Source organism: Centroberyx affinis, unplaced genomic scaffold, assembly GCF_046629955.1.
Source record: "Centroberyx affinis isolate AG114_WGS23_722 - 3 ecotype Tasmania unplaced genomic scaffold, CSIRO-AGI_Caff_v1 ptg000224l_1, whole genome shotgun sequence".
Taxonomy (NCBI): domain Eukaryota; kingdom Metazoa; phylum Chordata; class Actinopteri; order Beryciformes; family Berycidae; genus Centroberyx; species Centroberyx affinis.
In genome coordinates, this window is record NW_027278911.1 from 53129 (window position 1) to 180743 (window position 127615).

Here is a 127615-nt window from a genome sequence, read left to right on the forward strand (position 1 = left end):
AATCCCAAATGAAACCAAAACAGACTTGTGAAACTGATGAGGAGATGTGGTGACGACGCGTCCTACTGGACTCTGAGGTTATCTATTGTATTCAACAGAGTAAAAAATAACTATTTCTTATTGTGGTTGGTGTATGTGTTTATATGCCACAAGAAGCCTCCATTTAGCCTTCACTCAAACTGCAAGACTAAACAGTGCAAACCGACGGCCAACACACAACATGTCGTCGGCCACGGCCTTCACATGGCAGTTGTTCCCTCCGTGCAAATGTCACTGAGGTGCATCACTCTCCCGTACAGGAGTCTTCTGAAAAGTCCAAGCTTAAAAGGAAAAAAACAAAACAAAAAAAAAAAACAACAAAAGTAACAAAGTGCTTTCGATGCTACAGGAGATCCGTTAGTTGTTGGAGTTCATCCTACCGGCAGAGAACAGGGGCGGCGGCGGGGGTAAATGCGGGGCGGGAGGCAGCCCCCCCATGGAGTGTAGCAGGGGGAGGGACAGCTGGGTGCCGTGGTGGGGGTGGGGGCTGGAGGCAGCAGCGGGCGTGGTGGCGGACGTGGCGGGCAGCGCCGCGCCCAGCTGGACCTGACCGGTAGAGTCCGCGGCGGGCGAGGCCAGGGGCCGGTCGAGGCCGAGCGGGTCGTTGCCGTCGGCGACCATGGGGTTGCTGACGCGGAAGCATTTCTCCTTGTGGGCCTTGAGCATGTTGGAGAAGCGGAAGCGCTGGCCGCACACCTCGCAGGGGTACGGCTTCTCCCCCGTGTGGGTGCGGCGGTGGCGCTTCATGTTGGGCCGGCTCGTGAAGCTTTTCCCGCAGATCTCACAGATGTACGGCTTCTCTCCTGCAAAACGGAGAGAGGGGGGGGGTCAGGGACGGAAAGAGCTCACACTCTTGAGAACCTCACCTCATCTGTACAAAGAATTTCAAGGTACAATACTGTGCAAAAGTCTTAGGCATATGTCAAAGAAATCCATAAAGCGAAGATGCTTTCAAAACTAATGAAATGAAAAGTTTCTGAATATCAAAAATGTACAATAAACAGCAGTCTACTGACACACTAGTGCAGAAACCAAATAAACATCTAAGACTTCTAAGAAATTTATATAAAAAATCTAGGGTGCCTAAGACTTTTGCACAGTACTGTACATCATAGCATTTCATTTCATTTCATTTCAAACCTTTATTTAAACTCGAATAACCATTGAGGTTGCCCTCATTTACAATGATGTCGAGTTACAAACAAGTTAAAAGTTTAAAATAAATAGGACAAGACATAGATGAGAATAAAGAAAATCAATTAAAACAGTTACACATTGAGGCAGGGAGGTTTGTGATCATGGTTTTAAATTGTCCATAGGTTAGTAGAGTATTGATTTTTAGTGTGTGTTGAAGATCATTCCAAGAATTTGGAGCACTAAAATAAAAGGCTGATTGTCCAAATTTAGACCGTGCTTGGGGGACCTTAAGCATAAGCAAGTCATTTGAGCGAGTTTGATAGGGTCCAAGGTTCCAGTCCAGCATCATTGAAATGTAAGGTGGTAGCTTTCCAACGAGGGCTTTATATATAAACAAATACCAATGTTTATCACGCCTCTCTGCCAGAGAAGACCAACCCACCTTATCATACAGGATACACTGGTGAGTACCATAGCTATTTAAAAACAGACATTGCTGTACCGGGATTCAGCATCCACACACACCCCGTGAAAAGCATCAAAAGTCCTTACCAGTGTGTGTCTTCATGTGTTCATCAAAGTACTGTTTCATGTTGAAGTCCTTTCCGCACCACTGGCACATGAACTGCTTGTGTCCGATGTGGATGCTCATGTGGGAACGCAGTTGGTACTTATACTGGAAGCGCTCACTGCAGTTCTGAAATGGCAAACAATGAATCATAATATTTCTCACACACTGTATATTCATATCTGGTCAGTATACAGTAGAGTACAAGGAGGGTTTTATTCCATCTTTGTTGGAAAAAACAATACAACCTGAAATTAATCAGTCAATATCTTAAAAAACACAGAAGACTCTATTAGGGAGGGGAATCTCTCCTTTTTAGATAAATTCAATATGAATCTCAACATGCAGTTAGTGATTCAATCCAGCAAAGATATTTCTGAGCTTGTCAACGATTCAATACAACTGCATTTATTTTTGATTAGATCTGATATGATACCATCCAATATGTTATGATATGACTCAATTTGATTCAGTGCCATTAGGAACAATGCAGAGTATACTTATGATGTCTTTATTTTGACTGTGGGAAAACGTGACTTGCTGAAAGAAATATGAAAATCTTCCATTATCACCACACCAAAAATAAAGAAACAAGAGATGGGGCTCATGAGCCCTTGTAACATGAAGCACCGAAACACAACCACTGTGGAAGTGCCAGTGTTTCTGCAAAACAGATTCTGACAGACTGATAGAATGATAGAATAAAATTCAACGGCAGGACACAACTGCTTATTTTTTGTTTGTGGCTGACAAACTGCTGTAAAATATTAACTCAAATGTATCACTCCTTTAGCGCATATGTGAAAAATATGAGAACAATTACAGAATCATGAGCAACAAAAAGTCTTCAGAAAACCTGTCATGGCGACTTGTCAAGTCATGGCGTTTGACGGCTTCAAACGAGTTTGAACGCTCAAACACTTCCAAGTCTTTGCTTTGAGCCGTCAAGTCCTGACTAACACTCCCACATCACATGGACGCAGCAAAAGCTACAGCCACATCCACAGAGGAAGGGATGTGGCTGTAGTCGTAGAAGAGTGTGACACGGAGGGAGACAAATGCAAAAGAAAGAAACGCTAATAGAGAAATCAATATTCACGATTTTTACTGTCTAATGGGGTTCCCTGGGTAAAGAGACAGCCAATACTATCTGCTAATGACCGCCCATATTTCACCCAGTCCTGTGTGTTTGAATCGGTGCAGCCGGATCTTACACTGTTGGCCCCGTCTCCCTGATTCAAACTGGATAATCGTTACACCCCTGGACTCCCAAACATGACTATTTTGCAACTAAAGGTCAATAATTTCATGAGAGTAGGTGTCATGCTTTTGAAATAGCAGAAATGTCATTGTCGAATGAAACTATGCGAGTAAGTGGAGAGTAGTTTATAAAGGGAGCTCAAACCTCACACTTGAAGGGCTTCTCTCCTGAGTGCTGCAGAGAGTGAACCTTCAGGGACATGCTGCGCTTGAACGACTTCCCACACGTCTCACAGGTGAATGGCATGTCCTTCGTATGGGCTACACACACACACACACACACACACACACACACACACACACACACACACAATGCAAAAAATTAGCTAATGGTGCTCCGTAGAGAATCACTCCTGATCAAATTGCAGTAGCAGGACAAATAAACCAACTGCTTCCTTATAATAGTGGTGAAACGTATGACAGAATAACACTGGAAAGACAGCAGCCATGACATCCTGCTCACTAGCTAATTAATATGCTGAAGACAATGGATGTGTCTGATCTAGTTGGAAGTATTTCCAGGATAAGCCATTTCCTCTGTTGTTTCCTGCGATACTAAACAATGCTTTTATAAGTTTCCACATCCAGCTCTCAAGCAACTGCTGCGGTACAAAGGACAACTGTGGTACCCACTGAGGCAATATAAATAAATCCTTTTTTATTGTTGAAGCATGGGTGTGTGTATCAATTATGCTACACTGGGAATGAGGTAAGTCTGTCTGGGAAAAAAAAATAAGATGCTTATCTCCCCAAAAAAGGGAAGAGGAAAGCAACACCACCCTCCCAAAAAAATCCCACACAATCAGAGGGACACAGAAGAGGAAGCCTAGAGAGAACACAAATAACTAACTCAGTGTTTCCTCTGTGTTCACTTAGCAGTGCAGAGAAAATGTGAAATTAAAATTAGCATTGTAATTTTGTCTTACTATCACCTAAAACTAAAATAGTGTAGTCAAATGTTTTAGAAGTAATGATTTGAATATGATTAAAAGATATTTTTAGCACTACAACCTCAATTTGAAACACAACTTAGACCCAAACAGAGACAGATATGGGACAAAACTACATTATCCTCTCAAGCACTACAGCTGCTTGAAATTACAGAGGCAGTAACTGACGGAAACAACCGACCACCACAACTCCCAGGATCCTTCATTTCTCTGCCACTCACCGACCATGTGCTTCCTGACATGAGCCATGGTGTAGAACTTCTTCTCACAGATCTCACAGGAAAACTTTTTCTCCGCGTAGCCATGGACGATCTTGTTATGCTCATGTAACGACCACAGCTTCTTGAAGGCCTTGCCGCATGTTACACACTGAAAAACAAAAAAAAAAGATGAGCTATGACCAAGATAACACGACTACTGGCACTATTTGGATAAATGGGTGTCATAAGGTGTCATGAAACCATCATTTTAGGAGTTCATCATCTTGAACAGGCTAACGTTTAACAAATACACATTAATCCAGGTGTGTGTGTGCTCATACAGACACTTAAGCGTGCACTGTACCAAAAAAGTAATTAGAGTCAGTAGATTAAATCAGCAAATGATCTTCAAAACGGATCCAGCTGCTCACTGCAGAGGCTGGAATAGTGGAGGTACTGGGAGATTTCAGACTTTATCATTACTGATAGCCAGTTAGACTGACTTACTGACTGTGTCCAATTTAATATTTGCACAAAATATGGTCATGTATATAATATACATAAAAGTAGTCTTATATACAGATTATGTAAATAATCAAGAATAATGCTATATTAACTACTATATTATCCAAAGTATCCAAAAAATGACATATTTTTTAATTACTGAAACTATTTCTGTAACCATCATCATCATCATCATCATCATCATCCTCATCTCCATCATCATCACCATCACCATCATCATCATCACTTTCATCACCATCATCACCATCATCACCATCATCACCATCATCACACCTGAATGCTCTTCTCACAGTCGGTCTGATGGTGCAGCAGCAGCTCACTCTCCAGCAGGAAGCGTTTGCCACAGTTGTTGCAGATCTGCATGCGGTTGTGAGTGACGTTCATGTGCTTTTCCAAGTACCAGCGGTTGTTGAAGACGCGCGGGCATTTCTTACAGGGGAAGTGCTGCTTCTCCTCCAGCCTCACCTTCTGGCCCAGGCTCTCCGGGTCCAGCGTCCTCTTGCGGCCGCGGCGCTGGTTGGCCAGCGTCGCCTCCGTGAGGGTCTGCCGCATGGAGGCTGTGGTGCCCGCCATGGTCAAGGCTCTGGTGCCCCGGCGAGGTCGATCCATCATGGCCGGCTGCTCCAAGCCTGGAATGTTCAGGGTGTTTTCCTCCTCTTCCTCATCCTCGTCTTCGTCCTCCTCTTCGCTGCTCGGCCCCAGCATGTCCTCCCCTTTCAGATCGTCGTCGTCATCTTCCCCAACCGCGTCGTCGTTCTCCTCCTCGTTCTCCTCCTCGTCCTCTGAATCTCTCTCGTTGTCGTGGCAACGACCAAACATGGTGGCCGTCTCTGTAGCGATTGTGGATTTGCCCTCTGATCCCTTGGACACATTGAGGGTCTGGTTGTTGAGGTTGACCTCAACGATGATCTGATCTCTGTTGAAGGAGGTGGTCTTTGACTCCTCCCCATTGCCCTCCACTTTGCACAGAGCAGCCACACCCCCGACAGCCCCGCCCCCTGACCCCTCCTCCTTCTGGTAGTATTGCTTGGGCTGGGCGGCCGTCTTCCCTGGACCCTCCTCCACTCTCACAGAGAACGGACTGCTGCCCTCCCGCGTGTACACCCTGCCCAGCTCCGACTCCTGTTTGATCTCCCGGTACAGCTGGCTGGGGGGCATCGCTACAGCAGCTGGGTCGCCGCTGCCGAGCCCTTCCTGATTGGCCATATCTGCGGAGGTGGTTCTCAGCGAGTGGCTGCTGATGAGTTCACGACAGGAGGCTGCGATGTCGCTCATCTGAAGCAGGGTGGCAGCGTTGAGCACGTCGCGGACAGTGCGGCTGCTCACCAGCAGTTTGGAGGTGTAAATAAAGTTGAGGATTTGCTGCAGGCCCTGGGAGGTCAGGGCGTCCAGTGACAGGTCCACCCGTCGCAGCTGCTTGCTCTGGGCAAAAAGGGAGTGGAAGAAAGGGCTGTAGGCCGCCAGCACCCCCTTGTGGGCCGGGAAGGTGCTGTGCTGACGCACCAGAACGATGTCGACGTCGCACAGGTCAGGCTGGAAGAGGCGTTGCTCGTTCAGCCTGTCCATCAAACAGGTGAAGTGCAGAGCCACATCCTCCACCAGAGAGAACTCAGTAGAGGGGAAGTCTGTGGTCTTCTCCACTATGAGCTGAAGGCAGAGAAAGTGATGGAGGGAGAGAGACAGAGAGAGGGGTTGGGGGAGGGAAGAGTTGATTATGCAGTAATTCAATAGCCACTGATTTCAATCACAAGACATTGTTAAGAAAAATAACAATTTTGTGGCATTGCATCAAAGAAGCAGAGACATAAATAATGCTGAAATAAATACTGAATAAAGATGCCCTAAAGTAATTATCATAATTGTCTTGCACATCAGCTTCAGTCTGTTAAGTGCACAGCGCAAAGTCATGGGCTCCAAGCATGCTGCACAGTAGGAGTCATTGAAAAATCAAAAGGTATAACACTCAGCGCTCTGTGCAAGGTCCTCAACTTCCCAAGGTGGGTTTATTTTAGCACAGGAAGGGCAGGGTTTCGATCCAAACGGGATGTGAGTGGGGACAGAGCAGCAAACAGCACACACACGCGCACACACACCCACACACACACACACACACACACATGTACATACACATGCGCACATGTGCATCCACGCGCACAAAACACAGACACACACAAACACAAACACAGTGTCTCTCTACAAGGTCTGACTGGTCTGTGCATTGGTATTCAGTGCCATCTCCCCTCCATTAGCTGGCTCTCTCAGCACACCCACTCACTACACCGTCCCTGAGGAACAGAGAATTATGCACAAGACAAAACACGTCCGGAGAAATAATTAGGGAAACCATGCCGAATAAATACTAACTAACCCTCCAAACAATTAATGGAATTTATCATTCTAGGCCCTTCCTTGAAGGCAGAATAGGAAGAATATTGATACAAGTCTGTTCTGGCTAATGTTAGTAGCGTGTTGCTGGAGATGATGTAACTATAAGGCATAATTACATCTGCTGTTTTTGCATCTCTTATTTCTGAGCATACGCTGTTGCTTGTACTGGACCAGAGATGGGACACACACAACAAAGAAAGAAAAAAGAAAACAGGCAAGAGATTCAATTAACAATTAATTTGGTTTGGGACAACAATCATTGTGGCATCCAATAGACTCTAGACTCTAAATGAGTGTGATTCACACCACCAAGACCTGTCCTTTAAACAATAAAATATCAGTTTTTCAGCTCTGCCTGCTGCCTAATGTATTTTCTCTTTAAGATCAATGAAAATGCCCTTGCATTGTTCAGGCTGGAAAATGGATTTGCATTTGGACCTAACCTTGAAAATGTGGCCTGTTTGAAGAATTCAATTATCGAATGTTAGATTTATTCATAGTTTTGAGCTTCTTATTTGTACTCGGAGCCAGAGAAGAGCGTAGATTGGGTTATCTTTCTGTGCAAGGCTGCAGACGTTGCCCAAGGGCAACACGCAGCAGCCTCAATCAGATCCAATATAAGTTGCCGACTGGAAGTTATGCTCCTTTGGTGATAATGATCAGCTTCTTCACTAGTGATTCAAATAGACAACGTTGTCAAAGACTAAGTTCTACAGGATGAATATGAACGAATAATTAATATGCAGACTTATATAATAAATGCATATCACCATGTACAGCTTGTGGTCAAAATAAACATTCAACATCAACATTAAAGGGATACTTCACCTAAAAATTTAAATTTTGTTGTGATCTACTGATGAGATATATATCGGACCCACCATGTAATTGTTTGGCTTGGAGTCATTTTATGGTCATTTTTTGCCCCTTTTGGAACTCTAAAGAAATGGTCTCCATTCATTCCAGTTGTTTTAGAAAAGAGAAATTGTTTTTGGAAAAGCAGCGCTAGCAGATTCGCTGTGTGTTACATTGACATACGAACTTCACCAGTGTTTCAATGACATGAGGGTGAGTAGATAATTTTCATTTTGGGGTACTATTCATATAAGTTGAAAGGTTGTAGTGTGGGGTATATTTGCTGGCCTGGTTTACTTTTAGTTTTAGCTTTAGTTATTATTCCTTACAGCATAATGCTCATCGCTAACAAAACAATTGTGCGCGATCACCTTCATCCCCGTCCTGGAAGCCATGTCTTCCAGGATGGCAATGTCCGGTCCATTACTCTGGGAGTAGAAAATCTGATCCTAGGGATTTGAACATAGGGATTTGAAAAGCATGATAATGATGTTAGCCGTATGCAACTAACATCGGATCCCAAATGAGCAATTGTGGGGAATTCTGAAAAGATGTCTGGGATGGTGTTTTCCACCACTGCCTTCAAGTTGGGGGCCCAGGTGATCACTTAGAATTGAAATACATGTATTAGCAATGGTAAACATTGACACTGCACTCTAGGAAATGAGTCTTAATTAGTCTTAATGGTGGTGTTGCAGTTATTTTGACCGTGCCCTGTACGCCGTTTGTCCTCTTATCTAATAAAACCGCAGTCACATTCAAATGCAGACGCCATAAAACTTCACCTGTGCACCGCTGAATGACAAAGCGATCTCTGACGGTGAATGATGCATTATTTTCATCCAGACTGATGCTTCAGAACTATTTCATCCCACAGCAGTTAGCTGTAGTAACGATGTGGCTGCTGTGTCTGTCACAATATGCAATACAAATAAAGAGGAGGGCATCTTGTCACATTTCATCACAGACGGAAGCCAAACAAATCGAGCGAGTACTTTGAATAGAAAGAGCCCGTCCAACTCTCTCGACCTCTGTCTGTCATTATCTCTCTCACCCCCTTTCACCCCCGCCTCTCCCTTTCTTTCGAAATGTCAGGCAGAGAGCTTGTTTGCTGTCATTAGAGGGAGCGCCACCTTTAACCACCCTCTCAATCAGATGTCTCCCAATACATTATTCATATTTGGCCTGACCCGTGACAAACACGCTGCGGGGGGATTACTGACACACCCAACAAGAGGTGTCATTTAAACAGGCTTCAATCAAAGCTCTGTGCAGCCTTTACAGACAGATCACTCCATCATCTGCCAAACACAACATGTGAGGGAGGGGATACTCTTGCACTGTAGTGACTTCAGAGGGCCCATTTTACATAGTAACTCATCTCAGTGTTAATGTGTTTTGATCGAATTCTATTTTTGTCTCTTATGTTTTTATTTTAGTTTATCTATTATTGTTGTTTTAACCACTTTTGAATGAGTTTCTCCTTTGTATTTTGTTATTTAAGTTTTTGTAAAAGTGAATTCAGCTTTTAGATAAGCGCTCCATGAATAAAGTTTGCATTATTTGTCCCCCAAACAATGAAAACATGGCAATAAATATGTCTTTACATTGTATTCCAGCATTTAACAAAATCCACTGATTGGCCTGATGGGGGCGCTATAATTAAAAGTCAAATTTTCAAACTTTTAAAGTCCGACTGACACAAAACTTGCTACACAAATCCAGCTGTCCTTACAAATTACACTGTTGGCTCAAGGGGGGCGCTGTAATTAAAGGTCATAATTTTTAACTCAAGACATCTCATACATAACTGGTCCAATTTTGATAAAATTTGGAGGGAAAATGTATTTTGGCACTGTGTTGTGGCATTTAGAAACACTGCACCGATTGGCCTGATGGGGGCGCTATAATTAAAGGTCAAAATTGTAAACTTACAAAGGCCATAACTGCTACACCACTGGTCCGATTTTGATCAAACTTGGAGGGATGATGCATCTTGTTACTGATTGGCCCAAGGGGTTCCTGCATTGTTTGTGGGGTATGACATGTTTCACTTATTATTATTAGTGAATAGCTATTATTTCAGCCATCTCCAGTGACAGTCAGTGCCATTGAACAAAGTCAAGCTCACAGTCGGTATGTCGATCAAAGCTTCTAGTTGGTTCTATAAGTAAGTGGTGAATCCTCACACAGTTCAGCCATGCCGAGGCTGGTGGTATGCACTTGGCAGGGACCCGACTGCTGGAGCCGAGCCAGACAGAGCAGAGTCTGAGCATTTAGCAGACGCAGGAATGAAATCCCTCTTCTAATTTGACTTTCACTGGTGAAAATGCCCTTTCTCTCCCACACTCTCGCACAGGACGGGCCGGGTAGATTTACTACTCTATAAAGTCTGCATTTCCTTCACTGTACAGCTCAACCGCACACTGTGGATGTGCCATGACCTCCCCAGAGCTGCCATTTTAAAAGTTCCCTTGTCTGTTCACTGCGGTGTAGTGGACGCTTATCTGTAAAAAGAGCTGAGGCCCCCTGTAAGGGAAGCACATGTAGCTATAAAATATTTCAATCTTATGCAGTAATGTCCTTCCTTCTTTACTCTTTCCTGGGTAACAGAACATACCTACTTTTTGCAGGCTACATTTGTATCACACAGACCTGGGCAAAAAAATATTTCAACATTGCCTTAAATGCTCACAATCTCTTCAAGGTGTACTTACTGAGTGTAAGAAGTTGACACTGGGAAGATAAGATAACACAGACCGATATGTTATTTTCAAGAAATGGAAGTCAGCTACTATTGGGTGCATATCTGGTATCATGGCAGATTTATGAGCTGGGAACTAAAAAGCATCTACTGTATCTTGACTGTCTTGTTTGGGCGCTGACCAGTGAACAGACTGAGCCATTAGCAGGGGCCAATGTCAGAGCACAGCACAGAGTCATGGACACATCAATAGTGCGAGGGAGGGCAGGCTGTATTCAGACAGGAGGGAGTCCTGGGGGGAAACACTGCGGAGGTTTAAAGCTTTCTCTCTGTCTGTCTCTCTCCTCCACAGACCCTGTCAGGACTGCTGAGACTGAACCCAGTGTCCTCTTGCATTAACTCCCAACTCTCATATCTTGCACTTTTCAGACTAACCTACATCTAACTACAGCTGGGTGATATGGACAAAATTACTATTATGATAATCCAAAGAAATATTTTGATATCAATATATAATGTCTGCTAACATGCAAAATCACATGTTAAATAACCAAATTGATCTTCATTGCACTGAACTGCATGGTAATATAAAGTACAATAAAACTATAAAAGTAATAAATATTTCTTAATTTGTTTCAGATTCAGATTGTGAGAGATTTTAATTTGTATTGTATGCTTTTTTTCTATCTGCTTTTTATTAATTTAGACAATATAATGTGTATTAGAATAACTCAATATTTTCTATTTAAAGACAATAAACAATGACATTAAATTATTGACCAGCCTTATGTCCAATTTATATTGGACTTTTTCTATTGTAGAAGTTCTCTAAAAACTATTCCCCAGTGTATTGCAAGGCAGTTTTATCAATCAAATCTGACTTCATTCTACTTCTAAAAACCTCACTCAGGCCACAAAAGAGTCATTAAATGAATTTACAAACAAGCACAACTTGCCACCAGCCAAATGTCAAAACGTCCATATGCACAGTGATGTCTCTCCACTTGGAAATGACAAACAGAGAACAAAGAGAGATCACCCAACCTCCCATAGACATGATGACAGCAATCCCATGAGCTCATTCCCTGGCCCTCTTGGCACACAGCGGGGAGGGGGAGGGGAGGGTGTGTGTGTGTGTGTGTGTGTGTGTGTGTGTGTGTGTGACGTGCCAGGGCTATGCCATAACAGCCGAGGCCACTTCCACCCACTGAGCAAAGAGCGCACTCAGCAGCCCCCTTCAGAGGGAGGTGTCCTGCTGAGGGGCCCGGCGCGGGGCTCCGTGTGACTGACACCCCGAGGAAGGCGAGTGGGCACCGTGTCAGCCCTCATCTCACTCACTGGCACCGAGATGCCAGAAGAGCAGCGTTGCAGAGTGCCCACCCCTACGCTCTCACACACACACACACACACACACACACACACACACACACACATATCCCTGAGTCATCATCACTGCAGCGGACAGGAGAGTGTGACAGGCCCCAATGCAAATGCTCCACGAGGAGATCAGCCAATTACGATAGCAAGTTGGTCCTCGCGCCGTTCCCTCTTTAACATGAGAGTACTTTTATATTGCGGGGGGAAATGGATCACCGTCATAAAGAAACACAAACCGAAGAGCAGGAGAAGAGCAGAGCAGGACAAGGGCATGCCATGTCTGGGGGAGGCCAATCAGACAGCCATTAAAAAGTCATCAGGGTAATGACAGACAGTGTGTCCTCTGTGCGCTCACTAAACCTCTGCCGCTGACGCCAAACGACAAGACAGGTTAGTCCCAGAGGTGCCGAGCCAAAGAAGTGAATTCTGATTCTCTGGGTGAGGATCGTGGCGCTGTTTAATCCTCGGGTGTTATCTGGCCTCGGCTATACGCTGGGCTAGACTGGCATGCAAAGAAAGCAGTGTGCCAAGTTGCCCCCCTCCTTCCTTCAGTGTTTGTGCCTAGTGGAAGATTTCTCCTCCGTCTGCAGTCTGCACTCCCTCCTCTCCTCCAAATCCAATCAGCACAGAGACCCAGCACTGACCTTGAGGTAGAAGAAGCATATACAGTAGCAGATGTACAAGCACATCCGCCCACACACGTGCATCCAGACACGCCAGCAAGCCCGAACACACACGCCTATGTGGGCATGCATGCATTCTAATCATTCATTTGTGCCCACAGCAATGCATAGACAATAAAGATGCAATCAGGAATTTGGTAAACGTGATCGCAGTACAAACACACACACAAACACAGACAAATACAGATCTAAAATGTGACAACCGGCTCCTCTGAGTCACATTATCCTGTTATCAAACATGCTGCTCTTGCTTGTATAGATCAGTTGGATCAGTAATAGCACAAGTGACAAGGTCTCGCTAGAGTAAAGATTTGGCCGCTTTTTTACAAGCCCTGCGGTAATCATCAGGGGGCTATGATAAAAAATGCTCATAAAAATCAATGTTCAATGACTAACTGGAGAGCCACAGCAAAGGGTGGCAGCACGCTCGCCACTGAGGTCACACACTGCACCGTCACATGCACAGGCACATTAAACCAGAGTTTAATACTCTCTGGGATGGCACTGCTTTATCAGATAATAAAGGCATCGAGGCTGATAGTTACACCTGGTTGTATTAGGCTGTGGTGTTATATCATCCAATAAACAAGTGGTGCATGTGCATATAGATTGATGCTCCACTGAGAATCAGCAATCATCAATCATCAACAAGCTGCATGGGGAGAGAATTACAAAATACTTGGGAGAATTTCAGTCTAAATTTGGACCACAGTTTGCAAATAGGACTAAATATTTTGCTTGCAAGTATGTGCTATACACAAACTATTTAAGTTTGGTTAAAAGTGCTACATTTTAAAACTGTTGTATTTATTTGTAATAGCTATAATAATGACTTAAATTGGGAACTATGCAGAGGCCAGATGAATTTGTGTAAACGGAAAAGGGAAAAAACTCAGCTCACTCGCCCAACAATGTGACCTGCCTAAATACGTCACATCCGAATAAGTTTTCAGATAAAATTTACAGCAATCAGATTTCAGATACAGCAATGGGCTAATTGGAAAGTACTTTAAAATGTGCTGCTGGTTATTCAGTTTTCTTTTTCTAACACTTAGCTAATTATTTTATTCCCCTCAGCTTATTAAAACATCAAACTTTCCAAACCACAGCATTCACTGCCGGCTGCAATTAATAAAGACAATATTATCAACATTAATGCTGCCCTAATCCTATCCATCCAATCTCCCCTCCATATTGTAAGGATGAGGCTTTTCCCTGTGCTAAGCTAGAGGTTTGGACTTGCCCTAGCCTTGCCCTGGTGGAGCTACACCATCTTTCACCATGAGATTTAAAACACATTTCCATCTATATGTTAATGCAACCACAGGTGACAAGCCAATCTACAATTGATATGCGTTTAGCCGAGCATGAAATTGGGATGCACAAACAAAAATAAGGATGAGAACACAGCATGAGCACCACCTCAGCGACGTACAGTACATTAAAATTTGACAGTGTGAGCGCGATTGCCTCAGCCGCATGATTTGCAAAGTCCTTTTACCACGTTGTCCTTTAAACAAACTGGACTATGTTTGATCAGTTGGGCTGTGCTGGGGACAGACTGGTGCTGGACAGACAGACGTGATGTTGAAAGAAGATGTCAAGCGATGACCGGACCTGAGATGACTCTGACAAGAGGTTGGATAATCAAAGGTGCTGCCTGGCAGGGCGGCGGCGAGGTTAGCGCGTCCGCACTGAAGCTCTGCCAGGAAGTTTGTGTCTGGGCCAATGAGCTGGGAGAGGAAGCGCTGAGTCAGGAAGCCTGGCCAAGAGAGGGGCCTGTGGTGCTGGCATCTCTTCCTCACACACACGTTACAACGCTTCACACAACACAGCTCTGTTGGAGTCATAACACACTGTTCCCCAACAAGCGCGGTACACGCATGTGCACAGTATGGACACACAAACAGACACACACACGCCTACTGTGCATGCATTCAGACACCAGTAAACACAGGGATGCAGAGCCAAAGACCTGTGGCACAATACAGATTTGTATTTGTATAATGCAAATGACATTATTAAAAGACATCTATCAATTTTTAAAAAAAATGACAAAACTGAGCTGCCCCACAAACACAAAATAGCCAAAGGAAATCTCACCAAGAGCAAAAGATGTAGAAGCGACTACATTAGAGACAAAAGAACATTATGATGTCTGGTGGAGGGGAGGTGCAGACAAAGACAGACCCAGGGGGTATTACACAGGATGAAACTGTGATATCTTCATTATCCCTTTCATAGCATGACACAAAGAGAGAAGAGGCTAATACAAGGCTCTGAAGAGCTCCTTATCAGAGGAATCTCTCTGGTGTGGTAATACTCTGTGTGTGGAGTGAGTTGATATGTTTGATGAGAAGGTCAGAGAGGACAGAGAGGAACTGACTGCTGGAGGAGGAGGAGCATCAGCTTTCTATAGCCGCACTCCACCAACCAATCAATGGACGGCTGAGAATTGGTGAATATGAGCTCAAAAACTAAAATGGTAATTGATTAGTTTGAAGTGAATGGCGACAACAGGCAGTTGATACTGCGCTGGGGTCACACAGGGAGGACATTGTTCGAATTGTTCAATGCATTAGGACTACTGAAGTAATATGGGTCCTTACATGAATTTGTAAGGATCTTCACAGTCTATCTTATTTTATCTATTTTATTTTACTGTAGTAACACACTTATATAGAATAACATTTGTTGCCACTGCGACTAGAAAGCAGCTAGAAAATGGATGAATGGACGGAGAATGATGATCATTCCTGTATATAACCAAATCACACAACAACGTGTGCGTGATTGAAAGTCAAACTTTGTAATTGTGGTGACAATCAATTCAAGGATCTGCTCTTTCCTCTAGCTATTCTCTGAAAACAGACTGAAAACTCATGCCCATCTGCTCTAAAGCTCCTCCTAAGTCTCTCTCACTGGCCCAAATTCAGCTAAAAGCTATAAGAATATTTTGGGAGGGCCCATGTTTAAACTCTCATAACATCTTCCAATGCCTGACAAAGAAAGGCTAATATCCTCATATCAAGCTGTGTAACAGCAGAAAGCTGTTTGTCCTGTTTGATAAAGAAGTTCAAAGTCATTTGAAGAAAGTGCAGTAGGGGTTAAATTACAGTAACTGTTCTCCCCAGATGAAATACAGTAACGCTGACCTGCACTGTTGCTAGATTGTGAGAAACAATAACATTTCTGACAGCATTTATTCCAAAAGAGACTTTAAAAATGTCCCTAACCAACAAGCTACGTCAAACAAACTCCTTCCAATTCAACCAACAAGAAAAAAAGAAGCCTTACATAAGCTCAGTGAGTTTGACCTTGCTGTCTGCAAAGCCTTGTCTAATGTCCTTAATCTCTGGGGCATAAATTAGCAGCACCTATGGTCTTAGTTTCCAAGGAGAGTGGCCTCCTACTGGGGGCCGGAGATGTCTGCTGGAGTTTGTTGCTCGGCTGTGGAATGGCTGCACTTGTCACAAGGACTAAAGACAGTTCCTCGCTCAGCACCGAGAGACAGTGAAGCCTCAAAGTCAAGGGTGGGCAGGAATGCCCTGAATAGGCAGTTACGTAAAACTCACAGCACCCTGCGAGGATACAGGGCCAGAGAGAAGGAGCCACTCAAGACCCAGCCATGACTTGACTGGTATATGAAAGTATCTAAAGGGCCTAAAATACATGAACATCACTGCTGTGTATGGAATGTGTTTATAATACATGCTTAATATTCAGTTTATATCGCTATTATAACTGAGTACACTGCTTTACACTTGCACAAATCCAACAAACAAGAGAACAACAAATAAAAATATTTATATTCAAACAAGGTGGTTCATGGGATATAGGGTGAGGCTATTGATTTACACAAAATTAGCTAGGCCTAATCCTCTTTTGATGTCAACAAAGTAATTGCAGAAATTATCTGGGGCATGTCGGTGTTTACCAACACAGGCAAGATACACTATCTCTGATCACGTTTACTGGCACATTTCATTTGCCTCTAGAATGAGCCAAGTACACTTTGCACTTTGTTTATCACAGCTTACCCTCATGCGTGCAAAAAAGCAAATTGAAAAGGAAAGAAAAACACAGCAACAACAAACATCTCTCCCTCTTTGCTCCCACCAGAAGCCACCCAGCGAGCACCAGGGCTAACCCCACTGACCTGACCCAGATATTAACCCAAGCCTCCAGATGTGAACGCGCGCTGGGATTACTCCACCACTGCATCAAGCTCCACATGCTTTCCTAATGAGGCATCCTAAAATGACCCTGGAGACAACGCTGCCTGTCTGACTCTGTTCCTCTCTATCTCTCTATCAATCTCTCTCTCTCTCTCTCTCTCTCTCTCTCTCTCTCTCTCTCTCTCTCTCTCTCTCTCTCTCTCTCTCTCTCTCTCTCTCTCTCTCCCCTGTGTGGTCTTCTTTCATGTATCCTTTCCTCAATCTTCTACTGTAAGGAAGAGTCAAAATATCATGGCTCCTGTGCACTTTGCATCAAGTTAATTGAGATGATAAATGTCAGGGTGACAGTGCAATGATACAGTCAAGTTAGTCATGATCACAGAGGAATATTGGTAAAATATCAAGTCATTAAAAAAAAAAAATCAGACAGCATTTAACAAAGATTATCAGCTAACTTCATGCAGAAGACAAAGCACACTTTTTGCTAAATTAATTATAAAACGCCATCCAATAAAATCTTGCATTAAGAGTTTTACAACAGCACTGTGGTTTTACCATCAGAGAATGTAATGACTGAATTTATTTGCACTTGGCAGCCTCAGTCAAGACTGAAAGATGCTTATTCCTCAGGGACCATTCAGACACCTCTGCCTGTGTCACTTGTGGTCATGCAAGTGAAGTTAAAGCGACATGGAAGCAGACTAACAGCTCAACTGCACACACACCTCGAGTAAAACTACAGTGAGGAGATTCTGTAATTTATGCATGAATATCAAAGCATAACAAACTTGTCCTGCACTGTCAGTCTGGCTTGTGCAAAGGGGGGGGCAGTTTAGTTTCACTATTCACTTACTCATCCTGTCTACATATGCACCAGTCACGACCTGATCCTTGCAGAAGCACCCTGATATGAAAGAATTTAACTCTTTCTCTGCAACAATGTAGCTATTGTAGCCCTTGCATTCTTTTAGCAGCTTCAATTTCCAACTTGTGCTATGTAGGCAAGTTACAAACTTCACCATAAAGCATACAGTGCAAAGAAGACGTTTATGACAGCGAATGCTACAATAACATCGTGGGGCAGAACTGTGGCAAGTTTGATCGGCCTGCTAAGTAGCTCAAATTTGCAAGAGATCAAGAAGGGACAAAAAATAAACAAAAATGCAGCGCTCTTTTGTAGCCTACCATTTTGATCCAGCGTTTCGAGGCTCAAAGGAGTCCCAGTATAACTCCTTTCGCATCTGTTTTCCCTTCGCCATGAAAATGATCGTTGAATTCTCACATTTCTTCAGTTTTTTCCTTATCCTCAATCTTTTTTCCCCCCGTGCTACAGTAGCATTCAGACAGACAAAAATGCAGAGGCTGCTTTTGCAGAAGGAATTGGTGATTGGAGCTCGGGGATCATATGGGCTTTTTTGTCAGACGTTTTTAAAGGGACACGGTACTGTGTAACGTGGAGTTGCGAGACAGGCAAATTTCTTTGTACTGTACTTGAATTTTGGTATGTAAATGATTGGGAAGGGCATAGAGCCATACAGCGCAAACCAAGGTGCGCTTCCTCTCACTGTGCGCTCCTGCAAGGGTATGACGTCAGAGATGCGCTAGTCAGGGAGTTCAATCATATCTCCATGTTGCAGAAGTCATTTTTGACTTCATAATATATAGATACCTACTGGAGGTGAGTGCCATAGATCAAGGGTTTCTAAGGGTTTTCATGTGAAGACCTTCCAGATAGAAACACATTATAGGCAACCCCGTTTGATAATATTTAGTCCTAATCCATATCTGAGAGGGTTTTTGTTGTTGGGAATGACCGGTAAAGAACTGGACAATTGTTTGTACTGTAGGTGGGAATTTAATAATGAAAGAGAGTGGAAAATAGGAATCAGAATAGACATTCCTCTAGCATTCTCTCACTGACTCATCCTCTAATGAAATAAAAGGGAGCTTAAACCACTCCTCATTTGGCTGGGTGACCCTCCTAAAGGACCCCTGAGGGTCCTCGGGCCCCACCTTGGGAACCACTGCCATTGCTGCACATTTAAGTTTCTCCTTGACGACGAAAGACTAGACGGAGTCAATACGCTCATAACAAGGTGGGGAAAAAATTGATCAAAACCTGGAGCAGGTCCCATTCATCAGTTCATGTCCAGGACCCATAAAAAGACTCAACCTCCTACACTTTGAACATTTGTTGTGGTGAAATATTATTAAAAGAATACATTTGGGGATTTTTTTTTTGTTAGATCTGCACCACTCTGCTATAATCGGAAAGGATGTTATTGACATTTAGGCCATGTGAAGGTGTAAACATCTACTACAGTTTGCTGAGGAAAAAAAAAAAAGTTTCAATATTTCATATGTGGTAGTTAAGGGTTTCAGACAACGGGGAAATTGCAGAGGAGAAACTCATTGAAAAGTAAACCCTCTATTTTCACAAGAAGTGGCAGCAGAGTAATGATTTCCCCCCTGAAACCGCAGGCACTGGACTCCAACTCATGAGTGAACCCTCCATACCGTTAGTGCGTTAGTATTCTGAAGCCATCCTGCAGCCTGAAAACACCTGCTATCAGACTTGTTAACATGAAAGCCAGAACAAATTCTGTAAAGGGAATATTGCTCGAAACCGTTTTCTACAACTTAATGGTGAGGGCTGAGTAACATGTTGAACGAATGTTTGCCTGTAAGGCAGTTTAAACTTAAATGAAACGGAGGGTGAATATTTGTACAAATTCGATTTTTCTCTTATTTGAAATTAGGCTACATTTTAATTACACCTTCACAGAATACTCTCGTAAGGAAAACCTATCGCATAAGTACCCCCTATGTACAAAATGTGCAAAAGTAAAAAAAAAAGGGACATTATAAATCGAGACTCAATACTTCTTTGCAAATGTGCAGATTTTTATGGATAGCAGCAGTCCATATAAAATGCGCTGTATTAATAATGGACCTATACATTTATTCCCTGTGCGTACCCTCCTGCATAGATAAAATGAGATAGGCAGTAGCAATTTAATAGGATCTGTATCTGACGGACAATTCTTGATTTCTTGGAATGCACATGCAGCTCTCCAGAAAAAAAAACTCCTAGGAGAATGAGGAGTCAAATAGCAGCACAGCTTTTAAGTGTATGCAAATATTGGCAAGGAGGGAACCACATTTTCAATTAGTTCTGAGCATGATTAATAATTTACTGCAGTTGTCTCTCTCTCTTCTTATTCTGATGAAGTGCACAGCTTTGAGAGTGGAATTAGAGTCATGAATTAATCTGATTCTTCTAATTGTATTATATCCAACAAAAAAATGAATAGTGGCTACTTTAATCAGACACATGCATTCACTGTTTAACCAGTGCAGCTGTTTAGAGTGCTCATTCTTCATCATAAATACAACACGTTGACTCAAATCGGCCAGGACAAGGATATTACCCTGCAATTTACTGTAAATGTATACAATAGCGCACACAAAGCACACACACACACACACACACACACACACACACACACACACACACACACACATACTGCCTGCAGTTCTGAAATTAAAGGTAGATGGCGCCACTGAACTGGTTCAAATACCCCAAGTACATGTGAGGATAGTGACATCTCAAAACATTATTGTACTACTATGCATTGTAAGGAAGCATCAAAATCACAGGCTTAAGATGTGATGGTATTTATTCAGTTTAAACATTCAAAAAGCAATGCAACTGTTTGAATAAAATCGAAATTAGACATCCTCTTAGTACATTTATTACATTCATGATACAATAAGAAAACAAACAGAGAATTGTGGATTTGAGTTTTTTTCCAGAAAACAATCCTGCCTTGCTTGTCCCCAGTTTAAGGCATATCCCTATCCCATATCCACATGTTGAGGTGATAGTAATGAAAACTGATGATTAAGTACTGTACAGCCTAACCAGCTGATGATCAACTCCTCAAACACATCAGAACTCAGAGCAGAGGATTAGACACTCATAACTATTGTACATTCAGCTATTTCAGTGTATAAAAATTGGTTGTTTGGAATACACAAATGTACAAGAACATAAAAATATTTACAGCTTATTTCCTTTACCCTCTATAAGAAGTATAAATTCCACATACAAAATTGTTGTTAGGCCTTCTAGAGCGGCCATTTTGACAGTGTTCACCCCAGTTGTTCTCAGCTGGAACAGATCCTGAAGGAAAGGGGATAATTGTTTCTGCCTTCATGTGAGCTTATAAAGTGGTTCTAACCAGCTTTCATCTTATTTTTACATTCTGGAACATTTCTTTTCCTCGATGACTGGCGGTGTGTCGTCAGCTTATGTGCGCTGGTATCGCCACGCAGGGAGAACATGTTACAACAGTATAAAAGATAGGGTGCAATCTTTCCTCTTTGAGCTTTAATTGCTTAGCTATGACGCTTGTTCCTTGCTGATCGAACCATAAAAAGCGATCGCTATTGTGTCCACAGTGGCCAGACTTTGTGGTTCTTTTCCCTCTCAGTAGAAGTGAACCCGACAACTCTGCCCGAGGTGCGGCTCAACTGTACCTACTGCTGCGACTGTGACTTCTGCGCCTGGAAGAACTGCGGCTGGAGGAGCGGTAGGATCTGCAGAGGTGAAAGATAACAATACAATATTTAACTTTTAGGGCATTAAGAAGATTCTCAAATCTGGGGTGTCTCACATTAAGTGCAAAAAAGTTAAGGTGAATGAGGTGTGTCGGTACATAAAGTGTAATAACTGTAATAGTGTGTATTCAGTGCTCTATGCAGAACCATTACAAGGCTGCCAGTTCTTGTCAAGAAATTGGAATGGTCTCAAAATTTTTTTTATCCCACTCCAACAGCAGTCACTAACTTTGTATGGCCATAGTTCATACGGCTTGAATTCACAACTCCACAAATTACTTGGCGAGAGATATGGACCAAAATAACAAAAAACACAAAGAAATCAGAAGCAAGGGGGGAAAGTGGTTCCATTCTTGAGTGGAGAGGTGTCAAATTGAAATGAACTGAAATACAACAAAATTCTTCTGTATAAAAAGACTGAATGATGTGTAGCTTTTGGTGTAAAACCACAATCTAACTCTGGGCCACACAGTAAGAAGAAGAGTGAAGGGGAAAGGATGAGCCGAGGCTTGCCACCTTGTTGATGTCTGGTAGGTTCAGCAGGGAGCTGCATGTCTTACCGGGATCGGCGGTCTGAGCTCCTGTAGCTGTCACTTCTTCTGCGCCCTCGTCTTCTGCTCACGCTCCGGCTACGACTCCGACTGGAGTAGCTGTCAGAGGAGTCTGACCTGCATTACCATACAGCCAGATGACAACAGCAGTATTACTTTGGGAATATTACCAGGATGGTGTTTGATTTGAAACTTGTAGAGGCATCTACAAAAGGGAAAGCAACGCTCTGCCATTTTGGATGATAGACCAGTCACTGACTTGCTTACATGTACACATCGATTTAATTGTTGTCTTTTCTCTGATTATCATAATAATTTGACCAATCTGTCTGCCTGCTTGTTTGGTTAATATTCCTGTTTTCATGCAATCTCAAATACTCCAATTATTGCCTGAAGACATCAATAATCCCTTCACCAAAAGGCTAAAAGCCTTTTTACCTTGATGTATGTTACTCACTATCAATCATATCATTTCAACTGAAGTCATATTGCTCCCAACTTTGCAAGTATCACAGCTTATGAGAACTGACAGGCTTAACTGGCAGGTATATAGATGTCCTTTCAATATTCCCAATTAATATTGCAGCACTCCACATTTTATTCACAGAATGTATATTCTAATTGTTATTTTGATTAAGACGTAATTAGATTATGGTATTTACAATACAGTTGTTTTAATCAGAATATTTTCAGAATTGTATTTATATTGGAGTAAGGATGTTCAGTGACCGTTTACATGAATAATTCATTGAGTATTTCTTTGAGTAAATAAATTAAGGAGGCTCACAGACCTGGATCTCCTACGGCGATCATATGAGCGACTTCTGGAATGGCTTCTGCTGTATGTCCGACTGATGGAAACAAAATCATGACAATTAGTCAGACAGATAGTTCTGGATCATCCTCTGGGATCAAATAAAAAACAAAAATATATCATACAAATTGTGGCACAAAAGATGAATCTCTGCAAGGTAGTTTATACAGTTAAAAATGCTTTCTACATGACAGAAATGTTGAGCAAGACACTGAATCCCCAAGAGGTCCAGGGGTGCTGCCTTGTGTGGCTGACCCTGCAATCAGCTGAAAATACTTTCCCCACTGGGATCAATTAAGTATGACAATAGATTATCAAATCAATGTTTCAGGGCATACCTGTGACTCCTGTAGCTTCGATATGTGCTGCTGCGGGTGCGAGACCGTCCTCTGCCACGTCTCCTCCGACTTCTGCTGCGACTCCTAAAAGGGAAAAGTTCTGTTACAAATTGCATTTCACTAAACTAAAGCAAGGGTCGGTTTCACAGACACAGATTTAGATTCTACACTAAAATGTTCCACATCTATCAACTTCATAACTCATAACAACAGACTTGATCCATGTCAAAGCCATCAGTCTTCACACCTATCCAACATTTAGCAAGATTCAGTTATGTTGCCCTCACCCACTTCATTAAATCAAAATTCTGTTTCTCTGACCTGGATGAGTAGCTGGAGCTGCGGGATCTACTTCTGGACCTGCTGTAAGAGTGGGACCGCCCCCTGGAGTGGGACCGGTGACTGGACGCAGAGCGAGACTTCCTGGGGGACCGGGTGCGGGATGCACCCCTTGTCCCTACCACAGAGGGGGACTTCTCCTCACTGGAGCTCTCCTGGTTCCTCGGCCTCTGGTTGAGCCGTGCAGTCTTGCGAACCTCGTCAAACAAAGATCCCGGTCGGACCCGGCTTTTACTTTTTATCTCCATTCTGACTCCCTGGGTCTTGAGGCTCTGGCTCTCTTGAAGTCTGACGGTCTTCATGGTGACAGGTGGCAGATTCACATTCTGTAGAGCTGACATTCCTTTCAGAGGCTTCCATTTTAGGTCAATTGCAGCGCTAGATTTGCCAGCGACTACTTCATCTTGCAGCCCACCAGTTGTTGTCACAAAGGCAACAGAGGCAGCAGATTGTTCTTCTTTGCTATGCAGCTGAGGGAAAATGTTGCTATCCTTACTTGCCATTTTTGAAGAGATAGAGGTAGTTTTGAGGGTGAATTCAGGGGCGTTGTTGAAAGAATCCTGAGTAACTGGAGGTTCAACAATAGTCTCAGTGTCATGCTCTGGGGTACATATATCCATATCGTCTAACGACTCTGCTTGATCTTGGATACTGGGCAATTTCATTTTGTTAACACCATTTTTGTTAGATGACTGTTCTTGAAGTTCGGTTTGTTTTGAGTTTTCATGGATAAATTCTTTCTTTCTCTGTTGATTGCTCATTTGTCGGTGATATTCCTGTCTGTGAGGCTCTGCCTGTATTGAACTATTCTTACGGGAATAAGTGATATTTTGGTCCTTCTCATTCATACTGTCAGCACCCGGGGATCTGCCAGGCCTTTCTTTGACAACTCTCCCGGGGCTATGTCTCTGTTCCATTCGTTTCTCTTTTTGGGATTCATCTTCATCTTCCTCCTCTCCGAACTCCAAAGGTGGCTGCCAGTGAAAAGTCTCTTTCAGCTTCTGATGTTTCCTCTTAGATCTCTTTGCCTTGTCCTTAGTGCGATGGGAACCAGTTTTGGTCTCACCTTTCCTCTTGTGTTTATGCTTCCGTTTGGCCTTCTTTTTACTCTTGTGCCTCTCTGGCTCTCTCTTCTCAGGACTTTCCTCTGACTGATCAGAAGCAGCAGAATTCCTTTGTGCCACAGCAATCACTGCCTCTGATGTCTTTCTGCTAGTCTCATGTTCTGATTCTGAACTGGCCTCCCCTTCCTCTTTCTCAGAGGCCAATATCCTGGCTGGCACTTTTTCAGAATCACTTTCAGAATCCCATCCAGCAAGGGCAGATAACCTCTTGTTGAGAATTTCATTTGTTTCGACTGCTGGTTTCTGTTTTTTAGACACGTTAGCACTGTTGCTTTGGCTCACTTTATCACCATCGCTATCCCATTCAGACCTGCTATTGAAGTCCTCCACTGGTTTTGAACTGCAATGCTTTGTCACCTGATCCTCAGAGTTGTCTTTCTCTTTCATGTTCCCCAAAGAGCTACTTCTCCTACAGCCATTCAGATTAGGACTAGGCTCACTGCCCATCCTGTCCTCTGACTCCGAGTGTGAATCTTGACTATTGGGAAGTGAAATGTACTTATCTAAATTCTTTATCCTTTTCAGAGAACTGTAATACTGTTTCCATTCCTTGTCTAATGAATTCTGTTTGATACTACTTTTCTTCTGGGAGTTTTCAGAGTCTGATCTGCTATAGGAGGATGACCTGCTATTACACTGCTGAGGGGATCTCGACCTGGACCTAGAACAACTTCTACTCCTTGAGCGACTGTATGAACGGCTGTAGGACTTGCTTTTGGAGGACCCACTGCGTGAGCGTCGTGCAGGTCTGTGAGTCTTGTCAGTGCGAATATATCCACTTTGGGAGTCCTCTGGAAGGCAAGTGGGCAAGGACTGCACATTCTCTGTAACATTATCGACTACTTGTCCAGTGGAGGAAAGAGTACTAGAAGCTGGCTTTGCTTTAATTTCCTGAATATGGATGTAGGAGGGCTTCCAGGGCTTTTGACCAGGCTTCCAGCGCGAGGGTGGAGGACTGTCACTCAGTGGTATCACAGGGACACTTTCAGGGGCTGGGACAGTAGGGACTCTGGGGACAGGTGCAACTTTGCTCTCTGGACCCTTCTCTGGCGCATGGACCAAAGCATCTGGCTTTGGCTTGCTCACTTTTCTCTTTCTCGGGGATCTGGATAGGTTCCTCTTTCTGGACCGTGACAAAGACCTGGATCTGTACCTGGATCTTGTCCTGGACCTGGATCTAGACCGGGACGGGGAAAAAGACTGAGATCTGGATCTAGACAGGGACTGACTTCTAGACCTAGACAGGCTCCTGGATCTTGAGTAAGATCTGGACCTGGACCGAGACTTGGATTGACTGGATGTATAGGACCTAGAGTAGGACCGTGAGTCCCTGGAGGACAGCGAGGAGCGCGGTCTCCTGCTAGTGGCTGAGCGTCGCTGACTAGAGGAGGAACGAGATGGGGAACGAGATCTTCTTAACTTGGATCTTCTTCCTGAAGACACTGACCTTTCACCCTCTGACAGGTAAGGCTCTTCCTGCTTGCTCTTGGAGCTCTTCTTCTTGCCATGTTTATGTTTTTTGGCCTTCTTTTTGTGTTTGGCTTTTTTCTTCTCTTTCTTGATTTGGCGGTGCAGGCTGGACCTCTCTGAGCTGTGGTCTGAAGAGCGTTCTGCTGACTGGGACCATGCAGAGTCACTTCTGTCGTCCCATCTGCTTGAAGAATGGTCATTCAATCTGTTAAGTCAAAAGACACATCAAGAAAAAAAAACACTTCTGATAATGTGATTCACTATGTAAAATATTAAGTTACAGTCGTACTTGTCGCCTTTGCTCCATCTCTCCACGCTGGGAGGTTGATAAACTTTGGTTCTCTTCATCTCTTCTTTCCAGTGTGGTGGGGTTTCACTGCTGCCGCGCTCTTCCACAGATGCAGAGCGGGATTTAGACCTTGTGGGAGTGTGGTATCTCTGCAGAAAAAAGAAAACAAATTAAGATGGCAGCAATTATCAGTATACTTCAACACTCTCCACATAGCTCACTGAGGCTGTGATTACAGATTACCTTCTGTGCCTGAAGTGACTCAAGTTTGATTATGTGAGGATTAAAAATAATTTCACAGTGCAGATAAGTGGCAGAAGGTTATACCGGTGTAAACAGGCAGAGATGAGGGAGGAGAAAAGAGACAAATTTCAGTTTGTGTCTGTGGTCCTTGAGAAATCTGAGAGATGCGTAGGTCGACACTTTACATAATTCACTTTTAAGGCATGCTTTTTTGTAAAAACAGTACTGGTTCTGGAGTTCTGGTTAAAGAATGGAACTCTGTATTGTGCAGATGTGGAAATTCACCATTCACCATTGGAATCACTGTGGTAGAGTTAAAAGCAGACTAGCTACAATACATAATCAAACACCAAATGAATAGACCTTTAGTCACAAATCTTTGATAACAGTTCAGGTAGGTGAGCGTACCATTGTTCCTCTGCCTTTGATTTTCCGTCCAGACTTAGTCACTGCTGGTTTCAGATCACTTGTAAGAGACGATTCTTCTTGCTCAGTTCTGAAAAGATCAAGTTTCATTTTAATTAGGTGCTATTCAAAAAAATGACACTCAGTATGTAGACCAACTAAAAGACCAACTGATTGCAGTACATCCAATTTCTCACATAACGGCACATAATAATAGCAGAGCAGCAGAACTGACATCTCTGTTTTATCTTCCTGAGATGGCATGTCCCGTCTCAGCAGGAAGCGGTTCTCTGGCACAGGTGGGATCTCCTCTGGCCGAACTACAGGCTTCTCTCTCTTCCCACCCTGCTCCTTCTCTCCCTCCATTTCAGCCTCTCCCTGCGCCATCTCTCCAGCCACAGGACTGTGAAAGCAGCAACAACAAAACACAATGGAAAACATAATTTTGTTATGCAAACAACCAACTGATTGAGGCAGACACTGGTTCATGCTTGGATTATGCTTTTATTTATACTTGGATATACTGATCAGTCTGGATCAAACCTGGTCTCTGAGAATCTGAGTTTGCTACTGATTAAATGTTGCTGCTCGAGGCAACTGTGACAGTGTACATTTGAGGTGCATTTGATTAATGATTGATCAATTATGTAAGCATGTACAGTAAATGCGTGACCATGAAGAACAATGAAATTACCTTTGGTCGGAAGGTAGAACATCAATGTGCTTGTCCCTCTTTGACTCTCTCCTTTTCTTTTTTGACCGTTTACTCTTAGCATGTCTCTTGTGCTTGCGATGTCTGCGCTTTTCAACAGATTCACTTTCAGATTCAATGGAAGAGGAGAACTGAGAGGACGACTCATGGGAATTGAGGGAAGAGTCTGCAGAATGGGAAGTTCTTTTCCTCTTGCCTTCAAGTACTGAAGTAAAGAATATGACAGCATGTATGTCATTTCACAAACGAATGAATGCTCATTTTTAAGGCTACATGTCACATGAGAGGAAGACATTTTTGGCATTTTGCCCATCTGCTGTCTACACCAAAAGTTACAAAAATGATTCTGAGAAATATCTATGTTTGAAAAAATATACACACAAGGCAAGTTCAAGTGCCAGGAATCATATTCAGGGTGGCATTATGCTGCCACAACACAGGCTTCTTCCTGGTATGTTAGAGGCAATGAAAGCAGGCCTGTCAGAGTCAGATGGGCAGCTGCCAACTCAACTCCACACAGATCACATCGCTGATCCTCATTAAACAGAAGATCAGGTTACATGCCCCATTCTAATGCCAGTGGGGGAAAATGCTGGCATCGAAATGCCAACCTCTTACAGCATGAGCACAAAAAATGACCCAGTTACATTGATAGGCAACACAGTTTTTTTTTCCCACTGGGGACAAAAACAAAGGAGAAAAAAAAAAAAAAAAAGGCGTAAGCTTATTTATAGAGTCTCTGAAAGTGAAAACAATTGTTATACAACCATTCAATTGTGAACAAGAGTGCTTTCTGCTAGGTATGAAAGGTTTTACAATCCTGAGAGCAAGTAAAATGTTGGATAAATTGAAAGGAGAACACCTAGTTTTACACTTAAATTAAGAATTCACATGTTATAATTATATATAATATATAATGTATATTCCATACAATGGAAACATACATACAGTTGACTACAATCTAACCTGCATTTGTCAACATGGCCAAAGCCAAAAACCAGAGAACTAAGACTCAAACCTGTGATTCCATCAGGTATAAAACCTTGAGCAGCTCCACAGACAGTGGATGGGTGACTGATATTGTGAACCCTCAAATGTTTTAATTTTTGTAGTATCATGACACACGTATCAGACGCAAGACGCAGAAGGTGTTCGCCGACCCCTCTCACCTTGCTAGCTCCCTCTTCAAACCCCTCCCCTCCGGAAGGAGATTACAGAGTTTTAGGTACAGGACATCTCACCTCAGGAACAGTACATATCCTGAGGCTGTTCATTACTTGAACTCTGCATAACGCACAAGCACTAGTAGTAGTAGAGCAAGCATTAGCCAACATGCACTTTAAAAGTAGGTAGGTAGCAGCACAAGGCAACAAGCACTTTAAAATGAATGTAGCAGCACAAAGCAGTTTAGGACTTTATCATTTTATGTATGTTTGAATGTATAAATGTGATAACTGTTTTTGCTGTTCTTATTTTATATATTTTATTTACTTATGTGTGTTTTTTGTCTGTTCTTAAGAGCTGCACTGAGGCAAATTCCTGTGTTGACATGGCAATAAAGTATTGAACTTCATTGATCCCCATAAGAAAATTCTCTTTTCACTTGCCCTCCTCGACAGGACGAGCAGAGCTCATGGTCAGCTACAGCTCCAAACTTTATCATAACTTATATAAATGAGTCTTAGTTCTCTGGTTTTTGGTTTTGGGGGAGAGTCGTTCATGATTGATTTCACTGTCCTAAATCATAGGAATAGCATCTAGGAATTCATTAACTGCATAAAATGCTGTTCCCCTTTAAATTAGGCAACATTAGTTGAACTACATTAATAACTAACTAATCAAACATATAAAGTCTTGGATTGGAGATATTTTTATGTAATAGTATAGGTCAAAATTGCTCCAGCGTGGATTTAAGAGAAAGAAGATCAGTTAATGACGAGAGCACCTACCATCATTAGCAGACTTGGTGATGAGTTGCCCGCAGTCAACGACTCTCACGTCAGCATAGGGTCTGCTAGCTGAATCAGTCTTCAGACCCTCAATTTTCTTTATCACCTCGAAGCCGGAGATGACTAGGCCAAAGACGACATGGACTCTGCAGAGAGGCGGAGAGGATTGATACCTGGTTGGATCACATCTATACAGGGACTTGCATAATATTGCTGTATCTTCAAGTGCTCAGTTGGGAAAGGTGGTCAGTGTTAACTGTGAACATCAACTGGCATGTCTTCTGTAACCTCCAATGTATTCATTGAATTTACATCCCTGGTCAAACGTACCCATCTAGATGAGGTGCCATCTTAGTTGTGCTGTTTGTGGAATAGCCAGAAATCAATCAAGCCAGGGTGGGTCAAACAAGAGCAGTGGTGGGGTCATGAAACAGGAGAAAAACAGAGGAAGAGAATGAGAATAAACAATTAACTTAAACAAAGTGCGGGTGCTACCGTGGTATGTAGATGTGAGAAATGTATCTAAGAAAGTAAAGAATTTATAAGACCCATTGTTCAATTATACACGATTATATAGCTAATAAAAAAAAAAAAAACACTTGACATTTTGAGTGTTGGTGGATATATAATTAAATATCTCAGTGAACAGTATATCCTTGTATGTAAATCATACACTGTGACAACACTGGGCACTGGGCAATTACGCAATCATGCTTGGATTATGCAAATAAGGCCGGTCTATCAACATTTTCTCCTTCATGTTTGACCTGAGCTTTTATTCATGGGTGACACTGCTAAGTTGTGGTGGCAACCTGTTACAGTGATAACGGAGGTCTACAAAGTGTAATTACATGTGTCAGTGCTAGCCATTGGTGAATGTCATTTACATATACCCAAAATGGTCAACCTACTCTGCAACATATTTGCCAATACAAACTACTGAATGATAAATACAGTCAGGAGAGAGAGAAACACAGCCTTGGAGACACATTACCTTGGAAGAGCAGGATGCTAGAGTTTCTGCAAATTTTACACAAAAACGGCAAGAGAAAAAATGTAACACATTTGTAGGTAAAAAAGAATGAATCCATGTTTCTCTGCACTTTGAATTCTAACTGCACACAGAGAGGGGGTTGTTGACGCTCACACTGAATGACAAATTCTACTCTAATGAATCAAAACAGAGAGAAAAGGGACAAAAAGCAAGACCTAAAATAAAATGTTATAAAGGACTGACTCTCATGCACAAAAGTAAATCAATAATGCTCATGACCTGTGCAGTAAAATCGTACAGGTAGAAGCAGTGCAGCATGATTTGGTTTGCTAAATGTTCCCATGCATACTCACATGAAAAACTGTGAACCGTTGGTGTCCTTCCCACGGTTGGCCATCGACAACAGGAATGCTCTGTCGTGTTTGAAAATGAAGTTCTCATCTGTTGGGAGCAGAGAAAGAGGGGGGAGAAGTCTAAGAGTGTGTCTCCTGATTAGTGATAAAGGACATGTTCAGGGGTGGATTGGGGAAAGAATAAGTATTTTAATCCATCAAACCTTACATTTGCCTCACCCACCTGTCCAACTATCAAGCTAACCATTTTCTAAACCTACAATGATCTTTGGGATAAAACTGACTTCTACTCGACTTTTAAATTGCTCCAATGAGACAGAAAACAAACCATTTGCATCTGAGTAGCCATTGATTACGTTTCAGTGTCGCACTCAACATAACAGACAAACTTATTTTTATGAAGCTATTTGCTTATATGAAAAGCATTCAAATATGGACAGGCAATGAAGATGTGTCCTAATGCCGAAATTACAGACCTGTATTGACTTTGTCCCAATTAAAAAATAAATAATTATATGCAATAAACTTTTCCAAGGAAACCATATCACACACATTTTATCAAACTAGCTAGCGAGCAAGCTATCTTATTTTCCAATTTCCACAGTAACCCTTAATGGAGTCTTCGTATTGAGCAGAGAAACCACTACTCTGTATTTGGCTACATGTCATAGCAGTCAATGTGAGAATACCTATGCTATATATATACCATATAGGTAACATTTGCAGTAATATGAGCAGCCCAAGGCTTTGGGAAGGTCTAACTAATAGGGTAGCTGTATGAATGGAAAATCCTAAAAGATCCCTTCAATACCGATATCCATCAGCACCCTTGCAAACATTTGGAGCCTTTGTACTGACTGAGGAAGGTGGGGAACAATGTTGACATGGTGTTACTGAGCCGTGTACATCTCTTACCTTCTCATTTTGCAAAAGACCACTCTATAAATAAAAGAATATGTTGAAAAATTTAGGCAGGAAGATTGGAGCTTTCAATAAAGAGAATGCCTACCCTCCATGCTGATTTGAAAAAGCCCACTACTTTGACTAAATTAAAGGCAGAACTAGACAATGGAAAGTGAAGGTCAAGGGAGTCATACATAGGTAAATTCGCAGGAAAACCATGCTTACCACAATAGGCACATGCATCTCTACGCTCATGCAAAAGTAGCTAAGTTGCAGGTTCACAGATATTTAGATGTATATATATAAATGAGACTTCAACAATCTATACAGCTTATCAGATAACTTGAGCTTCCCATTACCTTCAAAGTAGCCACCATATATAGATTCTCCTCCTCTTCCATTTCCTGCAGAGATTAAAATTATTAAACAACAGAAAGAAAAATAAAATCATTTTAAGACAGACTAAGGGCGTGTTCACACTATTCTGTTTTTGTTTTGTTTTCTACAGAAAAGATACTGCCTCACCCAGATTTTGCACTGAAAATGAAAAGGTTTGGGTACTTTGTTTCCCTGACGGTTAGCTGTGTGGCTGCCATTATCAGGAAAAAGTACTTAGGTACATTTTCTTGGACGCTTGCCATAAACTCCCAAAACACAGCCATGTGCTGGCTCCTATATTGACTATATTGATTAGATTAACAGCTACTACCAACTTTTTCCATTTTAATTCTTATTGTCGTTATTATTGTCATAAACTGTCACATGCTGTGACATGCGCTCCTTTAAAAACTTTCTCACTTAATGCATTTCGCTCTAAGAAACCAGGTTTTTCCAAAGCAGCTGCTCCCCATTGGTTTCCATGTAAAAACGGCACCGGCAGTTTGAAAAAGGCGGAATAGTGTGAACACGGCCTAAATCAACTGACTACGGAAAAAAAGTAAATTCTCTCAAATTTATTATACATGTGTTATGAATCACACACTTTAAAAGTAAATGACAGGTTATAAGTTGGACATTATTTTAATATGCAGGTTAACCTTCAGTGAAGTCGCCTCCCTGGACCATAAAGTTCTTTACAACTCTGTGAAACGTGGAGCCTTTGAAGCACAGCTTTTTCCCTGTGGTTTTCCCGGTTCCTTTTTCACCTGCAAACAGATGTGGGTTAACCGAGCCCTAAACAAAACACATGAAACATACAACAGGCCTGCTACTGTAGAATGTGCGTTTGTGTATACCACAAGCCTGATAAAGAGGGGCGGGAGGTGTTTAGAAATGGTGTTTCTTGAACGTTGCCACGTTGACTTCCCACATGGGGTTTATTCTTAACATGGCAATGAAACCACAGGAGCGGGTGGGAGAGGTTTCGATGAACTAGATGACTTTGCAGGACTGACATTCATTAAAACCGAAGAGGTCTTCCCCTCCAGTAACTGGGGACAGGATATTGGACCAAAGCTATTACCCCCTAGTATTTCCCTTCCCCTCTGGTAAAAGGAGAGAAGGTGGAGTTTTTATGAGATGTGTGTTGGGTTGCTTTTTGAGGACAGAGGGCTGGCTGTGCAACTGGGCATCTTAGGTTGCTAATCTGCCAGCATTTTACTTCACTGGCTCCTGCAGCGTTACAAGGGTTTGGTTTCCTATGGGCTAAGCTGAGCAGCTCCAGAAAGCTTTCAGAGAGCCAGGAGCCAGAGCAAACTGCACAGTTGAACGGTGTGTGTCATTGTGTTATGTGTCTGTGTGTGTGTGTGTTCAAAAAAGAGACAGGCTAACCAGCCGTCTCCCATGTCTGCCCTTGCCAGCATCGCATTCCCATTGGCCAGGTGGGGTGAAAAATGAGAGGGAGGATTGATCTGCCGTCTGCTCACAGATTTATGACCATCTCTAGGCAGACCATCACCACTACAGTACACTCTGTTCTGGTCAGTGGAATGAGCTATCTAGGGAGACAGAGCAGGGCCCTCAGTCCACCCAGTGACTCCATCTGTCACCAGACGATTTACACTGCAGCCATACCTACAGACTTAGGCTCCTTTCCTCAACTCCAAGTTACGTGAACGTTTTTACATATATTACAAAAGACATACCTATTACTGATAGGGATGTGGATGGTGGTGCTGTGGCTATTATTTTCACGTCACGTTTTTTTTTTTTTAAAGATTATTTTTATGGGATTTTTTCATATTATGTGGTATTATGCGCCTTGGCCACCTGAGCCACCAGGACGCCCCCAACTTCTCCTCTTTTATTGGAGAAATCAATAACACATTTTCAGCACGGCTGTTTTGAGATAGCAGAAATGGAATGGAATATTGGCACGCTCAGTTTTGAGTTGTCAGTTGTATTTCTAAGGTACACACACAGACCTAGCAGCATTCAAAATCCTTAAAAGCAGACTTGTGTCATCTTATCCACTGACACAGGTTTTCATGTGTCCTTTGGCTTTGTGAAACTAAATTATTTGTTGACATCACAATGCACTACATGTTGGAAAAGCACAATAACATTTCAGTAAAACATGTACAGGACTGAACATTACTCACCAGTGCACAAACAAAGAAAGTTTTTGCTTGTCTTGGGACAAATATCTGAAAAAAGTTGAAAGACTATGCGCCCAACTGCAAAACAAACACACACGCACACACACACACACACACACACACAAAATACAAAATAAAAGTTACTCAAAGAAGAATCATTCCAGCCAGTAGAGAGAAATGGAAATGTTTGCAGACATTGAAAGGCATGTTCAATATCAACTTGGTGATTATTGTAAGAAAAATAAATAAATAGGCCAAGGATACAATTAACGGTAAAACAGCAGTTTATACCAGCAATGCTGATGTTATTACACTACTGTTTGTTTTGTAACATCTAATTAGAAGAATCCTGTGGTGAAACCCAGACATTATAGCAACTTTTCCATGGCCAGTGGCAAATCATGAGAGAGAGACGGGAGGGGTGAGGGGGGGTGGTCTTGGTGTTGGTGCTGGTGTTGGCGGTGGTGGGCGGGTGGGGGGTGTGGTGTCATTTTATCCCTCCTTACCCAAACATAAGCTAATTGTACTTTTCAGCCAGAGGCTGAAAAATTAGCCCTGGTTGTTCTTACATTCAAGAGAGAAATCAGCTGTAGGCTACATACTGTAGTTTCTGCTAGCAAAACACATAATACCAGTGGCCTCTTTTGGTTAGACTTGCAAATAAGACAAATAACACAAATAAGACACATTTCAACACAATCATATCAGGCAATCTAGCCCATGTGCAACTGGGTGTACCACTTCATGTACACCCCAATGAAAATCATTCACATGCTCCAAGGCTACAATAACAAACTACATACCCAGTGTTTAACCATCTTTACTGAGGATGTTGGTTCTAAGGAATCGACTCTGAAATTAGTCTTTAAGGCAAGACTGTATGCATGACTGAATAATCCTTACACCTCTCCTCTGATTTTAAATTCTCTTACCTGGTTCCCGGTTGAGCTCCACATCAAAGTAACACTGAGGGCGGTCTTTCACCCCCATTGTGATCAAAGTCTGGGTGACCTGAAATGTACAAAGAGTACAAAAAAACTGTGTGGTAAGAATAATAAGGCTGTCTTCTCTTAAAGCAGCAGTATGCACCCAGTCCAATTTCCCTTTTTTCTTCTCAATGTAAGCCTGTTACAGGGGAAGAGTATATAAGGAAGTGTGTGTTGGAAGACACCGTAGAGAGACTAACAGCGAGGGAGGAGAGAGAAAGAGGGGGGAGGAGAGAGAACGAGGGAGGAGAGCGAGAGTGTGAAGTCTATGGGGAAATGGACTAGTTATGCAAATCCAGGCACAGGATAGCACAGCCTGCTTGCTGCCTGTTTTTCCCCCCTCTCGTTTCACTCATTCCTCCTGGTTATCACTATGTCAGAGCTTAGGCACTGAAATGTCACATACTGCCACTACTGGGCTTGGTTAACGGCATGATGAACCTAGGAATGGACAGACGTTGCAGAGACTTAAACCACGACGGTGTCAAAGTTCTCATTAACTAAGAAACTGCACCATATGATACATCTTGCACATTGTCACGTCTTCTGTACACATGCTACCTCCATTTGGAGTATTTGATAAGGTTAAGCTGGTAATGCACATCCGCAAATCGGCACATTCTGTACATATGTCACTTAGCCCATAGGTAATTTGAATAAAGCAGTAAATGGATATTCTTTTATAATGCACATGTACACACTTTCTGTGCATATGTATGGCCTTTCTGTAAACCTGTTAATGTGCATTGGCATAACATCTTTGCATAACCTGTATATATGCTGTAAATTCACATATTTGTTCTCTTCATTCTCATATCCTTCTCATTATACATTGCATATATTTATATTTTTGATTCTTTTTCCACTTACAGTATTTGATACTGCATATATTTGACATTAATAGTATATTTTCATGCCATATTTGTACATATTCTGCATTATTTTTTCTTACTGATGTTATTTTGCACATCCACATGTAATCCATACTTTTGTCATACTTTCTATTCATATCATATCATATTCATATCATGCATTCTACTTAACATGTTGTTGTGTTGAAATTGTTGGTGCATATCACCCTCATTTGCTATATTCTCATGTATCGGCTATTTGTTTGCTGTATCCTATTACTATTTACTGCTGCAACGCCCCAATTTCACCACAGGGATCATCAAGTTTCATCTTATGCAGAAGGGTACATATTGTGGCTCTATGATTACGGACCAGACTGTCACTTGGTGCAAATAGTTGTCAAACACATAAATATAATACTAATGTGACACAGAAAAACAGGCTCAGAAGGGTAGAATTGTCAGAAGGGTGCAATGAAGTAATTTCTGCAAACAGTATGCTCATTTGGCCTACATGAAGCAACAAGTCTCAATGTACACCTGCTACAGTACATGCCTCATTGTTGGAGTGATACAGATACCCTCCTTGACTCTCTTTTAGTACCAAATAGGGCTTATAGAGCGATGGACAAGAACAATACCACTAGTCATTGCTGAAGGAAAGTAGCTGGCAGGGCAGCACAGGTAAAATTGTTGTGATCTGGAATGTGATTAAAATTTGAAACAAGACACTTAATCTGTTGGAAAGTTAATGTATTAAACAAGCTTAAAATTTAATTAAATTCCTGTTTTTTATGTAGTCTAATCATTTTTATGCATCACATCTGAGAATTTGCCAATAGACTTAAATTAATTTTAAGCAAATGAATGGACAGTGACAGAGGCAGCACTGTAAACCTTATCAATGAAAATGGGATGTGATTATAGTGAATCTATACATTATTGGCCCCATCATGTCAGCTAGCACCTTAACCCAAAATCAGCAGTGCATTGTATTAATAGCCTAACTCATATCATATTACAAAGCTTGAATATGTGGGATGCTTTGGGCAAGGCATTGTCAGCTTGTAAAAGGTTCCTTGCTAAATATAGACAACAATAATCACCTTCAACTTTAGGAGAACCCAGAGCTAAAGCAAGAAGTCATATATATAGTAGTTTAGATCAAATCAGAAGTGATGTTATATATCACCAAGTAATGCCATACTTTCCTCAATGACCACAATAATTAACCAGCCTGAGAAAGCATGCAAACGCAAGGCTAAAGAGTTTAGCTAGCATGCTAAATACAATGCATCACAACTATCCTGACACCAGACCAGGAACTGCTGTCCATCACAAACTTGACATTTCATTAGCCCGAGTATGCCGAGATGCACGACCTAGATTACTGTGACCACGACACCAGTGTGACTTGCTGGCTCAGTTGTGTCTCAAACCGAAGTACTGCTAACTGAAACAAGGCTCACAAATAACAAATAGCATATCTGTATGGGCTAGATAGCTAGATAATTGCGAATATTAGCGCTTCTAACATGGTAAATAGAGCTAGTAGATAGCTAACGTTAGCTAGACTAGAGGTGTCTCTCAACCGCAATAATGACAATCCATAATTAACAATGGAAAACATCGTTTTTAGTAATGTATTATACTAACCTATATACAGTAGCTAGCCCGGTAGCTAGCTAGTCACTGACGGTCGATAAACAGCTAGTGCTAAGTTCAATCGGTTGTGAAAAAGGTTGGTGTGCTGCAAGAACGGCTCCAGTATGGGGAGTTGCAAGTTACGAGTATTTTGTCCCTCTCGACTTTCCGTGCGACATTTGTTGTGGTTTGCACTATCAGGAAGAAGATTGGGAGATAGCTTGTCGGCTAATCGGACTGACTTACTACGTACATTTTATAGTAGGCTACTCTACTTTCTGTATATCGCTAACATTAGAAAAGACGTAATTACATTCGTATTGCAAAGCTGAAGTTGGTGCTAGCTAGCTGTACTTGGTCTGTGTTTCATTCACATGATGTTGTAGCTAGTCAGCTAACCTAGCTACTCTAACCAGTTGCAGCATGAATCAAAAGATAATAAGGTAAGGGGTAAACACTACAAGTATATAATTACACTACAATAAAATAATTAAACTTAGACTACAAGCTTCACTTCAGTGAGTACTGCTTTGCAAGTGCCACTGACTCCTCCTCCACTCTACTTTGAGAAAAACTTGCACAATACAATAACTGCTACAATAACGTTACTTATCTATGTGGTTGATCATATTGGGTGGTATCCTAATATATACTGATGGTCCTAATCTTTACTCTTACCCCGTGCAGACAGTGTGTTCTCCATGGAGCCTGTGGATCATGTCTCTGATCCTGTTTGCCTTCGTGGTTCGGGTCAGGGATGGACTCCCCCTGTCAGCCTCCACAGACTTTGAACACAACCGAGAGCTCCAGGAGAGGAAACAGCAGCTCAGGACCATCAGCAAGGCATTGGGCCTGTTCCCTGACAGAGGCACTGTCAAGGGCCAGGACCTCAACATCTAGTAAGGATTCAGGAAACAAGGCAGCAGCGGACAGTCTCATACGCCCTCTGAAACTGTAGAAGGATCCCAAATTTGTTCCCATGATACTGAGGCATTAGATCAATGGCTTATTTTAGATCACGTTAAATCAGTCGTATGTGGCTCAGTGTGTATGGTGACATATTTTGTGGTGCAGAGGCTGGACAGAACACTGTCCATTTGATATGAGGGGCATCCTGGTCAAGCTGTGCCAGGCTGTTTGTTTACTAAACACCTTCTCTCCTCTCACCTGTTCAGCTTCGTCTCTTCTGAGGGTGTATCCTACATGACCGTGTGCCACTGCAGCCTCCCTGTTGCTAAGGCCTTCTGCTTCCTGGAAGATCTGCGCTGGGAGTTCACAGCATGCTTCAATAGCACTGTGGTTGCCTTGGCAGCCAGGCCGTATCCATTTTTGGAATTTGGTGAGTAAGGAGAGAAATAGTGTTAGTGTTAATACCAACTAGGTTTGCTGTTGATATTTTGGCAGAGCATAGGATTTTTTTTAGAAATAAAAACAGGATGTGTTGAAAGACACACAAAGCTCCTATCTTGTGCTGACCCTTCCCTAAATTAGAATTAAATGAGTGGATTTATCCAAATGAGTGTGTATCTGTTTTTATCTTATCTTATGCCTGCTACCAAATGACAGACAGCACCATTCAGAAGCTGAAGCAGCAGTACAACCAGAGTGGTGGTCCGGCCCTGGAGGTCACATTGGCAGAAGTCCAGGAGGATCTGAAGATCCACCCCCCACAGGTTCTTACCTTGGAGGAGATGGAGCTAACCAATGGGACAGCTAATGGGCATATGGAGCAAGTTCCTGGATCTGGTAAGACTTAGCATAGACTAACAGCTTTTGACAGCACAATACATTTTATATGTTGGTTGATTGTTTCATGCTCAGGTAACCCAGAAATAGGAAACAGTTATCATGTAATTTGTCATTGTGTTTCATTATTTATATGATCACGTGTTTTTGTTTCTTAGGTCAAAATCTGAGACTGGAACCAGTGACAGCGCCAGGCATCCTCTCCCTGGTCCTTAACATCATGTGTGCGTCTTTAAACCTCATCCGGGGTGTCCACCTCATAGAGTACACCTTCCAGGTATGAGCCAGTGCCAGGCCCTTATCACAATTCATTTAAATAGATTATTTTCAGCATTAGTTGGTAAATCGAAAAAAGAAATCCAGCATGCTGATGGCTCATGACTCCAGCGTATATTTATGCTGTGATGTAATCATTGGAACAGGTTTGCTATGGTCATAGGAATGTTGATTTACATCTAACAAAGTACTTTTGTGGTTGGGAATGAAAGATTTTGTTTGGAAGTAGTCATGCATAAGCTAACAATGATTTGTAAAGCTGGCAGAACTGGCTACAGTGCTTTAAGCATTTTGCAGTGCAAACAGTGGTTGTGTACATACAGAAAATGATAGTGATGAGAGATCTGTTTTGCAAATATTGTCACTTGGAGTGCATTTTTCATGATCCAAAATTTTGTACATTTTTCTAAAATAAGTGGGCTTTAACCTGAATGAAGAATCACTCATTTTCTTTTTTTTTTATTCTTTCTTTTTACACAGGATGACTATGAAGGAATATGGAATGTTGCAGCATTTCTTCTGGCCTTTGTTTGCTGTGTGTTTCAGGTACAGCACATGTAAATGTTGTTCACATGTCAAACACGCAACTGTTTTTGTAATTCTTCTGTCCATTTTGGCCACACATTTTTTCTTGCAAGTTGAATTAACTAAACCAACCCGTGTCAAACTCTTCCTGATCACCATCCATTTGATTGACCCCTGTATGCCAACAGTGCCACCTGTACCTGTTCCATTCATCTTTGAAGAAACCGAAGTCCTTCACTCTGTTGAGTGTGATTGTCCTATGCAACTTCTATCTGTTTGGCATGAGGAACATGTGGCAGCTGATCTTCCACATGTCTGTCGCCTCCCTCTCCACCCTCCTCATCCTCTCTCGGAAGCTCCAAGACAGAACCGATGACTGTGGGGTCTGAGGAACGGAGGACAGTTTAGTGTGTTGCACCACTCCCAGCTCTTTGTCCACTTGTCTCTCCAGTTTTCGGTGCAGGTAAGAACAACAGGGAAGCAATTGACTTGGCTCACATGAGAACCTTGATGAAGATGCCCGGTGGATTTTTTGAAAACAAAACATATTCATGAATTTTGTGTCATCATGAATGACCTAAACGATTACGGAGTTAATATTTTCTTGCATATGTTAAGTAGTTGCACTTTGTGTACATTGTTTCCAAGACTGTAAAGAGTATAGGGCGAAATGCAGTTCTGGTTGACTGACGACTCTAAAATTATTGGGTATTGATTGAGAGGCTTAGGATGTGATGAAGGGAATGTTTATTTTAGGAAAAACAATGTTGGCCAGTCAGGGTATTATTTAAGGTAGGTCATTCTTGATTGATTTCAGTAGAGTTTGGAAAAAATAGGTGAAAAAAGCCAAAAAGTTTTTTAAGCAGTTGAAGGATGCTCACCAAAGTTTTCATATAGGAAAACAATGTTGTCCTAGCTTAAGTCTTCAAGTTGGCTGTGCTTAAGATTTTATAATTAGGATGCATTTCTCTTCTCATTTAGCCCAGTATTATTTTTGCTACCACAGGCTATTGATTATCTTTGCATAAAGTAATCAGGGGTTAAGACGAGAGTTTACATCGTTAGGTGAGGTATCACGATTGTAAACTGACATTTAATTATACCTTTTAAAGTAGGTATACATTCCTAATTAGCAAATAATTAGGCAGTTAATCTCTTCTTGAAGTAGCGTGATACATATCCTATTTATTCAACTTGGTTAAAAGCATTTCGATTTATGATCAAATGAAGCAGTCAAGCAAAGTTGACAATGCAGTGATTGTTATGCTGCATTTGTTACATTCCTTTCTAATTAGGCTAGAAGATTAAAAACCTGATGCAAAGATGTAAATGTAAATCTATGAGGTGTTTCATGCCTTACTGTATGACAATGCAAATATAGTCGATATCTTTTGTTTGTTTACTTGTTTCGTCTTATATACAGATATACCGGCAAGTGCTCAACTACTTATTGCTAATGCTCAAATCTAAGGGCTCAGTTGTTTCATGACCTCGTAGATATTGCATTCTATACAGAGAGGAAAGTGATTGATCTTATGGTCGCGTAAGGCATAATGTTTGATATCATCTTTTAAATGTATACTATTTTCAACACTATGTTCAATGAGAAAATAGTAGAATCAGAGCAAATCCAATTCTAAGCTTTTTTGTACAATTAAAACAAACCGAGGTATTTTAATTAGTCTATTCCAACCGTTTCTACTGATACTCAGCCTTCTACTATGGCTATGAGAATGGAAGCACTGAATTTGATGTGTTGGATGATACTGACATTTGTTGAACAAATTATGACGACTCTGCTCTACTGTTAGGTCTAGATTTCTTTTTGTTTTGGATACGGCAATTGTTCTTAAACGTGTTACATATCAGGTTCGGCTGAAGTGATTTTTATATCCTTGTTAGAATTGATTGATACTGCAAAAGGTTTAGGTGGCTGATTTTTCATTCACTCTTGTTTTTGGTTTATTATAGTGCTCCCTAGCTATAGTTCTCGGATTCTTATGATTAAATATAGAACATCTTACGTCAACATAATAGTGCTGCTAATAAATAGGCTAGGTATATATCTTTAATTTATTTATTTTTTGTTCAGTTTTTAATATTTTGTATAGTTAGCTGCTTAAATATTCAGTTCTTAACATGTAGTCCAAATGATGCACTTGATGTCCAGTAAGTGTGGGAAATAAGTTAAATCCTAGTTAACAGTGGAGTTTAATGTCAAAGAAATAGCATTGTGGCTGCAGTGGAATTGTGTAAAGTCCGTCCTTTCCATGTAACCATTCCCTAATTCTGTCAAGGAAGTTGAGGGAAATTTTTAAGGGAAGGAAAGAGGTTACATTTTTATCAGACAATCCAAACGCAGCCCAGTATTAGACATGTCCTTCACGATACCGTACCAATAGCTTAGAAATGCAGTTTTTAGCTTGTAGTTTACAGAGGGTGAGGGTTATTGTGCTTTCTCTTTCAGTCAAATGTTTTCAGTAGAGAAGTACAGTGGCAATACAACGTTTGTCAACTCCTCATCATGTTAGTGCTTATAGACAAAAGATGATGTGATATAGCAACTAATTACAAAAGAATACTACATTTCTGTAATTTATGCAACAAGTGAATCATCAAAAATGTCCTGTGCCTGCAGATGATGTAAGTGAACCCTTATTGTTCAAATCTCAATTTGGCCTCAATTAGATTTTGCTGCCCAGTAGTTTGGCACAGTGTGGAACATAAGACTGGCTCAGTGATCAGCTGATTTTCTTTCTTATAATGCGTGGCATTAGTCAGTCTTTCAGCTAATCTTATGCCACATTCCACCATAGGACTGAGGAAAAAAGTCTAAATGAGTTTTCTGTTGAAGGGGTTCTGTTTTGTTTTGTTTTTTTGTATAATTTGTTATGCTGCATGGTCTTTTGTCTACATTGGGACTTTGGTGATGCTGTAATATTTTTGATACAAAGTGGTTTGACAAACTCACCGTTGCCACTGTAGACTACATGAAGTGCATAATTATTGTTGTTGACCAAATGAATTGTAATAAATTGTTGCCATAGATGTTCTAAAGATCTAGAACCAAATAATGTGGAGGGGATATTAGTTATTCTTAAATTGTACTTGCAGACTGCAGTACTTAAATGGAAATGAAGGATGATTGTGTGTTGATTATGAATACATTGTATGTACTGTACAGTGGAACTGCACTGTATAATTGGAACATGTTGTGGCTGCCATCTCATTATTTTTCACTTATTAACATAAGTCTGAAGCATTCTGCAGGTCTGGTTCAGGTTCAGAAGGGCAATCTAAAGTAGGTTTCCCTGTCGTGTCGGTTTCTTGGCCAGTTTCATTCCCTTGTTGAATACAAAACCCGGGCACAGGAAGGATCTCATTTGTTTGTAATTGAATTCTGTCACATAAGGTTGATACAGTGGGTTTCTTGGCTGTAGCCCGTTCATAATAACGGCAAATAATGTAACAATGTCATTCATTGTAACTGCCAAATACACTGATGATTACAGGGCTTTTCGTTGTTTTTTCCTGCAGTGGTGACTGACATTTCATTAATAAATAGTGTCTTTTTTTCATTTGCTGGTCTTTGATTTGTGTGTGCACTAACTCAGTGTCTCTTCTACATTCATTCAGCAGTGATGGGACACTACAGAAATAGAGAGAATTAAATTAGCTCAAAATCTCAATTTGGCCCTGTTCCCTTCAGAAAGCATCCACAAGCTTAGGTCCCGTGTTTATAAACTCTCATTATAAACAAAGTAATCAAATAAGAATAGTTTTAATGCTGGAACCTGCACTAGAACCAAAACGGATCAACATGAAAGAAATAGCAAAAAAAGACCTCCAACCACCACTGCTACTAAAAAAACACATTGCTGTTACTTTTACATCACGACCATCACACCAAATGTAAAGTCAATACTGTATTTTTGCATTCTGCCAGCAGAGGGAGCCCTTACACCACTTACTATCATCTGGCGGTTCATACAAATTGATGTGGTTGTCCACAGATTTTGTTATTGCGCTGGCCATCATTTATCATTATTGTTTATAACATTTATCAGTTTAAACTTTAATAAAGCCCAACTATGGAGTAAACTTACATTAGTCTATAGGCCAAACAAATCTTACAGATGGATGAAACCCCATCATAAGAGCTCTGTTATGTGTTGAACAACATTGCAGGCATTGAACTTGATTAATGTGGCTGTGATTCTCAGTTTCTGAGACTGAATCAAGCCTGACTGGACAGGATACTAAAGATGGGGGGAGGGGGTAAAATACACAGAATAGAAAGTTCTTTTTGTTATGTGACACATTTTATTAACTGGCAAATATTTTTGTTTTTTCCTTAGGTACTGTTGACCCTGATTTGAGTAGGCCAATCAGTGACATATAAACAGCTTTTGCCTTAACCTGATCTCATTATTCATATGAATTGAAGTGGTCCAGACAAATGTCTGAGATCTGATTTGACCAGGTGACAGTCTCGTAATAATTACATCCATTCAGTGTGTGAGTTTATTTCAGGTCTCTACAGCCTGTGTTCAACAGCAAGACAAGCAGCATTGTAGAGGAATAATGGTCTTACAGCAGGCTTGTTTTTTACAGTTAGGACTATAGGTTGTTCTGTGGGATCAGAAGAAATGCTCTTTCTTTGCCAGACAAACTGTTTACGGTGTTTAGAGCAGACAGGCAGGTCAGTAAGATTGAATCCTTGGGAGATTGAGTGCGAGTTTTGTTTACAACCTGCCGAGACTCCACCTAACTAAGCATGAAGGGTTTTTCAAATGACTAATATTTCAAAAGGGTATATGAAAAGGGTAAGAGTGTTTTGATTTGGTTTTCTTTCAGGAAAAGGACTTTTTATCTTAAATGATTGACTTGGGCTTTGATAAAAGTTAGGATGAGGAAAGCAGCTTATCACTCTGCCTGAATTTACATTGCCTGTACTGTCTGCTGCTGCTGATATGGTAAGGAGCTGATGTGGTGCAGTGTGATGGGTACAGTTTACCACACCATACATGTTTTTCACTCCAGGGTTTTCATTAAATCCTTATTCTGCAGGTGTCCAAGTTGTATCATCAAATCCTGCCCTTCATTTAGAGTTCAGTCCTAGAGGTTCCGAGTCATTAAATAAGTAATCCAGTTTTAATCCTCCTTACATCAAACGATCAGGTGTCATGTTGAGATCTGCTTTAGCCTTCTGTGACCTTTGACCTACACCAATATCACTCAGTATAGTTTCCAACAACACACACATATCAGCCTCATTCAAAAGTGTTTCAGAAAGACCAGCTTTATTGTGGGTTTAGATAGATATCGTTATTCAATATCTCTAATTAAAGCAGCGTGAGTGTGCAGACAGTGAGCCCCAGTAATTGAAATTTATTGCATAGCAATTTATTCATTTAACAGCAAATACCACGTCGCACTGAATAAATTGGAATATGAATTCAATAAAAGTTTCTAAGATTGTGAATAGATGGGTTTCATTAATGAATCCATCTCTCCCAGGCCATAGTTTTGTACTATGTTATGGTTTGTGTGTTATATAAATACTGAGAATATTAAAGCTTAAAGAATGGCAATATTAGATAGATTTCTAATACCTTTCAAGTTCATTGTTAAGATTACAAAACAGGATTTCTTGTTAGCAAAGGATTAAGATAGAATTCTTTGAGATTTTGTTTTATTTCTGGACGAGCCCCTGAAGCCCTCCTGTAAATATCAGACACTTTGCCTTTGTTGCCATTTATTTCCTAGCCACTAGTTTGCAGATGTTGACATAGTTGTACCATTAGGTGTAAAGCATGCAGAGTGTTTGTCAACATTTTTATGCCTATCAGGCTTTCAGAAAGGAAATTTAGGGTTGCAACCCAGAGACAATTGCAACATCTCTTTCATTGCTCATTACCATCAGAGCTCTTAGTAACGTAATTAATCCACAGTCCCATCAATCCTGGTACAATGAAAATGAATTAAATGATCAGCCTCAGATGTATTCCTCGTTTGCAGGGATTAACCTCTTTTATCCTAATTGGCAGCAGCTCCTGCTGTTGAGAGGCTGCCCTCCCTCCCGTAACAAATAGGCTTAACAGCATGGGTGGTCCTGCTGAAATGTTTATGGACCGTATGTCTCACATTTCTCTCCCTCGCTTCCTCAGGGACCCTCCTCTGCTGCTGCATGTTAATAGAATAGCAGCACTGTTGTTATTGACAAATGTAGGCCTCACAGCTCTGGGAATTAAATTAATACACAGACATCCATTTTCCCAGATGATGTACAGTAATTCAGCACTCTGCACCATTTCCATTTCTTTATATGAAACCCTGACGCAGCTCTATAAACTGTATGTGTGAAATTATCATATTGTAAAACTGATGGAATCTCAAGGCACTTCGTAGCCATCAAATGTCATTTTTCAGTGTAAAATGGAGATTGCACATAAATAGGGCTTTTTCAATTCAAGCTCTTTGCTATGTGTTGTTGCTGACTGACAGTTGCTGAGTGACAGGCAGTCATATAATATGACAGCCTGTCTGCATCAACAGCAGTCAAACTCAGCGTAAACATTTGACAGTGATGCTGACCTATGGCTGTTTTACCGGGTCTCATCAGAGTGAGAAAGTTAAGCTGTAGGTTTGACAGTATAGGCTTCTGTGTGATGACAACCTTTTACATAAGGGGTCACAGTCTTCTACGGTCGACCGGAAAATGACTGTAACCGCAGCACAGGCCCGCCAACCAGCCATTTCCCAACACATCCAGAATGTCAAAGCTCTTCTCTGGGTGATATTTTAGTGTAATGGCAGGCAGTCTTCAGAGATTCTCTCCAGGACTCTATGAAATTATCCTGAACTGTGGCTGATTTAATCAAGGTGAGTCACTCTGGCACTGTCAGCCCACTCTTATCTATTTAATCTTTGCCTTGGGTTCAGTGCCCATGCCACACTTTAGTATTTTCCATTAATTTCTAACGCATCATACATTTCTCTTTCCCAGTGCCATGAGTCTCTCTGAAGAGGGGTCCAGTATCAAAAAGTGGTGAATTTCCACACAGCCATGTTTTTTCCTCTCTAATTTTACAGCAGTGTGCCCAAAGTTTTGAACCAGAAAAACATTAGTAATTGATTTAGATGGGCAGTGGACAGCTATTTTTTTTATCCAACAACTTAATCCAATAATCAATGCATCATCATAATAGACAACAGAATGTTATATATCTGTACTGAACTTAATTGCACTATGATTAGATATGGCATTCCTAAATATGGTATGCAGTTTGGCATTCTTGACACTTTAGATGCCTTTTGTGTGCTGCCATAGCTGTGGCATAATAAATGGCAGAGTTTGCACATTCACTTTATGTTCCTATTTTGATGTTTTGATTCCCAGACGACCCCCGGACCTTAAGGCTACGTCCCTTTAAGCTCATTAGGATGTTTAACAATTGATAAGCTTAGGGCCTTTGATGTTCCCTGCTCACTGGCTTGACTGAACCAATGCATGAAATCTCAAAGCCAAGAGAATAGATAAACCGATAAACTACTTCAAAAACTTTTCTTGCCTTCTGCAGTCATCTCTCCACAGCACACCATTGGTTATCTGTGCAGCTCAAAGTGGGCTTGCTGCCGCTCCGAGTTCCTGTTCCTGCATCACTTCTAAAATATGTTTGATGAATAATTCATGTAATAGAGACATTTAAACCTACTTGTGTTCAAAATCAAAGCTATGTATATGTACCCCTGTTTCAAATTAAGAAGAATTTGTATTGGATTTTGATGATGTTGGCTGTTTCTTTCACTGTTTTCACTGACCGTGCTGGAGATGAGTGGCATTTGGAATCAAGTGACCTCATTGATCTTCTTCAGTCATTCAAGGCCAAACAGGCCTCTCATCATTTGACAATTAACCATATAAAGAGATAATAACTAAGGCCAATGATTATATCATATTGCCATTAATGTCAGCCTATGCTACTTCAATTACTGTACAATTGGGGAACAATAGCATACTGATGGACAGAATAACCACATGTTTTTTTTTCATATATGTTTAATATAATTGTTTGTTGAATGTTTCCACTTTCTGAGAGTTAAAAAGTGTCATTTATTTAAAGGAATAAGCATATACAAAACAAGTAGTTGGGCAAAAAGTGGTGCTAAATTTTGATTTGAGTATGGGCCTTTAAATCCATATAAAGCATATGCTCTCTTGAATTGTTCTGTTGGACTCTGTTTGATGTTTGTAGTCAAAGCTCAATATATCAAGCTCAATAAAATTCTTCCATAATTGAATTTATGCTTCATTTTCCTTTCATCCAAGTCCGCTGCTACTAAATTCAGAGAACATAGAGATAGGCTGAAATTGAGTCTGCTATCAGTCCAGTGCTAACCATTCCTTTGAGAGCTATCTATAAAGCTCCTGTACCGGAGTATTAGTGAGGCAATCAACGGAAAGCAAAGTCAAGGCTATTTTCATAAGTCAGTTCAACATCAATACATGATGACTCCATCCTCTTTCTCAAATGGCTAGATTTGAATGAATGGCTAGATTAAATGTTCAATGAAAGTTCAATGGAAGTTTTTGAACGGAAGTATATCAATATAGAATCTACAGGAACTGCCTTTGGTTGCTAATCATATTAACTCTTAATTGTGACACATTAGCTGTGACACATCTGCTATACATCATTGGTATTAGCTGGTTGGGCTAATGCAAAGCTTTACAGGGAACTTATTGAAGGCAAGGTTTTACTCTGAAAATCACACACTGGGAGTGTTCTTTGCCAAACTTATTTTCTTTCTGTCATTTTTCTAATGCATAGATATCATTTAGAAAGTAAAACAGATTTTCCACAAGCAGATTGAATATTTGGCCTGAATATAAAGCATTTCTAGAAAATAGTTTTGTTATTCAATTTGTGATTAGTCACAGTTAGTATGTTGGTCTCATGCAAAATAGATACAGTATTGGTGCAGTAAATGTAGATTAGGTTTTAGACACACCAGCTGCCACACTGGATGTGAGAAAAGAAGCAACATGTAGTCTATAGTAGACAACGCAGCTCCTTGTTAAGACAAAACACAAAAAAACACAGACCTATTTGCTTCAGTACAATACACATCAGCCCCAAACTCAGTGAGAACTCAGCCAGCCAAACCAGACCAGACCTAAATACAATGCAATCACTTAACCCAGACAGGGCGGCATGCTTTAAATACTACATGAGTCATATTTTCCCTAACTGAAAAGAAACGTTGGCTGTGAATTATGTATTCATGTCGAAAGTGAGATCAAGCATCCTGTCATTGTATAAATGTGTGGAACAATTTCCTAAGCCTGTTTACACCAAGGTTAAATTTGCATCACCAACATAGCTTTATAACAGCCTCTTACTTAATGCGTGTTGCATTTGACAGATTACTGTACAGTACTATGTGTATACAGTAATATGTACTGTACAGCGCATATGCAATTTGTGTAGGAGACTAGCTTTATCATAAATACGGCATGGGACAATAAAACAGCACCACAAAATAAAAAAAATATATAAAGGGAAGCATAGTCAAGTGCAGAGGATATTGAGGATATACAGTATATACGTATATACTGTATATATATACTGTATATGTATATACGTATATACAGATACTGATGTGGATCACAGGTACAGCATTCTAAAGCATGATTTCTTCCTCATCCACTGCAAGGAGGGAAGTGCGATGGTACCTCACCATATTATCAGACAACTGCGGTTAACATCAAGTTAATTTATGCAGTGAAACCCAGGTCGCTGCCACACAGGTGTCCTGATCAGAAACCTCCTTGAAAAAGAGGCAAGATGTGTCCAGTGAGCTCTAAGGAGCACTGGAGGCCTCAGCCCCTTGCTCCTATAAGCCAAAGCCTCCGCTATCCAGTGGCAGAGGCACTTATGAGAAATGGGAATTCAGGCTTTGCACCCGGAGAGGAGAATGCCATTGGCTCTGTAGTATAGCACAGTGTCAGGATGAACTAATCATCTTTGGCACAAATGCAGGTTTAAGCAGGCACAACTTGGAGACCCCAACGGCGATCTGCATGCAGGCAGGATGCACTGAAAGAGCTTGTAATTCATCAATCCGCATAGCAGAAACTAGAGCTAGCAGCAAGCCTGTCTTTAGAGATAGTAATGTCAATTCATTGTGCCCCAAGGGGTCAAATGGCCGCCAGAGTCCAACACAACAGACAGAAGCCATGATTGAACCAGGGGTCTTGAGACCGGGAGCATGCATCACGCCCCCTTCAAGAAACAAAGCACAAACAAACAAAAGAGTCTGTCTCATGGAGGTGATGTGAAGAGCAGCAAATGCCACTAACTCATTTCATTTCAATTCATTTGGTAGCACTAGATCTAACATCAGTGCAACAAGTGTCAGTTCTGCAAACATCAATGCACAATGTCATATTGTTGGCACTTAGGGTGGTATTCTAGCTATTGTGCTGCCTGCCTTGTGATGTTGGAAATATTGTAATCATGAGTTGAGTGCACATGGACGACACAAAGCAAGACACTTGAGATTTTCTATGATCCTCAAGTTGCTGAGATGTCATGTTTAGGGGGCAGAGCATCATTTTAAAGATTTTCTAAAAACAATAGGCTATATCTAGTAAGACTTCGCTCTGTGTCCATATTGTGAGGAGCAGGGCAGTGGATGGGGTGTCTGTGGGTCATTTGTGGTGGGCCACTTTGGGTTTAAAGTCCAGGGCCATTTTTTTGTTTTATCCCAGTCCGCCCATGGTGTCAGTAGTGGTTGGCATGCTAATGTGTTGAATGATCATAACCATGAGGTTCAAGGCAAGAGGGTTGCTTTGACATTCTGTATTATATGCAAATGAAGAGATCAGAGCCAGGTAAGATGTCCTCCCCGTAAGCCTTTGTGTAGAATAGACAGTCAAGCATTCATCATCATTTATTCATTCAAGTAGTCACTATTGTGAATTGCAACCAGGGAAAATAATGTAAACTCAGTCTGTTCCACAGCATGATCAAAGCGGTTGTTGAAACAGTGATACATGATGACTTATTCCTACAGCTCTGCCTCTGAAAAGCAGGAAATCTTCTGATCTTGATCAGCATGGCCCCGGGCCAGAGCTCAGATCAAATCTGGCAGACAGCCTCTTTTTAAAGCAGGAGTCTGGATCACAACAGTGTGAGGCACTGTGGGCAGTTCAGAATAGACTGTTAGCAGCGGAGCCAGAGCGCTCCAGTTTGTTCAATCACTGCCTTTCCCAACTTTCCCTTATTTGTCACATGAATGTTTAACTAGTGGTATGAATATTGGAAGATGCTTTAAGGCAAGACACCTGTCTCACATTTTAAGTTCCACCAGGAATCTGAAATAACTTCATTCATCTTCTCTCTAGTCTGCATCCCACTGCCATTTTTATTAATTCTGACAGGTAGTCTGGTGAAAAGACAGTCTGGGAACATGTCGTTTTAAATTATTTGACACATTTGCAGCGTATATCCAGACAGTATCTATGACGGTAGAGGTGCATTTAACAGAACAAACCATATTTGAATATGATACAGTATGTGATCAGCATATTTCTACACATGGCCCTTAGGGTTGATTTTAATATATGTACACCCAGGCAATTTAATGCGACAACCTTTGACCCTGAAATTCCGTCTATTTACAATCATTACAATTCCAATGAATGCCTAATCATATAATATGCATCCTCATTTCTACCCCATGGATAGAGCTAATGAAACATTAGACCCTAGGGCAGCTGGGCAGAGAGGCCAGGCACGGCTGGATGTGTTTGCTAATCATTTGTATGGCACAGGGTATCTTACTTTCCTTCTTGTTCAAGGTGTTCAACACGGCAAGAGGTCAGTGAATGAACTGATGAACCTGAGGGACAACATTAGGATTAACTCAGACAGCTAGAGTTTCATTACACCAAAGCAAAACTGAGCTTGTCAGTCATACCTGTTAAATATTGTAATTGAAGTGCATCTAACACTGGGAGAAACTGGAGCGTGGATTGCCTCTAATAATTTTGATCTTCAATTTTTCTGAGTGGTTTTATGTAAATGAGATCTTTCTCAGTAATTTGGTTATATTGAATTTGTCATAGTGAAAATCTAAAGCCCTAAAATAGCAAAGTATTTGCTGAGTTATTCACTTGCAGGAGAACTCACAGACAAGTCATTGCTCTTGTCTAGAAAGGGCATTATGACCTGCAGTAGCACACATTCAAGAGAAACAGTTGGTGGCACATGTGTTGATTTTTTGGGATGTATTACTTTTTGTGTGAGTTGGAAAGAGTTTTTCCAACCATTTGAGCTGGTGTCTTTACTATCACAGTTTTTGCTAATTAAAAGAGTATCGTGCTGTTTTCACTGAGCGTTGGGTTGGCTCGTTTCCACCATTTAGACTACATCTTTGTAAAGGGCTGGATGTGATGACTACAGTATGATCATATGGTATCACTTATTCATAATGCCTTGGACAACAAGCTATCTGCTCAGGCATATTGAAAGTGTGGACATTTGAACGAGTCATCCCTCAGTTCTGTGAAATTGTTCAACCAAGCCAGCGAAGACCAGAAGAGAACGGTACTTGCTTCAGTGATTTCTTGCATGCAATTGATAGGGAAATATTCAAAACAAAAATGACCTCCATGGAGCTTGTTGAATTGTGCCACACATCTTTTTCTAAAACAGACACCAGCAGATTTGCATGAACACACTCAAGAAATGTACAACTTTGGGCCGTGAGCTTGCCAAGTGACAAAGAGCACTTATGAATAGAGACTCCAATTAGGCAACCATATGTAATGTATTAGTTAGGGATGGCACACTACATGTTTTCATACTCACTTCTCACTTCAGTTTTCATCTTCTCTATATCTTTTCATCTAATGGTGAAATCATGAGTTTCCCCTTAAGAAAATGTATCAACATTTTATCAAGGACATCATTGCAAATTATGAAAGGGAGGCTTGATCTCCATAGCACACTCTCCAGTGAAGGTTTGAAAGTCATTCTTAAATCAACAGCATATTCTTCAAGTCACTCAGTCTTTTTATATAATTTATTTAATATGCTTTGAGTGGAACACTGCAAAACCTTTATGGCAAATTAAATTTCCTGCAAAGATAACAAACTATTTACATACAACTATACAACAAAATGAAGAACAAATAAATTGAAAGATAGAATATAAAACTAAGAAGTGGATTTGTGTGTGCACAAATGTGAACTTAAGTTAATAAACACTTATAGCACATTTGTAGTTTCACGATGGTATGCACTGTACTAGTGCTACACACATCACACCAACAAAATTGAACAAATCAACTCAAACCTCAATATATACACAACACAATATCCAGTTTGAACATAAGTTGAATATTGCAAATAAACTCATCAAAATTACACATACTTTAATACTGAACAGTTACGTGTGCATTTATAATGTTTGTTGAATCAATATCCCTTTGGGCACTTTAATATTATTTCACCGATACACAATAACCATGCCAGGAGACAGTCACTAAAATACTATAAATAATTTGGAGCAACACTTGTGACTGAAAACATTGTATATTTAGGTTGGTTATTTCTATGAACCAAACGATGCACATTCATCATTATGACGCTGCATGAGAGGTACTTTGGCAGATTCACGATTACATTATACTCTACTGACAACAAAAGACAGGCACCAAACAGTGAGGGATAATGAATTGAGGCTTTAAGCTTTTGTTACCATCAAAACATCCAATGTGAAAGCGTTTCAGTATCATCCTTTTCTTTAGCATCTATATAAGATCAGCATGAATATGGATTGTTCTTTAGCCTGTGCCTGGTGCTCTTGGAGGTCCAACTCTTCAAACCAGCAGTGGATTGAGATGACGGCTTTTTTCAAGTGAGGCTGGACTTTCTGGATTATCTTTCTCAGAAGAACATGCAAGTGACTTTAAAGTCTAACCTTGTAAGCTGAAAAGCACAAAGACAGCATCATTGTGACAGGGCTATTCACCCTTGTCACTTTGCTTTGCTTTACACGGCTCCAGCAGTCTCTCCTGACTTGGCAGGTTCAAAAGCTAACTCCTCCATTGTACAAACAGATGTACTGCCACTGTGCTAAAGCAACATCATGAAAGCTGCCTCTCATATCTAAACATGAATTACTCTTAATCCTGATGGCTGCTGTAAGGTCAAGTGTAATGCCGGCCTTCTTCTTAGCAATTCAGCTTAACTATGAGCCACAGACTTCTTAGTAAACTTAGAAAAGAACGGTATGTTCTTGCCGACGCTGTAAATTCCATGCGTTGCACTTACTTGAACAAATACATTTTACAATTACACATTACTGATACTATAACCCCAATGCAATCAGTATGGCACAAAGATCCATTGAATTACACAATATTAGAAGATCCTGTCTTTACTGTGTTAAATGGCCGCTCCCGAGTGAATGTAAACATTCAAGGAATGAATTGTTTAAAGGCATTTCCTCCTCATACTTGCTCTAAAGCCTGGCAGCCAGTAAAGATTAATGCCTTCTAAACACTGAAACCAGGCACTCTTCATTTATCGTTACATAATGGCCAGAGTGCCTGAAATGAAAAAAAAAAAAAAAAAAAAGTCTAGCATATGGTCAAAATCACACAATACAAGAGGGAAAGCTGCATTGATAAAAGAGAAGGCAAGGGCAATGGTCTCCTATGAGATTGATAGTGCAGAGAAGGGCATTTGTACTCCAAACCCATCATTTTGAGTCAGCATCACACTGGCTGCCCAGTCTGAAGCCTCATCCCTATGGCATTTATATAAATAAAGTGTCCTGTTGGGTATCATTCAGTCTTTCTTTTTCTGTCTTCCCACACACTGATTGTGCCAGGCAAACGTAATTGTACACAGTTTTATTCTTTTTGGTTATCTAAAAATATGCTTTAAACACATTTCCTATCACCATTCACTCAATCAAATCACGCACTCAAACAAATTCCCATGATGCACATCTGATACGTCTCTTATGTGATTTCCTGTTACGAAATCACAGTTCCTTGTCTTCCTACAGCTGTGTCTTGGCACCAGACTTATTCATTTGAGTGTTCAAGCAGTAGCAATCCACTAAGTGATTTTAAATCAGTTCATAATCAAATCAAATTACATGGCTGGTGATGCACTTCACAAATGGATCCCCAACCAGAACCCATTAATATGTGACATCTTGCTTTGCCCAGTGTCTGAGCATTTGAAGGAACTTAATAACGATTGATCAGAAGATCCATTATAATATGACTAACACAGCTACCTGTACATAAGGAAAAAAGTGAATGGTCCAGGTTTTGACCATCAACTCAAATGTGCAAGAGGTGTGCTTGTGAAACAATGCACTGATGTCTTTGTCAATAACCCTATTTGAGCTTGAAGAAGTGCTGCAGTCGCTCATTAAAGCATGGAGATGAAGAGTTGAAGTCCTTCCCTACATGTGATTTTTTCTTCTTCTCTGCCCTCTCATCGCTCCAAAGATTGTCCAAGTCGCATTCCAGCAGCACGTCCTTCAAGAGCGCGTGTGCTCATGTGCGAGTGTGTATTTATTTGAATTTGAGAGCTTACATGTACTGTGTAAATTAATGCCAAATGTTTTGCATAAACGCATGTATTTTAGTATAGGATGTGTGTTTGTATCTCTGTTTATGCAGTGTGTGTTTGTGTGGGCGTATATCAAAGTCATATGCTGGACAAGTCCTCGTGGCAGGAGGACGAGGCTCGGCGGGTCTTGGGGCTGCACTGTGTCAGCATGGAGATCTGGGTGCTGAAATTGTTGCCGTTGCTGCCCATAGACGGGTGCTGGTACTTGGTGTCGGAGCCCATGTATCGCTGAAGGTGCCACCTCCGCCACTTCCTCTTGATCTCCCCCTGCACCTGGGATGCATTAGAGGGGTTAAAGTAGAACCTTTTCATATAAATACATTTCCTCAATCACTGACTGATATAACACAACAGTAATTCAACCTATACCCAGTTCATGAAAGCTTTGAGATTTGCTGTTCTACACACCTGTGAGCGGGTCCCTCTTTCCCGGGAATGAGTTTTATATTTACAGAAGCAACAACAGTTTGTTTGGAATAAACAGAAGAACTTGGTACTTACACTGCAAAAATGACAAGCTGTCCAGTGATTTTAACTTGTTTCAGACCCATCAAGCTTATTTTGTGATATTTTTAGTCAAATTATCTCACTACACTGGCAGATAATCTTGTTGGTTTTGACTTGATTTAACTTGATACATGTCAATATGACAATAAGACAGTTACACTCTTACAAAGTAAATGTCCTGCAACAAGTTGCATTATCTTGAAAGTCAAATTTGTTGAAACCGGTAAAATTATTATTAAGATGATATCACAAAAAAAATCCTAAAATAAGCTTGACAAGTCTGGATACAAGATAAAAAACTTAACAAGTTTGTTAACCACTAGCCACCAAGTCTAAACAGACAAAGAAAAAGCGGCACCTGAAGAAACTGCATCAACAGAGAATTTGTGGAAAAAAATTATTGCCTCTCATTTGAGATTGCACATCTTAACACTAAATAACCCACGTATAAAAGACAAATACAAATTACAAGTGATTAATATTCAGCTTGCATCGAGCCTCGCCTCGCCTCGCCTTGCAGCCCACCTCTGTGATTTAATAATCTGGCTCAGCACTGGGAACATAACTAAGCTCCCCACAGAGAGCCTCTGCAGACATCGCTGAATGGTTTCCCTGCCAAGGAGGCTGTGCTTTTTTACTGCCCTCCCACCCTGCAGGCAGAGGAGACAGAGTATGCTGAGACGAGGTCCAAGGGAGGAGACGGTAGCCACGGCCAGCGCCGGTGACTCATACTCACTGCTCCCACCGCCCTCCAACTTTCAGGATCCTGTGTGTGTGTGTGTGTGTGTGTGTGTGTGTGTGTGTGTGCATGTGCGTCTGCCTGTGCTTATGCGTGTATGTAAATGTTGCGCCAAGGGAGCCATGGACAAACTAAAGACAAACCACATTTTCTGAGAATCGCCAGAGCACTGTGCTTTCTTTTAACTGTGTGTTTGTACAAAGTGTTTACATCACGGCGAGGTGGTACCTACCTCTCCGTTGAGGAAGCAGTACAGGACTGCAACCACAAAGCCCTGCAGGGAGGAAAATAAGAGATAAGAGTGTAATAACTTTGTGTTGTGTCAAATATCCAACTTGTTCATTTAAACCTCTGTGTTTGTCTTGTGTATTCAAAGAAACGCTATGTTAATATGAGAATCAAATGTGTGTGGCATTTAGAGATTATAAACTGATTACACAAAGGCCAAACAGTGGTAAAAAAAAAAAAAGATGGATGAATGCATGCTGTAAAATGGCAAATCTTTAGGAATGTTGAGAAAGAGGGATGAGAAGAATGATAAGAAAGAATGTGATGGGAAGGTTTTCTTGGTGTCCAAGCTGTTTGTGATGCAGCTGTGCTGCCTGGCTCCTTTCTCCATCATTTCTCATGATGAGATGGACTGAAATAACACCAGGGTTTAAGACTGTAACACTGCGGATGAATCAGCCAGCAAAAGTGCCTGGAGAGCTGCCACAGTTTCTTCCTAAATAGAAACACTCCCAAGTCGCCGCTGACAGTGGGTGCTAAATTATCACTTCAGACCTTGAATAAACCCCAATATAAGAATTAATCAGGAGAATTTGTTTCAATGTTAGTTCACCTTGGTGTTCTGGAAAAAACAATTTTACATAACGTATCAAGGGCAAATAAATAAATAAATAAATAAATAAGAGTTCTGTATGTATGTAAAATGTAGATTGTTTGATTTTGTTCCATATAGTTGATTATTGCCAAGTGTGCAAACATGTTTTACCTGAAATGACCCCAGAATCAAGTCAAAAACTAGCCGTAGCTCTGTCTTCACTTGCTCTGGGATGAATGCAAATACGATGAAATTGATTCCAAACAGCGGAATCAAAAGCAGCGTCGATTTTGCCAATCTCCTGGAATGAGAAAGCAAAAATGGTTTCAATTTCCCTATATATGTCAATAAGGAAATTCAATTCCACAGTACTTCCATTTTATAGTTGAGCTTTGAGGGTCAGAGATGGAAAAAAAAAACACCATCAAAAGTGTCACTGGGAAAAAATAGCTCACACTAAAGCATTACGGCAGGCTTGAGCTGCTCTCCATCTTCAGAAAATCACTTCTCTCACAGAGTGCTGAATGACGGTGTAAAATAAAGTCTGTCAAGGAAAGACTGTGCAGAGCATCATATGTTATGGTGATGATTTCCTTATCTGTGGCCCAAAAGGACTGCTCATCCTACTGTAGCATTGTTTGGGGCATAAAAGCTTTGGCATAAAGTGCAGTTGCTTGGAGCCAGAGGAGGAGCAGAATTCAAAGCACCAATTTTACTTACAGGACAGATATATATTGCTTACTCTTCGCTTTCTGAGCTCAACGTAAATAACCTGCACTCATGCTGGTAAATGTAGTTAACATCAACAAAATGTGGACCAAATTTAGCCCAGGACAGAAACTACGAAAACAGTGCAGCTTTTTCACACGTTCCTCATGGGGATCATTAAAGATTCATCTTACCTTATGAATAGTAAGAATTTACAACATGATAAAGACATTGCATCATACTCACGAGTACTGGTTGGACTCATTTCTTCCAATGTCTGGGCAGTTGATCTTCTGACGAAGTATTCGAATGATGCAGATGAATAGAATGAAGTTCATCTGTAGGGGGTTTAAAGAGGCTTTAGAGTTTTTTAAGATTTAGTGCTAGTGCTCTAGTGCAATATTCATTGAAAAATATCGTAAGTTTTGAGTATGTATGCAATATGAAGTTCCAAGATGGAGAAAATCTTGTTCTAAAGGAAGGTTTTGCATTATTAGTTTATTAGTTTACTTCCACACTGTTTCATGTGTTTGACTCATGGAGGGGCTTTTTAGAAATGCATCTCATAATCAAAGTGTGAAGAGGAATTTCCTCATGCTCTGGTCAGATCATCCTGTTGCCCTGTGGGAAAATCAACATCTCTAAAAATGTGTGGTATTGAACCACTGAGCCAACAAGTCACTGACATCCTGCCCCACTTAAGCCTGGTGATCCCGATCCTAGGTGGCAGGGGAAACGTGAAATAACACAACGAAAGCTGCTTTGTCAACACCTGCTGCCAAGTAATGAATGAGCACTGAAATGATGCTGCCAGGACATCAACAGACATCAATAATGAAGGAGAGTATTATCTCAAAGACTGCCGGTTTTGTGCACACCATACTGTTTATATAAAATCTGATGCTAGTGCTGAGACTGAATATGAGGCTGTTAAAAGTGCAAAAATGGCAAGATGAAAGCAATTCCTTTACTTTTAACAATTTTCCCTACCTCTTAACAGACTCTACCTTCTGTCATGCTTGTTGAACTCATCCTTACCCCTCTTTACTCTCTTTTCACGCCTCTCTAAATGTCTTCGTTCCTGCCTCACACACCCACAAATTAGCTTTTTCTCACTTTCATCCTCAAACTTCACACTCACGCACACACATAACCCAAATCACTGTTTTTCTCTCACTTGCCCTGTAGATAAGAGGTTGAAGCTGTGTGTCAGCTGTTGTGAAAGTGTTCTTCACACCTTTGCTTTTATTGATATCTGGTGTTTGATCCATGCCCTGGAGGGAAAGACTCATTTTTAACACATAGTACAGGTCAAATGTCTGCCTTTCTTTCTGGAGCAGGCCCAGTGCATCTGGACACTATGAACCACAATACAGAAACACACACACACACGCATACACACACACACACACACACACACACACACACAAACACAATCACACTCACACCTCACACAGATCCGATACAAAGCCATCTCTGAACAAGAAACTACTGCTGCGGTAACTTCTGTTGTTACTTTTGCTGAAAGGATGTTCCTGTATGCTTCTATATACAGATGCTTCTGTATATGGCAATAGTCTGCTCAGCTGAAATGGAAGAGAAAAAAACAGCCAAATAAAAGTGGCTGGATGGCAATATAAAGTGGATGATAACCTGCAAATCAAGGAAGGCAGTGGTTGGTAGTGAGTATCAACCATTCCTGTCAACTTGAAACACTCAAATGAGAACTTGAAGGTCATACTGACCTATTGGTTATACTGACATACAGTATACACTGACATACTGACATACAAAAACCTTCACACAAATTACATTGGCACAGGTGCTTGAGGTGGACTGATGGTAACTGACAAATGGTGGTGGGCAATTACCATAGAAAAATGATCAAGCTACATCATGATGTTAATATGGCTTTAGTTAGGCGGAATCAGACTTAGGAGTGTCAACAGCTTAGTGTGTAATGTTGATGTAATGAAATATGAATGATCAAAAGTGCATAAGGCCTGGGAACCTACCAGGATCGATGCCAATATGGGAGTTTTGATGATCCACCAGAACACATCAGTGTTCTCAATGATATCCCAGCACCTGGTGAGGCATAAATCAGCATTAATGTAAGTTGCAAATCAGTGCAGTGCAACAATAGCACCTGTAAAGTACTTAGGTTTTATGCTGGACTCTAGTCTAGCACTTTCCGTGTTTTTCTTACCCCACATCATTATAGTAGGCTTTAGCTGTGCTCCAAGCTGTGATGAAAATCGTCGGACCTCCTGAGGACAAACAACATAAAAGTGCACAACAAAGTTGACACTATATCCCTGTCAAGCAGCAACTGTCACAACCTGTTCTTTCTCCGAAATTGAAGTCGCACCCCAGGACAGCAGACTTTCATAAAGGCATAAAGGAAGACATACTCACCCCAACCGATCAGAATGTAAGCCCAGAAGTACTTCCTCTCGGAGAAGAAAGAGACAGCCAGAAGTGCGTGAAGATAGAGGCCCTCCACCAGCAGCCAGAAGAAGCTGGCCATTATACAGTACTGGAAAAATACAATCACTGCCTTGCAGCCAATCTGGCAATCGACACAGAACACAAAAACACATTCTTATAATGATGTTCTGAGATATAAGTGGATACATATTGGACAGGGACAAGCAGAGACATTATTTTGTCATTTCTTTGCCACAGTGGGATACCATTACATACAGGACAAAGAAGAAGAACGCACACATAGATTTTTCTTTTCTCTCAGGAACAGGCTGGCTCGGTTCAGACACACAATGAGCATTGAATTTTTGCAATGTGGTATTATACACACGTTCATGCACGTATATGCACATGCGTGCGAACACACACGCTTTAAGTAAATCTATTAAAAAGAAACAAATCTGTCTTTAAACAAATCTCTATCAAATTGTTTACTGCAAGCGGCAACCACATCATGTTTCAACTTTGATTCCAGAAGTTTTCATAAAGAGGACAAAAAGTGCCATGAACCATGATGTCTCATGTAGCAAACTGAGGCAGCTCTGTCATGAGTCCCCTGTGCTTTTGGGTACATCCACCTCTAAGCCCTCGGTGAGTCAGAACTGATGATAGGCTAATGGTATCAGATGATAAGAAGGTTGTTTTGAATTGCAAAAAGTTGTCATTTTACAGTCTACTATTAGCAGCTCCATTGCCTTAAAATATACCTAATAAAGATACTCCTCCTGGGAACCATTTAGGCGAGGCAGGGAATGACAAATATAAAGGCAAACTACAGGAGTTTTAGTCTTTCTTTGGCATGTTTGTCTTTCAAATACATTTAACAATTATTATTCTTGCACTGGTTCTCCATGGCTACAATAGGCTAGAAAATAATTGTCAGTTATCAGAGAATTTGGTCATTTTTAAGTACAGAATTTCAAAATCCTTGCGGTCTGCGTCCTTTCCATCATACAATTTGCATTGATATTAGGCACCACATAATCATAACAAGATATATTGGCAGATGGCAACTTGTAAGCTCCATCTCTCTGCAACTGGAGGTGGCTTGTTAGGAAATTGCAGCCAGCAAAGTGTCAATATGATGCCTGTGATGCTGAATGAACACTGTTTCAGCGGATGTGTTCCAGTAAGCAAGGGAGAGGAAAGGACACAGGAGCGCTGAGCACTGAAACAGCCAAGCAGCATATCAACACAACAACACTACCATCAGGGAGGCTGAATTCATTCAAAACTCAGTTTGGTCCTGCTGAAAGCTGAGCAGAGAGGCTGCTATTGACCTCGCCGCACACAGGCACGTAAAAGGTTCATTTTCCTAATGGTGTGGGTGGTTTGAACTGATGTGTGCAGTGCAGCTCTTTTACATGCTGCTCAATTCATGGAAACACACACTCACACTGCGGGTCAGAGGCTGATACACACTCTGTGAGTAACAAGCTGTTTTTGAGATGAGCAACCCCAAGAACTTGCTGGGAGGCCATCAAAGAGCCTAAAAACCTCAATACATTGTCCCCATTTAGTAACAACCCCATGGCAGAGTGAATGCTTTGAGCACTCGCAGATGTAGTAGATGTGAGACATGGGATGAATGACACGAAAAAACATACAGGGTGTGATTGGGAATGGACTGAAGCACATTATGGACAGAGGAGCACAGATAGAGAGTTAGGCAGCAAGGTAAAGAGAGACCATGTGTTGATGAAACAAAGTAGAGTAGATGTGAAAGAGGAGACAGCAGGGACAGCAGGAGGGAGGACTGCAAATGTTTTTTGTTTTTTTTCAGAGACACAGCTCAAGCCATGGTCATTAGAGCAGAAACAGACACCCCCCACCCCAAAACAAGTACAAACAAGATATGATGTAATGTTGAAAATGCCATGCCTCTCGCTTCAACCTCAATTGCTATGAATGATGAATGAGTTTGGAAGTTTCACATTAAATATTAACAGAACTGTAATGTCTGAACCCCTGCAGAAGAGCCATACTCCTCTCTTGGATACCTGAGCATCCTTAGTCCTCATCAAAGACTTCCCCAGAGTCTCAGCTCACAAAGTGAAGGCCAAACAGCTCCTTATTAATAGTTTAATACAGTAGGCCTTCGCTAACAGGCTCATTCTGATTGATTTGAACTACTACGGGATTTAGTACAGGATTTTGGTCCTGGGATACACTTCCTCTTTTAGATGGAGGTAAAGTTTCAGACAGCTCATCAAAACAGGTATCTGCCTGGCAGTGAAACTGACAGGGATTTGGAATACAAATTGATTCCCGCGTGTCGCGTTGAGGAGAGCAAAATGGATCCAGATGGACCGTCTGTATCTTTGTACTAGTTCTAATGCGTGCAAATCGGTACAAATTGCTTGCTGGAGCTCCATTTTAAAAATCAAGGATGAATGGGATATATGCTACTGGACAAACACAGGAAAGAGATGGTGCTGACTTATCAAACATGCAGACACACACACACACACACACACACACACACACACAGTCTTACTTATGTCACTTTTGGGGTATTTACATAGACTTACATTCATTTCCTGGAGACTTACCCTAACCATAATCATAACCACTACTTGCCTAAACCTAACCCTTACCCTAACCTTAACCTAACCCTAACCTTAACCACTGACCCAAAACTCAGCTTTTTACCAATTGGGGACACGGCTTTTGTCCCCAATTGCACAAGCCGTCCCCAATCAACTGGTCTTCAGTCTGGTTTGTGTCCCTGAAAGTGACGTAACTCATACCCACACACACACACACACACACACACATATGTAGTTACATACAAAGTAACCCAGTGATTAATTAATGGATATGCTACAAGCCTCCTTATTGAATCATCAAGTTACAAATATCAGACAGTAGAAGAGTATTGTACCAAGCATGCATAACACATACGAATGTACATACACACACACACACACACACACACACACACACATACGCACACGCGAAGCTGAGAGCCAACCGTTTTAATCAGAGTGGTACCAGGGTCATGATAAGCACTGCAGCACCAAGCCCATGGCAGCAGCTGGCTCCTGTCGACCCAGTGCTTCCATTAACACACTGGAGCCAGAGAGCATATTAAACCAATAAATAGGCAAACCAAAAGCTCCAAGGCTCCTCTCGTAGTGTGGCCGCGTCATGTAACATAAACGTCACGTTCGCAGGCCTAACTCTGGCCTCAGCGGGCCCTGGTCTCTGTCTGGCTCTGCGGTATGTGGTGGAGAGCGGGTGTTAGAGAGCTGGGGGAAGAGATCCAAATATTATGGTTTGATGTGACACTAAAGCATAAATGGCCAGTAAGCGTGACATTATTTAAGGCCAGCCTTGTGCCATAGCATTCAGTGATATAGAACATTTGCTAGGCTACTCTGTGATGTGTTTTGTGTTTTGTCCAGTGTTTTAATATTTTGCCGTTTGAGAGGATATTCAAAGTCAAGTTTATTTTAAGGGCAATTCACAGTCAGATTGTCTTTTAGAGTAGAAAACATTACATTTTACTCATGTTTGATGCTGACATAAAAGCTGCTTTGACTTGGTTATGTGCTGGGAATAATGGGAGTGGACTTTTGACAGAACCACTTAAGTTCCCTCCCCGATTTCTGTCAAAAGTCTGCTCTAGTGAAATCTATCTTTGCATCCCCGTTAAGGCTCAGGAGATCTCTCATTAAGTGCTTTAATGTGGGTAATTAGCCAACCAACGCTCCATCAGTGCAGAGCAGAGCGCCATGAGCGCCATGAGTGTCACGTTCACCTGCTGAGCTCCACTCAGAATTTGGCTTTTTAAAGACCTAAGGACATCAAATATCCCTCCTCCCTTGAAACCCGGAGCCGTTCAGCCTCTCACACCCACAGTCCACGCCGCTGCCTCGGACAATTAGCACGACTTACGGATCCCGACGAGCAGTTGTCGACCTCTCCAACCTCGTAGAGGACCACATCCTTGATGAACACAGCGATGGCCTTCAGGATGAATGACACAAACAGATGCATGTGGATGTAGTTCCTGGTGCAGTGGAGCTTCCTAGGGTGCAGAGAAAGAGATACAAGAATACAAATTGACACAAACACAGACACCAGTCACACACACACACACGCACACACACATAAATTTAATAAAGGGGCCTCCACGCTAATTATCCAATGTCCTTGGAGTTAATTGGTAAAAATGGCTGCAAATCATAGAGTGAATCAACTCTTAATTAAGCTGTCTCGGTCCTTTTGTGGGTGTGGGTGGATCTACTTTGGAGTACAATTAATATATTTTCAGAGGGCTTTCACACTCCTCAGTAATAAAGGCAAGAGAGGCGGATTTCAAAAAGGCTACTGTAATCCAGAACATTGTGAAATTCAGTTTATAAATCAGCGTAATTCTTGACTTCCTAATTACATTATGAGACTTCTGAAGATGAAATGATTAGGGAGTAAGCCAGCCAGGCACAAATGTCTGCAGTGGAGGGAAGGCTGCAACAAGCTCCAGTCTATAAAGTCATTTGGTTATGCCTACAGTGCCTCTTCAGCTGTGATGCAGCACATGACCAATCACCCAATTTCAATCATTAAAGTCTCATCTTACCTTATCTCATAGCCAGGAGATGTTTTTTAACATTCTGTCACAGCTGTTTAAACCTTGAGTTGTTAGATACGGTGTGTTCCTCATGTTGGATCACTGCAAAATGCCAACTTTAACTCAACTTTAAATGTATGCTAGTTTTCTTCAGTTTAAACTACTGTTAACACCACATGTGAGTGGTTGTGATCAGTTTCAGACTGGCATCATTCAGATCATTTATGTGCCTGAGTGTAATTCTAATCTGACTGGTTGGGCACATATTAATCTCAATACTTGAGTGGGAAATGCCCAGCAATGTGAAAGTGATGAAATACCAGACATATAATCACTTGTTTTTGTGTTTCAAATTGTGAGATCTAATTTCCATCACTGTTGTACCAATATCAAGAGACCACAATCAATATTTATTAGCATAGACTGTAATATTCAGTACAAAAGAAACTTCTCCTTTTTGATACATCATAATTTCTTCCAAAAAGACAGAGCATTTGAAGTATTCATGGTTCCTAATAAACTATTTTCTTCATAGGCAGCATCGCTGAAAGCTCAGACATGGTGGTTATTGTCCTTTCGCTCAGTACCTGTGATCTCTTTCAGGAACAGGTGTGACACACACACACACACGCACACACACACACACACACACAGGGCACCCCTCCCTACACCCCTCAACCACAGCCACCCACTGCCCTGTCATAACATTCCTTCTGGTTCAACACTCTTGGCTACCATGATCTCACACTTTCACGCTTTCTCAGACAGCAGCACCCTGTTGTACGCTATCTTGACCTTGGCCTGTCTTATGGCAGTAGATGTAGAAAAGCAAACAGGACCCCACAAAACCCTCAGGTGGAAACACTTTCACACCTAGTGCAGGTCTTTGTGAAAAATACAAAAAGTATCTGTCATCGGTAACTAACTCAATAATAGCTGGGACTGGCCAGGAAAATGCTGCATAAGAGACTCTAACTGAAAAAGCACTTCCCCTCCACAAGAAAAAACTGGGAAAAAAATACAGTATACAAAAATGAATTTGTATTTCATTGTGAACCATCCATCTACTTTTTTTTTATTTCCTTGTAAAATTCTTGGATGTTAAATGTTTACATCTCATACATGTGAGGTCAAATGCCAAACAATAAATAGGTCATTGATATGTCATTTGAATGTATATATTGTCAATTCATTGCCCTCTTGGGTGAAAACTCTGTCATCTAGAGCTGTGATCTGAGTCATCTTTGATATTGGATTGTAATTGTATTTGAGAGGGTTACAATCAATCCCTGAGTCGTCAGGAGGGAGATATATCACTGTCTTTTTAAATCCCTCCATACTTCAACCATATCATCCATAACCCTGGAGACGCAAGATGTATGCCATTAAAAGGCCAAGGAACTGAAATGCTGAGGACCAACATGAAGCGCTCACATTTTGAGTGACAATTCATTTCATCCAGCAAGTATTTGTATCCCTTTCCTCCTCTCCTATAGTTTAACATAAGCCTTCCGTTTCTGCGTCAAGCGGCATTGATCAGAGATGATTAAAGCGTTTACTTGTTTGATGTTTTCCTTTGACAGTGGAATGGTATAAACTGCTCCCCTCCCTCCATCATATCTCCCAGCAGGCTCCATGGGGATGATCACACAAGAGGTCAACGTGCTTTATGGAGAATTGCTCTTACTAATGCTCTGCCCAGGGGCCCTGCAGAGCTGATTGCTTTTTTTTTTATTCTAAAAGATTTGGCCTTGTGAGATTAGAAAACAGTAGCTCAGTCAGATTCATCTATTCTGGAATAATGCAAATTCTGGAATAATGGGAATGATGGCAAGGGTAAATATCTATTTTTTCAGTTTTTCTCTTCACCAGTGAAGAGTGGCTCTTGATGAAGAGAACAGTGAGACTCTACTAAGAAGCATGAGCAACATTCAGATGTGTATTCTGAGCGGTTAGTGTGTGTGCTGTACGGCTGAGGCCGTATATCTACCTGAAGATGCAGAGGATCACGATGGCTGTGATAAGGGAGATAAGGGAAACACTGTGGCCAATGGTGTAGCCAATCTTCACTTGCCAAAAGAACTTCCCCTGCAGAAAAAAACAACAGCATGAAATCAAGTCAGGGTAAATCACACAAATTACATGAACTGATATAAGACATGTCATTGATGAGGGAAACAAACTTCATCTGACAAAAGAGAATTTGGGCATTTGAAATAAATTGATTTGTTTCCATTGCACTCGAGTCAATACCTGCAATCCTAGTGGGTTTTTCAAATGTCTTGTATACTACTATAATTTAGAGCATCCTGAGAGCTGCAGCGGGAAATGCTTCCTCTTTCTGAAGCTCCATAAAACATCATTGTAACTGAGAGACATCTGCCTGCAAATCCATATACACTGTTCTACAAATACCACTGACAACAGCAGAGACCAGTGGGATTTACCTGTCACACTGAGCTTAATTCATGATTCCAGCGTTGGAGAGAACAAAGGTGCGTGTCCACAAGTCAAAGACAAGCAAAAGTGTCAAATGATTGACCTTTTGAGCGTTTAAGAATAGATTTCCGCAATCTTGAACCACAATCTTGTGCCTCTTTCCTTGTCTGGGAGACACTGACTTGTGACTGCTGTCTAATAAAGTAGCATACCGTATTTTACAAAGTGTCAGCCTCTGGCATATATAGTATTCCTCGAACATTTAGAGCCTTTCACAGTAGGTTTTCACAATGTTACTGCCATGGCATTGAATGTTTTTTGCTTGATGAAAATGAGATTAAGAGCTCTGTGTCCTGTGACATATGGAGGTATCAAGTATGCAGAAAGATGGACATCAAATTCCTTTTAGAGTCCTTTTAGCCAGGTCCCTCCTGAGATTCCTATGTGGCATACTAATGAGGCAGCCTCTGTGACTCAGAGAGGAGAGCACCCACTGAGAAAGCTTTTACCAGCCTGTAGTGCACATTCACTCTTCACCCAACTGCACCCTTGTCAACATTGGCAAGATTAGCTCTCTCCTACAGTATGCAAAGCCTCCGATGCATTTAAACTAAACTCAAAGGGGAAAACTAGGTAAAACCAACAAGCAATGTATTCATTCCCATCATGACCCTGAAGACAACATGAGTAATTTCTAATGATTCATAATGCCTGACAATAGAGGCAGAAATGACTAATTGACCTGGCCTTGTCAATGAAGATCAAATGTGTTCTGCATGTTCAGCATGCATTTGCTTCAACAAACAAAATGGATGTTGACATACTAGTATATTTAGTTTCTATGCAGTCAGGATATTTCTGCTATTTGTTTCAGTCATTAATATTTTATAAGAGCTTAATAAAACTCAGCAGCGGGAAAAAAAATGTTTATGGAAATACTGAGTTCCTCTCATTTGACCCCTTCCTGGAATTTCTGAAGATGTCCAGAGAAGTCAGATTGGGAAATTGACTCATATTCCACCAATGATACAACAATTTAATTTTCATCCTTATCCATCGTCACCACGGCAATACAATTCTCAAAAAAAAATGTCTCCGAAAATCAGCTCAGAGATAGACATCTGAGTCGTTTTAGAGCTATTTTCCAACTAAGATATAACCTTTACACATACAGCCAGTGTTGCCTGTGAGTAAGTCAGTGACGGCAAATCATAACAAAGTCACCATGTATAGCATTGAATAAAGGCATAGAACAAAGACAGGGAAAACACTGGAGTCGTGACACCAACATCATCATTGCCATTTTCCCAATAGGCCTGACACCCACCCACAGAGAAAAGAAAAAAAAGTATTCTCATTCGAGTCCTTCCTGCCCACTGACTTTTGAAATTGTTTCCTACTGTGCTGCTGAGTTCATTCACACTGGGATCATTGGATATTTGCACTTGTGTCTCTAAGTTATAGATTGGTTATACATTGGTTTACTCACATCATCACCAGTGCTGTTGAGATTGTACCCACAGTTCACAGCAATGTCAATAGGATGCATCTCCGTCCAGCCATCTGCCGTGCAGGTTTTGGAGAGGTTACCTGCCAAGGAAGAAGACATCAATAGGTCACAGCCACCCAGTCACTATATGTCTCTCCCTATCTGACCAAGTTAGTTTAAAATCGATCCAACAATCAAAAGCACTGTTATCAGACCTTCTGTCATTAACTCATAATAGATTGTAATAGATTGCAAGACCTGGAGCGCTGCACTTGCTATACTGTATGTGATGCTCCCAGTAATGTGTGCCATTATCGACTTGTGCATTATCAGCGGATACAGAAATGCAGTTTGCTGTTACAGCTATTGACATTGTGATCCTACTTGTCAATCATCTGAAACCAAATGCAAATAAGCATACTGGAGTCTATGGCTCTAATGGCATCAGTGCTGATTTTATATGCACAGAGAATTCTGTTTTTAACCCGGTTTGTTAAGCAACCTGGTTTTGGGTTGATGCACGTAAATGTCATACACAGGTAAACTCATACTAAAATTGTGAGAAACACGGTTAACATGCCTGGCTTACTCCCATATTAATCACTATGGTTACTGTGGCAGGTAATTCTTACTCCTTTCACTTTTGGTTTTCACCATCAGTGCAAACTCTGACTCACACAGCATTATGGGTACATTTTGATGTCAACCTGGAAGGGTGTAATTTCTTGTGACATCAGGTTATTTGTCAGGGAGAATTGCGCAGGTCATCATTTCTTTCCCATGTAGAGGGAGGTGAGGAAGAGGAAGGTGGTAGGTGGCATGCACATCTTTTCATACTTTTTTGCAGGCGGACTATGTTCTATCTGTGGGCAGGAATGCTCTGTTTGTTGGAATAGTTTAATGTTTATTGACAGCAACAGGGATCAATCTCAATCTCGAACGTAGCGTATCAAAGGTTCATGTAAAGAACTTAAATGAGACTTTAAGTGGAATAAGGCCAATAGCCAGGTTACAGCATGATGTTGTCATATGAGCTGTGATGGAATGCATGTGCAGTGGAAGGTTGGTATCTTGAAATGTTGTTTATTCAGAGGGAGGTCATGTGATTGAATGGCACACAAATGCACAAAGACGCAGACACGCACACACACACACACACACACACACACACACACACACACACACACACACACACACACACACACATACACACACACACACGCACACACACACACACACACACACACAGTGCAGCAGCAGCAGCAGTCTCCTCACAGCAACATCCTCCATCCCTCCTTTTTGAGGGTTTTTTTTTTTTTTTTTTTTAAATGGTAGGAAGGAGCAGGCTCAATCCTCTTGAGGATCCTGAATGCAAAGTCTAAGAACACACTGACTAAAATAGATGTGAAGTCCTCTTTCAGGCAGATGGAATCAAACCAGGCATTCGTAGTCTGTGCAGACATTGCTGCATTGCAGATCATTGAGAATGGTCCATGTCATGGCTGGGAAGGACAGAAAAGCACGAGGAGGAAAAGCAGCCTTTACAAAGCAACTTCACCTGGATTCAAGGCCATTTCACAGAAAGACTGACCATGACAATATTGCCTTGCTAGGATATTGTAACAATTTTAGCAGTTTTTCAGGTACTGACTGTAAAAACCTGAAATGCCTTTTTCCATCCATCCATCCATTTTCCATACCCGTTTATTCCTATTCAGGGAAACACCTCGGACAGGTCGCTAGTCCATCACAGAGATAGAAATGCCCTTTTCCATTATGAAATATACTATTACTTTTTCCTCATATGCCATTGAGGGAAAAAGATGAGTCAAGCCTGCCAGGGAAATTGGTGTTATTAGAAGGGTTACGGCACAAATTAACATTTGGCCATTATACTGATAACATCTGCCTCAATACACTGATTAGTGCAAGTATCTGTATTTGTATTACACAGATATTGTAGACAGGGCAAACAAGTTAATCCTGTTTTTCAACAGGTGTGACACAGCGTGATCCCTATATCTCATGTCCCATTTCAGCTCCAGTCATGAAAATGTGTTCATTTCCTGAAGTGAAACAAGTTGGTAATGGGGCATGGAAGAAATTAACTTTTTAAACTTTTAAACTTTAAAAACTTTAAAAATTGTGGTGTTAACCCATTGTTTTTTCTCTCTTTCTTTCTTCCTCCTATGTGCTCCTATGTGTACGTTGGTGTCTGTATGTTTCCTTTGTCATTTGGTGGTCTGTATGTATGTAATTATTAGAAATTATGAATAAAAAAATAAAAAAAACTTTTTAAACTTTTGAAAATCTGACATGTGGAACTGTCATATCTTGACAGTTGCATAGCGTTGGTGGAGGTATGCGCTCTACTGAGTGCCATCTACTTATCATTTGCTTCCAATTAAGGATTTGCTGTCAGGGTTTTTTGGGGGTTTTTTTTTACAATTTTTGGACCAACAACTTTCTAGACGTCCTTATTTTGGTCTCAGGCAACTCATAACTCTAACCTATGTTTTGTGTAATTTTGCTCTGCTAATTTACAGTAATACACTAAACAGCTAATTTGTTAATGTGAAAATGTGAAAATACAAATTCTATTTCGAACACCACATTTCCCTCTAGGACACAAAAAATTGTGACAGCTGGTGACAGAGGAAGACCTTGGCACTGTCCATCAATCACTGTCCAAACTGGAACAACAGCTTAATCCTGCTAACAAATGCTATGGTTAGAAGGCGCCTTTGTTTATGTTTGTAGCCTGAAAACCCTGAAAACAATGTATGTCAATCACTGTAGCAGCTACTTTCCTGTTACGTAAACTACATGCAACAACAGTACAAACAACACACACACACACACACACACACACACACACACACACACGCACACAAATTATGACTCGCATCTCCTTCAGGGAACTCATCCCCAACCCTGCCTTAGGAAAGAACCAATCCACCCCTCCACCATTCCCCTTGTTTAATTAGTGACAAACAAAACAAAAATATATGCCTGACTTTAACAATATCACAGCAATAATCTCAATAGCTTCAGTCATTATCTTGTGGGCATCCTGTGCTGATTTCACATTAACTGTTGCTGCTTTGTCTTTTGCCCACACACTGTTCCAAATCATTTTTCACAGCCAGCAAGAGAGAGACACACGTAATATTGGATCCGCACTTTTCTGTCAAACGCCAGAGAAGTAGAGAACCGCACCATTATCGCCACCACCGAGCAGCCTATTACCACTAATAGCATAGGCTAATCTGTGGATTCTCATTCAGCGGGAACATTTCATCAAGGCAACCTACGTAGGAACCATGACGTAAGCTGTCAGAGCGTTTCCTTGTGTGTGGCAGAACAAAGCATTAGCTGAGCGCCGGCGTCAATCACACCGTCATGCCGTTTTGTAGAGAAAAAGAGGAGCCTACGTTGGGTCATGGTCACCTTAGATAAAACATCTTTTCACACAGGCGGCACATTCCATTTGACATTTCCAACAAAACTGTGGTTAAATGAAAGTAGTCATTTCTACCTGTCAATTGTTATGTTTCCTTCGAGAAGAGGCGGGAAAGAAAACACCAAGGAGAGCGTGCTTCTTTCCAACTCAAATGCGCTTATTGGACAGGAACAATGGCGGCAATGTCACCGACCGTCACCAGTGACATGTGATGCAAGGATAATAGGCAAAAGATCAAGAGGAGGAAGACGCATGGAGAAAGAATAGGGTTCATCCCTGACTGTAAATGTTCCAGTTTGCTTTTCCTGCTGTGGACAAATAGAGGGAAACATATCCATTAGCGCCCACGGACACAGACCGCCCGCCCCAAAGGCTCTTATGATTCAAGGGGAGAGGAGGACAGAATAGACACATGCAGCCGAGCATGAGTGATGATAGGATGCTTTGTTTTCTTAATCTTATTTGGTATTTCTTGAAGATTTGTATTTGTAAAAAAAAAATGCAGGATACAAATTTTGTCCTCATACCACATCAATATTTTTTTCCACAAATGTATGCTTTGGTCTCTTTTTCTAAAAAGGTGCTACTATATTTTGAGGAGTGGAAGTAGCGTTAAATAATAAAAAATGTGACGCAAACGGCTGTGAATTGGCAGCAAGAGTGTGAAAATGCATTATGCATGAATTGAAAAATTGAGTGATAAACTGTCAAGCAATTTGATAGACGACAGGATCAGACTGCATCTTCCCACCTCCACACCTGTGGATCCACTTGTCTCCACATCTAAAGAGGACAAAGATTGTTGCTGTGAGAGAGGAGTACACAGCAGCTGAAGCCGTGACCCTACTGAGCGATGGATAGATAGATAGATAGATAGAGATAGAGAGAGAGAGAGAGAGAGAGAGAGACCATATGACTGACCAGCACAACTCTTAGTCACTAATCCCCTCACTCCTCTGCCCCAGCTTGTATTACTCAGAGTTTGTGTCCTCGTAACCTGGAAATGTCATCACATTTCAACCTGCCAACATGGCCAGTGTGTCTGGAGATGGGCTCAGAAACTCAGAAGGCAATAATGAAAGTAAGAAAGCAATAAAGAAACTAGAAAGCAATAAAGCAAGCAAGAAAGCATGAAAGCAAGAAGGAAAGAAAGCAAGAAAGCAAGAAAGCAAGAACGAAAGAAAGAAAGTAAGAAAGAAAAAAAGAAAGAAAGAAAGAAAGCTAGAAAGAGAGAGCCAAGCTCAAAGTGAGAAAGGGTTTTACTGTTGTTTTTGAAGTGGGATTCAGAGAAATGTATCCTTGGACTGGGCTTAATCCATGTTATGAGATATCAGCCCAGAGAAGTTTATCTCAAGATGTTTTCCTTTCATGTTTTTGAGGTTTGAGGTTTGTAATTCCCACACGATTTGCATGTACTGTAGGTTATTGCCTTTATGGGACATACCTCAGAACCTTTATTCAGTCTCTTTTTCCATTTCCATATTGAGATTTTTACTAACCAGTTCCTTACTGCCGTAGGCCCTGTAATGCTATGAATCCACACAGCTCATCCAAGTACTCGTTGGATCCATCTAACTGGCTAGTGCTGCTGCCGATCTCTCTTCATACCTTTAGTGTTATTCAGAATTTTTCGTAAAGATGCCATGAAAATATATATTCTCTGGACCCATAGAAACACATTTTCGTTTTCACATGTAGGTGTTTAAACTCTCAGAAAATATCACTTAAACTTCACAAGGAGATGGAAAAAGAACGCTTCAAACTGCACTGACCACTTTCTCCTCAGCCACCATGTCGCGTGAATATTTTGTACACTGAATGTACAAAATATTAGGGGACATCTTTCTCATATTGAGTTGCAGCCCCTGTTCACAATCTACATCAATTGTCTCAAAGCTTAAAAAATCTTTTCTAACTTGTCTGCTTCTCTCATCTACAGCTCCTCCTTTGTGATTAGTATAGATTCAGTAAGGGAAATCAATAAGGGATAATGACTTTTACTTTGATTCACCTCAACAGTGTACTTCATTAAAAGAGTAAGAGAATAGTTTGTACATTCAGAGTAATGATGACTAATACTGTTTTTTTTTCTTCCCATTTTCTTTAAAGTAAAATAACTATATATATATATATAGCAATAAAACAGTCCAAGCCAGCAGAGAGGAACAGCATCCTGATGCACAGGCTTGTGTCACTTTTTGGCTCTATCCCCTGGATTTATATCACTGCAGGACAAAATAGCCAACGCCCTGTCCTGTGGCACAGCTGTCTGTGGTTGTTGAAAGAACAGCAAGAAAGCTGATAATGACCAAAAGAATTGATTGGGGCCACTTTGGCTGCTGATCGTACTGACAGATTTATCATGAAGACAGCTGCTATGTCAATTTCTGGAAATATAAACACCTATACAGTAAAGAGCAGGTGCGGAGTGACCTTAGAATTTGCCACTAAGCTCCAACCATTTACTTTCCTGCCTCTTCAAATCCTTCTGCTGCCACATCTGTGGTTGTGAATTACTCCACCAAAGCTGTTCTAAGTGAGATAGCCTCAGAGTTACAGTAATAATATGACCAGATAAGCACAACCTCCTGCAAGGCTGGCGCTGAGCACCCCTTCACATCCTCTTGGCAATAAGCAGATTGACAAAATAAGCAAGGTTTAATCGGACGTCCCACCTTTGCCTCAGAGGTAGATTCTTAGCAGACTGCAAAAACAGCCCAAAAAGCTAGAGCACAACTTCTCACCTCTGCTCATCTGGCTTCTCCTGTCGCCACATTTCTGATGCCAAATGAGGATTCCACAACTTCCAAAGCCAAGTTTGACCAACACGATCTCATAAATGAGCACAAAGTCTAAAACAACTTTGGTTAAGGTTTGGGGAAAGGCTTTGGTCATGGTTAAATAAGAAAAACCTCAGCTAAAAACTTACACTCACACTAGAAATCTTGTTGGTATGAGCTGGGAACCGAAGAGTTGAAGGCCTGACCTTCACAACTTTACTTTCTACCACGTTATTCCAATGTCACTCTACCTGTTTCTAGTCATGTATCTGCATTTTAAGACATTGTGCTCCAGTGACCAGGCTGATTTTGACCAAGTCACTTTAGAGTTTGAATTCCAAAGTGAATGAAACCCTGCCAGATACAAAAGAAAAACATCTAATATAATTTTCCATTAACTGCCATTACATAAACAGCCTCATGTCACCCTGTGGCCTTCTCTACCTCCAAAAACTTCTGTTATCTTATGCTCTCTGACCTTGCCTATCCAGCTTTGCCAGCCTGCTAAATTAACTAGTGATGTTTTTTCTCCCACAGTCAAATTATATGAATCAACTGCCACCATTCAGCTAGGAGTTTCAGAGCTGTTGAATCAATAAAATAAGTGGAAATAAGCTTAGTGCTAATTATGTGCTTGCCAGCTGTGAGCATCTTGGCAAATAATGAAATAAAGTCAAATCACCAACTACTGCAAATTATTGGTTATTATTATAATAATACATAAACAGGACACATTATACATTATGAGTGTTATGTGTCTGTCTGTTACCCGGTGTGTAAATGTCTAAATCCTATAGGCTATCAAGGTGATGCCAAATGAGGATTCCACAAGTCACTTCAGAGTTTGCTACTAAGATGTTTGCCACAGCAAGTCAGGAGCACACTGCACGACTCTGACAGCACCGAGGGGGGGGCACACCTAAAGATAGTGAGCCGGCGTCCAGTGCTTGCCAGTAGGCGAGGCATAAAACTCGACCCATGCTCCATTACAAAATTTCTCACCTGTGCCCTGCTGGATTCTCTTGCCGTGACATCTTTGGTTTCCACAGCTGCATGGTGTGATTTCATTTGGCCACTGAGGTGACAAACAAGCATGCAGCCACAGCAGGATCAGAACAGGATCAGACCAGGCGACAACCTCCTACCTCTGCAGTTGTAGGTCTGCTGGTCTCCAAACAAAATTCTTTCAAAGCTATTGAAACAGAATCCACACCAGTTGCACTGGGTGGATTATACATGTTGCTGATGTGATCACTTATATTTGATAACAGCAAAAACTGATTAACGTAATGGTTTTAACAGCAGAGAATGAATGATTCGATTTGACAAAAGTAAAAAAAAAAAGAACCAAATAAGAGGACTATCACATAATTATATCTTTTTACTTTGTTTCTTCTTCTACAATGGATGGTGCAGAGGCAGCAAATCATTCTGCATTGGATCTTTTGTGGCTGTAAAGTGTATCATCACTCAGAGGAGCAGCCAGGCAGCTCTCAAAATGAAAGATTAATTGCTGTGGTGTCTACTCTGTCTAACACAAAGTAAGACTAGCAGGTGAAACTTCCACTTGAGTTGCAAATATTCAGTGTTTCACAATTTCCGTTTATATATTTCAGCGGGTAGGAGTTGCCCTATTCATTCAGTAGTAAGACCTGCTGTATTTCAATTGGCAAATATTTGACTGAGCAATTGCTTAAATATTTGTAGTCTGGAGTCGGTTTAATAGCATTTCAGTTCCACCTGAAATCCATAATATGACAGTCAGTGAGGTTCAGAGGACAAACATTACAAAGCAATGAATTATGATTTTACAGTCTGTTGCCAGGGCAGACAGCCAACATGTAAAAGTCAACATAGTTAGGGTCATAATAAGCAAAACAAAAATACAAAATCCATTTGGTTTGGTGATTTAAAAATATGTAATTTGGATGGGAATCTGCTGACATTTTAGGCCCACTGTATGTGTGTGTGTATATATGTATATGTATATGGATGTGTGTGTGTGTATCTATGCATGGTTTGGACATGTGGGTGGACGGAGTGAGTCAGTGGTGTGGAACAGGCCCCCTGAGTGTAACGGCTGTGACAGTCTGGGCAGGCAGGGAGGCAGCCAGGCGGTGGCCCGGCCCTAATCCCTGGGGGCAGAGGCAGCCGGTGAACGGGCTACAGGGCCACTCTTACCAGTCGATCTGACCGCGGTGCTGTGAAGTGTGAAAAAAAGAGAGAGTCTGGATGGTATGGCATGGTGGTGTATCTGAGATGACATCACACCGACTGCTGGGCTGAAGGACGGTTTCAACTGGCTAAGCCACATGTGTTTGGAGCCAGGATTGGTAATACTTACTGCTCTTTTCATTTCTGGTGCATATGAATGTTATTGAAGTGTAAACCTTCAGGCTGAGTATACCAGTGTCCAAAGTCAAACCCTATATTTGATTTTCTATTTCAAAGCAAGGTCAAATTACATGTAAATTACATCTCAGAAATAACTTCATGTGAAGTGACAAAGGGAGGCGTGAATTGGACTGGAACAGGACTTTTGACTTTGAACTGAGAGCAAATCAAACAGGAAGTGTAAGTTGAGTTTGAATTACACTGAACTGAAGGAAGTATAGAGCTGAAATTCAAATGATTCATTCACATACAACACCCTGACTTTAATTCCAAACTGAATGAAACCCTGCCAGATACAAAAGAAAAACATCTAATATAATTTTCCATTAACTGCCATTACATAAACAGCCTCATGTCACCCTGTGGCCTTCTCTACCTCCAAAAACTTCTGTTATCTTATGCTCTCTGACCTTGCCTATCCAGCTTTGCCAGCCTGCTAAATTAACTAGCGATGTTTTTTCTCCCACAGTCAAATTATATGAATCAACTGCCACCATTCAGCTAGGAGTTTCAGAGCTGTTGAATCAATAAAATAAGTGGAAATAAGCTTAGTGCTAATTATGTGCTTGCCAGCTGTGAGCATCTTGGCAAATAATGAAATAAAGTCAAATCACCAACTACTGCAAATTATTGGGGGGGTTTTTTCACATTAAAATAATAATACATAAACAGGACACATTATACATTATGAGTCTGTGTCTGTCTGTTACCCGGTGTGTAAATGCCTAACTCCTATAGGCTATCAAAGTGAGGCTAGCAACCACAATGCAGGGAAGGCATAGCAGCACAACAACAGTGGTGTAAAGCAGATAGAAAAGACAGTAGAGAGAAGCTAAACATGCAGCAGACAAGGTCCGCTCAGAAACACAGGAGAACATGGGCTTTGCTTTTCCACAGCTTGTCTAATGCTGGACAGAACGCTAGCCAATTAGCCTGAACCTGCAGTACTCTTCTCTGCCTCAAGGCAAGTTGCATATTGTAGCTTTGACAAGTAGCATTACAGCTAACATACACTGAGCAACATGCTGGCATAAAAACGATGTTACTAACTTGCTAAATTCTCTCACTACAGGTCAAACACTCTGTGGTGTTCATGGACATGACTTTGAGCCATTCAGACCACAACACAATGGATTTTGGCCTATTAGCTGTAGTAAAATGCATGATACAAATGCATTTTTTTTTACTTAGGGTTTAGATGACAATTCTTTCAAGTCTTAGATGTAGAGAAAGAAGTTACAATTTGCATTCTGTGAAAAAGAAAGGGGTTAGGGCATGGTGTAATTTATTTTTCTTGCCATCACTTTTGGACCTGCTAGACTCCCCGGCCATCTCAGTGTATATTTTCATCTCAACTCCCTCTCTTCCATTCTCAGTCTCTCCTGCCCTCTGCCCTTTTTCTTTTCAGGGAGAACACATTTAGCAAGTAGAAAACGGTTTAGTCAATAGTTTTCTCTCTCATGACAGCCAAACAAGTGTAAGTGTAAAAGATTCATGTGACAACAGGGGCTAATACTTGAAGCAGGACTACTCAGCATAACTGAAAGAATTGTGTGTAATTATTTATATTTTGAATAATTTGGCAAACAAATGCAGAAAAAGGTCCGGGAATGGTTCTGAGGAAAGCAATATTTGCTGAAATGCTAAAGCACGGTTTTCTATTAATAAAAGATTACATGAATGACAAATTTGAATGTTTTGTTTGGACCTTTACTCATTGTCGGAACAAAAAATTATGCCAAAGAATGAAGAAGTGTCATGGCCTGTTCCACTGTGAATGGACAATTTGACTTGGTAATAATATATAAAAATGCAAGGTAGTTGTAATCTTTCATTTATAGATTCTGCCTGAGACGAACATTTCATTAAAGTCAGATAAACATGTCTGGACTATGAATACTAATTCAAGTATTCATTCACAGGCAGACGGGTAATAGAAAACAAATTGCTCCAATAACAGAATAAAGCAAGACTGTTTACTTCAATCAACAGCGCAATTTTTAGATGCTTCCATGACTCACAATTACTCTAAGCATGACATTTTTGATACCATACACAAATCACTAATCCAGTTAAATTGACTAAAAACTCAAGAAATGCAGGAATACGTTGTTGGACTGTAGAATGCTGCATATCAGTGAATAAAAGATATTACCTGTGATGGCTTGCCTTCACCTCACACGCCTGCTCAAAGCATTACTAGACTTTTTTTTTTTTACCTCCAGCTTTTAACTAAACCCCTTTCATGCTGTCATCAATACATGTGGGGTTTAAAGTGCATCCTCCATCTTTTGAAGTGCCACATTTCCCTGCTTTTTGACTCTCTGAGGTGCTAATGCCTGCATGAGTGCACCTTTCCCAGCAACTCTCCCAGAGAAAAGAGTTCACATGTTAGTATGCATAGAGGGCTCAGCAGAGATAGACCACATGGGTAATTTCACTGTTTAAGTGGTGGGATGGAATGGCTGTCTTCACATCCACAAAATATGCAAATATGTTAGAGTAGGCCTACACTTTATAGAGGTTTAGGGATATTAATAAACACAATATATGAGAAGGGGTTGTGGTAAAGACTTTAGACACTAATGAGGACATAATGAATATGAAAAATGACAGATTTACCTCCAAGTAATAGAGGTAAATGTTTTTCCTCACAGCCATTCCAGTATTAGTCCTCTGTTGCCATTCTCTCAGTAAATATGCAGTGGGAATTATTTATTCAAATGAGAGAACCAAGAACTCTACACATGAGGATGCGCTCTCAGGCCTGTTGGGCCTTTGGTATTCACGACTCTTATTATTATGAGTATGAGTATGATTACAAATGCATCCGGATTTACACTCCACCATCCTTTGTAAGAAATACAATTAGTATTCATAGTCCAGAGACATTTATTTCACTTGAAATGATTCAAGTGTTGACCTCAAGATGTTAACAGAGAGATGTAAACAAAGGCAATGAACCCGAAGAGGAAAGGAGAAGCATTTCTGCAACACAACCAATTGTGATATTTTAGATCAATTGCAGATGGTCATGCAGTGGGGGCTCATGTGGAAAAAATTGACTAGTTTGGCCAGCAAGCCTGTGCATACTGTGGAGTCTGAAGCCAAATGCGGGTCTTTGTTTTTTCCACAAAGATGTCCTTTTCTCCATAAGAACCTGACAAAATCCTTTTCTGCAGCAAGTATACTGCGCTTAATTGTTTTATCCATCACAATTAGAGGTCTACATATATATATAAACTTCACAGAAGGTAACATCTCTTGGTTTGAGTACAAGCCCCATCATCATGTATCAGTTGGTGATGGATATTAGCACACCTGTCACTCAGGAGGCAGGCATGAGCAGTGAATTGTTGGGTTTTACAGGCAGGAGAAAAAGATGAGCAGGTAAAAAGCTAGAGTGAAATAGCCCAGAGGCACTGAAAAGAAGGAATGGGAATCCATCAGCGCAGATTTGAAAATGGCACTCAGTAGACTAAGAGGAATGGTGTGGAATAAGGTAGAGAAAATGGAGGCATTATCTGTGACTCTGAAACAGAGGTCGGGGCCCGGAAACAACATAGAAAACATTCTAACTGGTCTGCAACACAATCTCCCCTGCTGTGATGTGTGTTTCATTTGATGGTATCTGCATCAAAGTAGGATGTACAATCTCCTCTTTAGTATGCACAATTACAATGGAGGGCATCAAAATGGGTTGCACCTGGAGTTGATCAAAGTGCTGCACAAAGTCAGCAAATATATAAAATCCCACTAAATATATAAGCACAGTACTGCCAGAAAAAACAAGACACATACATACATCTGGACAGATCAAGAGAGCTTAAAAGCTAGAGCATAAAAGTGTGTTTTGAGCCGGGTCTTTAAAGAGTTAACAGGCAGATGTGATGGAGAGGGGAAGGCTGTTCCACAGTCTAGGGACCACAACAGCGAAGGCACGGTCAACCTTGAGCTTATACCTTGAGCTCGGAAAAGCTCGGAAGATGGAAGACCTGAGAGGTCTGGAGGTAGTATAAGGGCTTAAGAGGTCTGATGTATAAGTGGGAGCCAGCCAATTCAGGGCTTTAAAAACTAATAATAAAACCTTAAAATCAATTCTAAAATGTACTGGAAGCCAGGGGAGGGAGGCCAGAATAGGGCTGATGCAGTCCCTGTTCCTGACAACTGGCTAATACCAGTATACAGGGAATTGCAATAATCTAAGCAGGAGGAGATGAAGGCATGTATAAGGCCTAGAGTAAGGACTTGATTTTAGAAATGATTCAAAGTTGAAAGAAACTGGATTTTACTACTGCATTGACTTGTTTATCAAACTTAGGTACAGAGTCAAAAACATTAGGCTCTTGGTATAACGTTTACATAGTTGGACAGCTGGCCCAAGCAATTGGTAATCAATTTTATGGAGTCAAGAGGGACAGAGACTTCAGTTTTGCTCCCATTTGGCAAGAGAAAATTGTGTGCCATGCAACATTTGTTGTCTGCAAGACAATCCCTGAGGCTGTTCAAGTTGCACTGGCCGTTTGCTTTTAGAGGGCGATAACGTTGTGTATCTTCTGTGTAACACTGGAAGAATATATTATACATCTGAATGAACTGACCCAGTGGGAGCATATAGATAGAGAAGAGGATATGACTGAGGATGGAACCTTGTGGGATCCCACAGGAGAGACCGGCCAGGGAGGAAAAACAATTGTCTATATTGCCTCAGAATGATCTACTGCTGAGATAGGAGGTAAAGTGCCTGCAACACCAACCTCATGCTTGTGATGGTCAATCAGACTGGCCTGATCGACTGTGTCAAATGCGGCACCGAGCTCCAGTAGGACCAGGATAGCACAATTACCAGAATCTACTGTGAGGAGCAGGGCATTAATCACATTCAGTCGGGCGGACTCAGTATTATGAGAAGCCCTAAACACTGACTGGAATGTTTCCAATATGTGGTTTTGGAAAGAAAGGCAGCAGTTGGCAAAATAACAATCTTTTCAAGGACCTTAGACAGGAATGGTAGTTTAGATATGGGTCTGAAGTTGTTATAGACACTGAGGGGGTCTAAACTGGGCTTTTTTAAGATGGGCTGAGCCACAGTGTTCTCAACTTTACTGATGAAGAATTTTAATTCCTCACACTTGATGTGGACACATTGATGGTGGATCCAAAGGGGGATAGAGACAGACAGATGATAGAGTTTGTCCCCGTTTGTCCCAGGACCTTGGGATTGTGGGACTTTCTAGAAATCAGTTCAGAGAAATATTTTGCGTCTTTTAACTGCTTTCTTATAGTTTGCTAGATATGGTCTCTCAAAATTTCAAAGGAAATATAGTTCCTCTGTGCTAAGTTGGGGAGCCTCAATAATGCAGGTAATGGGAGCAGCTTTGAAGACCTCAGAGAACTTACTGGCAGTGGAAGAGTTAATGTAGCGATAGCAACAAACAGGAACATTTTGATTTTGATTTTGAAAGTGAGAGGGGCAGAGAAGCATCAAACACAATGGGCCAGACAGGTAAACATAATACATTTCCAGATTGCAAATAGAAAAACCAGAGATAAGACAAGGCCAAGTGTACGCCCAGCAAGATCAAAAGATTCTCGATAACCTAAAACGGAGTCAGGATGAAAATAAAGGCACGTAAATCAGGAAGCATCTCTGAAAGGAGCTGATTGATGAAGAGGCAATTCCAGGAATATCTGAGACACCTGCCAAAAGTTGGTATGCAGGGAAAAGTAGAAGCCCCAAAGACAAAGAGAGATATTTAGGTGTTACAGCAGGACCAAAAGATGAGAATGCTCAAAGGTACCTGGTCAAGTAAAACTGTGGCGCTACAATGTGGAGTTGGTTGTCGCACAAGGTCTTGGGGGCTCATATCAACAAATAAGACTGTTCTGACCACACAGACAGACACAGTCAACCAGGAAGGACACAGTAGACTGTTCTTCTTGAGGAGATTCAAGCCGTTCAGTGTGTGCAACAGATAATGTCACATCGTCAACCAATCTGTAATGGACAGTGCACTGATCTTTGCTGTTGTGTGTTCAGTCAAATAGGAGGATGCTGAAACCTCCATACACTGCTCTGTTTTCTTTTTTTCTGTTTGTCTGTTTTTTTGGCACAATATTATGTGTGTTTATGCACAAGACCTGTACATATTTCAGGAAACATTTCCGTACACATGTAACCTTCATCTGTAAATTTGATAGTGAAATAGAACGTGGGTACGCCTGGACATACTGTATTTATATACACATTCTTCTGTATATCAGAGGATATGAACAGCTTATGACGCACATGTGAAAATCAACTTTGTAAATCTAATGATGTGGAGAGCCTACAATACAAATTTGCCCACCCTGCGCTGCAAATATGTAGATCTACAAACTGCAAACATCTATTAAGCTGTAAATCTGTCAAGAGTCAACATATTGAGAATTCTTTCAAGCCAATTGGAGCTCTGTATTTGCATGACCGATGTGTCCTTATCTACAGAACGTCCTTTTCAATTCAACTCAATTCAACTCATGTAAGAAAAGTTTCTGTGTGAGCATTTCATCCTAGATTGGTATAAGGTCCTGTCCACCAGATCCTGTGTCTACTGGTAATAGAAGAGAAAGAAGAGAAAACAATTCGTATAGTGCCAACAACAGCATCAAAGAGATAAGAATGAATAACATAAAATGGCATCAAAGTCTCAATGCAAAGAGCTTCTACCAGCAAACAATTCTGTACAAATACAAAATCTGTCTCTCTGTCTGTTCTCTCTCGGTCTTCCTCTTTCTCTCTCTGAGTCTCTCTTTCTCTCTCTCAGTCTTGCTTTGTCTCTCTTCTCGTTCTTGAAAACACAAAAATAAGCCATATCTTTGAACGACATATTGACTCCTGTTTCACATACCACATTATTGCTACATATTGCCCATTCATTTTGGTTAACAAAAATTAGACAAGAACTGCAAGGTTTATCACAAATACTAAATCTAATGCATGTCACCATTTTCCAGTATGAAGTGATTAAATAATGCATGTTAAAAGATGATTCAAGCCCCAGTCTAAAGATTGCGATTTTTGAAGAATAGGATGTGTATATGTTTGTAGGACTTGCAGAAGCTTTATATGCCCTTCCCACCCCATTGTAACTCAGATCCGATTTTAAAGCAAACCAAGAGTGATTAAAATAGTTGGCAAATACATTTTCCCCCCGGCCTGTTTTACATACAACATAAATTGAGGCTTAATGTGCTCAATTCAAAAACCAAATACAGACAAAGTGAAGTGCAAAAGGTTAAAAACTTGCAAAAACATGATCGATTGCCAACACAAGTGAATGAGCTTTGTCTTTATACATTCAGCTGCTGATGAAGGCTGTATAGCTAAAATATGTTCATTGTGCCTGCTGAATAAACACACAACTCATTCACTTTCCAAGAATGTGAGCTATTCTTCCAGCTTTGAAAAACAACAGAGATATAAAAAAACGGTTAAAGCTTTGAAATTCTAAGGATTGGACTTTTAAATAAAGGCGTTGTATGTTACAGTCACAGTAATGATGGTCTTTATGAGGTCCATGAATCCATATCCAGTGTGTGCTTAGTACAAAGGATTCTGTGAGAGTTGTTTGCCTTGGGCTTTCTGCAATGTTTTCCAATCCCATTTTCATGTGTGCTCAGGAGGTTGCGGTGAAACTACCAGTTTTATGAATCTAAATCTCCATTTTCACACAAACAACACACTTCCTCTTCAGATGCACCCACAGGCTTTTGTTGTACGCAAAATACATTTTGAAATTTCGAAATATTCATTTGGCTTGAAAGAAATTCATTAAGGTTTGATTGACCCCAATATTGCCTGCGTATATTACACAAATATGAAAATAAATACAAATCTGTCACTCAGCCCTAAAGTAATGAACAGAGTAACAGCACAAGGTTTTGTTTTGGCACCTGTGGGTTTGTTTGTTCACAAATAAATTATTCCATTAGTACAGCTAGACTAAATTACTGATATTTAAATGAACCTTAAAATTTATTAAAGTTTCTTGTTCTAAAGCTAAGGAGCAAAGCAAACAGAGTGTCTGCTTAATGAATCACTTTAGTGGTGCAAGTTTATCCAGATTCAGGAACGAGTAGCAGTGCATATTATCATATTATTAGTGATATGATTCAACCAAAATGTGATAGATAGGAGATAGGTAAGGGATAGGGATAGATAGAGAAGATATTTGTCATGCAGACTGTATTGTGAAAGATGTTTACCTTTGTGCTCACTGAAGTAACTGAAGTAATTGGGGCAGGTTATTGTCACCACCTCTCCAACTCTGGCTGAAGGCCAACAGGCCACGATATCCCACATCCCTTGGCAACCTGCCAGGAGAATACATCACCATTAACATAGCATCACACACACGCACACACACACACACACACATACACACACACACACACACACACACACACACACACACACACACACACACACACACACACGCACACACACACACACACACACACACACACACCGATTATTATGACAAATTAAATGTTGTGCCTGACATGCCACCCATGACATGATCATTGCCACGGTGTGTGTGTGTGTGTGTGTGTGTGTGTGTGTGTTTTGCCATGCAACTTCCAGTGATCATGAGGGAAAGTTCACTTACTTCCATACAATATACCCAGTGGGAAATAATATGTGTTGATTAGGGAAAGTTTACCTCAAATCATAGTACAAAATACTGACTTTAATCCTGCATCAACTTCATCAAATGACATTTCTCACATCATATTCCTTCAGTAAACATCTTAACAGTCAAATCAAGTAAATGAAATGTCAACACAGGAAAGGACTCAATAATCTCAGTCCACCCCTCCACTTTGATGACATTTAGAGTCTGGTATTCATAATGCCGAGTCAAATATTGCAAATGTCAAATATTGCAATTGCATACATTTCAACATGGAGGCGCTACAGAATGTATTCGTCCTTATGTGGAAAGATATGGAAAGATCTAATGCAAGGATCAATATTCAACCAGGTAGTTTGACATTTATATGAACCCTGTTCCTAACCACCCAAAAGGACGCTATGATGAACTCATCCAACACACTCTATAAATTATTAAAATATATGATGATGATGATGACACGGGTAATACAATGATTGAACTAAGAATTTAAATAGAAGGGAGGGGTTTTTCTTGTTCCTCAAACACCCACAGCCTCATCCAGTGTGTCTGAGCGTGGGCCGGTGGGGGTAAACACACAGAGAGTCTGGAACATGACTGATCATGCTGCTCTGAAACAAACATGCTCCAGTGATAAGCTCAGCAATGTCAGACGGGACATCATGAATATGGAGCTGTGTTACTTGGTAATATATACGCCCATGCCCTTCGACACACACACACACACACACACACAACATGAGGAGAAATTATTCATAAGTTCTACTCTGAAACACTGAAGTATCTGGTTTTGGCCTCCTTACAGGAACACAGGGACAAAACACATTTCTATTAACTTCATGTCACTGCAATCACCAGTTGGTCTTTCTGTGGGTCAAACTGAGCACATCCCAATTATTTTAGCACACAGACATAATGATAATGTCCTCAAAGACTGACTGAGAAATCATATTTCAATGACAATAGACGTATACTACTTACATACTGCGTCCATCCTGCATAATACATAAAGTGAACATACATGAACTGCTTGTGTGCGCGCTGCTTTCCTCCTTATCTCTTCAATGACCCTCATTTCTCCAGTTCCCTATCTGCTTCCTCAACAGGAAGGTACTGGAAGCCGCTTGCAAAAGGTCATATCCCTAATAACTGGATTAGCAGTGTTGTGTAGCACATGTGTGAGAAACCATATGTTCACAGTTTACAGCTGTGCAATATACATATAGACTGTCCTGGTGTTCCACGGCCTCCTAGAAACAAACAGAGACCAGCTATAAAACTGAAGAATATCTCTTGACAGTTTGTATATTCTGGCATGCAGCATTAATGACGGTAGTGCTATACACACTCTGCTACAAAACGGCTGTTGAGGCCCTCACACACCAAATACAGAGACATAGAGAGAAGAAGAAGTTGGTGATACACTTTAAAGGATCTGATTCAAATTCAGATTGTCTTAAGTTTTCAAAAGAGCCTCAAGTTCTTTTTGAGCTTACGGCACTTTTCCAAGAAATCTCATAAGTTCTCACTTTGCAATGCATTATATTGCTTGTGTGTGTGTGTGTGTGTGTGTGTGTGTGTGTGTGTTTTATTATTATTACAGTCCTTTCACAGTCTTCCGAAGCTTCACTCGGGTTTCATAGGTCTTTGCATGATGCTGACCTTCATTGTCAAAGCAAAGTATGAAGCCTTCATTTCCATTTACATTTACAAAAAGGATTCAAAACAGTTTCAAAGAAAGCGCATGATTACAAAAAACAGGCAAAATGATGTATGATTGCATATTTAGGCAGTTATGATAGACATCAGTGCACATGTGCCTTTTTTCTGTACATATGGTACCTCCAAATGGAGTTTGGCAATGTGGACAGCTAGTAATGCACATAGGCAAATCTGCATGTTCTGCACATGTTATGTACAGTATATCTGTAAAGTGAATGTATTTGGAAGATGTATAGCTTTTCACAACGCCCTCTATAGATCCATTAATATGATAATACACACACTGTATGCTGTCATTTTCATATATTGTTTTTCTCCATATTCTTAGAGTCCTCTTATTTCTTATATATTACATATATATTGATATTTTGAAAATATTGACCTGTTTTTTGTATTCTGGCTGGCTTGACATTGGAAGATCGTGACGATTGGCTCAGCCTCAGCCCTGAGACTGGTGGATAGATTTAATCTCAGTTTAGTTTATTGATAAAAAAAAGAAAGTGCTCTAAACTAGTTCAAAGCACAATCTGAAGGGATTAACAGTCTTGTAAATATGTGTGCAATGTTTTGTGACAAAATTAGATTTTTCAAAACGTTAACCAGCTTTATTTCATTGTTAATGAGGAGCTGGCTCAGATTTCAGCTCTAAAGTGGGAGGCGTTGAATGTTCACTATCTAGCCAACAAAAAGAAATGGCTTGAGGCATTTCTAGCAGCTAATGTTGAAATGTGACATTTTTTTTTAAGATTTGGGGCCGGAACTAAATGTTAGATCACTGGTGTGCTAACGTTTTTGATTTTACATTGTGATACTGGTCGGCCCCAAGGCATTGTGTGTGTCATATTTTTTTGCACATCCACAAATCAGATGATGCTTGCAGCGGCCACTTAACCACTTATGCAAATTGTGTTCCCAGTTGCCGTGATAATTTACAAAAGCAGGACATGCAAATAAAATCTTTTTTCTTTTTTGGTACATGAATCTCCAATATTTTCAGTTACTTTGAAACCACCACAGTTTTGCTTCTAGAGATGTGAAATGCAGTGAACGTATATCATTTTAAAATTCATGGCCATTTTAAACTGCTTCACATTTAGGGATTGGTTCTGTTTGGCTCTTGGTTCTGTTGTGCTCCTGATTTTTAGAAACACCACAAAATGAAATGCTGTTTCTGTTTGTAGTATTTACTTACACTGTAAACCATAAACTTTACTTTGTAACCCTGCAGAGAATAAATGATACAAGTTTATCTTGATTGCATGGAAAAAACGCAATAATAATGTGTAGCACAGGTTGTCTGGATTGTATGGAAAAGGACATAACCAATTATAAAGGTTATGGTAAGAATCCAGTGATACCATGGAAAAAAATTATGCTTACTTTTACAGCACAATTTCAATGCTCTTATTGTGTAAATTGAAATGTGTTATTTAGTACCTTTGCTGAACATATACAGTATATTTTGGCCTTGAATTAAAATGGAAATAATGAAGAAGAAAGGATAAGAAACTGGGAATTCCATGGGAACCTTAAATACGCCATGCCATGCCATGTGTGACAAACACTTTTTGGTGATATGCCACGGCTAAAACCATGGCCCCTTTTGGCCAATCAAATGAAAAGTTAATCAGTTCTTCCTTGACCCATAACCAATCTTCATACCAAGTTTTGTGCAAATCCGTGCCCAACCTTTTGAGATATCCTGCTAACAGATGGACACACAGATGCAGGCGAAAACATTACCTCCTTGGCGAAGGTAATTATAAAGAAAAGCTAATTTCTGCTAATGAAAATATTACCCTAATTCCTAGTAAGTACGAAATTAAACTATATAATACAAACATTCAGTACTTAAAAGATTATTCCTTCAATTGATGGTTAAAAGAGGAGGTTTTTCTAAGAAAATGTAGCCTACTATAATTCCTTGGGAATTATGCTAACAAACCCGGACTGTTACCATCTTAAATCTGTGACAATTACAATATACATTAGTTTCTTGAACTGAGAGGTAATTCAGCTGTGATTTCTAATATTTACTCTACCTACTTAGTTACAGCTGGGTGTCACTGGGTGAAAGTCGGGCTACGCCATTTGTGAGTGAACAGCGGTCTCTGAGAAAATGCTGTATCCTTCATTTCTGCCTGCTATGGCCTCCCACACACAGTATTACCTGCCTATTTATTTACACATGCTGTTTCCCATTTTCTCCAAATGGCTTCCTGCAAACCCTAAACAGTGTGATAGTAGCAGAGAGAAATGTGCGTGGAGAATGACCTGAAGTGACGTTCCCGGAGGTGCTATTCTCGCAGCGCTCTTTCTCCAGCTCGACCTCATTCACCACATCACACATCTGCACGGATAACACCTGCAGAAAAGACAGAAAACAAATTTGGTTGTTAAGAGTAGCATACACTTCCATCTCAGTGCAATGAAGTACTGTAAGAATTCATCTTACATCAGTGAGGTAGAGGCCATTGGTCCTCCAGACAGGTTTCATGCCAGTGATACGCTAATGAATATGTCTTTTTTCCTTTGTCACATGACATGTCACATTTGTTACAATGACCTTTGCACTGTTATTGTTAATATAATGAACCTTCCACCAATAAATGCAGTAAATGCACATATGTATTGTAACTGTTTATGTGTACTGTGCATGTTTATAATGGCTGCAGGCTTCGGGGACAATAAAGGTTTACTCTGTACTCTACTCTAGTTCTCTATGTCTGAAATCAAAACAGAGCTCCCTCTCGCCCTGCATATAGATGGTATCATGCAAATGGATTAGGAAGTGGAGAGTGGGCCAGTGAGTAATCTACTGCGATTGTTCATCTGTGTCAACAAGGGCTGACAAACTCAGGCTGACAGCCGCTGGCGGAGAGCCGGTGGGTCAATGAAAATGTGTAAGACGAGCAGCGAGCAGCTTGAGAAGGTCAGTGGAGATGGAGAGAGCGAGAAAGAGAGAGAGAGAGAGAGAGAGAGAGAGAGAGAGAGAGAGAGAGAGAGATGTGAGCAGTCTACATGTGGCAGAGCATATTCATGGACTCCCAGGGAAGCTGGCTATGACAGAAGAGGACTCAGATGCATTGCCATTACCAAAGCTGTACACAAGCCAGTAAAGGGCATGGTAAGAAGAGTGTGCAGGGAATCACATGGAGCAAAACACATCATGTATTTACAATAGTACAATGCATGTGCTCCACTTAGATGTCATCTTCAGTATACCTATCCTATAGTGACTATAGGATAGCTATACCACTATAGAGCGCCTCCACCATCCTATTAATACCAAACATGAAGTGATCCTCATCAGTCCAGAAATACCAGTGTTGCTCCCAGTGGATCTGAGCCTGTGCTGTTCACAGCAGCTCTTATTAGCCTACAGTAGGCTGCTCACCTACACAACAAACCCCATCAAAGAAAAGGACGCCTCTCAAGACAACAGCAGCACTCACTTAATGTGATGAGGTAAGCTGTGTTCATCCCTTTAACAGGCAGAGGGCATTTGTGATATCTAGATGCAATGAAGAATGTTTATGTTGTGACCATCTATCTGAATGTGACAGTGACACTAAAGACACCACAAACAGGAGGCTTATAAAATGGAACAATATTTAGAGAACATTGCAAACAATAGCACACAAGACTCAAAACGGGTCAAAATGGGCAAAATGAATGTAAAAGACCCATAAAAAAGCAATCTACGTGCAACCTCTATTTTAAGAGCTGCATAAAGTACAGTACATTTGAAAGAAGTGCTGCTGAATTACCCGAATACTACAGGTAGTATAGTTTATTGTTCACAGCCAAGGGAGATAATGTCAACACAACACTGCATTATGGGCAATAAGGGCAATAATGTGCATCATGTGATAGTAAAGACACTTTAGCGACCTTTAGGTAAACAACATTAATGGAAAGTGTGACACAAAAATGCAGTTTATACGACCCATACCACACATACTGCGCTATCTGGGCCTGAGTCATTACCTAACGCTTTCTTCCCTTCCTGGATGAGGTTGTCCTGACACTATCATAATCCCCGCAACTTTGCTCACAGGAACCGCTGCGCTGCAACCGATTACAGCAGAGAACCCCACATATCCTAAAGTAATAGCAAGGCACCGACTGGGAGGCAAGAGATTAATCTGCTGACATTATCTGAGCAGAGCAAGATGGACAGAGGCGGAACACTCTTGGTGGTCAGACCCTTTCATAACCCTTTTTTTTTGATGAGCATGAAATTAATTGTTGAGCAATATAAGGATGGGGCACTTAAGAGAGGATTTGAGTGCAAAGGCCCCTGAGAGCAGAGGGGAAGTGAAATCTTGTGCTCTCTGTGAGCTGTAAACACACAATATTGTGTCCCGAAGAGCAATTTGCAGCCTGCACTGCTTTATCTGTTTGTCTATACAAGCAATAAAAGTTTTCACTGATGAAACTGTGCAACATAAATTAACATCTATCAACGGAAGAAGAAGAGCACCACTGTTCTCTTCCCCTGCAAAGTTTCAATTCACAAAGATATCTCAGACTTACGGCACAAGCTGTGGGTTTTCTAACTACTGAAAATAAATCCAAATTAGAGTAAAAAAAAATTCAGGGTACTAACCCAAATGTTCAACATGAGATCAAAATGAAGAACATGTTCTAACTCCACTGGTATGATGTCTTAGCTCTTCTGGGAAGAGCGACCCAGTGGCAACAAACCTGAAGATTTCAAAACGCTAACACTAATGCTGCATAAACACTAGATAAAAAAAGATAATAGAGTCCCTCATTGGGGGGGAAAATAGACATGATAGTGGAATGTGTGGATGGACTTGGACTGTAGGCTGATGGGATCAAGCACTCTTCATTGCATGGAGGTAGTTTATTAGTTCATGTACTATCCTATATTGTGAATAGAGCCAGAATACACAGAGAGAGACCAGAAATAATAAAACAATTGTGAGTTCAGAGTATGAGTAAGCGTATTTGATTCAGGGGGTGGTTGAAAAGGAGGTACATTTACAGATACAAGAGGAGAGGGGAAGGGTCTGGACAGTGATTTATGCTACTGCTCAAACACTGAAGACAATTATTAAGTGCCAGCCAGTTACAGATGCTGAAAACCTATCTATAATATCTACTCTGTGGACGCAACTCAACCCAGCCATAGAAGCTGTTGTATTGTGCAATGCATCAAAATGACAATCTCACACTATGCAGATGATAAGTGGGCCTCTCCAAGCCTTAGGGACAGACAGACACACACACAAAAACACACACAGGCAGTGTCTCTGTGGGCAATGCAACACATAAATACCTGCCAGCCTGGATAGTTTGTTAGCACAGATCTCATCACGAGGGCTGCCAGGCCGCTGCTTTAAGTTTTTAGTGATTGTTGTCATTTCAATGGCCGCTAGTCTGGCCTTGTTTGAGTACAAGATAACAATCAAATAAAACACGGGGCGAGCGGATAGGAAAAAGAAAAGAAAGGCTGATGCGTGTGTGTGTGTGTGTGTGGCCAGACAAAGCAAACTACTGCGTTTATTCCCATCCCACACTTCAATGGATAGCAAGTTCTAAATCATGCATAGCTCCTAAGCAATGGCTTTAGGCTGTCACAGTCAGGGTTAGCACAGTGTGTGCACTGGGCATGATTTAAAGATAGGACACTTTATCCTGCATGTCAAACGTAAATACAGGAAATGTGTCTGAATCATGCTGAAAAAATGCTGGGGGTGACATCAGTCTATGCATTAAAAGTATCTCTGATAATTCATCCAACAAGTTGCTTTTGGCTTCTGCCTCGATACTGCTCCCCTGTCTCCTCCTCCCTGTCCCGTCTGCATTGTATCACACAAATACATCCAGCCACTTTTTAACCACTTACAGGATTTTCTGCACCCTCCTCGACACTATATATCCTAACCAGATATACTGATGAAACACGTCACGGTGTGTTATTGTAAGGCAGCTGCCTAGGACTGTGGAAAGGACGCAAAAGTACCGAGAGCGCACCGGCAAACGTTTAAATGTTTTCCACACTAGAGCCTATAAGAGCCACTAAAATATGTCAACAGATGACGTCTCTGGTTGAACTGCTGCAGCCTCATGGTGGGCCAGACATCCGAGAGTTGTCAGGGGCGAGCAGGAGGAAATTTTCACACAGTCACTTAGATCTTCACAGTCCGTTCTGCCTGACCCAAAGAGCAAAGAGCTGACCTGACAGGCATCCAAAGAAACCATGGTGAGTGTCTAAAAGCCGCCAAACATGATCATAATCAGAAACCTGCATATTTCCGTAATTGTAACAAAGCACATTGCTATTAATTATCACTCGAAATACATTGACAGGACAGTTTGAGGTAACTTGTACATGTAAAATCGCTGTCAGTAGTTGTGTGCCATGAGAAGAGCCGGCGTATCAGCACAACACTGATAGGCCGACTGTCTTATGAGCTGAAAACAATTCTGCTACATAAGACGTAATTGCAGGTGACACTGGAAGTTTGGTCTTGCACACGAGTCAGTGGGCTTAATGAAAATACCAAAATCCTGCAGCAAACTAGGACACACTTGCTGATTTTCCTATCTTGAGCAATCCTAAGCTATCCGGTGGATGATTTCAGCTTTAGGCACAGATTGGCCTGAACTTTAAATGCCCTGAAGGGTGTTGGTTCAATTCCCAGAACCGAAATGTGCTGACAGTATTTATGAGCTACTAAAAGGAGGCTGGAAGTAGCGTACATTTAGAGAGCCCACTTAACAGTACCAAAACTCCCATGAGCAAAGCACCATGGCACTGCACTGTCGCATATTAGCCTGTTTAAAGTGGCAATGGAGCTCTAACAAACTATCCATGCCAAACACACAGAGAGATTACAGCTAACTATTTACTGTGGTCCAATGTTTAAAAAGAGTATAGTGTCCCATTAATTTAGTCTATACTTAAATTTACTCTTCCAAATAATGGCGTACCATGTGTATGGTTGGAATATCAAAACAATTGATTGGGCCAAACAGGTTAATAGATGACATATGTGCTCTAATGTATTCATTAGATAGTTATTTAGCAACTGGTACACTGAAATTTGAGGGGTGAAATATTTCAATGTGAAGGAGGTATAGTTAATAACAGTTAAACAAGATAACCTTATTTTAACACAGTCTGACTTAAGTGTCATCATCATCATCAGCATCATCATTCTCATCATTAATAATCATAATATGGTTGTGCAGAGAAGGATGTTGCACAAGCTGCTCAGCATAATGGACAACACTACACACCCCCTACACAACCTACTGGTCAGACAACAGAGTGTCTTCAGTCAGAGGCTCCTTCAGCTCCGGGCAGGAATGCCACTCCCTCTGTGCCAGGAGTGGCAATGCACAATGCACTTTTTACATTTAATTTGCACATTAATACATTTACATTTAATTTGCACATTCATAGCAATATCTTTCCTTACAGTTAAAAGTTCTACTTTATTCTATTCTATTTATTTGTATTTGGATTGTAAAGGCATCAGGAGCTTAATCTACGGTCTTTGATATAAAGGGCTTGAATGAATGAGTGACTTCATGTATTAGAAGAATGCTGAAGTCACAATAGCTGAAGGGGAAATTAAGCAGATCACTGGATTTGCTTAAAGGGCAGTGCCACTGAATTTCAGTGTTCTCTATACTGTATGTTTCTTATGCCATTATCATGCAGGAGGCTCAGTTTTAGTAGTGCATTTTCACTAATGCACCATATTTCCAGAACAGAGAGAGAAAAGTGTGTGTGAGATTCAGCTCCACTGAAAAAACTGATAGAGATGGAAGAGGCATGACAGGTAGTTTTCTGGGGATATGTGAACATTTTCCCTTTTTAAAAAAAAAATTGTTTAACCTGTATTTATCTAGTTAACAGCCTTACTGAGCATATACTGTATGTTCTTTTTCTGCATCTCCCTGCTTCATGACACCGTTACACACAAACATATTTGGACGCTGCCCACTGCAGCCACAGTCTTCTACTAAGTCTTCCCACGGAGCAGCTGCTCTGGAGAAATGGGGGTGTGTTGCCTAAAGTCACTACAGCAGTAGTTGTTGAGGTAGGGCAGAGTGTTCCTCACTCATGCTCTTTCCCTCAGAGATTTGCTCAGGTTTCGGACCAACAACCTTCAGATCACAAGTCTGCTCTCTTTAGGCTACGAAATGTTGCAAGACAAAGTTCATGTCATGAAAAAGAACAACCAGTGTCCCAGTAGGTCTCACATTTACTTTCCGTGCAGCAGTTTTAGGCTTTAAGTCTGAATGACATCACAGATTAGTCTTGGTTATTGGAGAAAGTTCATCTTTACAAGTATTGGTAGAGTTGTAGACATAAAGCAATGGTATAGGCATGTAGATTCTTACAAAGAGCAGTATTTTCTGTTTACTGACTTTCTGTTGACTAAAATAGCTGTCTTGAAGAAAAGTTAATTCTTTATTTCAAGATGTGCATTGTGGTGTGATGCACATTGACCAGCAAATACATTGTAGGACCTGGGATAAAATTATCAGTGTATTCAAATTTACTAGTAAAAAAAAAAAAAAAGTAAGTTGAGGTAGTCAAGAAGCCTAACTAAAAGACAAATGTTTATTAATACCCTTCAGAAGCAGACAATATGTCTCTGAATATATGAAAACAAATGTGAAATCGTTTTATTTATTGACTTTGCCAATGGTGAAAAGAAATAGCCAATATAGGAAAAAACAAGACATTTTTTAACAGCAACCTGTGCGAACCTGCGCGAAAATTCAAGATTTTAGTCCAAATATTATATAGGCTCATTTGGAGATAGATAGATAGATAGATAGATAGATAGATAGATAGATAGATACATTTTGGTTCTTTCTTCCGACTAGTTTGTAGGACATTCAAACACTAAGATATCTAGATAAAAAAGAAATACAATCAAATAAAATGAACTTTTCTTTGAGATGTAGTTGAACTATGGTCAATTCATCGCAAAGTCTGAGACTTTTTGAACAAGCAAAGTCGTTGCCGATTGCTATGGGAAACACTGACTGGCTGGTTTACAGAAACCTAAACATCAGCGCGACTAACAAACTGAATCATGAATTTGAATTCCCAACTCATCTAAATGTTTTGCTTATGCAGAACATTTTAAGCCCCCAATGTTAGTAACGGTAGGCTACTAACGTTTATGTTACAGCCTATTTATTCTAAAATTTGAAATCAAAAATAATCTCATACGCCTCTGTCAAGACGGAGGGATATTTCGGCTGATTCTCAAGTACAAAAGACATTTTTTTTTTTTCTAAAATTTGAAAGAAAGAATAAGAAATACTTACTTTTGGTAGATAACGGCAGAGCACCAGCAGAAAGAACATGTTTGAAGCATCCATCCTCCTTAGTTTTGAAATGATTTCTATCAGGACTCCTTGCCAAACTCGTTTGTAAAATGTGAAGGAAGGTGTGTGCAGGAACGGTGTGTGTGGGTGTGTGTGTTTGTGTGCGCGCGCGTGTATGTGTGAAGTAAAATGCTGCTTCTGCTCCATCGGACCGGAGTGGCTGTGCTCCGCTCTGTGCGCTGGCTGCATCTGTTTGACTGTACCCGCCCATTAGCCATTCACAAGTCTGGATGGCTTGTCCCGGGAGACAGTTTGTTAACACTGCACGGTGTCTGTGAAAGGCTGCTGGCGGTGGACTAATGCGGTTTGAGAGGGATCTGGTAAGTAAAAGGCCATCGCGTTAATTCTTGGCAGAAGTGAGAGTGTGTTATTGGAGCAGCAGCAGGGATGATTGTGTGTTGTTGTGCGACCCGTCAGTCCGCCAGCTCAGGACCCCGAAATAGACCTGGGACCTGTAGTTGGTGAGATTTTTTCCCATTTGAGTAGTTTTATTATTACAAATCATTTAGTATGTTAGTTATAGCCTACTGTAGGTGGGGGAAGTGCAACCTCTCATCAGAAAAGTCCTTCATTCTGTCCTCTCAACTTCTAGTGAATGAAATTCCACTCAAATCAAAGTATTCCTTATTTTACCTGAGGACCCTCTGGAGCCCCCTCAAGGACCCCTGGGGATCCCCGGCCCCCACTTTGAGAACCGTTGCTCTAGCCAGCAGTTGTCCACGAGGTCTATGAGGCATCAATACAGTTATGAGCTTTCATTCATAATCATCATCAGTTGAAGTGCAATATTGTAGCAAAGGCAGACAGGAGAGGGGGGTCTTGCTTGCCAACAGCTCTCTACTGTGGCAGCAAGGCAGCATGATAAGTGGAACATGGGCAGGAAATATAGAGATTAAACTGTTTGATTTCTACAATAAGGGTAGCCTATTACTCAAATTGCATTGTTGTGTTTCTTCACACAATCACTAATACATAATGACAGCCAACTGGGAATGTGAGCACAAAATGTCATACAAATTCTTATCAAATGTCACTAATACACCACAACCATGCTGGGAAACACTACTCAAGAAGAGAAGGGGGTGAAAGACTGAAAGACAGACATTTGTTTTGACCTAAAACTTGAGTGACTTTTACACAAAGCAAGTCACCATGGCCAGAGAGGAGAAACCCAACATCTTTACTCAAGGGCAGTGACGGGACAAGTGGGCCCAACTGCTTTTTGAGTGAAAGGAAGGGATACAAAAGTGAACAGCTTGGTCCTTGCAGCAGCACCAGTGTCCCCCAGTCCCCCCAGATGTTCAACAAAGTGTCACTTGCCTATTTAGTGCATCTCCACAGATGTAAGTTACCCCAAACCTGACCTTAGCCTAACCCCAACCTTGACCTGACCATATTCCTAACATTAACCCTATTTCCAAAATTAACCCTAGCCCAGACACTGAATATCTAATTTTCACACAATTATCACTTTAGTATCACTTTAAACTCGGTAGACTTTTTAGTGACACATATAGTCACTTGATATGAATCAACACTGGACTATCCAAATAAAGTGTGACCACACCATCTATTGCTGTCTGGAATTTAAGAGCACTCACAGTTGACTGGACAACGCAGCACAGCTCCATGTTCAGCCTCTGTGATGGGCTGCATTCTTCCTTCAAGGCTGCTCAGTGCATTTTCTGAAAGCATACCCATTAATAATAGGTATATATATATATATTGTTAGATAGTAGTTCCCACACGTTTCTCAAGCTTAACACAAAGAATGTGAAACGTGGATTTATTTGACTCCAGTGTTTCTTTTTCTTCTCTTTTCCCTTATATGTTTTTTTTCTTGTTTTGTATATTAGGCTGCTTGCTGTGTGGCCATACTTTACCTATTCCAAATGTAATTTGAGCAGTGGGGCTATTATGTTCAATTCCATTTTGCCATAATGCCTTGAATCCCGTTGGAGGACTGCACCATATAGTGGTTATTATACTGAAGGTCGCTTGGTCAGATGTGCTGACCTAAAGCATGTTTGTGTGTGCATAGTAGTACCTTGTAGCAACTGATGATGCAATAACTGCTGAATAATGTAATAACTTGTCCAAATATAATAAAAATGTTGCTCTAAATGCCTAAAAAAGTTAATAAAACCTATTTATGTAATAAATTGCCAGATAATGTAATAACATCACATTATTACATTAACCAATTACATTAGTCAATTATTACTTTATAAGGGCAGTGACATAGTTTTATCAGATGATGTAATAAAAATACTGATTAGCATTCTTGCAAGATAGTCGCTACTATTATTACATCATCAGTTAACCATTGTTACACCCCTTATGAAGTAATAATCACCATGTGATATAATGATGTGATCTAATTACATTATATGGCAATTTATGACATTTTCAACCCATTTAGAGGGACATTTCTTTACATTTTGACAAGTTATTACATTATCGAGCAGTTATTACATTATCAGACTTCATGTTGCTACTGAAGCACATGTGTGTATTTTTTGCTGTAAGCTGGATGTTAATATTGATATCACAGGAATCTAATTTTCCTGGCTTCTATCATTACCACAAAGATGTTTATACATACTGAATGGTCTGTCCTAGGCCATAAGCATAACATGTAATTTTTTTAACGAAGCAGTATGTCCTTTTAGCCACATGGCGGAGGGGATTCAGATCTCATTACTAGAGAGTTTTGATTTGTTGAACAGCTCCTCTGTTCACCAACTGGGAGGTTCAGCTTTCAGAAACCCCACATGCAAACCCTTGGATCAAATATGATTTGGGCAGAATGACAGATTAAATCCCTCTATGCTAGATCTCGCTATAATCTTGATCTTGATCCTTAGAGCCCATGCTGTTAAAAATCTAGATATTCTCTACTTGATTACACAAACTAATAAACCCATTTAAACTCTCATTAAACCCTATGAAATGGATATCAAAGAGCAGCCTTTGTGGCGAGGAGGTGATTTTGTAAGTCATTAGATAGAAGAAATCTATAGTTTCCCCTATGGAGATGCATTTCAAATAGATGTGACCTTTACATCCCAAGGGATGACATATTAGACCACAGAAGACTAAAGGACCCTCACAAAAGATTTCTATCTCGATAAGGTCAACAGTGTTTCTCTACTGAATTAAGCTCAGGGTATTAAGACTCAGAAGAAAGCAGACATCTGAATTGTATCAGACTGGGTCCACATTGGAGAGGCAATGGGTGATAATAAATTAGCTGAATTATTCACAAGCGGGTGTAAACTGTTATTCTGGGTCCCAGAGAAAGCGTGAATAAGATATAAGAAAGAGAGGAAGCTGAAAGAGGGAGAAAGGGACAGTGAGAGAAAACGAGACAGTTGATGTGGTTTATATAAATCCTTTTCATCAGTGTTAATCTCGATGTTCATCTGTTTCAATTTAGAGTTTTGATGATTATCAGTGAAATCCCTATCAAATATTAACCCACCTTCTTAATCTTTTCATTTCACCTTCTTATTTCTGCCAGTCACTCTGTTACCATGTCAGCCATATCACTGTATGGGGCTGATCTGTAGGTGGACCAGCATACATACAGCATAGAACATATTAACAGAAAGTAATATAAAATGTAGACAAAGGTGTTTAGGGTATGACTGTATTTTGATGCTCTCAAAGTGTGTCCACATTTCACATGTTTGTACATTTCAAACAATAGTGGAGGACAATTAACAGTGTGAAACCGGGGTTGCAATCTGACCGTCACCATCATAACCCCAGCTATTATGCCCGCACAATAGTTTTGCAGTAGTCCTCCCACCACCGTAGCACTTGTTCAGCAAGGCAACATCTCTCCCCTGCATCCATATAAGACCTTCACCCAGGGGTGCAGGTGAGGGTGAGAGGATTAGTATTGTGTGTCCCATTGTCGCCTTGTGATTCAAACACATGCAGGCAGGACGTTAGCCAGCTGAGCCTGGCCAGAGTGAATAGAGCCAGAGGAAATTGGAAGTGAGTTTCTACACCTGCGTTTTTTGTTCAACACAAAGATCTATTACATTAGTAACATCCCTTTATCTGTGAAAATTTTAAAATAATGAATAGTACATTGTGAATTCAGATCAAGTACATGATAGTCAATCATGGTTCTTGCATTGAATTGAGAACAAATAGCCTTAAATTAAAAACAAATGAATGGGCAGTCCACAGCCTATAATTTGGGTATTAGCTGTTGAGCTACGCTGCAGAGAGATACGGAGGATGACAGAGACAGGAGTGACAGCGCAGCGTGAGCCAAGGCTCAGATCGATGCAGTTTGAAGCGAGCAGCATGCGCTCTAGCAACACCAAGCTATGCCTCATGACTGACTTTCAGTTTTTCCTAACATGATGTATATCAAGCTTGATAATTCTCCACGCTGTGACAAATTGTGAATATTGTCCCAATGACTGTTGCTGTCAGTCACATCTCCATTCATCTTGGACTCTCTTGTTCTTCTAATTTGGACCCCAGACACTTTTGCTGGCGGAGAATCTTAAAGCTTATTGAATGCGAGAAAAAAGGAGGAAGAACAATCACGAGTGCTCGGCCCTAGGGCTTTTTCGCATTATCAATCCAACGGTCAGGGATATAATCTCTACATTTTTTTCTTTTCCTGGGAAATTGTAGGATCAATATGGCATTATGTGAGCCTCTGCAATCAGGGATCAACCAAAAGAGATTAAAATGAGGAAAACTCTGTCTGTCTGTCTGTATCCATTTTGCTCCTCAATGGGTTGGCCAATCAATCTGAAACTGCACATGGGCATTGAGCATTGGCATAGGCAGGGACTGACGAAGCTGATTTTTCCATTTTCCCAAATTTACGCTGTTTATGCGCATTTTTGGCAAGTCTGCTCGTAGATGTGGCACGCGCATCCCCAGGTATGGACTAGTTTACATGAATGAAGCAATTTATACAACCATTAGCAGTGAAGGCAATAGTGATGAGTATAATTTTTGAGGCTGCCCTCAGGTTGATTCACATGACCCAAAGAACCAGGCTGTTGCATTCTGGGATGCGCTCAGTAAGCAGTTCTAACTGGATCCCAGCTTTTCCAGGAGACAAATAAATAAAAGCCTCTCTTCCCTGCTGTAGAGATTACATTTCATATTATTTTGTGGCTGTATGAGAGGAGAGGAACTTGTGAACCACAGAAACAATGAAAGCAACCATGTACCTTTTTTTTAAAATCTCTTTTTATCCCTTTTATCTCAGGATTTGTTGATATTGATGATGTTGCATGTCCACACACAAAACTATGGGCAGAGTTGGCTGTGTTGGATAGTGGACCTAACTGTAGAAATTGGTAGAAATTGTTTACTATAGGAGACCTTCTGAATGTCAGTAATGGTTGCATGTGTTTATGTCTGGGTGCCAAACCTCAATCTCCGGTGTTCTGCATGGCCTGGCAGCTTAGATCAGCCCTGTTTGCTCTAATCCTTCCTCGTGTCTTAAATGGTAGTCTGCAGTTTGGCTTGGCTGCTGTGCAATGGTGATGTGCTGAACACTGCTGCTAACTTTTGGCAGCAGTGAGAGTTAGGAACATATGGTCTCCAGCCAGTTTACACATATATGGAGAATCACAGAAGGTACAGTGTTGCTAGAATTATCACATTGACAGGTGACTTTATTTTCTCTGTGGCGAGGTGGAAGATTAGTCTGCCAGCTGCAGTAAAGCCACTATTGTTGAATTTTGGTCTGTCTGCCTGTCTGTCACTCTGTCACTCTGCTGCCTGAACCAACCTGGCACGAAGCACACCCTCCCTTCTTCACAGATGGTTCATATGTTTGACCGGCAAACAGATAAACGCACACAAACATAATCAGCAACTACTGATGAGCAATTTGAGCCAGGGTGGCGGAATGAATGCCGCCCTCTCTAGCATCCCTCCAAGGACAAACAGCAAGCCTGTTTAGACCTGGTTCATTTACTCTGAGCGTGCACAATTTTGCACTTCACAGTCATGAAACCGTAATAAGGTGTGTTTATTTATGTGTGGTAAAAGCAGACTGTTGATGCTGGAAGGAAGGAACTGCACGCTCTTGTCGCTACTGAGGTGCTGTTGACACTGGATGGCCTAATAGCCTCTTGTCCTGTGGTAGAAACAAACCATGAGACTGATCTTCAATCAGCACAGGTTTTTTTTAAATGGTATTCTCGTAATTGTCCTGCTAAGCTGAGTGTGCTGAGACACAATAGGACTGGTGGTTGAGACAGTATCTGTGACTTGGTCATGGTTGATTGTTGTGAAAATGATGCCTGGACCCGACGGAGAGCGAAATGATTGCAACAAAGTCAGTGTCACTGTATCCTCTTCCAGCAAATTCATCAGTGCCTCTAGGTATGTGGATTAGTGTCCCAGTCGTATTTCAGAGAAAAGCTGTGTCAGACTCTGACAGAGTACTGGTCCTCACTCACACCTCCCAGAGGGAAATTGGCTTGGCAGAATGCTATTTCATACTGAGACCTCACCTTTACACCCAATATAATGATTAAGTTTTTGGAGTGCAAAATGGCATTGCCATCAAACATAATCGAAGTGCTTCAGGTTTCACACTGTCTGGCATAGAAGTAATGTGGAGCAAAAGAACTTTGAAACTTCAATTTCAGTGACATGGCTCTTGATTTCTTGCTAGATATTAAGTTTTTATTTTATTTTATTTTTTCAAATGATGGTATTAATGCTTGTAACTGCTGGTTTGATTTGCAGGAGCAAGTAACAAGTAGTCCAGATGGAACTGCAGAGGAGAAAGATATAGCAAAAAAACCTTTTAAACAGTTTCAGTGATTTTCTTGCCGGTGTTCAGGGATCTTGCCATTAAAAATAATGTTACTAATGCTTGCAACTGTCTGTCTGTGTGTGTGTGTGTGTGTGTGTGTGTTTGTTTGTTTGATTTATCAAACAGGAATTAACAAGTAAACATTTCATCCCCCACAAATGTTGCAGGCGACCTCTTGGGTCGATCAGTAACAAGATACATCATTAACAAAATCAGTGGTGTAACAGTTATCGCCTTTGAAAGTTTAACATTTTGACCTTTGACCTTACTGTATATAGCATCTCCATCAGGCCAATCAGTTCAATTTTTAAACATCGGAACACTGTGCTAAATGTATCATCCCAAGTTTCACCAAAATCACCCTCCTACACATGTATACAGTAAAACAGGCTAGACGTTTTTATATATTTCCTGCGCTTCACATGGCCTCTCCATTTTAATATCCCAATAATCTCTTATTCAGATACAATGGAGTGTGTCTTTTTAAACTGTCCTTTGAAGATGCTCTGCAAGGACACCTGGACAGTTTGCTGAAAGTCTTTGTCCTTTAGCCTTAATTTGTCAGAGCAGTGATCAAATCTGGTGTGCCCAATGTCCAGTTTTGCCACATCTCCTGTCTGAGCAGCTTTTGATTTTCCCAACCACCTGCCAGATGAAAACTTACTAAAATTATATAGCTTCATAATTCTTTACTACATAATAAAATCAGACACTGTCAGTAGCCCTTAGGAGAAGCAGAGTAGATATATTTCAGAGATTCAGAGAATTAAAGTTGTAGATCCATCCCCCCTGCATAATTTAAAGCAGACTCACAATTTACCAAGTTTGGTGAAATAAACTTGCTGTTTACTGCTATACAATGGGATATTGTCTCAACTACAATGTGACACCTGTTTTCTTGGGTCAGGTCCGCCGGTGAAGGAGATTTTTAAAACTGCAGAGTGTCAACAAAGTTGTCCAGGAGCTGCAGACCATCAGGAGAAATCTGTGAGGGGAAGGAAGAGAAATGGCACAAGAGGGGATTCATAAAACATAAAGTGAAAGGATTTTTGAACTTAAACAATAAATCTGAAACTGCCCACGCTGAACCTTTGGCCTGACACATACAAGACCTGAAGATGGACTGCCGACTTAGGCACAGCTTTGAGACAGAGTGTTTAGACACAGGTATTGGTATTTCGAGACCGCCTCAATAAATCAATGCTGGTCTATTTTAGTCTACTTCGACAACGGCTCTACCTCTCTCGACCTTGTATTGCAGTGACTGTTTCAAACGGAATGCTTTTGAGCAGAAATGACAGGATACTGCAATCAGAAAACCCATGTGAGAGGTTGACAAGACCGTTCTGAGTCATTCATGGTCCAAGGTGATACATGTCAATAGCAATAAAAATGTTGATCACCATATACACTTGCTATGCCACATTTCACAGTAGCTACAAGAATAATTCATTCATATGATAGCCCACTTAAACTGTTATATTATGTATGCATCATTACTTTGAACCTGCAGTATGCGGCATCAACATGACTCATGTTGGAAGAACAGTACAGCACCACTGGTATAAAGTATGATTGACTTTTATTGAGATTACATTTTAATTTGTTTTGTGTACTATTGTTCCCTCTTTTTCAGTTGATGTAAAATGTCTATGAAAATATATGATTGTAAACATTGGTTTTCTCATGGAGCGCTCGTGTCCAGCCTGTAATGGAACAGGATGATGTTTTCTGTGGGTGAATCTGAGGATGAGTGGAAATATTTTTGTGCAAGTAAGCTTAAAATGGGAGCACAGCACTTGTCACTGTTGGTGAGTCTTTGTTTGCTGCCACTTCGGTGTCAAACCAACAGACAGACTCACTTACTGTATGCAAGCCGTCTGCATTTTTAAGTGTAGCATGAGTAGAGCAGCTGTGTTGCGTAGGACCAAACGATATTCCAACATTTTCAAAATAAGACTGTTTTGCTGTTTTGCACAGCGATGACACAATATGCTTATGGGATTGTCTAGTATAATTACATCACTGCTGGGAGCAGTGGGTCAGAGCAGCCGATCCGGGGAAATGAAAAGAAACATTTACAATTTTGACTGCAGGCATGTTTCAGCCCCCGCCACAGACAGCAGTTGGAACCACAGCTGGTGCGAGCCAAAGGCTGAGTAAAGAGATATGTTTGCAGAGAGACATTTGTACTTTCTGAACTGAATATGAACTCTGCCTGCCTGAGCCTATAGCTGCAGCGCTGCCTATCATACGTGTGATACGGAGAACCAATGCAGCTCCCAGGCAGTGTCTGTTTAATTAAAAAAAACCTGTAATCTCTTTACAGCCCAATAACTTAGGTCAAGCAAATATACAGAGTATGATTAAAAATAAAGGAGGCACTAATATAAAGACTTTGCTTATTATTGATAACTCTGGCTCCGTGAGTGTGAGTGTGAGTGTGAGCGTCAGTGCGTTTGTCTGTGAGTGTGAGTGTGTTGGAAATGTGATGGACTGGCGACCTGTCCAGGATGTTTCCCTGCTTTCCACCCAGTGCATGCTGGGATAAGTTCCAGCTTCCTTGCAACCCTGAATGGGAATAAGCAGGTATGGAAAATGAATGAATGAATGAATGGATGAATGAATGAATGAAAGATAGCTCGGTAATAAAACTGGGGTGTTTTTTGTGTTTGTTTTTTTCAAGCATGATTTTGGTGAGTGATAATCAACAGTAACACAAAGTTTTTGAGTGATCACTTGCACCCTTTAACTTCATAATGTTGGTGAAATAACATCTAGCCATTATTTCATAACCTCAAACTATTCCAGGAAATGCATCACACAGCAATGCACAACCACCCTACATTCAAGTTATTTCTTTTATTTTGACCATACATTGTACATGTTAAGTTTAGGAGGCATTCAGCTGGATCAAGGGGCTGAGATTCGAGTGCTAATTTGGATTTGTAGGGTTAGGGTTAGCAGTTTTGCTGCATCTAACGTCAAAAGTTAGCTAATTAGGTTAGTAGAACAATTGTCATGGCGTCAAGCTCTCCCAATATCCGTCTCAGTCAAGTGAATTGAATTAGTGTCTGCAGAGGCTTGTGACTGGCTGCATCAACAGTAAGTGCTTAATTAGGGAGACTGGATTAAATGAGTTCATCTGGACCAGTGCATAAACGAACCACTAAATTGCTTCACCACAGCCCAAGAACAGTATGCCTCATTAACTCCAGCTCTGAAAATCAATGCCAAAAATTGATCCATTTCAATATTAGGACACTGAGCATTGCTAGGTTCTCTACATTTAAATGCAGCACTGCACAGTTCAGGGGAAAAGATGAGGTGTGTAAACAGAATATAAAAGTACTATGATTCACCTATATGAACACTGCAAGAGGCGCCCATAAGGAGGCATCTGAATCATTTAAGAAATAAATGTTTTATCACTTTGTGTACAGTCAAGTGTACCTTTATCACTTCTGTGGATATATATTGTTCACTGTGCTGGGTATCTGTAACTGGTTTCCTACCCCAGTGATCACACCTACTGCTCTTTGATCTTCACATCAATTGGATTAGCCGGATTACATGCAGGATCGATTTTGTTCTGGTGCCAAAGAACGGACTGAGGAGACGGAGGCCTGCTAGAATATTTAAACATCCTTCTGGCTTTGTCCAGACAGAGAAAGACTGTTGGTCCCTGGTCTTTTTCTCTCCATATGCATCAAACTTTTTGTTTTTCTTTTCTTCAGTAAAGCCTTTTATTTCTTTTCCTCAGTATAAAACTCTATTGAAATACTTGGTTTTATTCCAGCAGTCCTTTCTGTTTCCAACACACTACAAGCCATATTATTTCGCTGAAATTAAGAGGTGTCCGTCAGGATGTGCATTTCTGTCAAAAAGCCACAGCAGGAGGAGCATCTGAGGAAAAAGCATCAACAATGTGGCTTTACCACAAGAGGCATGAAATAGAGAGGTAATCCGACTCTAAGCTTGATTTGAGAGGCTGCTGAAGTCACATCATGTTGCAAGCAATCAACCTCTCAGCACTAGTTCAGTCCCTATCCCTCTATTTCTCTGCTCTTCATGTCAAGCACTCCCATCATATTGTAGTTTACATGTGTTCAATCACAAACAATTTACAATTCACATTGAACTTTCTCTTGGATCAAAGTCCAACAAATATAATTAGTTCATAACACTTTAAAAGATTGTTGGAAAATTGCTCAGTGTGTATGTATGCTTTTACTTTACTTTTTTTTTTTCTCTGAAAAAATCCAACTGAAATAACACTGCCTCTTTTGACTGAAATATGTCAATACTCTTTCCTAGTGTTGTAGTCGAGACCACCTAAACCGAGACCGAGTCAAGACCAAGACCAGAGCGTATCAAGTCCGAGTCAAGACCAAGACTTTGAGGGGCCGAGACCGAGTCAAGACCAAGAGCGAAGGGGGGCGAGACCAAGTCAAGACCAAGACCAGACCAATGCGAGTCCATTTTCAAGACCATGTAATCAGAGTGATGGCTCAACATTTACACCATTTCTCTGCTAAAATTCAAAAAGAAAGAAAGCATTATTTAGGAATTTAAGTAAAATACAAATGGATGTACAGTATGTACTCAGTGACAGAAGGCAATCCTTTGAAACATTGCAATTCGATTTCACTGACCTTTGGAAAAGCTCAAGACAGTGGGCAGAATGAAACAGAAGTGTTAAAACACCCTGAGCAGATAGCTTCACTAAAACATTCAAAATTATTATCAGGTTATAGCTGACCCTTGCTTTTATGTCACAATGTATAATTATTTTGATTCCTGAAATGAGAAGAAACATAAACTCACTGTCATGTATAGGCTACAAATTGTTTTTATGTTATAGTGTTTTGACTTTGACCAATGTGACAACTTGCCCTGCGCTCCCCTACTCAATCTGCCAGAGCCCTGCTGTGCAGACGAAAGTGAAACTTAAAATTCCACAATTTACTCGCCTGTGTTAGGTAACGGTATAAACAGTAACCTGATAACACGTCTTCTGCTGCACTACAGACTTTAACGGTAACGTTATTACCTTGTGGAATTTAAGCCTAACATTAGTGAAATTATAATTTAACCGATAACTGTGTCGCAATGCTTTAATGCAGGCGTTGAATTGAACGCGCCATGTGCCTGTATGGAATCGGTGCTTGTTCTTGGAACTGTTTTGTAAAACTCTCTGTGATTTCTGTAGGCAAATTGTATTATCTCATTCTCTCCTCCTCAGCTCAGAGGGGGGTGAGTGAGGGTGGCAGCGTTTAATGGTTAATAAACTTTCAAACTTAAAATAAGCCAAGTTATCGGTTGCAATTTGAAGGGGAAAGTTTTATATCCAATCACAGTAAAAAATAAATAATCAGACAATGCACCGGCAGGTAATGATGTTACTGCACTTGTGGTCTCGACTGGTCTTGAAATAAAATTCCGAGTCCTCTTTGTCTGAGACCGAGTCAAGACCGAGTAAAAATGCAGTCGAGTCCGAGACAAGACCGAGACCATCACAATGTGGTCTTAAGACCGGTCTCGAGACCAAGACCGATCTCGAGTACTACAACACTACTCTTTCCACATCTGAAAAATGCCTTTGTTTAACATGTGCTGTATATCAGACACAGTTTGAGAAAAGAATAATGATTTAAAATGAAGGCCAGAGCAATTGAAATTTTAGTTTGGCACACTCAATCCATTTTCTTCGATTTTTGCCTTATCTGTGAGTGCAGTGGCGGTTTCATTGAAACGTCTTTCCAGTCACGGAAAGATGTTCCATTCATGGAGGCTTTCTATTTAACACCAGGGGAGGCTTTTAGATTAACTGTGTTTCTGGATAACTAGCCATGCAAATATACTTTTTTGAATTTATTCAATGTCTTCTTGTTCCTGTAACATTGACTTGGAGATCAAGTCAAAAGATGTAAATTGGCAGACAACATTTTGCTGGTAATAACATAACATACCCACACTCATCTTCACTAAATTGAATGGAACAAATCAAGACAAAAAATAACCCTGAGAACATAATTTACTGATCTAACAAAAAATCAGATTTAACAAAATACCATTCTGAACATAATCATGAACCAAAGAAGAGTTTGCCCCACAATGTGATCTGTGACGCCATGTTCACCAGTGCATCGCTCCACAGTGAGTCAGATGGGAGAATGAGAAGGTTACTGTGGCAGCAGCTAAGATGAATTTCTGGGTTTGGTTCAGAGCTAATAATACTACAATATCATAAACCTCACTAGGATCTAAAAGCTAAAAAAAAAAAAAAAAAAAAGTGAGACTACAGTTCTCTTATCTCTCTGTATGGATGGGTACAAAGCCTATAGGCATAATATCTATGCAAATTGATGATGCCGTGAAAATGAATTTACCAGGTAATGAATATTGTTGGCATAAATAATTTATCTTTTACAACATTATCTCCCCCCCTTCATCCATTATTTAGTTTAGATTGTCACTCCACAGTACATGGCAGAGCAGACAGAGCGGGACAGAATACTAACTTGCATAGCCTCTGTATGAAACGACTATTTCTCAGCACCAGAGACAGTGTCGCTCTAAAACATAATGATCACAATCTACCCATCATTCTCACAGCATATTGAAGACCTTGAGATAAACTCCAGCCAACTGCTGCATCTTTTCACAACCTCCTGCTTAGACAACAGGTTTCCAGCAGGATCCAGTTTATCAAAGAACTCGCAAGAATTGATTTAACAGCATCTCAAATCAAAATGCGTCAAGGACAGTGATTCATTCGTTTTTCACACGCACACAGAGAGACACACACATACGTATACATAGACACACACAAGCCCTTCGTGTCAGATAAGGGCATGCAGCCACAGACAAGAGAGAGCGATCACCAGGCCATTGAATTACCGCCCTTGCACAGCTGACTGCCTGCCACTCTTCAACCATCATCACCATCAGTGACCGAGCCCCTAGCTTGACCCGAGGGCTGGAAGATTGCTTGAGCTACCTGTCACTTCAATTGTGTCACACCAGTAGATGTGCACCTACTGGCTTTACCGTCCCTTGCTCCTGGACTGTGTGTCTAATTGTGGCAATCACTGCTTCTTCACTTTGTTGGATGCAAAGGGTGATCACACAAAACGTACAGGGTTTGATACAACTAAACTTAAAGCTTAAAATGCTGAAAACGATCACAGATGTGTTTTTTTAGGAGTGCGTCTTCATGCAATGTACAGTACAGAACTAATTCAACGTCAGCTACTTTTTTAGCAAGCATCTGCATGTGCTGATGCTGCCAAGAGACTGTGGGATTTTCAAGGTCCTCGTTAAACGGTGCACGTCTGAAATGCCTGTGCTACAAACCTGATTTTTTGGGGGGTTTTTTTCTTTCTGTAGCGTTTTCAAGCGAACAAACGGGAACTAAAACACGTTGACAGGCAGACAGTCAGCTGAGGCGAATTCCTTGTCACATCACTGGCACCGCAGCAGAGCAGATTCAGCTGTGTACAAGTTTCTTTAGTGATTTGGAATGATGTAGTCTGAATCAATTATTTTAGCGACAACCTAAATGTAGACAAAGTAATGCGTCAGCTATGTTTGTTTTGTCTTTACTGTAAAAGGGGAATGCTTTCCTGAATAGCCTTTTTTTTTTTGTTTGGCTTTTTCATATTTTTTTCATTGGTTTTCAGAGGGAAGATTAGTTTGTCTATGTATTATTGAAATATATCTTGAAAAGCTGAAAAGAAAGATATATTGGTTTGTATACTTGCAATGAATAGATTTGATAATCCTAGATATCCTGTAGCATGAAATTTCCATTTTTGAGTACAGGCAGTAGTGGAATTGTATAATTTTAGCTTGAATATGGAAAGATATAATCATTCATAACTTCTGAAATATAAATGATACAAACATGGGGATTGGAGCATTGTTTTTCCAAGTTAAACCCTCTATCATTAAAATATATTTTATTGACCCTTGCATGAAATAAGGGATATGTAGATGGACAAACTATATATTATTTGTTGCACTTCAATCACTATTATTAGTGATTTTATTTTTTCATTTTTATATTTCCATTGCCCAAGACTCTCACAGCTGGCAAGCACGTAACTAAGCTTTATTGCTAAGCTAATTTTCAGGCAATGATTTGATGAAAATGACAGCAGTCAATTATCCATTGCTGATCATTCCTATCATTTTCTCACATGTACTGAGCAATTTATATTCTGTGTAGCGAACACATATCACTTATATAAATAATTACTATCAGTTCAAAGGTCATAATTTCTTCTCATAGCAGCACTTAGTAATAACCTTAAAGACAAGTTACTCTTTTCAGACACTATTTTCCTGTTGTCATACCCTTTCATTCTGCTTTCCCAACAATAAACTGTGAATTTAACTGCCAATGGGAATTCAAATGACGCACTGTCTTAGTGTTACTGTGAAAGCCACTTAGATCTTTTAGGACTGACGTCATCTGGAAGACTCAAACTGAAACTTGTCTTAGGACTAATTGGTGTCACAAATCAACAAGTGGTCGACTCGAACAGAATTGTTTCTGAGTCAAAGTCTCTTTCATCTCATGTAAGGTCATGTTACTCCCTATAACCTCATGAAATGAAAGTCGAGATCCACCAAGCACACCCACAAGCTGAAGAGTTCAATTTCATAACCTCTTACAGAGGAGCTGCCTGCTTCTTTTCTGACCCTTTTCCATTTCAGTCAGTAACAGTATTTCCGAGGCATCCTCTGGTGTCTGTCCTCAGATAAATTCAATGATACTGAATCATGTCCCATTCAAACTTGCTTCATTCATAGCATTCTTTGTGTTTTTTGGTAGATTACAGGATACATGTAGTACTTGATGTCCTGGTTGACCGTCCTTACAGTGGACAGTGAAAAACAGTGAAATGCCACAGAGGTGTGCTCAGGTAGAAATTTAGATTAGATTAGATTAGATTAGATTATTATTTTATTTTGTTTTACATAAAATGACCAAATCAGAATGGATGCGATGAGGGGCTGCAACCAGAGCTAAAGAGTGGCCTGTGAATAGAGTTTGTCTAGATAGATAGATAGATAGATAGATAGATAGATAGATAGATAGATAGATAGATAGATAGATAGATAGATAGATAATCATCATAATAGTGAAGGGTGGAACCAACAAGGGGAAAGTTGGGAATTTGGGGAAAGGAGGGAAAGGAGGAGGGAATTTAAAAAGTACAATGACAAAGTACTATGTGATTGCAGTAACCAGGTTACAATTGACTAAAGTGCAAAACAGCAGCTGGCAGCTTCAGTCACAGCAATGATTTCCTATAACAAGACAAACTACACAAAGAAAATGTGCATTTACCTCGGGGAATGCCTTACAAAACACACTAACAATATATATACCATGGGCTCGTACATTGCTCCTGTTGCAGCACCTCAGGGAGAAAACTCCCCTGCAATTACTGCTAACCGTGCAATTTACACCACAGACAGCTCAGTGTGTTCAGTATGTTAGACGGACCTACAGATCACGTACAGTTCAGTCATTTGGACTTAAGAAAACAAACTAATCTTTTGTAGCAAGAAAAACCCCATACCCATAAGTTCTTATATTATTTCATATCTTCAAAGCCATGCATGTGTGAAAAACTGTGGGAGGCCATAACACAGACATGACCAATGATACAAGTAACACATTAAAGTCAGAATACCAGCTATAAACATTTCATTGAAAAGAAAAATCCACCCCTTTAACACAAACCAGCTACTGACAATGTATCTTACATTTCTGGGCACTTTTGCTGTTTTGTGGTGTATTTTTCTTATTCCCACAGATAACTGGCCAAGCGTAGACGACATGTTGAGATATTTCCATCACAGCTACAATGGATTTTGATAACAGAAATATTTTCAGCTGTCTAAAACGTCAATGGTAAATGTCAGGTTTTGGTCTCAGTCCCTCAGAATCAAACAGCGAGGGCTTCTTTCTAGATTTACCTTTTTGTACTGATGTTCAACAATCATACAGGGAGAAATCATAGAGGAGGCAGATTGCTCCACTGACAGAGAAGCCTCAATAGACCAGAATGCAGTGCAGCCACAAGACAGGTGGTGCAACTGAAGGCAACAAGTTCTGGCCCGTTCTCTGGAGGTTGTTGAAAGTAATTCTGGGAAATGTAGGAAACCACTACCAGAAGTAAATGTAGACAAGGCAGGTTGAGGAAAAGTAAGTGCACCAAACAAGTAACTTGCAATTTGCAACACTGCATCACAAAATCACACCTGGAATGCATTGAACATCACAAATTCATGATAAACAGTGTATCCGACGGTGGACTTCTCCTTTAAATTCATCTTGTGTCTTATAAAGCATTGTCTCTCTTAAACACACACATTATTAAACCCTGAAAACCAGTGGAGCAATTACTTTCTCTTTCTCACATTTATTGTAATCTCAAACTGTTGGATCAGTGTGACGTACAGTAGAGGCCCCTCAGTGTGCTGAGTCAGCAGATACTGTAGAACTTACACATTCAGACCACAGATGGAGTTCTTAGGCCATTGGCTGCTGTTCAACACCATTAGAGCTGGCTCCAAATGTCACATTTGCAAGGTGAGAGAGAGAAGATCCTGGGAGCTTTTACACTAATTGGTCGCTTTATGATTGAGACAGACGGGGAGGGTGTTGTTGGGGGGGGACAGTCCCCTTTAACAGCCTCTAAAGAGCTTCCTGACAGAACATCCCTCCTCAGGGTGCCAGCTGGTAACTTTGATTGTGGTCAGAAATAAATCCTTTCTTGATTGTCTCATCTCGAAACACAGGTGGGATGGTCAAGGGGAGACAATAAATATGTTGAGTAATATGTTGTTTAATTATTCAAAAGTACACTACCAGTCAAAAGTTTGGACACATCTGATTGAACGTACTTTGTTTTTCATTATCTTAAAGCCATTTTGATCTAAAGGCTTATGCTTAAACCCTGCTTGAAATTTGTTTCTTAGACAAATATAAATAGTGAAGTTGATGCCTATGTATGAATTTCCTTCCAAAGCCTTTGCCTTTCCATCAAGGCAAAGGGGCGGCGACTTTAAAGAATCTAAAATATAAGATAGTTTTGATTTGTTTAATACTTTTTTGGTCACTGCATAATTCCATTTGTGTTATTTCATAGTTTTGATGTCTTTACTATTATTCTAAAATGTGAAAAATAGTAAAAATGAAAAATGTGGTGTGTCCAAACTTTTGACTGGTAGTGCAAGTCAACAATTGTTTTAAAGGATGTTCATGTATCCAAGATATTTCTTGTATGCAAGAGTTAATGAACTTGAATTGAATTTTGCCCAGGAATAAGATTGATAGCACTGATAATTGAAATGCAAACTAAGCACAGTGTGGTTTTTTTTTGGTTTTTTTTCAGGGGCATCCAAAAATAGACATTGATTTATGGATGTTCTCCATTCATTTCTTTCCTTGGATGAAGTTTGCTTGGAAGCCAGCAAGCAGGAAGCCCTGCAGCCCACATCTCTCTGCAGCCTAAATTTGTCCATTTACAGCTGTTGACCTTCATGTGCCACTGTTGAGAATATTAGGGCGGTATTAATGTCAAATTCCCCAGAAATATTTCTTACTGAAAATGTCCACTGCCAATTTACAATTTACAATTTAGTGCTCTCCAGCATGAAAGACTGTATTTCTGAATTTATAGCAGAACTTGTCTAAGGCAGCATTTTCCCTGGTGAGATCTAGCTTGTGTCTTGATTCTCTGTCCCCCTCTGTGAATTTATTGATTTTATTTTCAGGGTCTGGATGCAAGCCAAACAGTGTGATGCAGGAGGAGGGGATGACAGGGACCCTCGTGCTCTAGGACACAGCATGTCCACTGCTAATATGATTATTCCTGTGTAAACGCCTTCACTCTGCAGCAAAATTGACAAATTTCAAGTCCATGCATGTGAAAAAGGATTTCACCCCAACTTCTCAAAAGTTTGTTTGTTCTCAAAAGTTTGTTTGTTCTCAAAAGTTTGTTTGCTCTCTCAAAAGATTGAGAGAGCAAACAACCATGTGGATGCCTATTAGCCTCAGTGACATCACATATTATTTTCCTACAGAAACGTGTTTTCCTACATCCCTATTCTTGAAGGACTATGCTCTGCCAAAGAGGCAGGTTTCAGGAGTGGTGATCAAACTTAAAAAAAAAAAATCAAAAAGGTCTATACTGTAGGCTTGAAAGAGTAACAAAAGTTGAAATTTGAAAACTAGCTCTCCAGTAACAACAGCTCTGCTACTTGGAACAAAGTCCTCTGCAGGAAAAGGCCCTTCCATGAAGCAGAATAAATGAGTGGCACTATTTTTGCTGTTTAAGATTTAAACATCTCAGTTCGGAGGATCCTGCCTATTCCCCTCCCTATCCATCCCGCTTCAACACACAAGTGAGGAGTTCAGATAGACTTAAGTTGAAAAATTTGCTAGCAATCAGGAACAACGACTAGCCTATAGTGACTGAATTTAGCAGGGGAGTTTGCTAGTTACTGTCCAGCCACATATGCCAGATTCTGGTATATGCTATATTCTGGTAGCTATTCGGCCAAATGTATTCATTTAAAATGTGTAACTGTATACCTCCAGTTCTTACAATCCATTTGTTTCTAATACATTTTTCAGTTGGGAATCAGTGAAATGGTTAAGGTTTTCCAAACGTTATTCAGGCTGTAGTAGGCTACTCTTCCTGTAGTGCCAACCTGAGTGTGACGTAACACAGTCTACTACCAAGAGGCAGTAAATGTCTAAATGACAACAGACCTGTAGTGTTCACCTTTGTAGATAACTAAGACCTCCAAGCATTGCATCCTGGGATCATTTAATAGCCTACATGGAAGAAAAAAAAAATGGAAAAAAAACCCAGCAAAAATACTTTGATATGAAATTATTTTCACGAGGCTGGACAACACTCGGAGCAAGCGAAGAGTGCGTGGGTAGCAGGGATTTGAATGGAAGTATAGAAATGGCACAGCCTGGGAGCCTGGATGAGGCCGGTCGCCGCAGCAGTGACCATGGCGAAACAAGCGTCCGCTGGGAGATCTGCACCGACCCCGAGAAGGGAGATAGAAGAGCTGGCGAGGGGAGGAGGAGGGGTGGGAAGCAATTTCTGCCAGACGAGGCCTGTTGTTTAGGAGTGCTTATATACTGTGAGTAGGTGATCAAGGTAACTGAGCGCAGGTGAGCTGGCAAGTGTTGGAGGTTGGACAGGAGAAGGGAGGGAGAGAGAGGAGAATTCTCCTGTTGTCCACTCCTGAACTTCAGCCAATAAACTAGCTCCATTATAAAAAAATAAAACACATCTTACAATCTCATATCATGTCTGACTTTAAAGTAGGGCTGCAACTAACGATTATTTTCATTATCAATTTCATTATTGATTATGTTTTTCGATGAATCATTTGGTCTATACAATGTCATAAACAATGACAAATGCGCATCACAAGTTATCAGAGCCTAAAGTGAAGTCTTAAAATTGCTTACTTAGTCTGACCAGCAGTCAAAAACCCCAAAGTATTAATTTTATAATGATATAAAACAAAGAAAACCAAGCAAATCTTAGCATATGTGAAGCTGTAACAGCAAATGATTGGTTTTTTTACTTGGTACTCTCTTGGTGTCTCAGTAATAGAAGGGGGACATTCGGTTAATGAATATTTAACTAGCTAATTAGTCACAGGGTGTTACTGGGTTAGAATGCTATTACATGGTTAGATTGCATTTCCTTAATAGCGGGTGGTGGGGATGGTTTGACATTAACAGCTGATGAGCAGCACAGATTGAACGAATGTGCTCTTTAGAACGGCACAGGCTTCGGCTTCGGGATCAAGACATCAAAATGTTTTTAACACAATTCCACAGCATCATTAATGATAAATGGCTGATAATCATTCTGAAGACGTTGACTGACAAATTGCGGGAATACGTTGTGATAACACCTGCTCAGGGCATCTGTCATCAATAATTACCTCTGGACTGATGGAATTGTCTTGAAAGGAGAGGAGTGCAAATGTGTGGCTGTGTTATGTTGTGTTTTGCATATGAATTATCGTTTGTTGATTGTTGCAAACAAAAAAGGGAACAGAAGCGAGCCTAACCAATCTTTTTTAATATTATTTGTATGGCATTTCTGCTTTGATGGGGAGAGGGGGACGACATGCAATAAAGGGCCAAGGCTGGATTTGAAGCCAGGGTGTCACAGGTACATGGCATGCACCTTAGTCAACAAAGACACCAGCTTGTTTTAATTGGAAAAAATATACTCTGGCAAATAAGTGAAATCAGTTGGTGTAGTGTTTGGTTGGACTGAAATCTTACATACTGTCAGTGGCACATGGTGGAGAGTCACTGTTACAGAGAAACCAGACAGATGGGGGTGTGCTGAATGACTCCCAGTTAATCTGTTTCTCTGTCTCTCTCTCTCTCCCTTTCTCTCTCTCTCGCTCGTTCCCTCTGTCTGAAGCTCTAAATCTGTCTCTCCTCGCTTTGAAGAAATTTTCCCCCTGGGTAAAACCTCCTGCAAAGTAACCAAACTGTGATTCTGTGAACTGTCATGAAACAGATTTCTGGCATTTTTCCTTTGGCACCCCCAAAGCTATAGCCTATAGACAGAGAGAAAGAGCGTTTGTTCAGGTGGTCAGCCACAGTGATACAGGAAGAAGAAAGAAAAAAAAAATCTGATGACAAGGTTAGAAGTGGAGTGAGAAAATAGAAAATGTAAATTGCTGTCATTGTTGATGGCGAGGCAATGGAAATCAACCGCAGTTTTCATATATCTGAGACAGCAGGGGAAGAGTTCAAGCCCTGCGTCACCGCTTCTGTTTATATGGATCAGAGTGGAAAACTGAGTAGACTCAACTGAAATTGATTGCTCCAAATATATATGATTATTCTGAAAATGACTTATTTCCCGTGGCATTTTGTTGATGGGCACAGAGACAGCAAATCAATAGATTGGATTAAATTTTCAACATGGGAAAATTCTATTATGGTGAACAGGTATTCTGCTGTCAAATAGCAGTTGGAAATAAGTAGGATATTGGGGAAAACTATGAAAGTTGGAAGATATTAAAATTAAAAAGTAATATGGAAATACCACCTGTCTTTGGATTTCAGTACAGTGCACAGATGGCATCTAACTGCTCCACATTGCAATTGCATATATGCATATTTATGTATTCCCCTCTCTTTCGCTCTTATCCCTTCTCCAAATTCCACTTAAGTATGATGACATCAGTATCATATGATAAAATAGCAGTGCTTGAATATGGAGTATTTGAGAAAATCTACATTTAACTCCATTTTACAACACAATTAATAATTCTGTCAAGGCACATTTTTCAGATGTATTTCATCATTTTGGACTGAGGTGACCCTTGAAATCCCATTCAAAGATATGCAGTAGTCTGCAATGGGAAATTTAATGTAATCGTGTGAAAGAAGTTGGAGCTTTATATCTCAGCGCCAGGTCCCACAGGCAGTTAGGTGCATTTGGAGAGGGCTATAAAGGGGGCTGGCTGGAGTTGCCTCTGTCAGCTTCTATTTGGAGTTTGACTGGAAAGTGCCAAATGAGAACAGATTGAATTCTGGATTAGAGAGGAACTTCAGGACTGAGCAAAGTGTCCAAAGAGGACACTCAAGGTGTAGGGAACACTACTGCGCTCTGATGAAAAATGACATCTCTCTAAAAAACCCTTGACTCTTAACAAGGAAACCAAAATAAGCATGGACAACAGTAATTTTTGGTTTGTTCATGAATTTCCTTTCTGAATGATCATTCTCTTCAAGCCTATTACCAGCTCATTTCATGCAAAAACATGTGCCTGTTTGAAGCTACCAAACCTGACTTATCAAAAGGAAAATAGAATTATAGATTAAAATGGTATTTTGCTCTCAGAAGCTTTATTTGTTTTGTGAACATGGGTTGCGTCTTGTATAATTCAAGTTATTTCATCCTCAAGTAAGACTTGGGCCCAACATGAATCAGACCTCTGTGCCCTTCCTCTTACTACTGTGTGATCACAAGGGCAACAGAGGATCAGAAGGGGCAACATTCAATCAATGAGGGAGATGGTAGGTGGATGTGGTAGGACAGCGGTCTTCAGTCTTCGGGACCCAAAGTAGCTACTTCTGGGTTTCTATCCTGCCAGGTAGTTAATTGCATTCACCTGCTGTTCCTGGTTAGATGAGTAGAATGAAAACCAGCAGAGCTTTGGGTGGCAAGGAGCAGAGTTTAAGACCAAGGACAGGGTTGGTGGATAAGCAGGGAGACAATGGTCAGAAGTCATTAGTTGAGATGTCCCCATTGTTATCCATTACAGTGTCCCAGGAGAGGTTACTATGTCAAATGATCCTTTTATTGGCATCGTCATGAATGGGTGCTTTAAATTTTTTGTGATTTTATGATACATTGTGCTGCAACATTGTGTGGAAAAACAGTGATATTTTATACAGCTGAATATGTGGAGTTTTGCCACACAGGACACATAAACATGTTTTATTTGGCCATTCATTTTTAAACTAAGACGTAAACTCACAGACTAAATGATAGTTTGAATGGCTGTTACAATAGGCTATTATTTTTCATTGCTATCATCACAGAATATGCATACACAACATATTATGGTTGCTCTGTTGTCATAAAAATTTAATTTTTCTGAAATGAATCCTGTTTTTGTGAAACACTGTTTTTCTGTAGTAATTATACTTAGTGGCTTAATTTGCATGATTTTGTTTTTAGTTGACAATTTTCCAGTGCCAAGTCAGTTGAGGTTCATTTCCTATTGTTGAAAATGTCACTTAATGATTTTGTCTGATGTTTTGGGGTGAAATGCTTTTGCGTTATGAAAATTGCCCTTGAGCTCTGAGATCAGGCTCCATCATTCTCACAGTTATTTCGTTTTACACAATTAACTTGAGCCGCACAAAGAATACGACAGTTAACATGAATGGCCTGACACTATCACACTGAAAACACTGGTTGTCAGCGTTTTATCATGTTGTCACCGACAGAGACAGAGCATCTGAATTAACAAGGCCTCCTATTACGAGCATAATCATCAACTCTCCTTGAATATTAATGAAATAGTCATTAAGCTTCATAAAGCAAGAGGTCAAATTGTTTGTCATCTATTGTGTGTACTAGCCAAGCTATAGTATGTGTTGTACAGGAATCTCATATACTACTTCAAACTAAGTCTTTGTAAACCACATTACTGAAGCATCACAAATCAATGCTCCATAATGCTCAAAAATTATTTCTAATTATTCACAACTATAACTGTTTTAATTGCTTTTAGTGGTGTCCATGTTGTTGTTGATGCTATTTGTTATGCTGTTTGCTGCCTCCAAGTCCTCATGTGTGTCCATACCGCTTATGTCTGTGTACTTTACTGTGTTTTCAACCTTACTCTTTTCCCCCAATTTCCCATCGAGAGGCCTTTTGCCTCTTGTCGGGCGGTCATTGTAAGTAAGAGTTTGTTCTTATAAAGGTTAAATATAACATATGAAATTTCTCCTGGTACACTGTTCCCATGCACTGCTGCACATTCACTCGTCGTTTCTACAGCTGCAACCTTAATTTATGGCCATGGTGCCTGAATTCACATTGTGATAGACTGCTGAATGGAGAGTGGTATGTATAGTGTTAGTCTTCCACTGTTCTTGCACTGAATGTGAGGTCCTGTTGTGCCTTTATGTGAGACAAGTCCTTTGCACACCTGTTCTTCCCTTTGTGCAGGTGCCGGTGGGAGACGATGAGGTCAGACACAATTGCACACAATTTCAAACTCCACATGCTGTACTCTTGCATTGCTGGTAAAAAAAATTATTTATGTTTCAGTCTTAAAACCTCAACAGGAATAACGCAGAGGATACAACATATAGTGTACTGGTCCAGTAGTAAACAAGTTCAAAGTTCAAGTTATTTGGACATACAAACAATATAGGAATGGAAAAGGATTATAGAAATGCAGTCTCTCCTTTAAACGTTACCTGAATTACCTTTGGAAATGCATAAGTGTAAATAGTACATATTTTTCTATATTTCTACATTATGGTTGTGTATATTATTTGTTTGTCCTAATGGCTTGAACTTTGAACTTGTCTGCTAATGGATCAGTAGACTAGATATTGTTTTCTCTGTCTGCATGCATTATACTGATGAAAGTTTTAACACAGAAACATCAATAAAGTTTTCATTAGCAATGCGAGAGAGCAGTGTACAGGAGTTTATTTGAAATCCTGTTGTCCCTGTGCCATATGTGCCAGCATGTACAGTTTGTTAGGTGTCACCAAGTCAAATTCCTTACATTTACTGCTGAAACAAGTTATTCTGATTCTGATTGGGTGGTGGTCGTCTCCTCTGGTTTCCTCTTGTTTACTTGAACCTGAAAACATTCCTTAACTGTCGGGAGGATGATCAATGGAGCAACTCACATCAGAATAAAGAACACCTTCATTGTAAAGAGTTTATTTTATATTCTCGTGCCTGTTAGCACTAATGTACCCCCTAACAAATGTTTAGAGCCAACTTCAACAATAGAAGGAAATCATACTCAATGCTGGCAGACTGTTGCTCGACCTGAAACACAGACTAATCACAGAAAACTTGTATAGCCTTTGTGTAGACCAAATCAATTCCTGGCGACGCAAAGCTGAGCTAGGGCAATTGTTATTGTAATTAATATACTCTGATTATTGAATGTGTTCACTGGCGGTTTTCAGGTTGACATTGTTTATTCCTGCTGGTTAAATTCAGGTTTACAATACAGCAAGTCAATAGCTACTCCCCACTGACTCAGTTATTCAAAAACATAAACATAAGCTGTTCTACACTAGAGTTCAAGTGGCTTATATTAACTTACAAAATCTATGATTGAATTCTATGAAAAATATGCATGAGGAGTAAACAAAGTGTCTGGAGTCTCATTTTCACAGAGCAATAATTCTTTGCTGTTAAGAATTCCAGTCACAGCTCATTGTAAAAAAAAATAAAAAATATTCATCTGATCAGACAACATAGCTGCAAACGCTGCAACAAAATGTGATTTACTGAAATGAGGTAAATAAAGAAGGTCACTGAAACCTCTCCAGCAGGTTTAAAGCAACACAACTGCACTCTGCAGTTGCAGGCAGGAGATAAGACAGTGACTCCTTCTCTCTCAGTCTATTTATCTTGCTATCTAACTAGATGTCTACCTCTATCTTGTTAATTTTCCAGTGCTGACAATAAATCTGTTATCAGATGACAGTGAACTGTACTCACTACACTGTAGACAGCAGGCCAGAGGTTCTCATTTCATCTTTCTGGAGTTCATGATAAACACAACCACAGTTGGCATTTTCATAACTTGACATCTTGGATGATACTTCATAAATACCTGCTGGTGTCCATGAGAAATAAGATCAGATCGTGTAGTGTGCTGCTGGTTAAATGCCAGTCATTACTGTTTCAAATAGACTTATGTCAGATGCATTCAGGGATAGAGCAGAGTGAGAAAGTGCATTTTGTTGGTGAGAGCTGAGATTACGCTCCATGTGAGGCAGACTCTTCTTAGGGATACATTATTCACGGCCTCTCTCACCACTTAAACTAACTAACCCAAGCATGCCATTCTGCATTTGCACTTTACCTCAACACAGGCAGCTAAAGCAAATACACTGCAGGTTTTATTTAAGATGTGTAAGGGTCTCACATTGCGTAACATCTCTTCCTTGGCTTTGAATAATGAAATCTCAACTCATGAAAGGAAATTCTGAACACTTCCATTAAGAACAATACATGATTTACCCAGTAGGTAAAGACAGCCCGAGAATACAGAGGCTTGTAAAAGGTATCAGTGAATGGATAAGCAAAGCCAATCTTGACAACAGGTTGCATGGAGCCCCGGGACCCCCCATCCAGAGTGAGTGTGTGTATGTGTGTGTGTGTGCGTCATCGCTAGTGGGGTGAAAGGTGGTGACGATTCTAGGGGCCCACAGCTGGAGAGGGCCCACAACACTTCCAGAAGGATGTATGAATTAATGTATTCTATAGATCCTGCAAAGGCATCTGATACTTCAGAATTAAAAAAAAAATAAACCCACAAATTATGCAATATGTGATTAATATAGTTTTCATTGGAATTTGATAGAAAGCACTCCAGCCGGTCACCAGCGTCTGTCTCTCTGTCTCTTAGTGTTTTCTTTGGTCAGTGTGACTATCTGATGTTTTGGTTGACTCATTCAGTTTTGGAATGTGTCTTCACTGTTTTGAAAGCTTGATTGCTCTCAAAACTGCGGGCTTTTCCAACTATCTGGCAGCTGTGGCATTGATAAGGCAATTTGGGCTAGTTTGACACTTGCTGTTATGTCAATTATGAAGAGCCAGTTGTACATCAATTACTCTTCAAAACATGCATTTGAGTTTTGAGCCGACATGCAACAGCAAGACACAAGTGAAAAATCCCTAACACATTGTAGGATCTCCTAAGACCCTCTCCTACTGTATTTCTTTTTCAGTAGTTATGAATCATGAATATAGAGAAAGTTCAATGTTACTGAAGATGAAATTGAGGACTTGGCTGTGTGGGTTTGTTTGTGAGTTTTTGGGATGTTAGTTTGCAACTTGCCAATTGCATTGATATGGAATAATCTCTCTTGTCTTGATTTGGTAGTAGAAGTATTTCAGCATTATGCTGTTAGTCATTTGCAGAGCCAGAAGAGAGAGGCATGTGTAAAAGGAAGGAGAAGACAGATTGAGCGGGAAATGGATTTGGCCTCTATATTCAAGCTGAGTATTAATTCACTGCATTAAATATGGCCTTTATATAATAAATACTTACATTTACTTTATTAAAAAAGGGGGGCCCAGAACAATATTCTTTCAGGGTTTCAACCCTCTCAAAAAGGTTTTGAATGCTGTGTGAATCGAAGGCTTCCCTGATCAAGGTGCTGTGTAACCTTTAACAATCCAGCCAGAGTCAAAGGACACAGATAACTCACTCAGCATGTGGCATCTCAATAATATCAGCAAACACAAAACAGGGCGGTTTGTGCTGGGAAGCAAAATGAATGCAACACCTCATCCTCAAATGTTAATTCTGAACACAAAATGTTCCACAGACAATTCGCTACTCTTAGCCTGGTGCTGTGTGACTTCAACTTTGGACAGTTGACCTTTGTTTGATGGGCATACAATGTATAAAAGTACACAAAAGGCTTGTTGGCCTTAAGTGTCACATGGAAAAAGACTCAGGATTTGTTCAAGTGTGCACAGGTTTATGGGCTGTTGGGCCTTTTAAAGTAAAGAGACGTTTTCTTTCTGCTGCTGCAATAAATATTAACTGTTCTTCGGAAACCCATTTGATAAGCAGTTCCCTTTCTTTATACAGGAACAAGAAGTAAGGAAATGTAAGTATGCAATGTAGCACAGGCATTTCACTATCCTCATGCACAAATGTTGTGTTATACAGGCAGCATATTTGGTCATAGATATACTTTATAATTAAAGACCTGGGAGGACGTTCCAGTGTAGGCTATGCTCTGGTGGTTGTAGCATCCACTGCCCTGAGGCCAGTTAGGCTGCAGCTGCACCATGCATAGGAGAGTTAAAACTAGACGTTCAAAAATGATAAATAATCAGACCGGCAGACTGTTGGAGTCGCTCTATTGAAAACTCCGCTGCGCAGAAGACGTCTATTTCTTTTTTAATATCAAAGTCATGAATATTGATTAGTTTAGTGTGACTTTTAGACAGGGGTTCTACTGGGATGTGTGCCAAGGACTTTATTTAGCCTGCAGAAAGTAATTGGACAGTTATAATAATAGGAGCTTTATTACACAATGAAGAGAATTTCCATATGGGGACCAATAAAGTATCCCCTTTATTACATTATTAATTAAGAGCTAAACAACCACTCCTGTGTGAGGTGTGGAGACATACACAAATATCAGATAGCAATCTCTTATTTAAGAAACGTGTTGGTATCAGTTTATCATGAACTATTCAAAGGTGTAGTTGAAAGGAAAAGATAACAGATTCAGAGATAGAGAAACAAAAGTCAGCCTCCATAAAGTAGGTCAGTAAATGTTTCATGACAGAACAGTGGGTATGGTTAGTGCCCACTGGAGGATGCATGTTGTGTGGGTGTGGGACCGCCACAGTTTCTGATGTGTGGGCTCCATGTCGTTCTTGCCTTAACAAAAGATAAGTGACAAACCGGCGCTTGCCATATCTTAACACTATTGTGACATATCGTATCCGTTTTGCTCTGACTGTATACCACCAGAGACTTCAATCTGAAAATGTATCTTAAACACCTAAAATATAACATGTTTTATTCAGCACTGTCATCTTTTATCTGAAAACTTGTCCTATTGTGCCGT

General features: G+C 40.6%; 4 protein-coding genes across 7 annotated transcripts; 1 reads left to right on the top strand and 3 right to left on the bottom strand.

Moving 5' to 3' along the window:
* Positions 1-396: 396 nt before the first annotated feature.
* zbtb47b (zinc finger and BTB domain containing 47b) lies at positions 397-18162 on the bottom strand. Its single transcript, XM_071542085.1, has 6 exons — positions 18050-18162; positions 4953-6326; positions 4176-4323; positions 3150-3265; positions 1729-1873; positions 397-842 (listed from the first exon to the last, which is right to left on the bottom strand). The coding sequence occupies exons 1-6, from the start codon at positions 18050-18052 to the stop codon at positions 397-399; spliced, it is 2232 nt and encodes a 743-aa protein (XP_071398186.1). The 5' UTR covers positions 18053-18162.
* Positions 18163-20539: 2377 nt separating this feature from the next.
* Positions 20540-38114, bottom strand: nktr (natural killer cell triggering receptor). 4 transcript variants are annotated; one of them, XM_071541968.1, is made up of 17 exons: positions 38002-38114; positions 35441-35519; positions 34512-34586; positions 33009-33116; positions 32331-32375; positions 31069-31156; positions 30052-30081; positions 29722-29867; positions 27755-27977; positions 27296-27463; positions 27064-27151; positions 26413-26561; positions 23512-26304; positions 23191-23274; positions 22830-22889; positions 22048-22155; positions 20540-21466 (listed from the first exon to the last, which is right to left on the bottom strand). In XM_071541968.1, exons 2-17 carry the CDS (start codon positions 35496-35498, stop codon positions 21397-21399), a joined length of 4293 nt encoding a protein of 1430 aa, XP_071398069.1. In that variant the 5' UTR covers positions 35499-35519; positions 38002-38114; the 3' UTR covers positions 20540-21396. The 4 variants fall into 4 exon arrangements, with proteins under 4 accessions (XP_071398069.1, XP_071398062.1, XP_071398077.1 ...); XM_071541961.1 differs by having other exon boundaries at positions 23512-26328; XM_071541976.1 differs by lacking the exons at positions 34512-34586; positions 35441-35519; positions 38002-38114 and adding an exon at positions 31984-32007 and having other exon boundaries at positions 23512-26328; positions 33009-33052.
* A 91-nt stretch (positions 38115-38205) lies between these two features.
* Positions 38206-44078, top strand: sec22c (SEC22 homolog C, vesicle trafficking protein). Its single transcript, XM_071541996.1, has 7 exons — positions 38206-38432; positions 38677-38888; positions 39165-39328; positions 39556-39735; positions 39894-40012; positions 40492-40557; positions 40725-44078. Exons 2-7 carry the CDS (start codon positions 38707-38709, stop codon positions 40923-40925), a joined length of 912 nt encoding a protein of 303 aa, XP_071398097.1. The 5' UTR covers positions 38206-38432; positions 38677-38706; the 3' UTR covers positions 40926-44078.
* A 12204-nt stretch (positions 44079-56282) lies between these two features.
* On the bottom strand, positions 56283-98390 carry vipr1b (vasoactive intestinal peptide receptor 1b). The gene is made up of 13 exons (XM_071541920.1): positions 98337-98390; positions 91281-91371; positions 86857-86964; positions 69973-70073; positions 68035-68132; positions 65369-65501; positions 61400-61553; positions 61191-61251; positions 60997-61069; positions 59228-59319; positions 58445-58574; positions 57683-57724; positions 56283-56477 (listed from the first exon to the last, which is right to left on the bottom strand). The coding sequence occupies exons 1-13, from the start codon at positions 98388-98390 to the stop codon at positions 56283-56285; spliced, it is 1332 nt and encodes a 443-aa protein (XP_071398021.1).
* Positions 98391-127615: the final 29225 nt, after the last annotated feature.

Bases quoted from the DNA above. Each gene is read 5' to 3' on its own strand.
- nktr (XM_071541961.1), bottom strand. From the start codon at position 35,498: ATGGGGGTGAAAGACCGCCCTCAGTGTTACTTTGATGTGGAGCTCAAC. The intron at 33,117-34,511 runs GTGAGTAATGTT...ATCTGTTTGCAG, and splicing joins CTTTCTTTGTTTGTGCACTG to GTGAAAAAGGAACCGGGAAA. The intron at 27,152-27,295 runs GTCAGTTCTGCT...TGATCTTTTCAG, and splicing joins CAGGAAGATAAAACAGAGAT to AACTGAGCAAGAAGAATCGT.
- sec22c (XM_071541996.1), top strand. From the start codon at position 38,707: ATGTCTCTGATCCTGTTTGCCTTCGTGGTTCGGGTCAGGGATGGACTC. The intron at 38,889-39,164 runs GTAAGGATTCAG...TCACCTGTTCAG, and splicing joins GGCCAGGACCTCAACATCTA to CTTCGTCTCTTCTGAGGGTG. The intron at 39,736-39,893 runs GTAAGACTTAGC...TTTGTTTCTTAG, and splicing joins GGAGCAAGTTCCTGGATCTG to GTCAAAATCTGAGACTGGAA.
- zbtb47b (XM_071542085.1), bottom strand. The intron at 4,324-4,952 runs GTGTGATGATGG...TTTGTTTTTCAG, and splicing joins ACTGTGAGAAGAGCATTCAG to TGTGTAACATGCGGCAAGGC. The intron at 843-1,728 runs GTAAGGACTTTT...TCCGTTTTGCAG, and splicing joins ACACATGAAGACACACACTG to GAGAGAAGCCGTACATCTGT.
- vipr1b (XM_071541920.1), bottom strand. From the start codon at position 98,390: ATGGATGCTTCAAACATGTTCTTTCTGCTGGTGCTCTGCCGTTATCTA. The intron at 61,554-65,368 runs GTAAGTCGTGCT...GTCGATTGCCAG, and splicing joins ACAACTGCTCGTCGGGATCC to ATTGGCTGCAAGGCAGTGAT. The intron at 58,575-59,227 runs GTGAGTATGATG...TTCTCATTCCAG, and splicing joins AATGAGTCCAACCAGTACTC to GAGATTGGCAAAATCGACGC.